Below are 144,179 nucleotides of genomic sequence, written 5' to 3' on the forward strand. Positions count from 1 at the left end.
GAATGCCCGAATTGGGAATCTGTGTCAAAACTTTGTTCGGAATTATGTGATCCTTACTAGCTGGAAGTAAGGGAGATGGGGCATGAAGTTATTTCTAGGAGTTGGAGACATAAAACGTTTAGCTCAGTTCTGGGCATCTTTGAAATACCTAAACTAACTTGTTCCTACATAGTAACTTGCCACTTTGAATGAGAATGTGCTTGCTTACAGCAACGTGCTATATGATCTGAATGCCCGAATTGGGAAACTGTGTCAAAACTTTGTTAGGAATTATGTGATCCTTACTAGCTGGAAGTAAGGGAGATGGGGCATGAAGTTATTTCTAGGAGTTGGAGACATACAACGTTTAGCTCAGTTCTGGGCATCTTTGAAATACCTATACAAACTTGTTCCTACATAGTAACTTGCCACTTTGAATGAGAAAGTGCTTGCTTGCAGCAACGTGCTATATGTTCTGAATGCCCGAATTGGGAATCTGTGTCAAAACTTTGTTCGGAATTATGTGATCCTTACTAGCTGGAAGTAAGGGAGATGGGGCATGAAGTTATTTCTAGGAGTTGGACACATACCAAGTTTAGCTCAGTTCTGGGCATCTTTGAAATACCTATACAAACTTGTTCCTACATAGTAACTTGCCACTTTGAATTAGAATGTGCTTGCTTGCAGCAACGTGCTATATGTTCTGAATGCCCGAATTGGGAATCTGTGTCAAAACTTTGTTCAGAATTATGTGATCCTTACTAGCTGGAAGTAAGGGAGATGGGGCATGAAGTTATTTCTAGGAGTTGGAGACATAAAACGTTTAGCTCAGTTCTGGGCATCTTTGAAATACCTAAACTAACTTGTTCCTACATAGTAACTTGCCACTTTGAATGAGAATGTGCTTGCTTACAGCAACGTGCTATATGATCTGAATGCCCGAATTGGGAATCTGTGTCAAAACTTTGTTAGGAATTATGTTATCCTTACTAGCTGGAAGTAAGGGAGATGGGGCATGAAGTTATTTCTAGGAGTTGGAGACATACAACGTTTAGCTCAGTTCTGGGCATCTTTGAAATACCTATAAAAACTTGTTCCTACATAGTAACTTGCCACTTTGAATGAGAATGTGCTTGCTTGCAGCAACGTGCTATATGTTCTGAATGCCCGAATTGGGAATCTGTGTCAAAACTTTGTTCAGAATTATGTGATCCTTACTAGCTGGAAGTAAGGGAGATGGGGCATGAAGTTATTTCTAGGAGTTGGACACATACCAAGTTTAGCTCAGTTCTGGGCATCTTTGAAATACCTATACAAACTTGTTCCTACATAGTAACTTGCCACTTTGAATGAGAATGTGCTTGCTTACAGCAACGTGCTATATGTTCTGAATGCCCGAATTGGGAATCTGTGTCAAATCTTTGTTAGGAATTATGTGATCCTTACTAGCTGGAAGTAAGGGAGATGGGGCATGAAGTTATTTCTAGGAGTTGCAGACATACAACGTTTAGCTCAGTTCTGGGCATCTTTGAAATACCTATACAAACTTGTTCCTACATAGTAACTTGCAACTTTGAATGAGAATGTGCTTGCTTGCAGCAACGTGCTATATGTTCTGAATGCCCGAATTGGGAATCTGTGTCAAAACTTTGTTCGGAATTATGTGATCCTTATTAGCTGGAAGTAAGGGAGATGGGGCATGAAGTTATTTCTGGGAGTTGGACACATACCTAGTTTAGCTCAGTTCTGGGCATCTTTGAAATACCTATACAAACTTGTTCCTACATAGTAACTTGCCACTTTGAATGACAAAGTGCTTGCTTGCAGCAACGTGCTATATGTTCTGAATGCCCGAATTGGGAATCTGTGTCAAAACTTTGTTAGGAATTATGTGATCCTTACTAGCTGGAAGTAAGGGAGATGGGGCATGAAGTTATTTCTAGGAGTTGGAGACATAAAACGTTTAGCTCAGTTCTGGGCATCTTTGAAATACCTATACAAACTTGTTCCTACATAGTAACTTGCCACTTTGAATGAGAATGTGCTTGCTTACAGCAACGTGCTATATGATCTGAATGCCCGAATTGGGAATCTGTGTCAAAACTTTGTTAGGAATTATGTGATCCTTACTAGCTGGAAGTAAGGGAGATGGGGCATGAAGTTATTTCTAGGAGTTGGAGACATACAACGTTTAGCTCAGTTCTGGGCATCTTTGAAATACCTATACAAACTTGTTCCTACATAGTAACTTGCCACTTTGAATGAGAATGTGCTTGATTGCAGCAACGTGCTATATGTTCTGAATGCCCGAATTGGGAATCTGTGTCAAAACTTTGTTCGGAATTATGTGATCCTTACTAGCTGGAAGTAAGGGAGATGGGGCATGAAGTTATTTCTAGGAGTTGGACACATACCAAGTTTAGCTCAGTTCTGGGCATCTTTGAAATACCTATACAAACTTGTTCCTACATAGTAACTTGCCACTTTGAATGAGAAAGTGCTTGCTTGCAGCAACGTGCTATATGTTCTGAATGCCCGAATTGGGAATCTGTGTCAAAACTTTGTTCGGAATTATGTGATCCTTACTAGCTGGAAGTAAGGGAGATGGGGCATGAAGTTATTTCTAGGAGTTGGACACATACCAAGTTTAGCTCAGTTCTGGGCATCTTTGAAATACCTATACAAACTTGTTCCTACATAGTAACTTGCCACTTTGAATGAGAATGTGCTTGCTTGCAGCAACGTGCTATATGTTCTGAATGCCCGAATTGGGAATCTGTGTCAAAACTTTGTTCGGAATTATGTGATCCTTACTAGCTGGAAGTAAGGGAGATAGGGCATGAAGTTATTTCTAGGAGTTGGACACATACCAAGTTTAGCTCAGTTCTGGGCATCTTTGAAATACCTATACAAACTTGTTCCTACATAGTAACTTGCAACTTTGAATGAGAAGGTGCTTGCTTACAGCAACGTGCTATATGTTCTGAATGCCCGAATTGGGAATCTGTGTCAAAACTTTGTTAGGAATTATGTGATCCTTACTAGCTGGAAGTAAGGGAGATGGGGCATGAAGTTATTTCTAGGAGTTGGAGACATAAAACGTTTAGCTCAGTTCTGGGCATCTTTGAAATACCTAAACTAACTTGTTCCTACATAGTAACTTGCCACTTTGAATGAGAATGTGCTTGCTTACAGCAACGTGGTATATGTTCTGAATGCCCGAATGGGGAATCTGTGTCAAAACTTTGTTAGGAATTATGTGATCCTTACTAGCTGGAAGTAAGGGAGATGGGGCATGAAGTTATTTCTAGGAGTTGGAGACATAAAACGTTTAGCTCAGTTCTGGGCATCTTTGAAATACCTATACAAACTTGTTCCTACCTAGTAACTTGCCACTTTGAATGAGAATGTGCTTGCTTGCAGCAACGTGCTATATGTTCTGAATGCCCGAATTGGGAATCTGTGTCAAAACTTTGTTCGGAATTATGTGATCCTTACTAGCTGGAAGTAAGGGAGATGGGGCATGATGTTATTTCTAGGAGTTGGACACATACCAAGTTTAGCTTAGTTCTGGGCATCTTTGAAATACCTATACAAACTTGTTCCTACACAGTAACTTGCAACTTTGAATGAGAATGTGCTTGCTTGCAGCAACGTGCTATATGTTCTGAATGCCCGAATTGGGAATCTGTGTCAAAACTTTGTTCGGAATTATGTGATCCTTACTAGCTGGAAGTAAGGGAGATGGGGCATGAAGTTATTTCTAGGAGTTGGACACATACCAAGTTTAGCTAAGTTCTGGGCATCTTTGAAATACCTATACAAACTTGTTCCTACATAGTAACTTGCAACTTTGAATGAGAATGTGCTTGCTTACAGCAACGTGCTATATGTTCTGAATGCCCGAATTGGGAATCTGTGTCAAAACTTTGTTAGGAATTATGTGATCCTTACTAGCTGGAAGTAAGGGAGATGGGGCATGAAGTTATTTCTAGGAGTTGGAGAGATACAACTTTTAGCTCAGTTCTGGGCATCTTTGAAATACCTATACAAACTTGTTCCTACATAGTAACTTGCCACTTTGAATGGGAATGTGCTTGCTTGCAGCAACGTGCTATATGTTCTGAATGCCCGAATTGGGAATCTGTGTCAAAACTTTGTTCGGAATTATGTGATCCTTATTAGCTGGAAGTAAGGGAGATGGGGCATGAAGTTATTTCTGGGAGTTGGACACATACCAAGTTTAGCTCAGTTCTGGGCATCTTTGAAAGACCTATACAAACTTGTTCCTACATAGTAACTTGCAACTTTGAATGAGAATGTGCTTGCTTACACCAACGTGCTATATGTTCTGAATGCCCGAATTGGGAATCTGTGTCAAAGCTTTGTTAGGAATTATGTGATCCTTACTAGCTGGAAATAAGGGAGATGGGGCATGAAGTTATTTCTAGGAGTTGGAGACATAAAACGTTTAGCTCAGTTCTGGGCATCTTTGAAATACCTAAACTAACTTGTTCCTACATAGTAACTTGCCACTTTGAGTGAGAATGTGCTTGCTTATAGCAACGTGCTATATGATCTGAATGCCCGAATTGGGAATCTGTGTCAAAACTTTGTTAGGAATTATGTGATCCTTACTAGTAGGAAGTAAGGGAGATGGGGCATGAATTTATTTCTAGGAGTTGGAGACATACAACGTTTAGCTCAGTTCTGGGCATCTTTGAAATACCTATACAAACTTGTTCCTACATAGTAACTTGCCACTTTGAATGAGAATGTGCTTGCTTGCAGCAACGTGCTATATGTTCTGAATGCCCGAATTGGGAATCTGTGTCAAAACTTTGTTCGGAATTATGTGATCCTTACTAGCTGGAAGTAAGGGAGATGGGGCATGAAGTTATTTCTAGGAGTTGGACAAATACCAAGTTTAGCTCAGTTCTGGGCATCTTTGAAATACCTATACAAACTTGTTCCTACACAGTAACTTGCAACTATGAATGAGAATGTGCTTGCTTACAGCAACGTGCTATATGATCTGAATGCCCGAATTGGGAATCTGTGTCAAAACTTTGTTAGGAATTATGTGATCCTTACTAGCTGGAAGTAAGGGAGATGGGGCATGAAGTTATTTCTAGGAGTTGGAGACATAAAACGTTTAGCTCAGTTCTGGGCATCTTTGAAATACCTAAACTAACTTGTTCCTACATAGTAACTTGCCACTTTGAATGAGAATGTGCTTGCTTACAGCAACGTGCTATATGATCTGAATGCCCGAATTGGGAATCTGTGTCAAAACTTTGTCAGGAATTATGTGATCCTTACTAGCTGGAAGTAAGGGAGATGGGGCATGAATTTATTTCTAGGAGTTGGAGACATACAACGTTTAGCTCAGTTCTGGGCATCTTTGAAATACCTATACAAACTTGTTCCTACATAGTAACTTGCCACTTTGAATGAGAATGTGCTTGCTTGCAGCAACGTGCTATATGTTCTGAATGCCCGAATTGGGAATCTGTGTCAAAACTTTGTTAGGAATTATGTGATCCTTACTAGCTGGAAGTAAGGGAGATGGGGCATGAAGTTATTTCTAGGAGTTGGAGACATACAACGTTTAGCTCAGTTCTGGGCATCTTTGAAATACCTATACAAACTTGTTCCTACATAGTAACTTGCCACTTTGAATGAGAAAGTGCTTGCTTGCAACAACGTGCTATATGTTCTGAATGCCAGAATTGGGAATCTGTGTCAAAACTTTGTTCGGAATTATGTGATCCTTACTAGCTGGAAGTAAGGGAGATGGGGCATGAAGTTATTTCTAGGAGTTGGAACCATACCAAGTTTAGCTCAGTTCTGGGCATCTTTGAAATACCTATACAAACTTGTTCCTACATAGTAACTTGCCACTTTGAATGAGAATGTGCTTGCTTGCAGCAACGTGCTATATGTTCTGAATGCCCGAATTGGGAATCTGTGTCAAAACTTTGTTCGGAATTATGTGATCCTTACTAGCTGGAAGTAAGGGAGATGGGGCATGAAGTTATTTCTAGGAGTTGGACACATACCAAGTTTAGCTCAGTTCTGGGCATCTTTGAAATACCTATACAAACTTGTTCCTACATAGTAACTTGCAACTTTGAATGAGAAGGTGCTTGCTTACAGCAACGTGCTATATGTTCTGAATGCCCGAATTGGGAATCTGTGTCAAAACTTTGTCAGGAATTATGTGATCCTTACTAGCTGGAAGTAAGGGAGATGGGGCATGAATTTATTTCTAGGAGTTGGAGACATACAACGTTTAGCTCAGTTCTGGGCATCTTTGAAATACCTATACACACTTGTTCCTACATAGTAACTTGCCACTTTGAATGAGAATGTGCTTGCTTGCAGCAACGTGCTATATGTTCTGAATGCCCGAATTGGGAATCTGTGTCAAAACTTTGTTAGGTATTATGTGATCCTTACTAGCTGGAAGTAAGGGAGATGGGGCATGAAGTTATTTCTAGGAGTTGGAGACATACAACGTTTAGCTCAGTTCTGGGCATCTTTGAAATACCTATACAAACTTGTTCCTACCTAGTAACTTGCCACTTTGAATGAGAATGTGCTTGCTTGCAGCAACGTGCTATATGTTCTGAATGCCCGAATTGGGAATCTGTGTCAAAACTTTGTTCGGAATTATGTGATCCTTACTAGCTGGAAGTAAGGGAGATGGGGCATGATGTTATTTCTAGGAGTTGGACACATACCAAGTTTAGCTCAGTTCTGGGCATCTTTGAAATACCTATACAAACTTGTTCCTACACAGTAACTTGCAACTTTGAATGAGAATGTGCTTGCTTGCAGCAACGTGCTATATGTTCTGAATGCCCGAATTGGGAATCTGTGTCAAAACTTTGTTCGGAATTATGTGATCCTTACTAGCTGGAAGTAAGGGAGATGGGGCATGAAGTTATTTCTAGGAGTTGGAGAGATACAACTTTTAGCTCAGTTCTGGGCATCTTTGAAATACCTATACAAACTTGTTCCTACATAGTAACTTGCCACTTTGAATGAGAATGTGCTTGCTTGCAGCAACGTGCTATATGTTCTGAATGCCCGAATTGGGAATCTGTGTCAAAACTTTGTTCGGAATTATGTGATCCTTATTAGCTGGAAGTAAGGGAGATGGGGCATGAAGTTATTTCTGGGAGTTGGACACATACCAAGTTTAGCTCAGTTCTGGGCATCTTTGAAAGACCTATACAAACTTGTTCCTACATAGTAACTTGCAACTTTGAATGAGAATGTGCTTGCTTACACCAACGTGCTATGTGTTCTGAATGCCCGAATTGGGAATCTGTGTCAAAACTTTGTTAGGATTTATGTGATCCTTACTAGCTGGAAGTAAGGGAGATGGGGCATGAAGTTATTTCTAGGAGTTGGAGACATAAAACGTTTAGCTCAGTTCTGGGCATCTTTGAAATACCTAAACTAACTTGTTCCTACATAGTAACTTGCAACTTTGAATGAGAATGTGCTTGCTTATAGCAACGTGCTATATGATCTGAATGCCCGAATTGGGAATCTGTGTGAAAACTTTGTTAGGAATTATGTGATCCTTACTAGCTGGAAGTAAGGGAGATGGGGCATGAAGTTATTTCTAGGTGTTGGAGACATACAACGTTTAGCTCAGTTCTGGGCATCTTTGAAATACCTATACAAACTTGTTCCTACATAGTAACTTGCCACTTTGAATGAGAATGTGCTTGCTTGCAGCAACGTGCTATATGTTCTGAATGCCCGAATTGGGAATCTGTGTCAAAACTTTGTTCGGAATTATGTGATCATTATTAGCTGGAAGTAAGGGAGATGGGGCATGAAGTTATTTCTGGGAGTTTGACACATACCAAGTTTAGCTCAGTTCTGGGCATCTTTGAAAGACCTATACAAACTTGTTCCTACATAGTAACTTGCAACTTTGAATGAGAATGTGCTTGCTTACAGCAACGTGCTATATGTTCTGAATGCCCGAATTGGGAATCTGTGTCAAAACTTTGTTCGGAATTATGTGATCCTTACTAGCTGGAAGTAAGGGAGATGGGGCATGAAGTTATTTCTAGGAGTTGGACACATACCAAGTTTAGCTCAGTTCTGGGCATCTTTGAAATACCTATACAAACTTGTTCCTACATAGTAACTTGCAACATTGAATGAGAAGGTGCTTGCTTACAGCAACGTGCTATATGTTCTGAATGCCCGAATTGGGAATCTGTGTCAAAACTTTGTTAGGAATTATGTGATCCTTACTAGCTGGAAGTAAGGGAGATGGGGCATGAAGTTATTTCTAGGAGTTGGAGACATAAAACGTTTAGCTCAGTTCTGGGCATCTTTGAAATACCTAAACTAACTTGTTCCTACATAGTAACTTGCCACTTTGAATGAGAATGTGCTTGCTTACAGCAACGTGCTATATGATCTGAATGCCCGAATTGGGAATCTGTGTCAAAACTTTGTCAGGAATTATGTGATCCTTACTAGCTGGAAGTAAGGGAGATGGGGCATGAATTTATTTCCAGGAGTTGGAGACATACAACGTTTAGCTCAGTTCTGGGCATCTTTGAAATACCTATACAAACTTGTTCCTACATAGTAACTTGCCACTTTGAATGAGAATGTGCTTGCTTGCAGCAACGTGCTATATGTTCTGAATGCCCGAATTGGGAATCTGTGTCAAAACTTTGTTAGGAATTATGTGATCCTTACTAGCTGGAAGTAAGGGAGATGGGGCATGAAGTTATTTCTAGGAGTTGGAGACATACAACGTTTAGCTCAGTTCTGGGCATCTTTGAAATACCTATACAAACTTGTTCCTACATAGTAACTTGCCACTTTGAATGAGAATGTGCTTGCTTGCAGCAACGTGCTATATGTTCTGAATGCCCGAATTGGGAATCTGTGTCAAAACTTTGTTCGGAATTATGTGATCCTTACTAGCTGGAAGTAAGGGAGATGGGGCATGAAGTTATTTCTAGGAGTTGGACACATACCAAGTTTAGCTCAGTTCTGGGCATCTTTGAAATACCTATACAAACTTGTTCCTACATAGAAACTTGCCACTTTGAATGAGAAAGTGCTTGCTTGCAGCAACGTGCTATATGTTCTGAATGCCCGAATTGGGAATCTGTGTCAAAACTTTGTTCGGAATTATGTGATCCTTACTAGCTGGAAGTAAGGGAGATGGGGCATGAAGTTATTTCTAGGAGTTGGACACATACCAAGTTTAGCTCAGTTCTGGGCATCTTTGAAATACCTATACAAACTTGTTCCTACATAGTAACTTGCCACTTTGAATGAGAATGTGCTTGCTTGCAGCAACGTGCTATATGTTCTGAATGCCCGAATTGGGAATCTGTGTCAAAACTTTGTTCGGAATTATGTGATCCTTACTAGCTGGAAGTAAGGGAGATGGGGCATGAAGTTATTTCTAGGAGTTGGACACATACCAAGTTTAGCTCAGTTCTGGGCATCTTTGAAATACCTATACAAACTTGTTCCTACATAGTAACTTGCAACTTTGAATGAGAATGTGCTTGCTTACAGCAACGTGCTATATGTTCTGAATGCCCGAATTGGGAATCTGTGTCAAAACTTTGTTAGGAATTATGTGATCCTTACTAGCTGGAAGTAAGGGAGATGGGGCATGAAGTTATTTCTAGGAGTTGGAGACATAAAACGTTTAGCTCAGTTCTGGGCATCTTTGAAATACCTAAACTAACTTGTTCCTACATAGTAACTTGCCACTTTGAATGAGAATGTGCTTGCTTACAGCAACGTGCTATATGATCTGAATGCCCGAATTGGGAATCTGTGTCAAAACTTTGTTAGGAATTATGTGATCCTTACTAGCTGGAAGTAAGGGAGATGGGGCATGAAGTTATTTCTAGGAGTTGGAGACATACAACGTTTAGCTCAGTTCTGGGCATCTTTGAAATACCTATACAAACTTGTTCCTACCTAGTAACTTGCCACTTTGAATGAGAATGTGCTTGCTTGCAGCAACGTGCTATATGTTCTGAATGCCCGAATTGGAAAGCTGTGTCAAAACTTTGTTCGGAATTATGTGATCCTTACTAGCTGGAAGTAAGGGAGATGGGGCATGAAGTTATTTCTAGGAGTTGGACACATACCAAGTTTAGCTCAGTTCTGGGCATCTTTGAAATACCTATACAAACTTGTTCCTACACAGTAACTTGCAACTTTGAATGAGAATGTGCTTGCTTACAGCAACGTGCTATATGATCTGAATGCCCGAATTGGGAATCTGTGTCAAAACTTTGATAGGAATTATGTGATCCTTACTAGCTGGAAGTAAGGGAGATGGGGCATGAATTTATTTCTAGGAGTTGGAGACATACAACGTTTAGCTCAGTTCTGGGCATCTTTGAAATACCTATACAAACTTGTTCCTACATAGTAACTTGCAACTTTGAATGAGAATGTGCTTGCTTACAGCAACGTGCTATATGATCTGAATGCCCGAATTGGGAATCTGTGTCAAAACTTTGTTCGGAAGTATGTGATCCTTACTAGCTGGAAGTAAGGGAGATGGGGCATGAAGTTATTTCTAGGAGTTGGACACATACCAAGTTTAGCTCAGTTCTGGGCATCTTTGAAATACCTATACAAACTTGTTCCTACATAGTAACTTGCAACTTTGAATGAGAATGTGCTTGCTTACAGCAACGTGCTATATGTTCTGAATGCCCGAATTGGGAATCTGTGTCAAAACTTTGTTAGGAATTATGTGATCCTTACTAGCTGGAAGTAAGGGAGATGGGGCATGAAGTTATTTCTAGGAGTTGGAGACATACAACGTTTAGCTCAGTTCTGGGCATCTTTGAAATACCTATACAAACTTGTTCCTACATAGTAACTTGCAACTTTGAATGAGAATGTGCTTGCTTGCAGCAACGTGCTATATGTTCTGAATGCCCGAATTGGGAATCTGTGTCAAAACTTTGTTCGGAATTATGTGATCCTTATTAGCTGGAAGTAAGGGAGATGGGGCATGAAGTTATTTCTGGGAGTTGGACACATACCAAGTTTAGCTCAGTTCTGGGCATCTTTGAAATACCTATACAAACTTGTTCCTACATAGTAACTTGCAACTTTGAATGAGAATGTGCTTGCTTACAGTAACGTGCTATATGTTCTGAATGCCCGAATTGGGAATCTGTGTCAAAACTTTGTTAGGAATTATGTGATCCTTACTAGCTGGAAGTAAGGGAGATGGGGCATGAAGTTATTTCTAGGAGTTGGAGACAGAATACGTTTAGCTCAGTTCTGGGCATCTTTGAAATACCTATACAAACTTGTTCCTACATAGTAACTTGCCACTTTGAATGAGAATGTGCTTGCTTGCAGCAACGTGCTATATGTTCTGAATGCCCGAATTGGGAATCTGTGTCAAAACTTTGTTCGGAATTATGTGATCCTTACTAGCTGGAAGTAAGGGAGATGGGGCATGAAGTTATTTCTAGGAGTTGGACACATACCAAGTTTAGCTCAGTTCTGGGCATCTTTGAAATACCTATACAAACTTGTTCCTACATAGTAACTTGCAACTTTGAATGAGAATGTGCTTGCTTACAGCAACGTGCTATATGTTCTGAATGCCCGAATTGGGAATCTGTGTCAAAACTTTGTTAGGAATTATGTGATCCTTACTAGCTGGAAGTAAGGGAGATGGGGCTTGAAGTTATTTCTAGGAGTTGGAGACATAAAACGTTTAGCTCAGTTCTGGGCATCTTTGAAATACCTAAACTAACTTGTTCCTACATAGTAACTTGCCACTTTGAATGAGAATGTGCTTGCTTACAGCAACGTGCTATATGATCTGAATGCCCGAATTGGGAATCTGTGTCAAAACTTTGCTAGGAATTATGTGATCCTTACTAGCTGGAAGTAAGGGAGATGGGGCATGAAGTTATTTCTAGGAGTGGGAGACATACAACGTTTAGCTCAGTTCTGGGCATCTTTGAAATACCTATACAAACTTGTTCCTACATAGTAACTTGCCACTTTGAATGAGAATGTGCTTGCTTGCAGCAACGTGCTATATGTTCTGAATGCCCGAATTGGGAATCTGTGTCAAAACTTTGTTCGGAATTATGTGATCCTTACTAGCTGGAAGTAAGGGAGATGGGGCATGAAGTTATTTCTAGGAGTTGGACACATACCAAGTTTAGCTCAGTTCTGGGCATCTTTGAAATACCTATACAAACTTGTTCCTACACAGTAACTTGCAACTTTGAATGAGAATGTGCTTGCTTACAGCAACGTGCTATATGTTCTGAAGGCCCGAATTGGGAATCTGTGTCAAAACTTTGTTAGGAATTATGTGATCCTTACTAGCTGGAAGTAAGGGAGATGGGGCATGAAGTTATTTCTAGGAGTTGGAGACATACAACGTTTAGCTCAGTTCTGGGCATCTTTGAAATACCTAAACTAACTTGTTCCTACATAGTAACTTGCCACTTTGAATGAGAATGTGCTTGCTTGCAGCAACGTGCTATATGTTCTGAATGCCCGAATTGGGAATCTGTGTCAAAACTTTGTTCGGAATTATGTGATCCTTATTAGCTGGAAGTAAGGGAGATGGGGCATGAAGTTATTTCTGGGAGTTGGACACATACCAAGTTTAGCTCAGTTCTGGGCATCTTTGAAATACATATACAAACTTGTTCCTAGATAGTAACTTGCCACTTTGAATGAGAAAGTGCTTGCTTGCAGCAACGTGCTATATGTTCTGAATGCCAGAATAGGGAATGTGTGTCAAAACTTTGTTCGGAATTATGTGATCCTTACTAGCTTGAAGTAAGGGAGATGGGGCATGAAGTTATTTCTAGGAGTTGGACACATACCAAGTTTAGCTCAGTTCTGGGCATCTTTGAAATACCTATACAAACTTGTTCCTACATAGTAACTTGCAACTTTGAATGAGAATGTGCTTGCTTACAGTAACGTGCTATATGTTCTGAATGCCCGAATTGGGAATCTGTGTCAAAACTTTGTTAGGAATTATGTGATCCTTACTAGCTGGAAGTAAGGGAGATGGGGCATGAAGTTATTTCTAGGAGTTGGAGACAGAATACGTTTAGCTCAGTTCTGGGCATCTTTGAAATACCTATACAAACTTGTTCCTACATAGTAACTTGCCACTTTGAATGAGAATGTGCTTGCTTGCAGCAACGTGCTATATGTTCTGAATGCCCGAATTGGGAATCTGTGTCAAAACTTTGTTCGGAATTATGTGATCCTTACTAGCTGGAAGTAAGGGAGATGGGGCATGAAGTTATTTCTAGGAGTTGGACACATACCAAGTTTAGCTCAGTTCTGGGCATCTTTGAAATACCTATACAAACTTGTTCCTACATAGTAACTTGCAACTTTGAATGAGAATGTGCTTGCTTACAGCAACGTGCTATATGTTCTGAATGCCCGAATTGGGAATCTGTGTCAAAACTTTGTTAGGAATTATGTGATCCTTACTAGCTGGAAGTAAGGGAGATGGGGCATGAAGTTATTTCTAGGAGTTGGACACATACCAAGTTTAGCTCAGTTCTGGGCATCTTTGAAATACCTAAACTAACTTGTTCCTACATAGTAACTTGCCACTTTGAATGAGAATGTGCTTGCTTACCGCAACGTGCTATATGATCTGAATGCCCGAATTGGGAATCTGTGTGAAAACTTTGTTAGGAATTATGTGATCCTTACTAGCTGGAAGTAAGGGAGATGGGGCATGAAGTTATTTCTAGGAGTTGGAGACATACAACGTTTAGCTCAGTTCTGGGCATCTTTGAAATACCTATACAAACTTGTTCCTACATAGTAACTTGCCACTTTGAATGAGAATGTGCTTGCTTGCAGCAACGTGCTATATGTTCTGAATGCCCGAATTGGGAATCTGTGTCAAAACTTTGTTCGGAATTATGTGATCATTATTAGCTGGAAGTAAGGGAGATGGGGCATGAAGTTATTTCTGGGAGTTTGACACATACCAAGTTTAGCTCAGTTCTGGGCATCTTTGAAAGACCTATACAAACTTGTTCCTACATAGTAACTTGCAACTTTGAATGAGAATGTGCTTGCTTACAGCAACGTGCTATATGTTCTGAATGCCCGAATTGGGAATCTGTGTCAAAACTTTGTTAGGAATTATGTGATCCTTACTAGCTGGAAGTAAGGGAGATGGGGCATGAAGTTATTTCTAGGAGTTGGAGACATAAAACGTTTAGCTCAGTTCTGGGCATCTTTGAAATACCTATACAAACTTGTTCCTACATAGTAACTTGCCACTTTGAATGAGAATGTGCTTGCTTACAGCAACGTGCTATATGATCTGAATGTCCGAATTGGGAATCTGTGTCAAAACTTTGTTAGGAATTATGTGATCCTTACTAGCTGGAAGTAAGGGAGATGGGGCATGAAGTTATTTCTAGGAGTTGGAGACATACAACGTTTAGCTCAGTTCTGGGCATCTTTGAAATACCTATACAAACTTGTTCCTACATAGTAACTTGCCACTTTGAATGAGAATGTGCTTGCTTGCAGCAACGTGCTATATGTTCTGAATGCCCGAATTGGGAATCTGTGTCAAAACTTTGTTCGGAATTATGTGATCCTTACTAGCTGGAAGTAAGGGAGATGGGGCATGAAGTTATTTCTAGGAGTTGGACACATACCAAGTTTATCTCAGTTCTGGGCATCTTTGAAATACCTATACAAACTTGTTCCTACATAGTAACTTGCAACTTTGAATGAGAAGGTGCTTGCTTACAGCAACGTGCTATATGTTCTGAATGCCCGAATTGGGAATCTGTGTCAAAACTTTGTTAGGAATTATGTGATCCTTACTAGCTGGAAGTAAGGGAGATGGGGCATGAAGTTATTTCTAGGAGTTGGAGACATAAAACGTTTAGCTCAGTTCTGGGCATCTTTGAAATACCTAAACTAACTTGTTCCTACATAGTAACTTGCCACTTTGAATGAGAATGTGCTTGCTTACAGCAACGTGCTATATGATCTGAATGCCCGAATTGGGAATCTGTGTCAAAACTTTGTCAGGAATTATGTGATCCTTACTAGCTGGAAGTAAGGGAGATGGGGCATGAATTTATTTCCAGGAGTTGGAGACATACAACGTTTAGCTCAGTTCTGGGCATCTTTGAAATACCTATACAAACTTGTTCCTACATAGTAACTTGCCACTTTGAATGAGAATGTGCTTGCTTGCAGCAACGTGCTATATGTTCTGAATGCCCGAATTGGGAATCTGTGTCAAAACTTTGTTAGGAATTATGTGATCCTTACTAGCTGGAAGTAAGGGAGATGGGGCATGAAGTTATTTCTAGGAGTTGGAGACATACAACGTTTAGCTCAGTTCTGGGCATCTTTGAAATACCTATACAAACTTGTTCCTACATAGTAACTTGCCACTTTGAATGAGAATGTGCTTGCTTGCAGCAACGTGCTATATGTTCTGAATGCCCGAATTGGGAATCTGTGTCAAAACTTTGTTCGGAATTATGTGATCCTTACTAGCTGGAAGTAAGGGAGATGGGGCATGAAGTTATTTCTAGGAGTTGGACACATACCAAGTTTAGCTCAGTTCTGGGCATCTTTGAAATACCTATACAAACTTGTTCCTACATAGTAACTTGCCACTTTGAATGAGAAAGTGCTTGCTTGCAGCAACGTGCTATATGTTCTGAATGCCCGAATTGGGAATCTGTGTCAAAACTTTGTTCGGAATTATGTGATCCTTACTAGCTGGAAGTAAGGGAGATGGGGCATGAAGTTATTTCTAGGAGTTGGACACATACCAAGTTTAGCTCAGTTCTGGGCATCTTTGAAATACCTATACAAACTTGTTCCTACATAGTAACTTGCCACTTTGAATGAGAATGTGCTTGCTTGCAGCAACGTGCTATATGTTCTGAATGCCCGAATTGGGAATCTGTGTCAAAACTTTGTTCGGAATTATGTGATCCTTACTAGCTGGAAGTAAGGGAGATGGGGCATGAAGTTATTTCTAGGAGTTGGACACATACCAAGTTTAGCTCAGTCCTGGGCATCTTTGAAATACCTATACAAACTTGTTCCTACATAGTAACTTGCAACTTTGAATGAGAATGTGCTTGCTTACAGCAACGTGCTATATGTTCTGAATGCCCGAATTGGGAATCTGTGTCAAAACTTTGTTAGGAATTATGTGATCCTTACTAGCTGGAAGTAAGGGAGATGGGGCATGAAGTTATTTCTAGGAGTTGGAGACATAAAAAGTTTAGCTCAGTTCTGGGCATCTTTGAAATACCTAAACTAACTTGTTCCTACATAGTAACTTGCCACTTTGAATGAGAATGTGCTTGCTTACAGCAACGTGCTATATGATCTGAATGCCCGAATTGGGAATCTGTGTCAAAACTTTGTCAGGAATTATGTGATCCTTACTAGCTGGAAGTAAGGGAGATGGGGCATGAATTGATTTCTAGGAGTTGGAGACATACAACGTTTAGCTCAGTTCTGGGCATCTTTGAAATACCTATACAAACTTGTTCCTACATAGTAACTTGCCACTTTGAATGAGAATGTGCTTGCTTGCAGCAACGTGCTATATGTTCTGAATGCCCGAATTGGGAATCTGTGTCAAAACTTTGTTAGGAATTATGTGATCCTTACTAGCTGGAAGTAAGGGAGATGGGGCATGAAGTTATTTCTAGGAGTTGGAGACATACAACGTTTAGCTCAGTTCTGGGCATCTTTGAAATACCTATACAAACTTGTTCCTACCTAGTAACTTGCCACTTTGAATGAGAATGTGCTTGCTTGCAGCAACGTGCTATATGTTCTGAATGCCCGAATTGGAAAGCTGTGTCAAAACTTTGTTCGGAATTATGTGATCCTTACTAGCTGGAAGTAAGGGAGATGGGGCATGAAGTTATTTCTAGGAGTTGGACACATACCAAGTTTAGCTCAGTTCTGGGCATCTTTGAAATACCTATACAAACTTGTTCCTACACAGTAACTTGCAACTTTGAATGAGAATGTGCTTGCTTACAGCAACGTGCTATATGATCTGAATGCCCGAATTGGGAATCTGTGTCAAAACTTTGATAGGAATTATGTGATCCTTACCAGCTGGAAGTAAGGGAGATGGGGCATGAATTTATTTCTAGGAGTTGGAGACATACAACGTTTAGCTCAGTTCTGGGCATCTTTGAAATACCTATACAAACTTGTTCCTACATAGTAACTTGCAACTTTGAATGAGAATGTGCTTGCTTACAGCAACGTGCTATATGTTCTGAATGCCCGAATTGGGAATCTGTGTCAAAACTTTGTTAGGAATTATGTGATCCTTACTAGCTGGAAGTAAGGGAGATGGGGCATGAAGTTATTTCTAGGAGTTGGAGACATACAACGTTTAGCTCAGTTCTGGGCATCTTTGAAATACCTATACAAACTTGTTCCTACATAGTAACTTGCAACTTTGAATGAGAATGTGCTTGCTTGCAGCAACGTGCTATATGTTCTGAATGCCCGAATTGGGAATCTGTGTCAAAACTTTGTTCGGAATTATGTGATCCTTATTAGCTGGAAGTAAGGGAGATGGGGCATGAAGTTATTTCTGGGAGTTGGACACATACCAAGTTTAGCTCAGTTCTGGGCATCTTTGAAATACCTATACAAACTTGTTCCTACATAGTAACTTGCAACTTTGAATGAGAATGTGCTTGCTTACAGTAACGTGCTATATGTTCTGAATGCCCGAATTGGGAATCTGTGTCAAAACTTTGTTAGGAATTATGTGATCCTTACTAGCTGGAAGTAAGGGAGATGGGGCATGAAGTTATTTCTAGGAGTTGGAGACAGAATACGTTTAGCTCAGTTCTGGGCATCTTTGAAATACCTATACAAACTTGTTCCTACATAGTAACTTGCCACTTTGAATGAGAATGTGCTTGCTTGCAGCAACGTGCTATATGTTCTGAATGCCCGAATTGGGAATCTGTGTCAAAACTTTGTTCGGAATTATGTGATCTTTACTAGCTGGAAGTAAGGGAGATGGGGCATGAAGATATTTCTAGGAGTTGGACACATACCAAGTTTAGCTCAGTTCTGGGCATCTTTGAAATACCTATACAAACTTGTTCCTACATAGTAACTTGCAACTTTGAATGAGAATGTGCTTGCTTACAGCAACGTGCTATATGTTCTGAATGCCCGAATTGGGAATCTGTGTCAAAACTTTGTTAGGAATTATGTGATCCTTACTAGCTGGAAGTAAGGGAGATGGGGCTTGAAGTTATTTCTAGGAGTTGGAGACATAAAACGTTTAGCTCAGTTCTGGGCATCTTTGAAATACCTAAACTAACTTGTTCCTACATAGTAACTTGCCACTTTGAATGAGAATGTGCTTGCTTACAGCAACGTGCTATATGATCTGAATGCCCGAATTGGGAATCTGTGTCAAAACTTTGCTAGGAATTATGTGATCCTTACTAGCTGGAAGTAAGGGAGATGGGGCATGAAGTTATTTCTAGGAGTGGGAGACATACAACGTTTAGCTCAGTTCTGGGCATCTTTGAAATACCTATACAAACTTGTTCCTACATAGTAACTTGCCACTTTGAATGAGAATGTGCTTGCTTGCAGCAACGTGCTATATGTTCTGAATGCCCGAATTGGGAATCTGTGTCAAAACTTTGTTCGGAATTATGTGATCCTTACTAGCTGGAAGTAAGGGAGATGGGGCATGAAGTTATTTCTAGGAGTTGGACACATACCAAGTTTAGCTCAGTTCTGGGCATCTTTGAAATACCTATACAAACTTGTTCCTACACAGTAACTTGCAACTTTGAATGAGAATGTGCTTGCTTACAGCAACGTGCTATATGTTCTGAATGCCCGAATTGGGAATCTGTGTCAAAACTTTGTTAGGAATTATGTGATCCTTACTAGCTGGAAGTAAGGGAGATGGGGCATGAAGTTATTTCTAGGAGTTGGAGACATACAACGTTTAGCTCAGTTCTGGGCATCTTTGAAATACCTAAACTAACTTGTTCCTACATAGTAACTTGCCACTTTGAATGAGAATGTGCTTGCTTGCAGCAACGTGCTATATGTTCTGAATGCCCGAATTGGGAATCTGTGTCAAAACTTTGTTCGGAATTAGGTGATCCTTATTAGCTGGAAGTAAGGGAGATGGGGCATGAAGTTATTTCTGGGAGTTGGACACATACCAAGTTTAGCTGAGTTCTGGGCATCTTTGAAATACATATACAAACTTGTTCCTAGATAGTAACTTGCCACTTTGAATGAGAATGTGCTTGCTTACAGCAACGTGCTATATGATCTGAATGCCCGAATTGGGAATCTGTGTCAAAACTTTGTTAGGAATTATGTGATCCTTACTAGCTGGAAGTAAGGGAGATGGGGCATGAAGTTATTTCTAGGAGTTGGAGACATACAACGTTTAGCTCAGTTCTGGGCATCTTTGAAATACCTATACAAACTTGTTCCTACATAGTAACTTGCCACTTTGAATGAGAATGTGCTTGCTTGCAGCAACGTGCTATATGTTCTGAATGCCCGAATTGGGAATCTGTGTCAAAACTTTGTTCGGAATTATGTGATCCTTACTAGCTGGAAGTAAGGGAGATGGGGCATGAAGTTATTTCTAGGAGTTGGACACATACCAAGTTTAGCTCAGTTCTGGGCATCTTTGAAATACCTATACAAACTTGTTCCTACATAGTAACTTGCCACTTTGAATGAGAAAGTGCTTGCTTGCAGCAACGTGCTATATGTTCTGAATGCCCGAATTGGGAATCTGTGTCAAAACTTTGTTCGGAATTATGTGATCCTTACTAGCTGGAAGTAAGGGAGATGGGGCATGAAGTTATTTCTAGGAGTTGGACACATACCAAGTTTAGCTCAGTTCTGGGCATCTTTGAAATACCTATACAAACTTGTTCCTACATAGTAACTTGCCACTTTGAATGAGAATGTGCTTGCTTGCAGCAACGTGCTATATGTTCTGAATGCTCGAATTGGGAATCTGTGTCAAAACTTTGTTCAGAATTATGTGATCCTTACTAGCTGGAAGTAAGGGAGATGGGGCATGAAGTTATTTCTAGGAGTTGGAGACATAAAACGTTTAGCTCAGTTCTGGGCATCTTTGAAATACCTAAACTAACTTGTTCCTACATAGTAACTTGCCACTTTGAATGAGAATGTGCTTGCTTACAGCAACGTGCTATATGATCTGAATGCCCGAATTGGGAATCTGTGTCAAAACTTTGTTATGAATTATGTGATTCTTACTAGCTGGAAGTAAGGGAGATGGGGCATGAAGTTATTTCTAGGAGTTGGAGACATACAACGTTTAGCTCAGTTCTGGGCATCTTTGAAATACCTATACAAACTTGTTCCTACATAGTAACTTGCCACTTTGAATGAGAATGTGCTTGCTTGCAGCAACGTGCTATATGTTCTGAATGCCCGAATTGGGAATCTGTGTCAAAACTTTGTTCAGAATTATGTGATCCTTACTAGCTGGAAGTAAGGGAGATGGGGCATGAAGTTATTTCTAGGAGTTGGACACATACCAAGTTTAGCTCAGTTCTGGGCATCTTTGAAATACCTATACAAACTTGTTCCTACATAGTAACTTGCCACTTTGAATGAGAATGTGCTTGCTTACAGCAACGTGCTATATGTTCTGAATGCCCGAATTGGGAATCTGTGTCAAAACTTTGTTAGGAATTATGTGATCCTTACTAGCTGGAAGTAAGGGAGATGGGGCATGAAGTTATTTCTAGGAGTTGGACACATACCAAGTTTAGCTCAGTTCTGGGCATCTTTGAAATACCTATACAAACTTGTTCCTACATAGTAACTTGCCACTTTGAATGAGAATGTGCTTGCTTGCAGCAACGTGCTACATGTTCTGAATGCCCGAATTGGGAATCTGTGTCAAAACTTTGTTCGGAATTATGTGATCCTTATTAGCTGGAAGTAAGGGAGATGGGGCATGAAGTTATTTCTGGGAGTTGGACACATACCAAGTTTAGCTCAGTTCTGGGCATCTTTGAAAGACCTATACAAACTTGTTCCTACATAGTAACTTGCAACTTTGAATGAGAATGTGCTTGCTTACAGCAACGTGCTATATGTTCTGAATGCCCGAATTGGGAATCTGTGTCAAAACTTTGTTAGGAATTATGTGATCCTTACTAGCTGGAAGTAAGGGAGATGGGGCATGAAGTTATTTCTAGGAGTTGGAGACATAAAACGTTTAGCTCAGTTCTGGGCATCTTTGAAATACCTATACAAACTTATTCCTACATAGTAACTTGCCACTTTGAATGAGAATGTGCTTGCTTACAGCAACGTGCTATATGATCTGAATGCCCGAATTGGGAATCTGTGTCAAAACTTTGTTAGGAATTATGTGATCCTTACTAGCTGGAAGTAAGGGAGATGGGGCATGAAGTTATTTCTGGGAGTTGGAGACATACAACGTTTAGCTCAGTTCTGGGCATCTTTGAAATACCTATACAAACTTGTTCCTACATAGTAACTTGCCACTTTGAATGAGAATGTGCTTGCTTGCAGCAACGTGCTATATGTTCTGAATGCCCGAATTGGGAATCTGTGTCAAAACTTTGTTCGGAATTATGTGATCCTTACTAGCTGGAAGTAAGGGAGATGGGGCATGAAGTTATTTCTAGGAGTTGGACACATACCAAGTTTAGCTCAGTTCTGGGCATCTTTGAAATACCTATACAAACTTGTTCCTACATAGTAACTTGCCACTTTGAATGAGAAAGTGCTTGCTTGCAGCAACGTGCTATATGTTCTGAATGCCCGAATTGGGAATCTGTGTCAAAACTTTGTTCGGAATTATGTGATCCTTACTAGCTGGAAGTAAGGGAGATGGGGCATGAAGTTATTTCTAGGAGTTGGACACATACCAAGTTTAGCTCAGTTCTGGGCATCTTTGAAATACCTATACAAACTTGTTCCTACATAGTAACTTGCCACTTTGAATGAGAATGTGCTTGCTTGCAGCAACGTGCTATATGTTCTGAATGCCCGAATTGGGAATCTGTGTCAAAACTTTGTTCGGAATTATGTGATCCTTACTAGCTGGAAGTAAGGGAGATGGGGCATGAAGTTATTTCTAGGAGTTGGACACATACCAAGTTTAGCTCAGTTCTGGGCATCTTTGAAATACCTATACAAACTTGTTCCTACATAGTAACTTGCCACTTTGAATGAGAATGTGCTTGCTTGCAGCAACGTGCTACATGTTCTGAATGCCCGAATTGGGAATCTGTGTCAAAACTTTGTTCGGAATTATGTGATCCTTATTAGCTGGAAGTAAGGGAGATGGGGCATGAAGTTATTTCTGGGAGTTGGACACATACCAAGTTTAGCTCAGTTCTGGGCATCTTTGAAAGACCTATACAAACTTGTTCCTACATAGTAACTTGCAACTTTGAATGAGAATGTGCTTGCTTACAGCAACGTGCTATATGTTCTGAATGCCCGAATTGGGAATCTGTGTCAAAACTTTGTTAGGAATTATGTGATCCTTACTAGCTGGAAGTAAGGGAGATGGGGCATGAAGTTATTTCTAGGAGTTGGACACATACCAAGTTTAGCTCAGTTCTGGGCATCTTTGAAATACCTATACAAACTTGTTCCTACACAGTAACTTGCAACTTTGAATGAGAATGTGCCTGCTTACAGCAACGTGCTATATGTTCTGAATGCCCGAATTGGGAATCTGTGTCAAAACTTTGTTAGGAATTATGTGATCCTTACTAGCTGGAAGTAAGGGAGATGGGGCATGAAGTTATTTCTAGGAGTTGGAGACATAAAACTTTTAGCTCAGTTCTGGGCATCTTTGAAATACCTAAACTAACTTGTTCCTACATAGTAACTTGCCACATTGAATGAGAATGTGCTTGCTTACAGCAACGTGCTATATGATCTGAATGCCCGAATTGGGAATCTGTGTCAAAACTTTGTTAGGAATTATGTGATCCTTACTAGCTGGAAGTAAGGGAGATGGGGCATGAAGTTATTTCTAGGAGTTGGAGACATACTACGTTTAGCTCAGTTCTGGGCATCTTTGAAATACCTATACAAACTTGTTCCTACATAGTAACTTGCCACTTTGAATGAGAATGTGCTTGCTTGCAGCAACGTGCTATATGTTCTGAATGCCTGAATTGGGAATCTGTGTCAAAACTTTGTTCGGAATTATGTGATCCTTACTAGCTGGAAGTAAGGGAGATGGGGCATGAAGTTATTTCTAGGAGTTGGACACATACCAAGTTTAGCTCAGTTCTGGGCATCGTTGAAATACCTATACAAACTTGTTCCTACATAGTAACTTGCCACTTTGAATGAGAATGTGCTTGCTTACAGCAACGTGCTATATGTTCTGAATGCCCGAATTGGGAATCTGTGTCAAAACTTTGTTAGGAATTATGTGATCCTTACTAGCTGGAAGTAAGGGAGATGGGGCATGAAGTTATTTCTAGGAGGTGGCGACATAAAACGTTTAGCTCAGTTCTGGGCATCTTTGAAATACCTAAACTAACTTGTTCCTACATAGTAACTTGCCACTTTGAATGAGAATGTGCTTGCTTGCAGCAACGTGCTATATGTTCTGAATGCTCGAATTGGGAATCTGTGTCAAAACTTTGTTCGGAATTATGTGATCCTTATTAGCTGGAAGTAAGGGAGATGGGGCATGAAGTTATTTCTGGGAGTTGGACACATACCAAGTTTAGCTCAGTTCTGGGCATCTTTGAAATACCTATACAAACTTGTTCCTACATAGTAACTTGCAACTTTGAATGAGAATGTGCTTGCTTACAGCAACGTGCTATATGTTCTGAATGCCCGAATTGGGAATCTGTGTCAAAACTTTGTTAGGAATTTTGTGATCCTTACTAGATGGAAGTAAGGGAGATGGGGCATGAAGTGATTTCTCGGAGTTGGAGACATAAAACTTTTACCTCAGTTCTGGGCATCTTTGAAATACCTAAACTAACTTGTTCCTACATAGTAACTTGCCACTTTGAATGAGAATGTGCTTGCTTACAGCAACGTGCTATAAGATCTGAATGCCCGAATTGGGAATCTGTGTCAAAACTTTGTCAGGAATTATGTGATCCTTACTAGCTGGAAGTAAGGGAGATGGGGCATGAAGTTATTTCTAGGAGTTGGAGACATACAACGTTTAGCTCAGTTCTGGGCATCTTTGAAATACCTAAACTAACTTGTTCCTACATAGTAACTTGCCACTTTGAATGAGAATGTGCTTGCTTACAGCAACGTGCTATATGATCTGAATGCCCGAATTGGGAAACTGTGTCAAAACTTTGTTAGGAATTATGTGATCCTTACTAGCTGGAAGTAAGGGAGATGGGGCATGAAGTTATTTCTAGGAGTTGGAGACATACAACGTTTAGCTCAGTTCTGGGCATCTTTGAAATACCTATACAAACTTGTTCCTACATAGTAACTTGCCACTTTGAATGAGAATGTGCTTGCTTGCAGCAACGTGCTATATGTTCTGAATGCCCGAATTGGGAATCTGTGTCAAAACTTTGTTCGGAATTATGTGATCCTTACTAGCTGGAAGTAAGGGAGATGGGGCATGAAGTTATTTCTAGGAGTTGGACACATACCAAGTTTAGCTCAGTTCTGGGCATCTTTGAAATACCTATACAAACTTGTTCCTACATAGTAACTTGCCACTTTGAATGAGAATGTGCTTGCTTACAGCAACGTGCTATATGTTCTGAATGCCCGAATTGGGAATCTGTGTCAAAACTTTGTTAGGAATTATGTGATCCTTACTAGCTGGAAGTAAGGGAGATGGGGCATGAAGTTATTTCTAGGAGTTGCAGACATACAACGTTTAGCTCAGTTCTGGGCATCTTTGAAATACCTATACAAACTTGTTCCTACATAGTAACTTGCAACTTTGAATGAGAATGTGCTTGCTTGCAGCAACGTGCTATATGTTCTGAATGCCCGAATTGGGAATCTGTGTCAAAACTTTGTTCGGAATTATGTGATCCTTATTAGCTGGAAGTAAGGGAGATGGGGCATGAAGGTATTTCTGGGAGTTGGACACATACCAAGTTTAGCTCAGTTCTGGGCATCTTTGAAAGACCTATACAAACTTGTTCCTACATAGTAACTTGCAACTTTGAATGAGAATGTGCTTGCTTACAGCAACGTGCTATATGTTCTGAATGCCCGAATTGGGAATCTGTGTCAAAACTTTGTTAGGAATTATGTGATCCTTACTAGCTGGAAGTAAGGGAGATGGGGCATGAAGTTATTTCTAGGAGTTGGAGACATAAAACGTTTAGCTCAGTTCTGGGCATCTTTGAAATACCTATACAAACTTGTTCCTACATAGTAACTTGCCACTTTGAATGAGAATGTGCTTGCTTACAGCAACGTGCTATATGATCTGAATGCCCGAATTGGGAATCTGTGTCAAAACTTTGTTAGGAATTATGTGATCCTTACTAGCTGGAAGTAAGGGAGATGGGGCATGAAGTTATTTCTAGGAGTTGGAGACATACAACGTTTAGCTCAGTTCTGGGCATCTTTGAAATACCTATACAAACTTGTTCCTACATAGTAACTTGCCACTTTGAATGAGAATGTGCTTGCTTGCAGCAACGTGCTATATGTTCTGAATGCCCGAATTGGGAATCTGTGTCAAAACTTTGTTCGGAATTATGTGATCCTTACTAGCTGGAAGTAAGGGAGATGGGGCATGAAGTTATTTCTAGGAGTTGGACACATACCAAGTTTAGCTCAGTTCTGGGCATCTTTGAAATACCTATACAAACTTGTTCCTACATAGTAACTTGCCACTTTGAATGAGAAAGTGCTTGCTTGCAGCAACGTGCTATATGTTCTGAATGCCCGAATTGGGAATCTGTGTCAAAACTTTGTTCGGAATTATGTGATCCTTACTAGCTGGAAGTAAGGGAGATGGGGCATGAAGTTATTTCTAGGAGTTGGACACATACCAAGTTTAGCTCAGTTCTGGGCATCTTTGAAATACCTATACAAACTTGTTCCTACATAGTAACTTGCCACTTTGAATGAGAATGTGCTTGCTTGCAGCAACGTGCTATATGTTCTGAATGCCCGAATTGGGAATCTGTGTCAAAACTTTGTTCAGAATTATGTGATCCTTACTAGCTGGAAGTAAGGGAGATGGGGCATGAAGTTATTTCTAGGAGTTGGACACATACCAAGTTTAGCTCAGTTCTGGGCATCTTTGAAATACCTATACAAACTTGTTCCTACATAGTAACTTGCCACTTTGAATGAGAATGTGCTTGCTTACAGCAACGTGCTATATGTTCTGAATGCCCGAATTGGGAATCTGTGTCAAAACTTTGTTAGGAATTATGTGATCCTTACTAGCTGGAAGTAAGGGAGATGGGGCATGAAGTTATTTCTGGGAGTTGCAGACATACAACGTTTAGCTCAGTTCTGGGCATCTTTGAAATACCTATACAAACTTGTTCCTACATAGTAACTTGCAACTTTGAATGAGAATGTGCTTGCTTGCAGCAACGTGCTATATGTTCTGAATGCCCGAATTGGGAATCTGTGTCAAAACTTTGTTCGGAATTATGTGATCCTTATTAGCTGGAAGTAAGGGAGATGGGGCATGAAGTTATTTCTGGGAGTTGGACACATACCAAGTTTAGCTCAGTTCTGGGCATCTTTGAAAGACCTATACAAACTTGTTCCTACATAGTAACTTGCAACTTTGAATGAGAATGTGCTTGCTTACAGCAACGTGCTATATGTTCTGAATGCCCGAATTGGGAATCTGTGTCAAAACTTTGTTAGGAATTATGTGATCCTTACTAGCTGGAAGTAAGGGAGATGGGGCATGAAGTTATTTCTAGGAGTTGGAGACATAAAACGTTTAGCTCAGTTCTGGGCATCTTTGAAATACCTATACAAACTTGTTCCTACATAGTAACTTGCCACTTTGAATGAGAATGTGCTTGCTTACAGCAACGTGCTATATGATCTGAATGCCCGAATTGGGAATCTGTGTCAAAACTTTGTTAGGAATTATGTGATCCTTACTAGCTGGAAGTAAGGGAGATGGGGCATGAAGTTATTTCTAGGAGTTGGAGACATACAACGTTTAGCTCAGTTCTGGGCATCTTTGAAATACCTATACAAACTTGTTCCTACATAGTAACTTGCCACTTTGAATGAGAATGTGCTTGCTTGCAGCAACGTGCTATATGTTCTGAATGCCCGAATTGGGAATCTGTGTCAAAACTTTGTTCGGAATTATGTGATCCTTACTAGCTGGAAGTAAGGGAGATGGGGCATGAAGTTATTTCTAGGAGTTGGACACATACCAAGTTTAGCTCAGTTCTGGGCATCTTTGAAATACCTATACAAACTTGTTCCTACATAGTAACTTGCCACTTTGAATGAGAAAGTGCTTGCTTGCAGCAACGTGCTATATGTTCTGAATGCCCGAATTGGGAATCTGTGTCAAAACTTTGTTCGGAATTATGTGATCCTTACTAGCTGGAAGTAAGGGAGATGGGGCATGAAGTTATTTCTAGGAGTTGGACACATACCAAGTTTAGCTCAGTTCTGGGCATCTTTGAAATACCTATACAAACTTGTTCCTACATAGTAACTTGCCACTTTGAATGAGAATGTGCTTGCTTGCAGCAACGTGCTATATGTTCTGAATGCCCGAATTGGGAATCTGTGTCAAAACTTTGTTCGGAATTATGTGATCCTTACTAGCTGGAAGTAAGGGAGATGGGGCATGAAGTTATTTCTAGGAGTTGGACACATACCAAGTTTAGCTCAGTTCTGGGCATCTTTGAAATACCTATACAAACTTGTTCCTACATAGTAACTTGCAACTTTGAATGAGAAGGTGCTTGCTTACAGCAACGTGCTATATGTTCTGAATGCCCGAATTGGGAATCTGTGTCAAAACTTTGTTAGGAATTATGTGATCCTTACTAGCTGGAAGTAAGGGAGATGGGGCATGAAGTTATTTCTAGGAGTTGGAGACATAAAACGTTTAGCTCAGTTCTGGGCATCTTTGAAATACCTAAACTAACTTGTTCCTACATAGCAACTTGCCACTTTGAATGAGAATGTGCTTGCTTACAGCAACGTGGTATATGTTCTGAATGCCCGAATGGGGAATCTGTGTCAAAACTTTGTTAGGAATTATGTGATCCTTACTAGCTGGAAGTAAGGGAGATGGGGCATGAAGTTATTTCTAGGAGTTGGAGACATACAACGTTTAGCTCAGTTCTGGGCATCTTTGAAATACCTATACAAACTTGTTCCTACCTAGTAACTTGCCACTTTGAATGAGAATGTGCTTGCTTGCAGCAACGTGCTATATGTTCTGAATGCCCGAATTGGGAATCTGTGTCAAAACTTTGTTCGGAATTATGTGATCCTTACTAGCTGGAAGTAAGGGAGATGGGGCATGATGTTATTTCTAGGAGTTGGACACATACCAAGTTTAGCTTAGTTCTGGGCATCTTTGAAATACCTATACAAACTTGTTCCTACACAGTAACTTGCAACTTTGAATGAGAATGTGCTTGCTTGCAGCAACGTGCTATATGTTCTGAATGCCCGAATTGGGAATCTGTGTCAAAACTTTGTTCGGAATTATGTGATCCTTACTAGCTGGAAGTAAGGGAGATGGGGCATGAAGTTATTTCTAGGAGTTGGACACATACCAAGTTTAGCTAAGTTCTGGGCATCTTTGAAATACCTATACAAACTTGTTCCTACATAGTAACTTGCAACTTTGAATGAGAATGTGCTTGCTTACAGCAACGTGCTATATGTTCTGAATGCCCGAATTGGGAATCTGTGTCAAAACTTTGTTAGGAATTATGTGATCCTTACTAGCTGGAAGTAAGGGAGATGGGGCATGAAGTTATTTCTAGGAGTTGGAGAGATACAACTTTTAGCTCAGTTCTGGGCATCTTTGAAATACCTATACAAACTTGTTCCTACATAGTAACTTGCCACTTTGAATGAGAATGTGCTTGCTTGCAGCAACGTGCTATATGTTCTGAATGCCCGAATTGGGAATCTGTGTCAAAACTTTGTTCGGAATTATGTGATCCTTATTAGCTGGAAGTAAGGGAGATGGGGCATGAAGTTATTTCTGGGAGTTGGACACATACCAAGTTTAGCTCAGTTCTGGGCATCTTTGAAAGACCTATACAAACTTGTTCCTACATAGTAACTTGCAACTTTGAATGAGAATGTGCTTGCTTACACCAACGTGCTATATGTTCTGAATGCCCGAATTGGGAATCTGTGTCAAAGCTTTGTTAGGAATTATGTGATCCTTACTAGCTGGAAGTAAGGGAGATGGGGCTTGAAGTTATTTCTAGGAGTTGGAGACATAAAACGTTTAGCTCAGTTCTGGGCATCTTTGAAATACCTAAACTAACTTGTTCCTACATAGTAACTTGCCACTTTGAGTGAGAATGTGCTTGCTTATATCAACGTGCTATATGATCTGAATGCCCGAATTGGGAATCTGTGTCAAAACTTTGTTAGGAATTATGTGATCCTTACTAGCTGGAAGTAAGGGAGATGGGGCATGAAGTTATTTCTGGGAGTTGCAGACATACAACGTTTAGCTCAGTTCTGGGCATCTTTGAAATACCTATACAAACTTGTTCCTACATAGTAACTTGCAACTTTGAATGAGAATGTGCTTGCTTGCAGCAACGTGCTATATGTTCTGAATGCCCGAATTGGGAATCTGTGTCAAAACTTTGTTCGGAATTATGTGATCCTTATTAGCTGGAAGTAAGGGAGATGGGGCATGAAGTTATTTCTGGGAGTTGGACACATACCAAGTTTAGCTCAGTTCTGGGCATCTTTGAAAGACCTATACAAACTTGTTCCTACATAGTAACTTGCAACTTTGAATGAGAATGTGCTTGCTTACAGCAACGTGCTATATGTTCTGAATGCCCGAATTGGGAATCTGTGTCAAAACTTTGTTAGGAATTATGTGATCCTTACTAGCTGGAAGTAAGGGAGATGGGGCATGAAGTTATTTCTAGGAGTTGGAGACATAAAACGTTTAGCTCAGTTCTGGGCATCTTTGAAATACCTATACAAACTTGTTCCTACATAGTAACTTGCCACTTTGAATGAGAATGTGCTTGCTTACAGCAACGTGCTATATGATCTGAATGCCCGAATTGGGAATCTGTGTCAAAACTTTGTTAGGAATTATGTGATCCTTACTAGCTGGAAGTAAGGGAGATGGGGCATGAAGTTATTTCTAGGAGTTGGAGACATACAACGTTTAGCTCAGTTCTGGGCATCTTTGAAATACCTATACAAACTTGTTCCTACATAGTAACTTGCCACTTTGAATGAGAATGTGCTTGCTTGCAGCAACGTGCTATATGTTCTGAATGCCCGAATTGGGAATCTGTGTCAAAACTTTGTTCGGAATTATGTGATCCTTACTAGCTGGAAGTAAGGGAGATGGGGCATGAAGTTATTTCTAGGAGTTGGACACATACCAAGTTTAGCTCAGTTCTGGGCATCTTTGAAATACCTATACAAACTTGTTCCTACATAGTAACTTGCCACTTTGAATGAGAAAGTGCTTGCTTGCAGCAACGTGCTATATGTTCTGAATGCCCGAATTGGGAATCTGTGTCAAAACTTTGTTCGGAATTATGTGATCCTTACTAGCTGGAAGTAAGGGAGATGGGGCATGAAGTTATTTCTAGGAGTTGGACACATACCAAGTTTAGCTCAGTTCTGGGCATCTTTGAAATACCTATACAAACTTGTTCCTACATAGTAACTTGCCACTTTGAATGAGAATGTGCTTGCTTGCAGCAACGTGCTATATGTTCTGAATGCCCGAATTGGGAATCTGTGTCAAAACTTTGTTCGGAATTATGTGATCCTTACTAGCTGGAAGTAAGGGAGATGGGGCATGAAGTTATTTCTAGGAGTTGGACACATACCAAGTTTAGCTCAGTTCTGGGCATCTTTGAAATACCTATACAAACTTGTTCCTACATAGTAACTTGCAACTTTGAATGAGAAGGTGCTTGCTTACAGCAACGTGCTATATGTTCTGAATGCCCGAATTGGGAATCTGTGTCAAAACTTTGTTAGGAATTATGTGATCCTTACTAGCTGGAAGTAAGGGAGATGGGGCATGAAGTTATTTCTAGGAGTTGGAGACATAAAACGTTTAGCTCAGTTCTGGGCATCTTTGAAATACCTAAACTAACTTGTTCCTACATAGCAACTTGCCACTTTGAATGAGAATGTGCTTGCTTACAGCAACGTGGTATATGTTCTGAATGCCCGAATGGGGAATCTGTGTCAAAACTTTGTTAGGAATTATGTGATCCTTACTAGCTGGAAGTAAGGGAGATGGGGCATGAAGTTATTTCTAGGAGTTGGAGACATACAACGTTTAGCTCAGTTCTGGGCATCTTTGAAATACCTATACAAACTTGTTCCTACCTAGTAACTTGCCACTTTGAATGAGAATGTGCTTGCTTGCAGCAACGTGCTATATGTTCTGAATGCCCGAATTGGGAATCTGTGTCAAAACTTTGTTCGGAATTATGTGATCCTTACTAGCTGGAAGTAAGGGAGATGGGGCATGATGTTATTTCTAGGAGTTGGACACATACCAAGTTTAGCTTAGTTCTGGGCATCTTTGAAATACCTATACAAACTTGTTCCTACACAGTAACTTGCAACTTTGAATGAGAATGTGCTTGCTTGCAGCAACGTGCTATATGTTCTGAATGCCCGAATTGGGAATCTGTGTCAAAACTTTGTTCGGAATTATGTGATCCTTACTAGCTGGAAGTAAGGGAGATGGGGCATGAAGTTATTTCTAGGAGTTGGACACATACCAAGTTTAGCTAAGTTCTGGGCATCTTTGAAATACCTATACAAACTTGTTCCTACATAGTAACTTGCAACTTTGAATGAGAATGTGCTTGCTTACAGCAACGTGCTATATGTTCTGAATGCCCGAATTGGGAATCTGTGTCAAAACTTTGTTAGGAATTATGTGATCCTTACTAGCTGGAAGTAAGGGAGATGGGGCATGAAGTTATTTCTAGGAGTTGGAGAGATACAACTTTTAGCTCAGTTCTGGGCATCTTTGAAATACCTATACAAACTTGTTCCTACATAGTAACTTGCCACTTTGAATGAGAATGTGCTTGCTTGCAGCAACGTGCTATATGTTCTGAATGCCCGAATTGGGAATCTGTGTCAAAACTTTGTTCGGAATTATGTGATCCTTATTAGCTGGAAGTAAGGGAGATGGGGCATGAAGTTATTTCTGGGAGTTGGACACATACCAAGTTTAGCTCAGTTCTGGGCATCTTTGAAAGACCTATACAAACTTGTTCCTACATAGTAACTTGCAACTTTGAATGAGAATGTGCTTGCTTACACCAACGTGCTATATGTTCTGAATGCCCGAATTGGGAATCTGTGTCAAAGCTTTGTTAGGAATTATGTGATCCTTACTAGCTGGAAGTAAGGGAGATGGGGCTTGAAGTTATTTCTAGGAGTTGGAGACATAAAACGTTTAGCTCAGTTCTGGGCATCTTTGAAATACCTAAACTAACTTGTTCCTACATAGTAACTTGCCACTTTGAGTGAGAATGTGCTTGCTTATATCAACGTGCTATATGATCTGAATGCCCGAATTGGGAATCTGTGTGAAAACTTTGTTAGGAATTATGTGATCCTTACTAGCTGGAAGTAAGGGAGATGGGGCATGAATTTATTTCTAGGAGTTGGAGACATACAACGTTTAGCTCAGTTCTGGGCATCTTTGAAATACCTATACAAACTTGTTCCTACATAGTAACTTGCCACTTTGAATGAGAATGTGCTTGCTTGCAGCAACGTGCTATATGTTCTGAATGCCCGAATTGGGAATCTGTGTCAAAACTTTTTCGGAATTATGTGATCCTTACTAGCTGGAAGTAAGGGAGATGGGGCATGAAGTTATTTCTAGGAGTTGGACAAATACCAAGTTTAGCTCAGTTCTGGGCATCTTTGAAATACCTATACAAACTTGTTCCTACACAGTAACTTGCAACTATGAATGAGAATGTGCTTGCTTACAGCAACGTGCTATATGATCTGAATGCCCGAATTGGGAATCTGTGTCAAAACTTTGTTAGGAATTATGTGATCCTTACTAGCTGGAAGTAAGGGAGATGGGGCATGAAGTTATTTCTAGGAGTTGGAGACATAAAACGTTTAGCTCAGTTCTGGGCATCTTTGAAATACCTAAACTAACTTGTTCCTACATAGTAACTTGCCACTTTGAATGAGAATGTGCTTGCTTACAGCAACGTGCTATATGATCTGAATGCCCGAATTGGGAATCTGTGTCAAAACTTTGTCAGGAATTATGTGATCCTTACTAGCTGGAAGTAAGGGAGATGGGGCATGAATTTATTTCTAGGAGTTGGAGACATACAACGTTTAGCTCAGTTCTGGGCATCTTTGAAATACCTATACAAACTTGTTCCTACATAGTAACTTGCCACTTTGAATGAGAATGTGCTTGCTTGCAGCAACGTGCTATATGTTCTGAATGCCCGAATTGGGAATCTGTGTCAAAACTTTGTTCGGAATTATGTGATCCTTACTAGCTGGAAGTAAGGGAGATGGGGCATGAAGTTATTTCTAGGAGTTGGACACATACCAAGTTTAGCTCAGTTCTGGGCATCTTTGAAATACCTATACAAACTTGTTCCTACATAGTAACTTGCCACTTTGAATGAGAAAGTGCTTGCTTGCAACAACGTGCTATATGTTCTGAATGCCAGAATTGGGAATCTGTGTCAAAACATTGTTCGGAATTATGTGATCCTTACTAGCTGGAAGTAAGGGAGATGGGGCATGAAGTTATTTCTAGGAGTTGGACACATACCAAGTTTAGCTCAGTTCTGGGCATCTTTGAAATACCTATACAAACTTGTTCCTACATAGTAACTTGCCACTTTGAATGAGAATGTGCTTGCTTGCAGCAACGTACTATATGTTCTGAATGCCCGAATTGGGAATCTGTGTCAAAACTTTGTTCGGAATTATGTGATCCTTACTAGCTGGAAGTAAGGGAGATGGGGCATGAAGTTATTTCTAGGAGTTGGACACATACCAAGTTTAGCTCAGTTCTGGGCATCTTTGAAATACCTATACAAACTTGTTCCTACATAGTAACTTGCAACTTTGAATGAGAAGGTGCTTGCTTACAGCAACGTGCTATATGTTCTGAATGCCCGAATTGGGAATCTGTGTCAAAACTTTGTTAGGAATTATGTGATCCTTACTAGCTGGAAGTAAGGGAGATGGGGCATGAAGTTATTTCTAGGAGTTGGAGACATAAAACGTTTAGCTCAGTTCTGGGCATCTTTGAAATACCTAAACTAACTTGTTCCTACATAGTAACTTGCCACTTTGAAGGAGAATGTGCTTGCTTACAGCAACGTGCTATATGATCTGAATGCCCGAATTGGGAATCTGTGTCAAAACTTTGTCAGGAATTATGTGATCCTTACTAGCTGGAAGTAAGGGAGATGGGGCATGAATTTATTTCTAGGAGTTGGAGACATACAACGTTTAGCTCAGTTCTGGGCATCTTTGAAATACCTATGCACACTTGTTCCTACATAGTAACTTGCCACTTTGAATGAGAATGTGCTTGCTTGCAGCAACGTGCTATATGTTCTGAATGCCCGAATTGGGAATCTGTGTCAAAACTTTGTTAGGAATTATGTGATCCTTACTAGCTGGAAGTAAGGGAGATGGGGCATGAAGTTATTTCTAGGAGTTGGAGACATGAAACGTTTAGCTCAGTTCTGGGCATCTTTGAAATACCTATACAAACTTGTTCCTACCTAGTAACTTGCCACTTTGAATGAGAATGTGCTTGCTTGCAGCAACGTGCTATATGTTCTGAATGCCCGAATTGGGAATCTGTGTCAAAACTTTGTTCGGAATTATGTGATCCTTACTAGCTGGAAGTAAGGGAGATGGGGCATGATGTTATTTCTAGGAGTTGGACACATACCAAGTTTAGCTCAGTTCTGGGCATCTTTGAAATACCTATACAAACTTGTTCCTACACAGTAACTTGCAACTTTGAATGAGAATGTGCTGTCTTGCAGCAACGTGCTATATGTTCTGAATGCCCGAATTGGGAATCTGTGTAAAACTTTGTTCGGAATTATGTGATCCTTACTAGCTGGAAGAAAGGGAGATGGGGCATGAAGTTATTTCTAGGAGTTGGAGAGATACAACTTTTAGCTCAGTTCTGGGCATCTTTGAAATACCTATACAAACTTGTTCCTACATAGTAACTTGCCACTTTGAATGAGAATGTGCTTGCTTGCAGCAACGTGCTATATGTTCTGAATGCCCGAATTGGGAATCTGTGTCAAAACTTTGTTCGGAATTATGTGATCCTTATTAGCTGGAAGTAAGGGAGATGGGGCATGAAGTTATTTCTGGGAGTTGGACACATACCAAGTTTAGCTCAGTTCTGGGCATCTTTGAAAGACCTATACAAACTTGTTCCTACATAGTAACTTGCAACTTTGAATGAGAATGTGCTTGCTTACACCAACGTGCTATATGTTCTGAATGCCCGAATTGGGAATCTGTGTCAAAACTTTGTTAGGATTTATGTGATCCTTACTAGCTGGAAGTAAGGGAGATGGGGCATGAAGTTATTTCTAGGAGTTGGAGACATAAAACGTTTAGCTCAGTTCTGGGCATCTTTGAAATACCTAAACTAACTTGTTCCTACATAGTAACTTGCAACTTTGAATGAGAATGTGCTTGCTTATAGCAACGTGCTAATTGATCTGAATGCCCGAATTGGGAATCTGTTTGAAAACTTTGTTAGGAATTATGTGATCCTTACTAGCTGGAAGTAAGGGAGATGGGGCATGAATTTATTTCTAGGAGTTGGAGACATACAACGTTTAGCTCAGTTCTGGGCATCTTTGAAATACCTATACAAACTTGTTCCTACATAGTAACTTGCCACTTTGAATGAGAATGTGCTTGCTTGCAGCAACGTGCTATATGTTCTGAATGCCCGAATTGGGAATCTGTGTCAAAACCTTGTTCGGAATTATGTGATCCTTACTAGCTGGAAGTAAGGGAGATGGGGCATGAAGTTATTTCTAGGAGTTGGACACATACCAAGTTAAGCTCAGTTCTGGGCATCTTTGAAATACCTATACAAACTTGTTCCTACACAGTAACTTGCAACTATGAATGAGAATGTGCTTGCTTACAGCAACGTGCTATATGATCTGAATGCCCGAATTGGGAATCTGTGTCAAAACTTTGTTAGGAATTATATGATCCTTACTAGCTGGAAGTAAGGGAGATGGGGCATGAAGTTATTTCTAGGAGTTGGAGACATAAAACGTTTAGCTCAGTTCTGGGCATCTTTGAAATACCTAAACTAACTTGTTCCTACATAGTAACTTGCCACTTTGAATGAGAATGTGCTTGCTTACAGCAACGTGCTATATGATCTGAATCCCCGAATTGGGAATCTGTGTCAAAACTTTGATAGGAATTATGTGATCCTTACAAGCTGGAAGTAAGGGAGATGGGGCATGAAGTTATTTCTAGGAGTTGGAGACATACAACGTTTAGCTCAGTTCTGGGCATCTTTGAAATACCTATACAAACTTGTTCCTACATAGTAACTTGCCACTTTGAATGAGAAAGTGCTTGCTTGCAGCAACGTGCTATATGTTCTGAATGCCAGAATAGGGAATCTGTGTCAAAACTTTGTTCGGAATTATGTGATCCTTACTAGCTGGAAGTAAGGGAGATGGGGCATGAAGTTATTTCTAGGAGTTGGACACATACCAAGTTTAGCTCAGTTCTGGGCATCTTTGAAATACCTATACAAACTTGTTCCTACATAGTAACTTGCCACTTTGAATGAGAATGTGCTTGCTTGCAGCAACGTGCTATATGTTCTGAATGCCCGAATTGGGAATCTGTGTCAAAACTTTGTTAGGAATTATGTGATCCTTACTAGCTGGAAGTAAGGGAGATGGGGCATGAAGTTATTTCTAGGAGTTGGAGACATAAAACTTTTAGCTCAGTTCTGGGCATCTTTGAAATACCTAAACTAACTTGTTCCTACATAGTAACTTGCCACTTTGAATGAGAATGTGCTTGCTTAGAGCAACGTGCTGTATGATCTGAATGGCCGAATTGGGAATCTGTGTCAAAACTTTGTCAGGAATTATGTGATCCTTACTAGCTGGAAGTAAGGGAGATGGGGCATGAAGTTATTTCTAGGAGTTGCAGACATACAACGTTTAGCTCAGTTCTGGGCATCTTTGAAATACCTATACAAACTTGTTCCTACATAGTAACTTGCAACTTTGAATGAGAATGTGCTAGCTTGCAGCAACGTGCTATATGTTCTGAATGCCCGAATTGGGAATCTGTGTCAAAACTTTGTTCGGAATTATGTGATCATTATTAGCTGGAAGTAAGGGAGATGGGGCATGAAGTTATTTCTGGGAGTTTGACACATACCAAGTTTAGCTCAGTTCTGGGCATCTTTGAAAGACCTATACAAACTTGTTCCTACATAGTAACTTGCAACTTTGAATGAGAATGTGCTTGCTTACAGCAACGTGCTATATGTTCTGAATGCCCGAATTGGGAATCTGTGTCAAAACTTTGTTAGGAATTATGTGATCCTTACTAGCTGGAAGTAAGGGAGATGGGGCATGAAGTTATTTCTAGGAGTTGGAGACATAAAACGTTTAGCTCAGTTCTGGGCATCTTTGAAATACCTATACAAACTTGTTCCTACATAGTAACTTGCCACTTTGAATGAGAATGTGCTTGCTTACAGCAACGTGCTATATGATCTGAATGTCCGAATTGGGAATCTGTGTCAAAACTTTGTTAGGAATTATGTGATCCTTACTAGCTGGAAGTAAGGGAGATGGGGCATGAAGTTATTTCTAGGAGTTGGAGACATACAACGTTTAGCTCAGTTCTGGGCATCTTTGAAATACCTATACAAACTTGTTCCTACATAGTAACTTGCCACTTTGAATGAGAATGTGCTTGCTTGCAGCAACGTGCTATATGTTCTGAATGCCCGAATTGGGAATCTGTGTCAAAACTTTGTTCGGAATTATGTGATCCTTACTAGCTGGAAGTAAGGGAGATGGGGCATGAAGTTATTTCTAGGAGTTGGACACATACCAAGTTTAGCTCAGTTCTGGGCATCTTTGAAATACCTATACAAACTTGTTCCTACATAGTAACTTGCAACTTTGAATGAGAAGGTGCTTGCTTACAGCAACGTGCTATATGTTCTGAATGCCCGAATTGGGAATCTGTGTCAAAACTTTGTTAGGAATTATGTGATCCTTACTAGCTGGAAGTAAGGGAGATGGGGCATGAAGTTATTTCTAGGAGTTGGAGACATAAAACGTTTAGCTCAGTTCTGGGCATCTTTGAAATACCTATACAAACTTGTTCCTACATAGTAACTTGCCACTTTGAATGAGAATGTGCTTGCTTACAGCAACGTGCTATATGATCTGAATGTCCGAATTGGGAATCTGTGTCAAAACTTTGTTAGGAATTATGTGATCCTTACTAGCTGGAAGTAAGGGAGATGGGGCATGAAGTTATTTCTAGGAGTTGGAGACATACAACGTTTAGCTCAGTTCTGGGCATCTTTGAAATACCTATACAAACTTGTTCCTACATAGTAACTTGCCACTTTGAATGAGAATGTGCTTGCTTGCAGCAACGTGCTATATGTTCTGAATGCCCGAATTGGGAATCTGTGTCAAAACTTTGTTCGGAATTATGTGATCCTTACTAGCTGGAAGTAAGGGAGATGGGGCATGAAGTTATTTCTAGGAGTTGGACACATACCAAGTTTAGCTCAGTTCTGGGCATCTTTGAAATACCTATACAAACTTGTTCCTACATAGTAACTTGCAACTTTGAATGAGAAGGTGCTTGCTTACAGCAACGTGCTATATGTTCTGAATGCCCGAATTGGGAATCTGTGTCAAAACTTTGTTAGGAATTATGTGATCCTTACTAGCTGGAAGTAAGGGAGATGGGGCATGAAGTTATTTCTAGGAGTTGGAGACATAAAACGTTTAGCTCAGTTCTGGGCATCTTTGAAATACCTAAACTAACTTGTTCCTACATAGTAACTTGCCACTTTGAATGAGAATGTGCTTGCTTACAGCAACGTGCTATATGATCTGAATGCCCGAATTGGGAATCTGTGTCAAAACTTTGTCAGGAATTATGTGATCCTTACTAGCTGGAAGTAAGGGAGATGGGGCATGAATTTATTTCCAGGAGTTGGAGACATACAACGTTTAGCTCAGTTCTGGGCATCTTTGAAATACCTATACAAACTTGTTCCTACATAGTAACTTGCCACTTTGAATGAGAATGTGCTTGCTTGCAGCAACGTGCTATATGTTCTGAATGCCCGAATTGGGAATCTGTGTCAGAACTTTGTTAGGAATTATGTGATCCTTACTAGCTGGAAGTAAGGGAGATGGGGCATGAAGTTATTTCTAGGAGTTGGAGACATACAACGTTTAGCTCAGTTCTGGGCATCTTTGAAATACCTATACAAACTTGTTCCTACATAGTAACTTGCCACTTTGAATGAGAATGTGCTTGCTTGCAGCAACGTGCTATATGTTCTGAATGCCCGAATTGGGAATCTGTGTCAAAACTTTGTTCGGAATTATGTGATCCTTACTAGCTGGAAGTAAGGGAGATGGGGCATGAAGTTATTTCTAGGAGTTGGACACATACCAAGTTTAGCTCAGTTCTGGGCATCTTTGAAATACCTATACAAACTTGTTCCTACATAGTAACTTGCCACTTTGAATGAGAAAGTGCTTGCTTGCAGCAACGTGCTATATGTTCTGAATGCCCGAATTGGGAATCTGTGTCAAAACTTTGTTCGGAATTATGTGATCCTTACTAGCTGGAAGTAAGGGAGATGGGGCATGAAGTTATTTCTAGGAATTGGACACATACCAAGTTTAGCTCAGTTCTGGGCATCTTTGAAATACCTATACAAACTTGTTCCTACATAGTAACTTGCCACTTTGAATGAGAATGTGCTTGCTTGCAGCAACGTGCTATATGTTCTGAATGCCCGAATTGGGAATCTGTGTCAAAACTTTGTTCGGAATTATGTGATCCTTACTAGCTGGAAGTAAGGGAGATGGGGCATGAAGTTATTTCTAGGAGTTGGACACATACCAAGTTTAGCTCAGTTCTGGGCATCTTTGAAATACCTATACAAACTTGTTCCTACATAGTAACTTGCCACTTTGAATGAGAATGTGCTTGCTTACAGCAACGTGCTATATGATCTGAATGCCCGAATTGGGAATCTGTGTCAAAACTTTGTCAGGAATTATGTGATCCTTACTAGCTGGAAGTAAGGGAGATGGGGCATGAATTGATTTCTAGGAGTTGGAGACACACAACGTTTAGCTCAGTTCTGGGCATCTTTGAAATACCTATACAAACTTGTTCCTACATAGTAACTTGCCACTTTGAATGAGAATGTGCTTGCTTGCAGCAACGTGCTATATGTTCTGAATGCCCGAATTGGGAATCTGTGTCAAAACTTTGTTCGGAATTATGTGATCCTTACTAGCTGGAAGTAAGGGAGATGGGGCATGAAGTTATTTCTAGGAGTTGGACACATACCAAGTTTAGCTCAGTTCTGGGCATCTTTGAAATACCTATACAAACTTGTTCCTACATAGTAACTTGCCACTTTGAATGAGAAAGTGCTTGCTTGCAGCAACGTGCTATATGTTCTGAATGCCCGAATTGGGAATCTGTGTCAAAACTTTGTTCGGAATTATGTGATCCTTACTAGCTGGAAGTAAGGGAGATGGGGCATGAAGTTATTTCTAGGAGTTGGACACATACCAAGTTTAGCTCAGTTCTGGGCATCTTTGAAATACCTATACAAACTTGTTCCTACATAGTAACTTGCAACTTTGAATGAGAAGGTGCTTGCTTACAGCAACGTGCTATATGTTCTGAATGCCCGAATTGGGAATCTGTGTCAAAACTTTGTTAGGAATTATGTGATCCTTACTAGCTGGAAGTAAGGGAGATGGGGCATGAAGTTATTTCTAGGAGTTGGAGACATAAAACGTTTAGCTCAGTTCTGGGCATCTTTGAAATACCTATACAAACTTGTTCCTACATAGTAACTTGCCACTTTGAATGAGAAAGTGCTTGCTTGCAACAACGTGCTATATGTTCTGAATGCCAGAATTGGGAATCTGTGTCAAAACTTTGTTCGGAATTATGTGATCCTTACTAGCTGGAAGTAAGGGAGATGGGGCATGAAGTTATTTCTAGGAGTTGGACACATACCAAGTTTAGCTCAGTTCTGGGCATCTTTGAAATACCTATACAAACTTGTTACTACATAGTAACTTGCCACTTTGAATGAGAAAGTGCTTGCTTGCAGCAACGTGCTATATGTTCTGAATGCCCGAATTGGGAATCTGTGTCAAAACTTTGTTCGGAATTATGTGATCCTTACTAGCTGGAAGTAAGGGAGATGGGGCATGAAGTTATTTCTAGGAGTTGGACACATACCAAGTTTAGCTCAGTTCTGGGCATCTTTGAAATACCTATACAAACTTGTTCCTACATAGTAACTTGCAACTTTGAATGAGAAGGTGCTTGCTTACAGCAACGTGCTATATGTTCTGAATGCCCGAATTGGGAATCTGTGTCAAAACTTTGTTAGGAATTATGTGATCCTTACTAGCTGGAAGTAAGGGAGATGGGGCATGAAGTTATTTCTAGGAGTTGGAGACATAAAACGTTTAGCTCAGTTCTGGGCATCTTTGAAATACCTATACAAACTTGTTCCTACATAGTAACTTGCCACTTTGAATGAGAAAGTGCTTGCTTGCAACAACGTGCTATATGTTCTGAATGCCAGAATTGGGAATCTGTGTCAAAACTTTGTTCGGAATTATGTGATCCTTACTAGCTGGAAGTAAGGGAGATGGGGCATGAAGTTATTTCTAGGAGTTGGACACATACCAAGTTTAGCTCAGTTCTGGGCATCTTTGAAATACCTATACAAACTTGTTCCTACATAGTAACTTGCCACTTTGAATGAGAATGTGCTTGCTTGCAGCAACGTGCTATATGTTCTGAATGCCCGAATTGGGAATCTGTGTCAAAACTTTGTTCGGAATTATGTGATCCTTACTAGCTGGAAGTAAGGGAGATGGGGCATGAAGTTATTTCTAGGAGTTGGACACATACCAAGTTTAGCTCAGTTCTGGGCATCTTTGAAATACCTATACAAACTTGTTCCTACATAGTAACTTGCAACTTTGAATGAGAAGGTGCTTGCTTACAGCAACGTGCTATATGTTCTGAATGCCCGAATTGGGAATCTGTGTCAAAACTTTGTTAGGAATTATGTGATCCTTACTAGCTGGAAGTAAGGGAGATGGGGCATGAAGTTATTTCTAGGAGTTGGAGACATAAAACGTTTAGCTCAGTTCTGGGCATCTTTGAAATACCTAAACTAACTTGTTCCTACATAGTAACTTGCCACTTTGAATGAGAATGTGCTTGCTTACAGCAACGTGCTATATGATCTGAATGCCCGAATTGGGAATCTGTGTCAAAACTTTGTCAGGAATTATGTGATCCTTACTAGCTGGAAGTAAGGGAGATGGGGCATGAATTTATTTCTAGGAGTTGGAGACATACAACGTTTAGCTCAGTTCTGGGCATCTTTGAAATACCTATACACACTTGTTCCTACATAGTAACTTGCAACTTTGAATGAGAATGTGCTTGCTTGCAGCAACGTGCTATATGTTCTGAATGCCCGAATTGGGAATCTGTGTAAAACTTTGTTCGGAATTATGTGATCCTTACTAGCTGGAAGAAAGGGAGATGGGGCATGAAGTTATTTCTAGGAGTTGGAGAGATACAACTTTTAGCTCAGTTCTGGGCATCTTTGAAATACCTATACAAACTTGTTCCTACATAGTAACTTGCCACTTTGAATGAGAATGTGCTTGCTTGCAGCAACGTGCTATATGTTCTGAATGCCCGAATTGGGAATCTGTGTCAAAACTTTGTTCGGAATTATGTGATCCTTATTAGCTGGAAGTAAGGGAGATGGGGCATGAAGTTATTTCTGGGAGTTGGACACATACCAAGTTTAGCTCAGTTCTGGGCATCTTTGAAAGACCTATACAAACTTGTTCCTACATAGTAACTTGCAACTTTGAATGAGAATGTGCTTGCTTACACCAACGTGCTATATGTTCTGAATGCCCGAATTGGGAATCTGTGTCAAAACTTTGTTAGGATTTATGTGATCCTTACTAGCTGGAAGTAAGGGAGATGGGGCATGAAGTTATTTCTAGGAGTTGGAGACATAAAACGTTTAGCTCAGTTCTGGGCATCTTTGAAATACCTAAACTAACTTGTTCCTACATAGTAACTTGCAACTTTGAATGAGAATGTGCTTGCTTATAGCAACGTGCTATATGATCTGAATGCCCGAATTGGGAATCTGTTTGAAAACTTTGTTAGGAATTATGTGATCCTTACTAGCTGGAAGTAAGGGAGATGGGGCATGAATTTATTTCTAGGAGTTGGAGACATACAACGTTTAGCTCAGTTCTGGGCATCTTTGAAATACCTATACAAACTTGTTCCTACATAGTAACTTGCCACTTTGAATGAGAATGTGCTTGCTTGCAGCAACGTGCTATATGTTCTGAATGCCCGAATTGGGAATCTGTGTCAAAACTTTGTCAGGAATTATGTGATCCTTACTAGCTGGAAGTAAGGGAGATGGGGCATGAAGTTATTTCTAGGAGTTGGACACATACCAAGTTTAGCTCAGTTCTGGGCATCTTTGAAATACCTATACAAACTTGTTCCTACACAGTAACTTGCAACTATGAATGAGAATGTGCTTGCTTACAGCAACGTGCTATATGATCTGAATGCCCGAATTGGGAATCTGTGTCAAAACTTTGTTAGGAATTATGTGATCCTTACTAGCTGGAAGTAAGGGAGAAGGGGCATGAAGTTATTTCTAGGAGTTGGAGACATAAAACGTTTAGCTCAGTTCTGGGCATCTTTGAAATACCTAAACTAACTTGTTCCTACATAGTAACTTGCCACTTTGAATGAGAATGTGCTTGCTTACAGCAACGTGCTATATGATCTGAATCCCCGAATTGGGAATCTGTGTCAAAACTTTGATAGGAATTATGTGATCCTTACAAGCTGGAAGTAAGGGAGATGGGGCATGAAGTTATTTCTAGGAGTTGGAGACATACAACGTTTAGCTCAGTTCTGGGCATCTTTGAAATACCTATACAAACTTGTTCCTACACAGTAACTTGCCACTTTGAATGAGAATGTGCTTGCTTGCAGCAACGTGCTATATGTTCTGAATGCCCGAATTGGGAATCTGTGTCAAAACTTTGTTCGGAATTATGTGATCCTTACTAGCTGGAATTAAGGGAGATGGGGCATGAAGTTATTTCTAGGAGTTGGACACATACCAAGTTTAGCTCAGTTCTGGGCATCTTTGAAATACCTATACAAACTTGTTCCTACACAGTAACTTGCAACTTTGAATGAGAATGTGCTTGCTTACAGCAACGTGCTATATGTTCTGAATGCCCGAATTGGGAATCTGTGTCAAAACTTTGTTAGGAATTATGTGATCCTTACTAGCTGGAAGTAAGGGAGATGGGGCATGAAGTTATTTCTAGGAGTTGGAGACATACAACGTTTAGCTCAGTTCTGGGCATCTTTGAAATACCTATACAAACTTGTTCCTACATAGTAACTTGCCACTTTGAATGAGAAAGTGCTTGCTTGCAGCAACGTGCTATATGTTCTGAATGCCAGAATAGGGAATCTGTGTCAAAACTTTGTTCGGAATTATGTGATCCTTACTAGCTGGAAGTAAGGGAGATGGGGCATGAAGTTATTTCTAGGAGTTGGACACATACCAAGTTTAGCTCAGTTCTGGGCATCTTTGAAATACCTATACAAACTTGTTCCTACATAGTAACTTGCCACTTTGAATGAGAATGTGCTTGCTTGCAGCAACGTGCTATATGTTCTGAATGCCCGAATTGGGAATCTGTGTCAAAACTTTGTTCGGAATTATGTGATCCTTACTAGCTGGAAGTAAGGGAGATGGGGCATGAAGTTATTTCTAGGAGTTGGAGACATAAAACGTTTAGCTCAGTTCTGGGCATCTTTGAAATACCTAAACTAACTTGTTCCTACATAGTAACTTGCCACTTTGAATGAGAATGTGCTTGCTTACAGCAACGTGCTGTATGATCTGAATGGCCGAATTGGGAATCTGTGTCAAAACTTTGTCAGGAATTATGTGATCCTTACTAGCTGGAAGTAAGGGAGATGGGGCATGAAGTTATTTCTAGGAGTTGCAGACATACAACGTTTAGCTCAGTTCTGGGCATCTTTGAAATACCTATACAAACTTGTTCCTACATAGTAACTTGCAACTTTGAATGAGAATGTGCTAGCTTGCAGCAACGTGCTATATGTTCTGAATGCCGGAATTGGGAATCTGTGTCAAAACTTTGTTCGGAATTATGTGATCATTATTAGCTGGAAGTAAGGGAGATGGGGCATGAAGTTATTTCTGGGAGTTTGACACATACCAAGTTTAGCTCAGTTCTGGGCATCTTTGAAAGACCTATACAAACTTGTTCCTACATAGTAACTTGCAACTTTGAATGAGAATGTGCTTGCTTACAGCAACGTGCTATATGTTCTGAATGCCCGAATTGGGAATCTGTGTCAAAACTTTGTTAGGAATTATGTGATCCTTACTAGCTGGAAGTAAGGGAGATGGGGCATGAAGTTATTTCTAGGAGTTGGAGACATAAAACGTTTAGCTCAGTTCTGGGCATCTTTGAAATACCTATACAAACTTGTTCCTACATAGTAACTTGCCACTTTGAATGAGAATGTGCTTGCTTACAGCAACGTGCTATATGATCTGAATGTCCGAATTGGGAATCTGTGTCAAAACTTTGTTAGGAATTATGTGATCCTTACTAGCTGGAAGTAAGGGAGATGGGGCATGAAGTTATTTCTAGGAGTTGGAGACATACAACGTTTAGCTCAGTTCTGGGCATCTTTGAAATACCTATACAAACTTGTTCCTACATAGTAACTTGCCACTTTGAATGAGAATGTGCTTGCTTGCAGCAACGTGCTATATGTTCTGAATGCCCGAATTGGGAATCTGTGTCAAAACTTTGTTCGGAATTATGTGATCCTTACTAGCTGGAAGTAAGGGAGATGGGGCATGAAGTTATTTCTAGGAGTTGGACACATACCAAGTTTAGCTCAGTTCTGGGCATCTTTGAAATACCTATACAAACTTGTTCCTACATAGTAACTTGCAACTTTGAATGAGAAGGTGCTTGCTTACAGCAACGTGCTATATGTTCTGAATGCCCGAATTGGGAATCTGTGTCAAAACTTTGTTAGGAATTATGTGATCCTTACTAGCTGGAAGTAAGGGAGATGGGGCATGAAGTTATTTCTAGGAGTTGGAGACATAAAACGTTTAGCTCAGTTCTGGGCATCTTTGAAATACCTAAACTAACTTGTTCCTACATAGTAACTTGCCACTTTGAATGAGAATGTGCTTGCTTACAGCAACGTGCTATATGATCTGAATGCCCGAATTGGGAATCTGTGTCAAAACTTTGTCAGGAATTATGTGATCCTTACTAGCTGGAAGTAAGGGAGATGGGGCATGAATTTATTTCCAGGAGTTGGAGACATAAAACGTTTAGCTCAGTTCTGGGCATCTTTGAAATACCTATACAAACTTGTTCCTACATAGTAACTTGCCACTTTGAATGAGAATGTGCTTGCTTGCAGCAACGTGCTATATGTTCTGAATGCCCGAATTGGGAATCTGTGTCAAAACTTTGTTAGGAATTATGTGATCCTTACTAGCTGGAAGTAAGGGAGATGGGGCATGAAGTTATTTCTAGGAGTTGGAGACATACAACGTTTAGCTCAGTTCTGGGCATCTTTGAAATACCTATACAAACTTGTTCCTACATAGTAACTTGCCACTTTGAATGAGAATGTGCTTGCTTGCAGCAACGTGCTATATGTTCTGAATGCCCGAATTGGGAATCTGTGTCAAAACTTTGTTCGGAATTATGTGATCCTTACTAGCTGGAAGTAAGGGAGATGGGGCATGAAGTTATTTCTAGGAGTTGGACACATACCAAGTTTAGCTCAGTTCTTGGCATCTTTGAAATACCTATACAAACTTGTTCCTACATAGTAACTTGCCACTTTGAATGAGAAAGTGCTTGCTTGCAGCAACGTGCTATATGTTCTGAATGCCCGAATTGGGAATCTGTGTCAAAACTTTGTTCGGAATTATGTGATCCTTACTAGCTGGAAGTAAGGGAGATGGGGCATGAAGTTATTTCTAGGAGTTGGACACATACCAAGTTTAGCTCAGTTCTGGGCATCTTTGAAATACCTATACAAACTTGTTCCTACATAGTAACTTGCCACTTTGAATGAGAATGTGCTTGCTTGCAGCAACGTGCTATATGTTCTGAATGCCCGAATTGGGAATCTGTGTCAAAACTTTGTTCGGAATTATGTGATCCTTACTAGCTGGAAGTAAGGGAGATGGGGCATGAAGTTATTTCTAGGATTTGGACACATACCAAGTTTAGCTCAGTTCTGGGCATCTTTGAAATACCTATACAAACTTGTTCCTACATAGTAACTTGCAACTTTGAATGAGAATGTGCTTGCTTACAGCAACGTGCTATATGTTCTGAATGCCCGAATTGGGAATCTGTGTCAAAACTTTGTTAGGAATTATGTGATCCTTACTAGCTGGAAGTAAGGGAGATGGGGCATGAAGTTATTTCTAGGAGTTGGAGACATACAACGTTTAGCTCAGTTCTGGGCATCTTTGAAATACCTATACAAACTTGTTCCTACATAGTAACTTGCCACTTTGAATGAGAAAGTGCTTGCTTGCAGCAACGTGCTATATGTTCTGAATGCCAGAATAGGGAATCTGTGTCAAAACTTTGTTCGGAATTATGTGATCCTTACTAGCTGGAAGTAAGGGAGATGGGGCATGAAGTTATTTCTAGGAGTTGGACACATACCAAGTTTAGCTCAGTTCTGGGCATCTTTGAAATACCTATACAAACTTGTTCCTACATAGTAACTTGCCACTTTGAATGAGAATGTGCTTGCTTGCAGCAACGTGCTATATGTTCTGAATGCCCGAATTGGGAATCTGTGTCAAAACTTTGTTCGGAATTATGTGATCCTTACTAGCTGGAATTAAGGGAGATGGGGCATGAAGTTATTTCTAGGAGTTGGAGACATAAAACGTTTAGCTCAGTTCTGGGCATCTTTGAAATACCTAAACTAACTTGTTCCTACATAGTAACTTGCCACTTTGAATGAGAATGTGCTTGCTTACAGCAACGTGCTATATGATCTGAATGCCTGAATTGGGAATCTGTGTCAAAACTTTGTCAGGAATTATCTGATCCTTACTAGCTGGAAGTAAGGGAGATGGGGCATGAATTTATTTCTAGGAGTTGGAGACATACAACGTTTAGCTCATCCTGGGCATCTTTGAAATACCTATACAAACTTGTTCCTACATAGTAACTTGCCACTTTGAATGAGAAGGTGCTTGCTTGCAGCAAAGTGCTATATGTTCTGATGCCCGAATTGGGAATCTGTGTCAAAACTTTGTTAGGAATTATGTGATCCTTACTAGCTGGAAGTAAGGGAGATGGGGCATGAAGTTATTTCTAGGAGTTGGAGACATACAACGTTTAGCTCAGTTCTGGGCATCTTTGAAATACCTATACAAACTTGTTCCTACATAGTAACTTGCCACTTTGAATGAGAATGTGCTTGCTTGCAGCAACGTGCTATATGTTCTGAATGCCCGAATTGGAAATCTGTGTCAAAACTTTGTTCGGAATTATGTGATCCTTACTAGCTGGAAGTAAGGGAGATGGGGCATGAAGTTATTTCTAGGAGTTGGAGACATACAACGTTTAGCTCAGTTCTGGGCATCTTTGAAATACCTATACAAACTTGTTCCTACACAGTAACTTGCAACTTTGAATGAGAATGTGCTTGCTTACAGCAACGTGCTATATGTTCTGCATGCCCGAATTGGGAATCTGTGTCAAAACTTTGTTAGGAATTATGTGATCCTTACTAGCTGGAAGTAAGGGAGATGGGGCATGAAGTTATTTCTAGGAGTTGGAGACATAATACGTTTAGCTCAGTTCTGGGCATCTTTGAAATACCTAAACTAACTTGTTCCTACATAGTAAATTGCCACTTTGAATGAGAATGTGCTTGCTTACAGCAACGTGCTATATGATCTGAATGCCCGAATTGGGAATCTGTGTCAAAACTTTGTTATGAATTATGTGATCCTTACTAGCTGGAAGTAAGGGAGATGGGGCATGAATTTATTTCGAGGAGTTGGAGACATACAACGTTTAGCTCAGTTCTGGGCATCTTTGAAATACCTATACAAACTTGTTCCTACATAGTAACTTGCAACTTTGAATGAGAATGTGCTTGCTTACAGCAACGTGCTATATGATCTGAATGCCCGAATTGGGAATCTGTGTCAAAACTTTGTAGGGAAGTATGTGATCCTTACTAGCTGGAAGTAAGGGAGATGGGGCATGAAGTTATTTCTAGGAGTTGGAGACATACAACGTTTAGCTCAGTTCTGGGCATCTTTGAAATACCTATACAAACTTGTTCCTACATAGTAACTTGCAACTTTGAATGAGAATGTGCTTGCTTACAGCAACGTGCTATATGTTCTGAATGCCCGAATTGGGAATCTGTGTCAAAACTTTGTTAGGAATTATGTGATCCTTACTAGCTGGAAGTAAGGGAGATGGGGCATGAAGTTATTTCTAGGAGTTGGAGACATAATACGTTTAGCTCAGTTCTGGGCATCTTTGAAATACCTATACAAACTTGTTCCTACATAGGAACTTGCCACTTTGAATGAGAATGTGCTTGCTTGCAGCAACGTGCTATATGTTCTGAATGCCCGAATTGGGAATCTGTGTCAAAACTTTGTTCGGAATTATGTGATCCTTACTAGCTGGAAGTAAGGGAGATGGGGCATGAAGTTATTTCTAGGAGTTGGACACATACCAAGTTTAGCTCAGTTCTGGGCATCTTTGAAATACCTATACAAACTTGTTCCTACATAGTAACTTGCAACTTTGAATGAGAATGTGCTTGCTTACAGCAACGTGCTATATGTTCTGAATGCCCGAATTGGGAATCTGTGTCAAAACTTTGTTCGGAATTATGTGATCCTTACTAGCTGGAAGTAAGGGAGATGGGGCATGAAGTTATTTCTAGGAGTTGGAGACATAAAACGTTTAGCTCAGTTCTGGGCATCTTTGAAATACCTAAACTAACTTGTTCCTACATAGTAACTTGCCACTTTGAATGAGAATGTGCTTGCTTACAGCAACGTGCTATATGATCTGAATGCCCGAATTGGGAATCTGTGTCAAAACTTTGATAGGAATTATGTGATCCTTACTAGCTGGAAGTAAGGGAGATGGGGCATGAAGTTATTTCTAGGAGTTGGAGACATACAACGTTTAGCTCAGTTCTGGGCATCTTTGAAATACCTATACAAACTTGTTCCTACATAGTAACTTGCCACTTTGAATGAGAATGTGCTTGCTTGCAGCAACGTGCTATATGTTCTGAATGCCCGAATTGGGAATCTGTGTCAAAACGTTGTTCGGAATTATGTGATCCTTACTAGCTGGAAGTAAGGGAGATGGGGCATGAAGTTATTTCTAGGAGTTGGACACATACCAAGTTTAGCTCAGTTCTGGGCATCTTTGAAATACCTATACAAACTTGTTCCTACACAGTAACTTGCAACTTTGAATGAGAATGTGCTTGCTTACAGCAACGTGCTATATATTCTGAATGCCCGAATTGGGAATCTGTGTCAAAACTTTGTTAGGAATTATGTGATCCTTACTAGCTGGAAGTAAGGGAGATGGGGCATGAAGTTATTTCTAGGAGTTGGAGACATACAACGTTTAGCTCAGTTCTGGGCATCTTTGAAATACCTATACAAACTTGTTCCTACATAGTAACTTGCCACTTTGAATGAGAAAGTGCTTGCTTGCAGCAACGTGCTATATGTTCTGAATGCCAGAATAGGGAATCTGTGTCAAAACTTTGTTCGGAATTATGTGATCCTTACTAGCTGGAAGTAAGGGAGATGGGGCATGAAGTTATTTCTAGGAGTTGGACACATACCAAGTTTAGCTCAGTTCTGGGCATCTTTGAAATACCTATACAAACTTGTTCCTACATAGTAACTTGCCACTTTGAATGAGAATGTGCTTGCTTGCAGCAACGTGCTATATGTTCTGAATGCCCGAATTGGGAATCTGTGTCAAAACTTTGTTCGGAATTATGTGATCCTTACTAGCTGGAAGTAAGGGAGATGGGGCATGAAGTTATTTCTAGGAGTTGGAGACATAAAACGTTTAGCTCAGTTCTGGGCATCTTTGAAATACCTAAACTAACTTGTTCCTACATAGTAACTTGCCACTTTGAATGAGAATGTGCTTGCTTACAGCAACGTGCTATATGATCTGAATGCCCGAATTGGGAATCTGTGTCAAAACTTTGTTAGGAATTATGTGATCCTTACTAGCTGGAAGTAAGGGAGATGGGGCATGAATTTATTTCTAGGAGTTGGAGACATACAACGTTTAGCTCAGTTCAGGGAATCTTTGAAATACCTATACAAACTTGTTCCTACATAGTAACTTGCAACTTTGAATGAGAATGTGCTTGCTTACAGCAACGTGCTATATGTTCTGAATGCCCGAATTGGGAATCTGTGTCAAAACTTTGTTCGGAAGTATGTGATCCTTACTAGCTGGAAGTAAGGGAGATGGGGCATTAAGTTATTTCTAGGAGTTGGACACATACCAAGTTTAGCTCAGTTCTGGGCATCTTTGAAATACCTATACAAACTTGTTCCTACATAGTAACTTGCAACTTTGAATGAGAATGTGCTTGCTTACAGCAACGTGCTATATGTTCTGAATGCCCGAAATGGGAATCTGTGTCAAAACTTTGTTAGGAATTATGTGATCCTTACTAGCTGGAAGTAAGGGAGATGGGGCATGAAGTTATTTCTAGGAGTTGGAGACATACAACGTTTAGCTCAGTTCTGGGCATCTTTGAAATACCTATACAAACTTGTTCCTACATAGTAACTTGCAACTTTGAATGAGAATGTGCTTGCTTGCAGCAACGTGCTATATGTTCTGAATGCCCGAATTGGTAATCTGTGTCAAAACTTTGTTCGGAATTATGTGATCCTTATTAGCTGGAAGTAAAGGAGATGGGGCATGAAGTTATTTCTGGGAGTTGGACACATACCAAGTTTAGCTCAGTTCTGGGCATCTTTGAAATACCTATACAAACTTGTTCCTACATAGTAACTTGCAACTTTGAATGAGAATGTGCTTGCTTACAGTAACGTGCTATATGTTCTGAATGCCCGAATTGGGAATCTGTGTCAAAACTTTGTTAGGAATTATGTGATCCTTACTAGCTGGAAGTAAGGGAGATGGGGCATGAAGTTATTTCTAGGAGTTGGAGACATACAACGTTTAGCTCAGTTCTGGGCATCTTTGAAATACCTATACAAACTTGTTCCTACATAGTAACTTGCCACTTTGAATGAGAATGTGCTTGCTTGCAGCAACGTGCTATATGTTCTGAATGCCCGAATTGGGAATCTGTGTCAAAACTTTGTTCGGAATTATGTGATCCTTACTAGCTGGAAGTAAGGGAGATGGGGCATGAAGTTATTTCTAGGAGTTGGAGACATAATACGTTTAGCTCAGTTCTGGGCATCTTTGAAATACCTATACAAACTTGTTCCTACATAGTAACTTGCCACTTTGAATGAGAATGTGCTTGCTTGCAGCAACGTGCTATATGTTCTGAATGCCCGAATTGGGAATCTGTGTCAAAACTTTGTTCGGAATTATGTGATCCTTACTAGCTGGAAGTAAGGGAGATGGGGCATGAAGTTATTTCTAGGAGTTGGAGACATACAACGTTTAGCTCAGTTCTGGGCATCTTTGAAATACCTAAACTAACTTGTTCCTACATAGTAACTTGCCACTTTGAATGAGAATGTGCTTGCTTACAGCAACGTGCTATATGATCTGAATGCCCGAATTGGGAATCTGTGTCAAAACTTTGTTAGGAATTATGTGATCCTTACTAGCTGGAAGTAAGGGAGATGGGGCATGAAGTTCTTTCTAGGAGTTGGAGACATACAACGTTTAGCTCAGTTCTGGGCATCTTTGAATTACCTATACAAACTTGTTCCTACATAGTAACTTGCCACTTTGAATGAGAATGTGCTTGCTTGCAGCAACGTGCTATATGTTCTGAATGCCCGAATTGGGAATCTGTGTCAAAACTTTGTTCGGAATTATGTGATCCTTACTAGCTGGAGGTAAGGGAGATGGGGCATGAAGTTATTTCTAGTAGTTGGACACATACCAAGTTTAGCTCAGTTCTGGGCATCTTTGAAATACCTATACAAACTTGTTCCTACACAGTAACTTGCAACTTTGAATGAGAATGTGCTTGCTTACAGCAACGTGCTATATGTTCTGAATGCCCGAATTGGGAATCTGTGTCAAAACTTTGTTAGGAATTATGTGATCCTTACTAGCTGGAAGTAAGGGAGATGGGGCATGAAGTTATTTCTAGGAGTTGGAGACATACAACGTTTAGCTCAGTTCTGGGCATCTTTGAAATACCTATACAAACTTGTTCCTTCATAGTAACTTGTAACTTTGAATGAGAATGTGCTTGCTTGCAGCAACGTGCTATATGTTCTGAATGCCCGAATTGGGAATCTGTGTCAAAACTTTGTTCGGAATTATGTGATCCTTATTAGCTGGAAGTAAGGGAGATGGGGCATGAAGTTATTTCTGGGAGTTGGACACATACCTAGTTTAGCTCAGTTTTGGGCATCTTTGAAATACCTATACAAACTTGTTCCTACATAGTAACTTGCAACTTTGAATGAGAATGTGCTTGCTTACAGCAACGTGCTATATGTTCTGAATGCCCGAATTGGGAATCTGTGTCAAAACTTTGTTAGGAATTATGTGATCCTTACTAGCTGGAAGTAAGGGAGATGGGGCATGAAGTTATTTCTAGGAGTTGGAGACATAAAACGTTTAGCTCAGTTCTGGGCATCTTTGAAATACCTAAACTAACTTGTTCCTACATAGTAACTTGCCACTTTGAATGAGAATGTGCTTGCTTACAGCAACGTGCTATATGATCTGAATGCCCGAATTGGGAATCTGTGTCAAAACTTTGTTAGGAATTATGTGATCCTTACTAGCTGGAAGTAAGGGAGATGGGGCATGAAGTTATTTCTAGGAGTTGGAGACATACAACGTTTAGCTCAGTTCTGGGCATCTTTGAAATACCTAAACTAACTTGTTCCTACATAGTAACTTGCCACTTTGAATGAGAATGTGCTTGCTTACAGCAACGTGCTATATGATCTGAATGCCTGAATTGGGAATCTGTGTCAAAACTTTGTCAGGAATTATCTGATCCTTACTAGCTGGAAGTAAGGGAGATGGGGCATGAATTTATTTCTAGGAGTTGGAGACATACAACGTTTAGCTCATCCTGGGCATCTTTGAAATACCTATACAAACTTGTTCCTACATAGTAACTTGCCACTTTGAATGAGAAGGTGCTTGCTTGCAGCAACGTGCTATATGTTCTGAATGCCCGAATTGGGAATCTGTGTCAAAACTTTGTTAGGAATTATGTGATCCTTACTAGCTGGAAGTAAGGGAGATGGGGCATGAAGTTATTTCTAGGAGTTGGAGACATACAACGTTTAGCTCAGTTCTGGGCATCTTTGAAATACCTATACAAACTTGTTCCTACATAGTAACTTGCCACTTTGAATGAGAATGTGCTTGCTTGCAGCAACGTGCTATATGTTCTGAATGCCCGAATTGGAAATCTGTGTCAAAACTTTGTTCGGAATTATGTGATCCTTACTAGCTGGAAGTAAGGGAGATGGGGCATGAAGTTATTTCTAGGAGTTGGAGACATACAACGTTTAGCTCAGTTCTGGGCATCTTTGAAATACCTATACAAACTTGTTCCTACACAGTAACTTGCAACTTTGAATGAGAATGTGCTTGCTTACAGCAACGTGCTATATGTTCTGCATGCCCGAATTGGGAATCTGTGTCAAAACTTTGTTAGGAATTATGTGATCCTTACTAGCTGGAAGTAAGGGAGATGGGGCATGAAGTTATTTCTAGGAGTTGGAGACATAATACGTTTAGCTCAGTTCTGGGCATCTTTGAAATACCTAAACTAACTTGTTCCTACATAGTAAATTGCCACTTTGAATGAGAATGTGCTTGCTTACAGCAACGTGCTATATGATCTGAATGCCCGAATTGGGAATCTGTGTCAAAACTTTGTTATGAATTATGTGATCCTTACTAGCTGGAAGTAAGGGAGATGGGGCATGAATTTATTTCGAGGAGTTGGAGACATACAACGTTTAGCTCAGTTCTGGGCATCTTTGAAATACCTATACAAACTTGTTCCTACATAGTAACTTGCAACTTTGAATGAGAATGTGCTTGCTTACAGCAACGTGCTATATGATCTGAATGCCCGAATTGGGAATCTGTGTCAAAACTTTGTAGGGAAGTATGTGATCCTTACTAGCTGGAAGTAAGGGAGATGGGGCATGAAGTTATTTCTAGGAGTTGGACACATACCAAGTTTAGCTCAGTTCTGGGCATCTTTGAAATACCTATACAAACTTGTTCCTACATAGTAACTTGCAACTTTGAATGAGAATGTGCTTGCTTACAGCAACGTGCTATATGTTCTGAATGCCCGAATTGGGAATCTGTGTCAAAACTTTGTTAGGAATTATGTGATCCTTACTAGCTGGAAGTAAGGGAGATGGGGCATGAAGTTATTTCTAGGAGTTGGAGACATAATACGTTTAGCTCAGTTCTGGGCATCTTTGAAATACCTATACAAACTTGTTCCTACATAGGAACTTGCCACTTTGAATGAGAATGTGCTTGCTTGCAGCAACGTGCTATATGTTCTGAATGCCCGAATTGGGAATCTGTGTCAAAACTTTGTTCGGAATTATGTGATCCTTACTAGCTGGAAGTAAGGGAGATGGGGCATGAAGTTATTTCTAGGAGTTGGACACATACCAAGTTTAGCTCAGTTCTGGGCATCTTTGAAATACCTATACAAACTTGTTCCTACATAGTAACTTGCAACTTTGAATGAGAATGTGCTTGCTTACAGCAACGTGCTATATGTTCTGAATGCCCGAATTGGGAATCTGTGTCAAAACTTTGTTCGGAATTATGTGATCCTTACTAGCTGGAAGTAAGGGAGATGGGGCATGAAGTTATTTCTAGGAGTTGGAGACATAAAACGTTTAGCTCAGTTCTGGGCATCTTTGAAATACCTAAACTAACTTGTTCCTACATAGTAACTTGCCACTTTGAATGAGAATGTGCTTGCTTACAGCAACGTGCTATATGATCTGAATGCCCGAATTGGGAATCTGTGTCAAAACTTTGATAGGAATTATGTGATCCTTACTAGCTGGAAGTAAGGGAGATGGGGCATGAAGTTATTTCTAGGAGTTGGAGACATACAACGTTTAGCTCAGTTCTGGGCATCTTTGAAATACCTATACAAACTTGTTCCTACATAGTAACTTGCCACTTTGAATGAGAATGTGCTTGCTTGCAGCAACGTGCTATATGTTCTGAATGCCCGAATTGGGAATCTGTGTCAAAACGTTGTTCGGAATTATGTGATCCTTACTAGCTGGAAGTAAGGGAGATGGGGCATGAAGTTATTTCTAGGAGTTGGACACATACCAAGTTTAGCTCAGTTCTGGGCATCTTTGAAATACCTATACAAACTTGTTCCTACACAGTAACTTGCAACTTTGAATGAGAATGTGCTTGCTTACAGCAACGTGCTATATGTTCTGAATGCCCGAATTGGGAATCTGTGTCAAAACTTTGTTAGGAATTATGTGATCCTTACTAGCTGGAAGTAAGGGAGATGGGGCATGAAGTTATTTCTAGGAGTTGGAGACATACAACGTTTAGCTCAGTTCTGGGCATCTTTGAAATACCTATACAAACTTGTTCCTACATAGTAACTTGCCACTTTGAATGAGAAAGTGCTTGCTTGCAGCAACGTGCTATATGTTCTGAATGCCAGAATAGGGAATCTGTGTCAAAACTTTGTTCGGAATTATGTGATCCTTACTAGCTGGAAGTAAGGGAGATGGGGCATGAAGTTATTTCTAGGAGTTGGACACATACCAAGTTTAGCTCAGTTCTGGGCATCTTTGAAATACCTATACAAACTTGTTCCTACATAGTAACTTGCCACTTTGAATGAGAATGTGCTTGCTTGCAGCAACGTGCTATATGTTCTGAATGCCCGAATTGGGAATCTGTGTCAAAACTTTGTTCGGAATTATGTGATCCTTACTAGCTGGAAGTAAGGGAGATGGGGCATGAAGTTATTTCTAGGAGTTGGAGACATAAAACGTTTAGCTCAGTTCTGGGCATCTTTGAAATACCTAAACTAACTTGTTCCTACATAGTAACTTGCCACTTTGAATGAGAATGTGCTTGCTTACAGCAACGTGCTATATGATCTGAATGCCCGAATTGGGAATCTGTGTCAAAACTTTGTTAGGAATTATGTGATCCTTACTAGCTGGAAGTAAGGGAGATGGGGCATGAATTTATTTCTAGGAGTTGGAGACATACAACGTTTAGCTCAGTTCAGGGAATCTTTGAAATACCTATACAAACTTGTTCCTACATAGTAACTTGCAACTTTGAATGAGAATGTGCTTGCTTACAGCAACGTGCTATATGTTCTGAATGCCCGAATTGGGAATCTGTGTCAAAACTTTGTTCGGAAGTATGTGATCCTTACTAGCTGGAAGTAAGGGAGATGGGGCATTAAGTTATTTCTAGGAGTTGGACACATACCAAGTTTAGCTCAGTTCTGGGCATCTTTGAAATACCTATACAAACTTGTTCCTACATAGTAACTTGCAACTTTGAATGAGAATGTGCTTGCTTACAGCAACGTGCTATATGTTCTGAATGCCCGAAATGGGAATCTGTGTCAAAACTTTGTTAGGAATTATGTGATCCTTACTAGCTGGAAGTAAGGGAGATGGGGCATGAAGTTATTTCTAGGAGTTGGAGACATACAACGTTTAGCTCAGTTCTGGGCATCTTTGAAATACCTATACAAACTTGTTCCTACATAGTAACTTGCAACTTTGAATGAGATTGTGCTTGCTTGCAGCAACGTGCTATATGTTCTGAATGCCCGAATTGGTAATCTGTGTCAAAACTTTGTTCGGAATTATGTGATCCTTATTAGCTGGAAGTAAAGGAGATGGGGCATGAAGTTATTTCTGGGAGTTGGACACATACCAAGTTTAGCTCAGTTCTGGGCATCTTTGAAATACCTATACAAACTTGTTCCTACATAGTAACTTGCAACTTTGAATGAGAATGTGCTTGCTTACAGTAACGTGCTATATGTTCTGAATGCCCGAATTGGGAATCTGTGTCAAAACTTTGTTAGGAATTATGTGATCCTTACTAGCTGGAAGTAAGGGAGATGGGGCATGAAGTTATTTCTAGGAGTTGGAGACATACAACGTTTAGCTCAGTTCTGGGCATCTTTGAAATACCTATACAAACTTGTTCCTACATAGTAACTTGCCACTTTGAATGAGAATGTGCTTGCTTGCAGCAACGTGCTATATGTTCTGAATGCCCGAATTGGGAATCTGTGTCAAAACTTTGTTCGGAATTATGTGATCCTTACTAGCTGGAAGTAAGGGAGATGGGGCATGAAGTTATTTCTAGGAGTTGGAGACATAATACGTTTAGCTCAGTTCTGGGCATCTTTGAAATACCTATACAAACTTGTTCCTACATAGTAACTTGCCACTTTGAATGAGAATGTGCTTGCTTGCAGCAACGTGCTATATGTTCTGAATGCCCGAATTGGGAATCTGTGTCAAAACTTTGTTCGGAATTATGTGATCCTTACTAGCTGGAAGTAAGGGAGATGGGGCATGAAGTTATTTCTAGGAGTTGGAGACATACAACGTTTAGCTCAGTTCTGGGCATCTTTGAAATACCTAAACTAACTTGTTCCTACATAGTAACTTGCCACTTTGAATGAGAATGTGCTTGCTTACAGCAACGTGCTATATGATCTGAATGCCCGAATTGGGAATCTGTGTCAAAACTTTGTTAGGAATTATGTGATCCTTACTAGCTGGAAGTAAGGGAGATGGGGCATGAAGTTCTTTCTAGGAGTTGGAGACATACAACGTTTAGCTCAGTTCTGGGCATCTTTGAATTACCTATACAAACTTGTTCCTACATAGTAACTTGCCACTTTGAATGAGAATGTGCTTGCTTGCAGCAACGTGCTATATGTTCTGAATGCCCGAATTGGGAATCTGTGTCAAAACTTTGTTCGGAATTATGTGATCCTTACTAGCTGGAAGTAAGGGAGATGGGGCATGAAGTTATTTCTAGTAGTTGGACACATACCAAGTTTAGCTCAGTTCTGGGCATCTTTGAAATACCTATACAAACTTGTTCCTACACAGTAACTTGCAACTTTGAATGAGAATGTGCTTGCTTACAGCAACGTGCTATATGTTCTGAATGCCCGAATTGGGAATCTGTGTCAAAACTTTGTTAGGAATTATGTGATCCTTACTAGCTGGAAGTAAGGGAGATGGGCCATGAAGTTATTTCTAGGAGTTGGAGACATACAACGTTTAGCTCAGTTCTGGGCATCTTTGAAATACCTATACAAACTTGTTCCTTCATAGTAACTTGTAACTTTGAATGAGAATGTGCTTGCTTGCAGCAACGTGCTATATGTTCTGAATGCCCGAATTGGGAATCTGTGTCAAAACTTTGTTCGGAATTATGTGATCCTTATTAGCTGGAAGTAAGGGAGATGGGGCATGAAGTTATTTCTGGGAGTTGGACACATACCTAGTTTAGCTCAGTTTTGGGCATCTTTGAAATACCTATACAAACTTGTTCCTACATAGTAACTTGCAACTTTGAATGAGAATGTGCTTGCTTACAGCAACGTGCTATATGTTCTGAATGCCCGAATTGGGAATCTGTGTCAAAACTTTGTTAGGAATTATGTGATCCTTACTAGCTGGAAGTAAGGGAGATGGGGCATGAAGTTATTTCTAGGAGTTGGAGACATAAAACGTTTAGCTCAGTTCTGGGCATCTTTGAAATACCTAAACTAACTTGTTCCTACATAGTAACTTGCCACTTTGAATGAGAATGTGCTTGCTTACAGCAACGTGCTATATGATCTGAATGCCCGAATTGGGAATCTGTGTCAAAACTTTGTTAGGAATTATGTGATCCTTACTAGCTGGAAGTAAGGGAGATGGGGCATGAAGTTATTTCTAGGAGTTGGAGACATACAACGTTTAGCTCAGTTCTGGGCATCTTTGAAATACCTATACAAACTTGTTCCTACATAGTAACTTGCCACTTTGAATGAGAATGTGCTTGCTTGCAGCAACGTGCTATATGTTCTGAATGCCCGAATTGGGAATCTGTGTCAAAACGTTGTTCGGAATTATGTGATCCTTACTAGCTGGAAGTAAGGGAGATGGGGCATGAAGTTATTTCTAGGAGTTGGACACATACCAAGTTTAGCTCAGTTCTGGGCATCTTTGAAATACCTATACAAACTTGTTCCTACACAGTAACTTGCAACTTTGAATGAGAATGTGCTTGCTTACAGCAACGTGCTATATGTTCTGAATGCCCGAATTGGGAATCTGTGTCAAAACTTTGTTAGGAATTATGTGATCCTTACTAGCTGGAAGTAAGGGAGATGGGGCATGAAGTTATTTCTAGGAGTTGGAGACATACAACGTTTAGCTCAGTTCTGGGCATCTTTGAAATACCTATACAAACTTGTTCCTACATAGTAACTTGCCACTTTGAATGAGAAAGTGCTTGCTTGCAGCAACGTGCTATATGTTCTGAATGCCAGAATAGGGAATCTGTGTCAAAACTTTGTTCGGAATTATGTGATCCTTACTAGCTGGAAGTAAGGGAGATGGGGCATGAAGTTATTTCTAGGAGTTGGACACATACCAAGTTTAGCTCAGTTCTGGGCATCTTTGAAATACCTATACAAACTTGTTCCTACATAGTAACTTGCCACTTTGAATGAGAATGTGCTTGCTTGCAGCAACGTGCTATATGTTCTGAATGCCCGAATTGGGAATCTGTGTCAAAACTTTGTTCGGAATTATGTGATCCTTACTAGCTGGAAGTAAGGGAGATTGGGCATGAAGTTATTTCTAGGAGTTGGAGACATAAAACGTTTAGCTCAGTTCTGGGCATCTTTGAAATACCTAAACTAACTTGTTCCTACATAGTAACTTGCCACTTTGAATGAGAATGTGCTTGCTTACAGCAACGTGCTATATGATCTGAATGCCCGAATTGGGAATCTGTGTAAAACTTTGTTAGGAATTATGTGATCCTTACTAGCTGGAAGTAAGGGAGATGGGGCATGAATTTATTTCTAGGAGTTGGAGACATACAACGTTTAGCTCAGTTCAGGGAATCTTTGAAATACCTATACAAACTTGTTCCTACATAGTAACTTGCAACTTTGAATGAGAATGTGCTTGCTTACAGCAACGTGCTATATGTTCTGAATGCCCGAATTGGGAATCTGTGTCAAAACTTTGTTCGGAAGTATGTGATCCTTACTAGCTGGAAGTAAGGGAGATGGGGCATGAAGTTATTTCTAGGAGTTGGACACATACCAAGTTTAGCTCAGTTCTGGGCATCTTTGAAATACCTATACAAACTTGTTCCTACATAGTAACTTGCAACTTTGAATGAGAATGTGCTTGCTTACAGCAACGTGCTATATGTTCTGAATGCCCGAAATGGGAATCTGTGTCAAAACTTTGTTAGGAATTATGTGATCCTTACTAGCTGGAAGTAAGGGAGATGGGGCATGAAGTTATTTCTAGGAGTTGGAGACATACAACGTTTAGCTCAGTTCTGGGCATCTTTGAAATACCTATACAAACTTGTTCCTACATAGTAACTTGCCACTTTGAATGAGAATGTGCTTGCTTACAGCAACGTGCTATATGATCTGAATGCCCGAATTGGGAATCTGTGTCAAAACTTTGTTCGGAATTATGTGATCCTTACCAGCTGGAAGTAAGGGAGATGGGGCATGAAGTTATTTCTAGGAGTTGGAGACATACAGCGTTTAGCTCAGTTCTGGGCATCTTTGAAATACCTATACAAACTTGTTCCTACATAGTAACTTGCCACTTTGAATGAGAATGTGCTTGCTTGCAGCAACGTGCTATATGTTCTGAATGCCCGAATTGGGAATCTGTGTCAAAACTTTGTTCGGAATTATGTGATCCTTACTAGCTGGAAGTAAGGGAGATGGGGCATGAAGTTACTTCTAGGAGTTGGACACATACCAAGTTTAGCTCAGTTCTGGGCATCTTTGAAATACCTATACAAACTTGTTCCTACATAGTAACTTGCCACTTTGAATGAGAAGGTGCTTGCTTACAGCAACGTGCTATATGTTCTGAATGCCCGAATTGGGAATCTGTGCCAAAACTTTGTTAGGAATTATGTGATCCTTACTAGCTGGAAGTAAGGGAGATGGGGCATGAAGTTATTTCTAGGAGTTGGAGACATAAAACGTTTAGCTCAGTTCTGGGCATCTTTGAAATACCTAAACTAACTTGTTCCTACATAGTAACTTGCCACTTTGAGTGAGAATGTGCTTGCTTACAGCAACGTGCTATATGATCTGAATGCCCGAATTGGGAATCTGTGTCAAAACTTTGTCAGGAATTATGTGATCCTTACTAGCTGGAAGTAAGGGAGATGGGGCATGAATTTATTTCTAGGAGTTGGAGACATACAACGTTTAGCTCAGTTCTGGGCATCTTTGAAATACCTATACAAACTTGTTCCTACATAGTAACTTGCCACTTTGAATGAGAATGTGCTTGCTTGCAGCAACGTGCTATATGTTCTGAATGCCCGAATTGGGAATCTGTGTCAAAACTTTGTTAGGAATTATGTGATCCTTACTAGCTGGAAGTAAGGGAGATGGGGCATGAAGTTATTTCTAGGAGTTGGAGACATACAACGTTTAGCTCAGTTCTGGGCATCTTTGAAATACCTATACAAACTTGTTCCTACATAGTAACTTGCAACTTTGAATGAGAATGTGCCTGCTTGCAGCAACGTGCTATATGTTCTGAATGCCCGAATTGGGAATCTGTGTCAAAACTTTGTTCGGAATTATGTGATCCTTACTAGCTGGAAGTAAGGGAGATGCGGCATGAAGTTATTTCTAGGAGTTGGACACATACCAAGTTTAGCTCAGTTCTGGGCATCTTTGAAATACCTATACAAACTTGTTCCTACACAGTAACTTGCAACTTTGAATGAGAATGTGCTTGCTTACAGCAACGTGGTATATGTTCTGAATGCCCGAATTGGGAATCTGTGTCAAAACTTTGTTAGGAATTATGTGATCCTTACTAGCTGGAAGTAAGGGAGATGGGGCATGAAGTTATTTCTAGGAGTTGGAGATATACAACGTTTAGCTCAGTTCTGGGCATCTTTGAAATACCTAAACTAACTTGTTCCTACATAGTAACTTGCCACTTTGAATGAGAATGTGCTTGCTTACAGCAACGTGCTATATGATCTGAATGCCCGAATTGGGAATCTGTGTCAAAACTTTGTTAGGAATTATGTGATCCTTACTAGCTGGAAGTAAGGGAGATGGGGCATGAAGTTCTTTCTAGGAGTTGGAGACATACAACGTTTAGCTCAGTTCTGGGCATCTTTGAATTACCTATACAAACTTGTTCCTACATAGTAACTTGCCACTTTGAATGAGAATGTGCTTGCTTGCAGCAACGTGCTATATGTTCTGAATGCCCGAATTGGGAATCTGTGTCAAAACTTTGTTCGGAATTATGTGATCCTTATTAGCTGGAAGTAAGGGAGATGGGGCATGAAGTTATTTCTAGGAGTTGGACACATACCAAGTTTAGCTCAGTTCTGGGCATCTTTGAAATACCTATACAAACTTGTTCCTACACAGTAACTTGCAACTTTGAATGAGAATGTGCTTGCTTACAGCAACGTGCTATATGTTCTGAATGCCCGAATTGGGAATCTGTGTCAAAACTTTGTTAGGAATTATGTGATCCTTACTAGCTGGAAGTAAGGGAGATGGGGCATGAAGTTATTTCTAGGAGTTGGAGACATACAACGTTTAGCTCAGTTCTGGGCATCTTTGAAATACCTATACAAACTTGTTCCTTCATAGTAACTTGCCACTTTGAATGAGAATGTGCTTGCTTGCAGCAACGTGCTATATGTTCTGAATGCCCGAATTGGGAATCTGTGTCAAAACTTTGTTCGGAATTATGTGATCCTTATTAGCTGGAAGTAAGGGAGATGGGGCATGAAGTTATTTCTGGGAGTTGGACACATACCTAGTTTAGCTCAGTTTTGGGCATCTTTGAAATACCTATACAAACTTGTTCCTACATAGTAACTTGCAACTTTGAATGAGAATGTGCTTGCTTACAGCAACGTGCTATATGTTCTGAATGCCCGAATTGGGAATCTGTGTCAAAACTTTGTTAGGAATTATGTGATCCTTACTAGCTGGAAGTAAGGGAGATGGGGCATGAAGTTATTTCTAGGAGTTGGAGACATAAAACGTTTAGCTCAGTTCTGGGCATCTTTGAAATACCTAAACTAACTTGTTCCTACATAGTTACTTGCCACTTTGAATGAGAATGTGCTTGCTTACAGCAACGTGCTATATGATCTGAATGCCCGAATTGGGAATCTGTGTCAAAACTTTGTTAGGAATTATGTGATCCTTACTAGCTGGAAGTAAGGGAGATGGGGCATGAAGTTATTTCTAGGAGTTGGAGACATACAACGTTTAGCTCAGTTCTGGGCATCTTTGAAATACCTATACAAACTTGTTCCTACATAGTAACTTGCCACTTTGAATGAGAATGTGCTTGCTTGCAGCAACGTGCTATATGTTCTGAATGCCCGAATTGGGAATCTGTGTCAAAACTTTGTTCGGAATTATGTGATCCTTACTAGCTGGAAGTAAGGGAGATGGGGCATGAAGTTATTTCTAGGAGTTGGACACATACCAAGTTTAGCTCAGTTCTGGGCATCTTTGAAATACCTATACAAACTTGTTCCTACATAGTAACTTGCAACTTTGAATGAGAAGGTTCTTGCTTACAGCAACGTGCTATATGTTCTGAATGCCCGAATTGGAAATCTGTGTCAAAACTTTGTTAGGAATTATGTGATCCTTACTAGCTGGAAGTAAGGGAGATGGGGCATGAAGTTATTTCTAGGAGTTGGAGGCATAAAACGTTTAGCTCAGTTCTGGGCATCTTTGAAATACCTAAACTAACTTGTTCCTACATAGTAACTTGCCCCTTTGAATGAGAATGTGCTTGCTTACAGCAACGTGCTATATGATCTGAATGCGCGAATTGGGAATCTGTGTCAAAACTTTGTCAGGAATTATGTGATCCTTACTAGCTGGAAGTAAGGGAGATGGGGCATGAATTTATTTCTAGGAGTTGGAGACATACAACGTTTAGCTCAGTTCTGGGCATCTTTGAAATAGCTATACAAACTTGTTCCTACATAGTAACTTGCCACTTTGAATGAGAATGTGCTTGCTTGCAGCAACGTGCTATATGTTCTGAATGCCCGAATTGGGAATCTGTGTCAAAACTTTGTTAGGAATTATGTGATCCTTACTAGCTGGAAGTAAGGGAGATGGGGCATGAAGTTATTTCTAGGAGTTGGAGAGATACAACGTTTAGCTCAGTTCTGGGCATCTTTGAAATACCTATACAAACTTGTTCCTACATAGTAACTTGCCACTTTGAATGAGAATGTGCTTGCTTGCAGCAACGTGCTATATGTTCTGAATGCCCGAATTGGGAATCTGTGTCAAAACTTTGTTCGGAATTATGTGATCCTTACTAGCTGGAAGTAAGGGAGATGGGGCATGAAGTTATTTCTAGGAGTTGGACACATACCAAGTTTAGCTCAGTTCTGGGCATCTTTGAAATACCTATACAAACTTGTTCCTATACAGTAACTTGCAACTTTGAATGAGAATGTGCTTGCTTACAGCAACGTGGTATATGTTCTGAATGCCCGAATTGGGAATCTGTGTCAAAACTTTGTTAGGAATTATGTGATCCTTACTAGCTGGAAGTAAGGGAGATGGGGCATGAAGTTATTTCTAGGAGTTGGAGACATACAACGTTTAGCTCAGTTCTGGGCATCTTTGAAATACCTATACAAACTTGTTCCTACATAGTAACTTGCAACTTTGAATGAGAATGTGCCTGCTTGCAGCAACGTGCTATATGTTCTGAATGCCCGAATTGGGAATCTGTGTCAAAACTTTGTTCGGAATTATGTGATCCTTACTAGCTGGAAGTAAGGGAGATGCGGCATGAAGTTATTTCTAGGAGTTGGACACATACCAAGTTTAGCTCAGTTCTGGGCATCTTTGAAATACCTATACAAACTTGTTCCTACACAGTAACTTGCAACTTTGAATGAGAATGTGCTTGCTTACAGCAACGTGGTATATGTTCTGAATGCCCGAATTGGGAATCTGTGTCAAAACTTTGTTAGGAATTATGTGATCCTTACTAGCTGGAAGTAAGGGAGATGGGGCATGAAGTTATTTCTAGGAGTTGGAGATATACAACGTTTAGCTCAGTTCTGGGCATCTTTGAAATACCTAAACTAACTTGTTCCTACATAGTAACTTGCCACTTTGAATGAGAATGTGCTTGCTTACAGCAACGTGCTATATGATCTGAATGCCCGAATTGGGAATCTGTGTCAAAACTTTGTTAGGAATTATGTGATCCTTACTAGCTGGAAGTAAGGGAGATGGGGCATGAAGTTCTTTCTAGGAGTTGGAGACATACAACGTTTAGCTCAGTTCTGGGCATCTTTGAATTACCTATACAAACTTGTTCCTACATAGTAACTTGCCACTTTGAATGAGAATGTGCTTGCTTGCAGCAACGTGCTATATGTTCTGAATGCCCGAATTGGGAATCTGTGTCAAAACTTTGTTCGGAATTATGTGATCCTTACTAGCTGGAAGTAAGGGAGATGGGGCATGAAGTTATTTCTAGGAGTTGGACACATACCAAGTTTAGCTCAGTTCTGGGCATCTTTGAAATACCTATACAAACTTGTTCCTACACAGTAACTTGCAACTTTGAATGAGAATGTGCTTGCTTACAGCAACGTGCTATATGTTCTGAATGCCCGAATTGGGAATCTGTGTCAAAACTTTGTTAGGAATTATGTGATCCTTACTAGCTGGAAGTAAGGGAGATGGGGCATGAAGTTATTTCTAGGAGTTGGAGACATACAACGTTTAGCTCAGTTCTGGGCATCTTTGAAATACCTATACAAACTTGTTCCTTCATAGTAACTTGCAACTTTGAATGAGAATGTGCTTGCTTGCAGCAACGTGCTATATGTTCTGAATGCCCGAATTGGGAATCTGTGTCAAAACTTTGTTCGGAATTATGTGATCCTTATTAGCTGGAAGTAAGGGAGATGGGGCATGAAGTTATTTCTGGGAGTTGGACACATACCTAGTTTAGCTCAGTTTTGGGCATCTTTGAAATACCTATACAAACTTGTTCCTACATAGTAACTTGCAACTTTGAATGAGAATGTGCTTGCTTACAGCAACGTGCTATATGTTCTGAATGCCAGAATTGGGAATCTGTGTCAAAACTTTGTTAGGAATTATGTGATCCTTACTAGCTGGAAGTAAGGGAGATGGGGCATGAAGTTATTTCTAGGAGTTGGAGACATAAAACGTTTAGCTCAGTTCTGGGCATCTTTGAAATACCTAAACTAACTTGTTCCTACATAGTTACTTGCCACTTTGAATGAGAATGTGCTTGCTTACAGCAACGTGCTATATGATCTGAATGCCCGAATTGGGAATCTGTGTCAAAACTTTGTTAGGAATTATGTGATCCTTACTAGCTGGAAGTAAGGGAGATGGGGCATGAAGTTATTTCTAGGAGTTCGAGACATACAACGTTTAGCTCAGTTCTGGGCATCTTTGAAATACCTATACAAACTTGTTCCTACATAGTAACTTGCCACTTTGAATGAGAATGTGCTTGCTTGCAGCAACGTGCTATATGTTCTGAATGCCCGAATTGGGAATCTGTGTCAAAACTTTGTTCGGAATTATGTGATCCTTACTAGCTGGAAGTAAGGGAGATGGGGCATGAAGTTATTTCTAGGAGTTGGACACATACCAAGTTTAGCTCAGTTCTGGGCATCTTTGAAATACCTATACAAACTTGTTCCTACATAGTAACTTGCAACTTTGAATGAGAAGGTTCTTGCTTACAGCAACGTGCTATATGTTCTGAATGCCCGAATTGGGAATCTGTGTCAAAACTTTGTTAGGAATTATGTGATCCTTACTAGCTGGAAGTAAGGGAGATGGGGCATGAAGTTATTTCTAGGAGTTGGAGGCATAAAACGTTTAGCTCAGTTCTGGGCATCTTTGAAATACCTAAACTAACTTGTTCCTACATAGTAACTTGCCCCTTTGAATGAGAATGTGCTTGCTTACAGCAACGTGCTATATGATCTGAATGCGCGAATTGGGAATCTGTGTCAAAACTTTGTCAGGAATTATGTGATCCTTACTAGCTGGAAGTAAGGGAGATGGGGCATGAATTTATTTCTAGGAGTTGGAGACATACAACGTTTAGCTCAGTTCTGGGCATCTTTGAAATAGCTATACAAACTTGTTCCTACATAGTAACTTGCCACTTTGAATGAGTATGTGCTTGCTTGCAGCAACGTGCTATATGTTCTGAATGCCCGAATTGGGAATCTGTGTCAAATCTTTGTTAGGAATTATGTGATCCTTACTAGCTGGAAGTAAGGGAGATGGGGCATGAAGTTATTTCTAGGAGTTGGAGAGATACAACGTTTAGCTCAGTTCTGGGCATCTTTGAAATACCTATACAAACTTGTTCCTACATAGTAACTTGCCACTTTGAATGAGAATGTGCTTGCTTGCAGCAACGTGCTATATGTTCTGAATGCCCGAATTGGGAATCTGTGTCAAAACTTTGTTCGGAATTATGTGATCCTTACTAGCTGGAAGTAAGGGAGATGGGGCATGAAGTTATTTCTAGGAGTTGGACACATACCAAGTTTAGCTCAGTTCTGGGCATCTTTGAAATACCTATACAAACTTGTTCCTATACAGTAACTTGCAACTTTGAATGAGAATGTGCTTGCTTACAGCAACGTGGTATATGTTCTGAATGCCCGAATTAGGAATCTGTGTCAAAACTTTGTTAGGAATTATGTGATCCTTACTAGCTGGAAGTAAGGGAGATGGGGCATGAAGTTATTTCTAGGAGTTGGAGACATAATACGTTTAGCTCAGTTCTGGGCATCTTTGAAATACCTAAACTAACTTGTTCCTACATAGTAACTTGCCACTTTGAATGAGAATGTGCTTGCTTACAGCAACGTGCTATATGATCTGAATGCCCGAATTGGGAATCTGTGTCAAAATTTGTTAGGAATTATGTGATCCTTACTAGCTGGAAGTAAGGGAGATGGGGCATGAATTTATTTCTAGGAGTTGGAGACATGCAACGTTTAGCTCAGTTCTGGGCATCTTTGAAATACCTATACAAACTTGTTCCTACATAGTAACTTGCAACTTTGAATGAGAATGTGCTTGCTTACAGCAACGTGCTATATGATCTGAATGCCCGAATTGGGAATCTGTGTCAAAACTTTGTTCGGAATTATGTGATCCTTAATAGCTGGAAGTAAGGGAGATGGGGCATGAAGTTATTTCTAGGAGTTGGACACATACCAAGTTTAGCTCAGTTCTGGGCATCTTTGAAATACCTATACAAACTTGTTCCTACATAGTAACTTGCAACTTTGAATGAGAATGTGCTTGCTTACAGCAACGTGCTATATGTTCTGAATGCCCGAATTGGGAATCTGTGTGAAAACTTTGTTAGGAATTATGTGATCCTTACTAGCTGGAAGTAAGGGAGATGGGGCATGAAGTTCTTTCTAGGAGTTGGAGACATACAACGTTTAGCTAAGTTCTGGGCATCTTTGTAATACGTATACAAACTTGTTCCTACATAGTAACTTGCCACTTTGAATGAGAATGTGCTTGCTTGCAGCAACGTGCTATATGTTCTGAATGCCCGAATTGGGAATCTGTGTCAAAACTTTGTTCGGAATTATGTGATCCTTACTAGCTGGAAGTAAGGGAGATGGGGCATGAAGTTATTTCTAGGAGTTGGACACATAACAAGTTTAGCTCAGTTCTGGGCATCTTTGAAATACCTATACAACCTTGTTCCTACACAGTAACTTGCAACTTTGAATGAGAATGTGCTTGCTTACAGCAACGTGGTATATGTTCTGAATGCCCGAATTGGGAATCTGTGTCAAAACTTTGTTAGGAATTATGTGATCCTTACTAGCTGGAAGAAAGGGAGATGGGGCATGAAGTTATTTCTAGGAGTTGGAGACATAATACGTTTAGCTCAGTTCTGGGCATCTTTGAAATACCTAAACTAACTTGTTCCTACATAGTAACTTGCCACTTTGAATCAGAATGTGCTTCCTTACAGCAACGTGCTATATGATCTGAATGCCCGAATTGGGAATCTGTGTCAAAACTTTGTTAGGAATTATGTGATCCTTACTAGCTGGAAGTAAGGGAGATGGGGCATGAAGTTCTTTCTAGGAGTTGGAGACATACAACGTTTAGCTAAGTTCTGGGCATCTTTGAAATACCTATACAAACTTGTTCCTACATAGTAACTTGCCACTTTGAATGAGAATGTGCTTGCTTGCAGCAACGTGCTATATGTTCTGAATGCCCGAATTGGGAATCTGTGTCAAAACTTTGTTCGGAATTATGTGATCCTTACTAGCTGGAAGTAAGGGAGATGGGGCATGAAGTTATTTCTAGGAGTTGGACACATACCAAGTTTAGCTCAGTTCTGGGCATCTTTGAAATACCTATACAAACTTGTTCCTACACAGTAACTTGCAACTTTGAATGAGAATGTGCTTGCTTACAGCAACGTGCTATATGTTCTGAATGCCCGAATTGGGAATCTGTGTCAAAACTTTGTTAGGAATTATGTGATCCTTACTAGCTGGAAGTAAGGGAGATGGGGCATGAAGTTATTTCTAGGAGTTGGAGACATACAACGTTTAGCTCAGTTCTGGGCATCTTTGAAATACCTATAGAAACTTGTTCCTTCATAGTAACTTGCAACTTTGAATGAGAATGTGCTTGCTTGCAGCAACGTGCTATATGTTCTGAATGCCCGAATTGGGAATCTGTGTCAAAACTTTGTTCGGAATTATGTGATCCTTATTAGCTGGAAGTAAGGGAGATGTGGCATGAAGTTATTTCTGGGAGTTGGACACATACCTAGTTTAGCTCAGTTTTGGGCATCTTTGAAATACCTATACAAACTTGTTCCTACATAGTAACTTGCAACTTTGAATGAGAATGTGCTTGCTTACAGCAACGTGCTATATGTTCTGAATGCCCGAATTGGGAATCTGTGTCAAAACTTTGTTAGGAATTATGTGATCCTTACTAGCTGGAAGTAAGGGAGATGGGGCATGAAGTTATTTCTAGGAGTTGGAGACATAAAACGTTTAGCTCAGTTCTGGGCATCTTTGAAATACCTAAACTAACTTGTTCCTACATAGTAACTTGCCACTTTGAATGAGAATGTGCTTGCTTACAGCAACGTGCTATATGATCTGAATGCCCGAATTGGGAATCTGTGTCAAAACTTTGATAGGAATTATGTGATCCTTACTAGCTGGAAGTAAGGGAGATGGGGCATGAAGTTATTTCTAGGAGTTGGAGACATACAACGTTTAGCTCAGTTCTGGGCATCTTTGAAATACCTATACAAACTTGTTCCTATACAGTAACTTGCCACTTTGAATGAGAATGTGCTTGCTTGCAGCAACGTGCTATATGTTCTGAATGCCCGAATTGGGAATCTGTGTCAAAACGTTGTTCGGAATTATGTGATCCTTACTAGCTGGAAGTAAGGGAGATGGGGCATGAAGTTATTTCTAGGAGTTGGACACATACCAAGTTTAGCTCAGTTCTGGGCATCTTTGAAATACCTATACAAACTTGTTCCTACACAGTAACTTGCAACTTTGAATGAGAATGTGCTTGCTTACAGCAACGTGCTATATGTTCTGAATGCCCGAATTGGGAATCTGTGTCAAAACTTTGTTAGGAATGATGTGATCCTTACTAGCTGGAAGTAAGGGAGATGGGGCATGAAGTTATTTCTAGGAGTTGGAGACATACAACGTTTAGCTCAGTTCTGGGCATCTTTGAAATACCTATACAAACTTGTTCCTACATAGTAACTTGCCACTTTGAATGAGAAAGTGCTTGCTTGCAGCAACGTGCTATATGTTCTGAATGCCAGAATAGGGAATCTGTGTCAAAACTTTGTTCGGAATTATGTGATCCTTACTAGCTGGAAGTAAGGGAGATGGGGCATGAAGTTATTTCTAGGAGTTGGACACATACCAAGTTTAGCTCAGTTCTGGGCATCTTTGAAATACCTATACAAACTTGTTCCTACATAGTAACTTGCCACTTTGAATGAGAATGTGCTTGCTTGCAGCAACGTGCTATATGTTCTGAATGCCCGAATTGGGAATCTGTGTCAAAACTTTGTTCGGAATTATGTGATCCTTACTAGCTGGAAGTAAGGGAGATGGGGCATGAAGTTATTTCTAGGAGTTGGAGACATACAACGTTTAGCTCAGTTCTGGGCATCTTTGAAATACCTAAACTAACTTGTTCCTACATAGTAACTTGCCACTTTGAATGAGAATGTGCTTGCTTACAGCAACGTGCTATATGATCTGAATGCCCGAATTGGGAATCTGTGTCAAAACTTTGTTAGGAATTATGTGATACTTACTAGCTGGAAGTAAGGGAGATGGGGCATGAATTTATTTCTAGGAGTTGGAGACATACAACGTTTAGCTCAGTTCTGGGCATCTTTGAAATACCTATACAAACTTGTTCCTACATAGTAACTTGCAACTTTGAATGAGAATGTGCTTGCTTACAGCAACGTGCTATATGTTCTGAATGCCCGAATTGGGAATCTGTGTCAAAACTTTGTTCGGAAGTATGTGATCCTTACTAGCTGGAAGTAAGGGAGATGGGGCATGAAGTTATTTCTAGGAGTTGGACACATACCAAGTTTAGCTCAGTTCTGGGCATCTTTGAAATACCTATACAAACTTGTTCCTACATAGTAACTTGCAACTTTGAATGAGAATGTGCTTGCTTACAGTAACGTGCTATATGTTCTGAATGCCCGAATTGGGAATCTGTGTCAAAACTTTGTTAGGAATTATGTGATCCTTACTAGCTGGAAGTAAGGGAGATGGGGCATGAAGTTATTTCTAGGAGTTGGAGACATACAACGTTTAGCTCAGTTCTGGGCATCTTTGAAATACCTATACAAACTTGTTCCTACATAGTAACTTGCCACTTTGAATGAGAATGTGCTTGCTTGCAGCAACGTGCTATATGTTCTGAATGCCCGAATTGGGAATCTGTGTCAAAACTTTGTTCGGAATTATGTGATCCTTACTAGCTGGAAGTAAGGGAGATGGGGCATGAAGTTATTTCTAGGAGTTGGAGACATAATACGTTTAGCTCAGTTCTGGGCATCTTTGAAATACCTATACAAACTTGTTCCTACATATTAACTTGCCACTTTGAATGAGAATGTGCTTGCTTGCAGCAACGTGCTATATGTTCTGAATGCCCGAATTGGGAATCTGTGTCAAAACTTTGTTCGGAATTATGTGATCCTTACTAGCTGGAAGTAAGGGAGATGGGGCATGAAGTTATTTCTAGGAGTTGGAGACATACAACGTTTAGCTCAGTTCTGGGCATCTTTGAAATACCTAAACTAACTTGTTCCTACATAGTAACTTGCCACTTTGAATGAGAATGTGCTTGCTTACAGCAACGTGCTATATGATCTGAATGCCCGAATTGGGAATCTGTGTCAAAACTTTGTTAGGAATTATGTGATCCTTACCAGCTGGAAGTAAGGGAGATGGGGCATGAAGTTATTTCTAGGAGTTGGAGACATACAACGTTTAGCTCAGTTCTGGGCATCTTTGAAATACCTATACAAACTTGTTCCTACATAGTAACTTGCCACTTTGAATGAGAATGTGCTTGCTTGCAGCAACGTGCTATATGTTCTGAATGCCCGAATTGGGAATCTGTGTCAAAACTTTGTTCGGAATTATGTGATCCTTACTAGCTGGAAGTAAGGGAGATGGGGCATGAAGTTACTTCTAGGAGTTGGAGACATAAAACGTTTAGCTCAGTTCTGGGCATCTTTGAAATACCTATACAAACTTGTTCCTACATAGTAACTTGCCACTTTGAATGAGAATGTGCTTGCTTGCAGCAACGTGCTATATGTTCTGAATGCCCGAATTGGGAATCTGTGTCAAAACTTTGTTCGGAATTATGTGATCCTTACTAGCTGGAAGTAAGGGAGATGGGGCATGAAGTTACTTCTAGGAGTTGGAGACATAAAACGTTTAGCTCAGTTCTGGGCATCTTTGAAATACCTATACAAACTTGTTCCTACATAGTAACTTGCAACTTTGAATGAGAATGTGCTTGCTTACAGCAACGTGCTATATGTTCTGAATGCCCGAATTGGGAATCTGTGTCAAATCTTTGTTAGGAATTATGAGATCCTTACTAGCTGGAAGTAAGGGAGATGGGGCATGAAGTTATTTCTAGGAGTTGGAGACATACCAAGTTTAGCTCAGTTCTGGGCATCTTTGAAATACCTAAACTAACTTGTTCCTTCATAGTAACTTGCCACTTTGAATGAGAATGTGCTTGCTTACAGCAACGTGCTATATGATCTGAATGCCCGAATTGGGAATCTGTGTCAAAACTTTGTTAGGAATTATGTGATCCTTACTAGCTGGAAGTAAGGGAGATGGGGCATGAAGTTCTTTCTAGGAGTTTGAGACATACAACGTTTAGCTCAGTTCTGGGCATCTTTGAAATACCTATACAAACTTGTTCCTACATAGTAACTTGCCACTTTGAATGAGAATGTGCTTGCTTGCAGCAACGTGCTATATGTTCTGAATGCCCGAATTGGGAATCTGTGTCAAAACTTTGTTCGGAATTATGTGATCCTTACTACCTGGAAGTAAGGGAGATGGGGCATGAAGTTATTTCTAGGAGTTGGACACATACCAAGTTTAGCTCAGTTCTGGGCATCTTTGAAATACCTATACAAACTTGTTCCTACACAGTAACTTGCAACTTTGAATGAGAATGTGCTTGCTTACAGCAACGTGCTATATGTTCTGAATGCCCGAATTGGGAATCTGTGTCAAAACTTTGTTAGGAATTATGTGATCCTTACTAGCTGGAAGTAAGGGAGATGGGGCATGAAGTTATTTCTAGGAGTTGGAGACATAAAACGTTTAGCTCAGTTCTGGGCATCTTTGAAATACCTAAACTAACTTGTTCCTACATAGTTTCTTGCCACTTTGAATGAGAATGTGCTTGCTTGCAGCAACGTGCTATATGATCTGAATGCCCGAATTGGGAATCTGTGTCAAAACTTTGTTAGGAATTATGTGATCCTTACTAGCTGGAAGTAAGGGAGATGGGGCATGAAGTTATTTCTAGGAGTTGGAGACATACAACGTTTAGCTCAGTTCTGGGCATCTTTGAAATACCTATACAAACTTGTTCCTACATAGTAACTTGCCACTTTGAATGAGAATGTGCTTGCTTGCAGCAACGTGCTATATGTTCTGAATGCCCGAATTGGGAATCTGTGTCAAAACTTTGTTCGGAATTATGTGATCCTTACTAGCTGGAAGTAAGGGAGATGGGGCATGAAGTTATTTCTAGGAGTTGGACACATACCAAGTTTAGCTCAGTTCTGGGCATCTTTGAAATACCTATACAAACTTGTTCCTACATAGTAACTTGCCACTTTGAATGAGAAGGTGCTTGCTTACAGCAACGTGCTATATGTTCTGAATGCCCGAATTGGGAATCTGTGTCAAAACTTTGTTAGGAATTATGTGATCCTTACTAGCTGGAAGTAAGGGAGATGGGGCATGAAGTTATTTCTAGGAGTTGGAGACATAAAACGTTTAGCTCAGTTCTGGGCATCTTTGAAATACCTAAACTAACTTGTTCCTACATAGTAACTTGCCACTTTGAGTGAGAATGTGCTTGCTTACAGCAACGTGCTATATGATCTGAATGCCCGAATTGGGAATCTGTGTCAAAACTTTGTCAGGAATTATGAGATCCTTACTAGCTGGAAGTAAGGGAGATGGGGCATGAATTTATTTCTAGGAGTTGGAGACATACAACGTTTAGCTCAGTTCTGGGCATCTTTGAAATACCTATACAAACTTGTTCCTACATAGTAACTTGCCACTTTGAATGAGAATGTGCTTGCTTGCAGCAACGTGCTATATGTTCTGAATGCCCGAATTGGGAATCTGTGTCAAAACTTTGTTAGGAATTATGTGATCCTTACTAGCTGGAAGTAAGGGAGATGGGGCATGAAGTTATTTCTAGGAGTTGGAGACATACAACGTTTAGCTCAGTTCTGGGCATCTTTGAAATACCTATACAAACTTGTTCCTACATAGTAACTTGCAACTTTGAATGAGAATGTGCTTGCTTGCAGCAACGTGCTATATGTTCTGAATGCCCGAATTGGGAATCTGTGTCAAAACTTTGTTCGGAATTATGTGATCCTTACTAGCTGGAAGTAAGGGAGATGGGGCATGAAGTTATTTCTAGGAGTTGGACACATACCAAGTTTAGCTCAGTTCTGGGCATCTTTGAAATACCTATACAAACTTGTTCCTACACAGTAACTTGCAACTTTGAATGAGAATGTGCTTGCTTACAGCAACGTGGTATATGTTCTGAATGCCCGAATTGGGAATCTGTGTCAAAACTTTGTTAGGAATTATGTGATCCTTACTAGCTGGAAGTAAGGGAGATGGGGCATGAAGTTATTTCTAGGAGTTGGACACATACCAAGTTTAGCTCAGTTCTGGGCATCTTTGAAATACCTATACAAACTTGTTCCTACATAGTAACTTGCCACTTTGAATGAGAATGTGCTTGCTTGCAGCAACGTGCTATATGTTCTGAATGCCCGAATTGGGAATCTGTGTCAAAACTTTGTTCGGAATTATGTGATCCTTACTAGCTGGAAGTAAGGGAGATGGGGCATGAAGTTATTTCTAGGAGTTGGAGACATACAACGTTTAGCTCAGTTCTGGGCATCTTTGAAATACCTAAACTAACTTGTTCCTACATAGTAACTTGCCACTTTGAATGAGAATGTGCTTGCTTACAGCAACGTGCTATATGATCTGAATGCCCGAATTGGGAATCTGTGTCAAAACTTTGTTAGGAATTATGTGATACTTACTAGCTGGAAGTAAGGGAGATGGGGCATGAATTTATTTCTAGGAGTTGGAGACATACAACGTTTAGCTCAGTTCTGGGCATCTTTGAAATACCTATACAAACTTGTTCCTACATAGTAACTTGCAACTTTGAATGAGAATGTGCTTGCTTACAGCAACGTGCTATATGTTCTGAATGCCCGAATTGGGAATCTGTGTCAAAACTTTGTTCGGAAGTATGTGATCCTTACTAGCTGGAAGTAAGGGAGATGGGGCATGAAGTTATTTCTAGGAGTTGGACACATACCAAGTTTAGCTCAGTTCTGGGCATCTTTGAAATACCTATACAAACTTGTTCCTACATAGTAACTTGCAACTTTGAATGAGAATGTGCTTGCTTACAGTAACGTGCTATATGTTCTGAATGCCCGAATTGGGAATCTGTGTCAAAACTTTGTTAGGAATTATGTGATCCTTACTAGCTGGAAGTAAGGGAGATGGGGCATGAAGTTATTTCTAGGAGTTGGAGACATACAACGTTTAGCTCAGTTCTGGGCATCTTTGAAATACCTATACAAACTTGTTCCTACATAGTAACTTGCCACTTTGAATGAGAATGTGCTTGCTTGCAGCAACGTGCTATATGTTCTGAATGCCCGAATTGGGAATCTGTGTCAAAACTTTGTTCGGAATTATGTGATCCTTACTAGCTGGAAGTAAGGGAGATGGGGCATGAAGTTATTTCTAGGAGTTGGAGACATAATACGTTTAGCTCAGTTCTGGGCATCTTTGAAATACCTATACAAACTTGTTCCTACATATTAACTTGCCACTTTGAATGAGAATGTGCTTGCTTGCAGCAACGTGCTATATGTTCTGAATGCCCGAATTGGGAATCTGTGTCAAAACTTTGTTCGGAATTATGTGATCCTTACTAGCTGGAAGTAAGGGAGATGGGGCATGAAGTTATTTCTAGGAGTTGGAGACATACAACGTTTAGCTCAGTTCTGGGCATCTTTGAAATACCTAAACTAACTTGTTCCTACATAGTAACTTGCCACTTTGAATGAGAATGTGCTTGCTTACAGCAACGTGCTATATGATCTGAATGCCCGAATTGGGAATCTGTGTCAAAACTTTGTTAGGAATTATGTGATCCTTACCAGCTGGAAGTAAGGGAGATGGGGCATGAAGTTATTTCTAGGAGTTGGAGACATACAACGTTTAGCTCAGTTCTGGGCATCTTTGAAATACCTATACAAACTTGTTCCTACATAGTAACTTGCCACTTTGAATGAGAATGTGCTTGCTTGCAGCAACGTGCTATATGTTCTGAATGCCCGAATTGGGAATCTGTGTCAAAACTTTGTTCGGAATTATGTGATCCTTACTAGCTGGAAGTAAGGGAGTTGGGGCATGAAGTTACTTCTAGGAGTTGGAGACATAAAACGTTTAGCTCAGTTCTGGGCATCTTTGAAATACCTATACAAACTTGTTCCTACATAGTAACTTGCCACTTTGAATGAGAATGTGCTTGCTTGCAGCAACGTGCTATATGTTCTGAATGCCCGAATTGGGAATCTGTGTCAAAACTTTGTTCGGAATTATGTGATCCTTACTAGCTGGAAGTAAGGGAGATGGGGCATGAAGTTACTTCTAGGAGTTGGAGACATAAAACGTTTAGCTCAGTTCTGGGCATCTTTGAAATACCTATACAAACTTGTTCCTACATAGTAACTTGCAACTTTGAATGAGAATGTGCTTGCTTACAGCAACGTGCTATATGTTCTGAATGCCCGAATTGGGAATCTGTGTCAAATCTTTGTTAGGAATTATGAGATCCTTACTAGCTGGAAGTAAGGGAGATGGGGCATGAAGTTATTTCTAGGAGTTGGAGACATACCAAGTTTAGCTCAGTTCTGGGCATCTTTGAAATACCTAAACTAACTTGTTCCTTCATAGTAACTTGCCACTTTGAATGAGAATGTGCTTGCTTACAGCAACGTGCTATATGATCTGAATGCCCGAATTGGGAATCTGTGTCAAAACTTTGTTAGGAATTATGTGATCCTTACTAGCTGGAAGTAAGGGAGATGGGGCATGAAGTTCTTTCTAGGAGTTTGAGACATACAACGTTTAGCTCAGTTCTGGGCATCTTTGAAATACCTATACAAACTTGTTCCTACATAGTAACTTGCCACTTTGAATGAGAATGTGCTTGCTTGCAGCAACGTGCTATATGTTCTGAATGCCCGAATTGGGAATCTGTGTCAAAACTTTGTTCGGAATTATGTGATCCTTACTACCTGGAAGTAAGGGAGATGGGGCATGAAGTTATTTCTAGGAGTTGGACACATACCAAGTTTAGCTCAGTTCTGGGCATCTTTGAAATACCTATACAAACTTGTTCCTACACAGTAACTTGCAACTTTGAATGAGAATGTGCTTGCTTACAGCAACGTGCTATATGTTCTGAATGCCCGAATTGGGAATCTGTGTCAAAACTTTGTTAGGAATTATGTGATCCTTACTAGCTGGAAGTAAGGGAGATGGGGCATGAAGTTATTTCTAGGAGTTGGAGACATAAAACGTTTAGCTCAGTTCTGGGCATCTTTGAAATACCTAAACTAACTTGTTCCTACATAGTTTCTTGCCACTTTGAATGAGAATGTGCTTGCTTGCAGCAACGTGCTATATGATCTGAATGCCCGAATTGGGAATCTGTGTCAAAACTTTGTTAGGAATTATGTGATCCTTACTAGCTGGAAGTAAGGGAGATGGGGCATGAAGTTATTTCTAGGAGTTGGAGACATACAACGTTTAGCTCAGTTCTGGGCATCTTTGAAATACCTATACAAACTTGTTCCTACATAGTAACTTGCCACTTTGAATGAGAATGTGCTTGCTTGCAGCAACGTGCTATATGTTCTGAATGCCCGAATTGGGAATCTGTGTCAAAACTTTGTTCGGAATTATGTGATCCTTACTAGCTGGAAGTAAGGGAGATGGGGCATGAAGTTATTTCTAGGAGTTGGACACATACCAAGTTTAGCTCAGTTCTGGGCATCTTTGAAATACCTATACAAACTTGTTCCTACATAGTAACTTGCCACTTTGAATGAGAAGGTGCTTGCTTACAGCAACGTGCTATATGTTCTGAATGCCCGAATTGGGAATCTGTGTCAAAACTTTGTTAGGAATTATGTGATCCTTACTAGCTGGAAGTAAGGGAGATGGGGCATGAAGTTATTTCTAGGAGTTGGAGACATACAACGTTTAGCTCAGTTCTGGGCATCTTTGAAATACCTATACAAACTTGTTCCTACATAGTAACTTGCAACTTTGAATGAGAATGTGCTTGCTTGCAGCAACGTGCTATATGTTCTGAATGCCCGAATTGGGAATCTGTGTCAAAACTTTGTTCGGAATTATGTGATCCTTACTAGCTGGAAGTAAGGGAGATGGGGCATGAAGTTATTTCTAGGAGTTGGACACATACCAAGTTTAGCTCAGTTCTGGGCATCTTTGAAATACCTATACAAACTTGTTCCTACACAGTAACTTGCAACTTTGAATGAGAATGTGCTTGCTTACAGCAACGTGGTATATGTTCTGAATGCCCGAATTGGGAATCTGTGTCAAAACTTTGTTAGGAATTATGTGATCCTTACTAGCTGGAAGTAAGGGAGATGGGGCATGAAGTTATTTCTAGGAGTTGGAGATATACAACGTTTAGCTCAGTTCTGGGCATCTTTGAAATACCTAAACTAACTTGTTCCTACATAGTAACTTGCCACTTTGAATGAGAATGTGCTTGCTTACAGCAACGTGCTATATGATCTGAATGCCCGAATTGGGAATCTGTGTCAAAACTTTGTTAGGAATTATGTGATCCTTACTAGCTGGAAGTAAGGGAGATGGGGCATGAAGTTCTTTCTAGGAGTTGGAGACATACAACGTTTAGCTCAGTTCTGGGCATCTTTGAATTACCTATACAAACTTGTTCCTACATAGTAACTTGCCACTTTGAATGAGAATGTGCTTGCTTGCAGCAACGTGCTATATGTTCTGAATGCCCGAATTGGGAATCTGTGTCAAAACTTTGTTCGGAATTATGTGATCCTTACTAGCTGGAAGTAAGGGAGATGGGGCATGAAGTTATTTCTAGGAGTTGGACACATACCAAGTTTAGCTCAGTTCTGGGCATCTTTGAAATATCTATACAAACTTGTTCCTACACAGTAACTTGCAACTTTGAATGAGAATGTGCTTGCTTACAGCAACGTGCTATATGTTCTGAATGCCCGAATTGGGAATCTGTGTCAAAACTTTGTTAGGAATTATGTGATCCTTACTAGCTGGAAGTAAGGGAGATGGGGCATGAAGTTATTTCTAGGAGTTGGAGACATACAACGTTTAGCTCAGTTCTGGGCATCTTTGAAATACCTATACAAACTTGTTCCTTCATAGTAACTTGCAACTTTGAATGAGAATGTGCTTGCTTGCAGCAACGTGCTATATGTTCTGAATGCCCGAATTGGGAATCTGTGTCAAAACTTTGTTCGGAATTATGTGATCCTTATTAGCTGGAAGTAAGGGAGATGGGGCATGAAGTTATTTCTGGGAGTTGGACACATACCTAGTTTAGCTCAGTTTTGGGCATCTTTGAAATACCTATACAAACTTGTTCCTACATAGTAACTTGCAACTTTGAATGAGAATGTGCTTGCTTACAGCAACGTGCTATATGTTCTGAATGCCCGAATTGGGAATCTGTGTCAAAACTTTGTTAGGAATTATGTGATCCTTACTAGCTGGAAGTAAGGGAGATGGGGCATGAAGTTATTTCTAGGAGTTGGAGACATAAAACGTTTAGCTCAGTTCTGGGCATCTTTGAAATACCTAAACTAACTTGTTCCTACATAGTTACTTGCCACTTTGAATGAGAATGTGCTTGCTTACAGCAACGTGCTATATGATCTGAATGCCCGAATTGGGAATCTGTGTCAAAACTTTGTTAGGAATTATGTGATCCTTACTAGCTGGAAGTAAGGGAGATGGGGCATGAAGTTATTTCTAGGAGTTGGAGACATACAACGTTTAGCTCAGTTCAGGGCATCTTTGAAATACCTATACAAACTTGTTCCTACATAGTAACTTGCCACTTTGAATGAGAATGTGCTTGCTTGCAGCAACGTGCTATATGTTCTGAATGCCCGAATTGGGAATCTGTGTCAAAACTTTGTTCGGAATTATGTGATCCTTACTAGCTGGAAGTAAGGGAGATGGGGCATGAAGTTATTTCTAGGAGTTGGACACATACCAAGTTTAGCTCAGTTCTGGGCATCTTTGAAATACCTATACAAACTTGTTCCTACATAGTAACTTGCCACTTTGAATGAGAAGGTGCTTGCTTACAGCAACGTGCTATATGTTCTGAATGCCCGAATTGGGAATCTGTGTCAAAACTTTGTTAGGAATTATGTGATCCTTACTAGCTGGAAGTAAGGGAGATGGGGCATGAAGTTATTTCTAGGAGTTGGAGACATACAACGTTTAGCTCAGTTCTGGGCATCTTTGAAATACCTATACAAACTTGTTCCTACATAGTAACTTGCAACTTTGAATGAGAATGTGCTTGCTTGCAGCAACGTGCTATATGTTCTGAATGCCCGAATTGGGAATCTGTGTCAAAACTTTGTTCGGAATTATGTGATCCTTACTAGCTGGAAGTAAGGGAGATGGGGCATGAAGTTATTTCTAGGAGTTGGACACATACCAAGTTTAGCTCAGTTCTGGGCATCTTTGAAATACCTATACAAACTTGTTCCTACACAGTAACTTGCAACTTTGAATGAGAATGTGCTTGCTTACAGCAACGTGGTATATGTTCTGAATGCCCGAATTGGGAATCTGTGTCAAAACTTTGTTAGGAATTATGTGATCCTTACTAGCTGGAAGTAAGGGAGATGGGGCATGAAGTTATTTCTAGGAGTTGGAGATATACAACGTTTAGCTCAGTTCTGGGCATCTTTGAAATACCTAAACTAACTTGTTCCTACATAGTAACTTGCCACTTTGAATGAGAATGTGCTTGCTTACAGCAACGTGCTATATGATCTGAATGCCCGAATTGGGAATCTGTGTCAAAACTTTGTTAGGAATTATGTGATCCTTACTAGCTGGAAGTAAGGGAGATGGGGCATGAAGTTCTTTCTAGGAGTTGGAGACATACAACGTTTAGCTCAGTTCTGGGCATCTTTGAATTACCTATACAAACTTGTTCCTACATAGTAACTTGCCACTTTGAATGAGAATGTGCTTGCTTGCAGCAACGTGCTATATGTTCTGAATGCCCGAATTGGGAATCTGTGTCAAAACTTTGTTCGGAATTATGTGATCCTTACTAGCTGGAAGTAAGGGAGATGGGGCATGAAGTTATTTCTAGGAGTTGGACACATACCAAGTTTAGCTCAGTTCTGGGCATCTTTGAAATATCTATACAAACTTGTTCCTACACAGTAACTTGCAACTTTGAATGAGAATGTGCTTGCTTACAGCAACGTGCTATATGTTCTGAATGCCCGAATTGGGAATCTGTGTCAAAACTTTGTTAGGAATTATGTGATCCTTACTAGCTGGAAGTAAGGGAGATGGGGCATGAAGTTATTTCTAGGAGTTGGAGACATACAACGTTTAGCTCAGTTCTGGGCATCTTTGAAATACCTATACAAACTTGTTCCTTCATAGTAACTTGCAACTTTGAATGAGAATGTGCTTGCTTGCAGCAACGTGCTATATGTTCTGAATGCCCGAATTGGGAATCTGTGTCAAAACTTTGTTCGGAATTATGTGATCCTTATTAGCTGGAAGTAAGGGAGATGGGGCATGAAGTTATTTCTGGGAGTTGGACACATACCTAGTTTAGCTCAGTTTTGGGCATCTTTGAAATACCTATACAAACTTGTTCCTACATAGTAACTTGCAACTTTGAATGAGAATGTGCTTGCTTACAGCAACGTGCTATATGTTCTGAATGCCCGAATTGGGAATCTGTGTCAAAACTTTGTTAGGAATTATGTGATCCTTACTAGCTGGAAGTAAGGGAGATGGGGCATGAAGTTATTTCTAGGAGTTGGAGACATAAAACGTTTAGCTCAGTTCTGGGCATCTTTGAAATACCTAAACTAACTTGTTCCTACATAGTTACTTGCCACTTTGAATGAGAATGTGCTTGCTTACAGCAACGTGCTATATGATCTGAATGCCCGAATTGGGAATCTGTGTCAAAACTTTGTTAGGAATTATGTGATCCTTACTAGCTGGAAGTAAGGGAGATGGGGCATGAAGTTATTTCTAGGAGTTGGAGACATACAACGTTTAGCTCAGTTCAGGGCATCTTTGAAATACCTATACAAACTTGTTCCTACATAGTAACTTGCCACTTTGAATGAGAATGTGCTTGCTTGCAGCAACGTGCTATATGTTCTGAATGCCCGAATTGGGAATCTGTGTCAAAACTTTGTTCGGAATTATGTGATCCTTACTAGCTGGAAGTAAGGGAGATGGGGCATGAAGTTATTTCTAGGAGTTGGACACATACCAAGTTTAGCTCAGTTCTGGGCATCTTTGAAATACCTATACAAACTTGTTCCTACATAGTAACTTGCAACTTTGAATGAGAAGGTTCTTGCTTACAGCAACGTGCTATATGTTCTGAATGCCCGAATTGGGAATCTGTGTCAAAACTTTGTTAGGAATTATGTGATCCTTACTAGCTGGAAGTAAGGGAGATGGGGCATGAAGTTATTTCTAGGAGTTGGAGGCATAAAACGTTTAGCTCAGTTCTGGGCATCTTTGAAATACCTAAACTAACTTGTTCCTACATAGTAACTTGCCCCTTTGAATGAGAATGTGCTTGCTTACAGCAACGTGCTATATGATCTGAATGCGCGAATTGGGAATCTGTGTCAAAACTTTGTCAGGAATTATGTGATCCTTACTAGCTGGAAGTAAGGGAGATGGGGCATGAATTTATTTCTAGGAGTTGGAGACATACAACGTTTAGCTCAGTTCTGGGCATCTTTGAAATAGCTATACAAACTTGTTCCTACATAGTAACTTGCCACTTTGAATGAGAATGTGCTTGCTTGCAGCAACGTGCTATATGTTCTGAATGCCCGAATTGGGAATCTGTGTCAAAACTTTGTTAGGAATTATGTGATCCTTACTAGCTGGAAGTAAGGGAGATGGGGCATGAAGTTATTTCTAGGAGTTGGAGAGATACAACGTTTAGCTCAGTTCTGGGCATCTTTGAAATACCTATACAAACTTGTTCCTACATAGTAACTTGCCACTTTGAATGAGAATGTGCTTGCTTGCAGCAACGTGCTATATGTTCTGAATGCCCGAATTGGGAATCTGTGTCAAAACTTTGTTCGGAATTATGTGATCCTTACTAGCTGGAAGTAAGGGAGATGGGGCATGAAGTTATTTCTAGGAGTTGGACACATACCAAGTTTAGCTCAGTTCTGGGCATCTTTGAAATACCTATACAAACTTGTTCCTACACAGTAACTTGCAACTTTGAATGAGAATGTGCTTGCTTACAGCAACGTGGTATATGTTCTGAATGCCCGAATTGGGAATCTGTGTCAAAACTTTGTTAGGAATTATGTGATCCTTACTAGCTGGAAGTAAGGGAGATGGGGCATGAAGTTATTTCTAGGAGTTGGAGACATAATACGTTTAGCTCAGTTCTGGGCATCTTTGAAATACCTAAACTAACTTGTTCCTACATAGTAACTTGCCACTTTGAATGAGAATGTGCTTGCTTACAGCAACGTGCTATATGATCTGAATGCCCGAATTGGGAATCTGTGTCAAAACTTTGTTAGGAATTATGTGATCCTTACTAGCTGGAAGTAAGGGAGATGGGGCATGAATTTATTTCTAGGAGTTGGAGACATGCAACGTTTAGCTCAGTTCTGGGCATCTTTGAAATACCTATACAAACTTGTTCCTACATAGTAACTTGCAACTTTGAATGAGAATGTGCTTGCTTACAGCAACGTGCTATATGATCTGAATGCCCGAATTGGGAATCTGTGTCAAAACTTTGTTCGGAATTATGTGATCCTTAATAGGTGGAAGTAAGGGAGATGGGGCATGAAGTTATTTCTAGGAGTTGGACACATACCAAGTTTAGCTCAGTTCTGGGCATCTTTGAAATACCTATACAAACTTGTTCCTACATAGTAACTTGCAACTTTGAATGAGAATGTGCTTGCTTACAGCAACGTGCTATATGTTCTGAATGCGCGAATTGGGAATCTGTGTCAAAACTTTGTCAGGAATTATGTGATCCTTACTAGCTGGAAGTAAGGGAGATGGGGCATGAATTTATTTCTAGGAGTTGGAGACATACAACGTTTAGCTCAGTTCTGGGCATCTTTGAAATAGCTATACAAACTTGTTCCTACATAGTAACTTGCCACTTTGAATGAGAATGTGCTTGCTTGCAGCAACGTGCTATATGTTCTGAATGCCCGAATTGGGAATCTGTGTCAAAACTTTGTTAGGAATTATGTGATCCTTACTAGCTGGAAGTAAGGGAGATGGGGCATGAAGTTATTTCTAGGAGTTGGAGAGATACAACGTTTAGCTCAGTTCTGGGCATCTTTGAAATACCTATACAAACTTGTTCCTACATAGTAACTTGCCACTTTGAATGAGAATGTGCTTGCTTGCAGCAACGTGCTATATGTTCTGAATGCCCGAATTGGGAATCTGTGTCAAAACTTTGTTCGGAATTATGTGATCCTTACTAGCTGGAAGTAAGGGAGATGGGGCATGAAGTTATTTCTAGGAGTTGGACACATACCAAGTTTAGCTCAGTTCTGGGCATTTTTGAAATACCTATACAAACTTGTTCCTACATAGTAACTTGCAACTTTGAATGAGAATGTGCTTGCTTACAGCAACGTGGTATATGTTCTGAATGCCCGAATTGGGAATCTGTGTCAAAACTTTGTTAGGAATTATGTTATCCTTACTAGCTGGAAGTAAGGGAGATGGGGCATGAAGTGATTTCTAGGAGTTGGAGACATAATACGTTTAGCTCAGTTCTGGGCATCTTTGAAATACCTAAACTAACTTGTTCCTACATAGTAACTTGCCACTTTGAATGAGAATGTGCTTGCTTACAGCAACGTGCTATATGTTCTGAATGCCCGAATTGGGAATCTGTGTCAAAACTTTGTTAGGAATTATGTGATCCTTACTAGCTGGAAGTAAGGGAGATGGGGCATGAATTTATTTCTAGGAGAAGGAGACATACAACGTTTAGCTCAGTTCTGGGCATCTTTGAAATACCTATACAAACTTGTTCCTACATAGTAACTTGCAACTTTGAATGAGAATGTGCTTGCTTACAGCAACGTGCTATATGATCTGAATGCCCGAATTGGGAATCTGTGTCAAAACTTTGTTCGGAATTATGTGATCCTTAATAGCTGGATGTAAGGGAGATGGGGCATGAAGTTATTTCTAGGAGTTGGACACATACCAAGTTTAGCTCAGTTCTGGGCATCTTTGAAATACCTATACAAACTTGTTCCTACATAGTAACTTGCAACTTTGAATGAGAATGTGCTTGCTTACAGCAACGTGCTATATGTTCTGAATGCCCGAATTGGGAATCTGTGTCAAAACTTTGTTAGGAATTATGTGATCCTTACTAGCTGGAAGTAAGGGAGATGGGGCATGAAGTTATTTCTAGGAGTTGGAGACATAAAACGTTTAGCTCAGTTCTGGGCATCTTTGAAATACCTAAACTAACTTGTTCCTACATAGTAACTTGCCACTTTGAATGAGAATGTGCTTGCTTGCAGAAACGTGCTATATGTTCTGAATGCCCGAATTGGGAATCTGTGTCAAAACTTTGTTCGGAATTATGTGATCCTTATTAGCTGGAAGTAAGGGAGATGGGGCATGAAGTTATTTCTGGGAGTTGGACACATACCAAGTTTAGCTCAGTTCTGGGCATCTTTGAAATACCTATACAAACTTGTTCCTACATAGTAACTTGCCACTTTGAATGAGAATGTGCTTGCTTACAGCAACGTGCTATATGTTCTGAATGCCCGAATTGGGAATCTGTGTCAAAACTTTGTTAGGAATTATGTGATCCTTACTAGCTGGAAGTAAGGGAGATGGGGCATGAAGTTATTTCTAGGAGTTGGAGACATAAAAGGTTTAGCTCAGTTCTGGGCATCTTTGAAATACCTAAACTAACGTGTTCCTACATAGTAACTTGCCACTTTGAATGAGAATGTGCTTGCTTACAGCAACGTGCTATATGATTGAATGCCCGAATTGGGAATCTGTGTCAAAACTTTGTTAGGAATTATGTGATCCTTACTACCTGGAAGTAAGGGAGATGGGGCATGAAGTTATTTCTAGGAGTTGGAGACATACAACGTTTAGCTCAGTTCTGGGCATCTTTGAAATACCTATACAAACTTGTTCCTACATAGTAACTTGCCACTTTGAATGAGAATGTGCTTGCTTGCAGCAACGTGCTATATGTTCTGAATGCCCGAATTGGGAATCTGTGTCAAAACTTTGTTCGGAATTATGTGATCCTTACTAGCTGGAAGTAAGGGAGATGGGGCATGAAGTTATTTCTAGGAGTTGGACACATACCAAGTTTAGCTCAGTTCTGGGCATCTTTGAAATACCTATACAAACTTGTTCCTACGCAGTAACTTGCAACTTTGAATGAGAATGTGCTTGCTTACAGCAACGTGCTATATGTTCTGAATGCCCGAATTGGGAATCTGTGTCAAAACTTTGTTAGGAATTATGTGATCCTTACTAGCTGGAAGTAAGGGAGATGGGGCATGAAGTTATTTCTAGGAGTTGGAGACATACAACGTTTAGCTCAGTTCTGGGCATCTTTGAAATACCTATACAAACTTGTTCCTACACAGTAACTTGCAACTTTGAATGAGAATGTGCTTGCTTGCAGCAACGTGCTATATGTTCTGAATGCCCGAATTGGGAATCTGTGTCAAAACTTTGTTAGGAATTATGTGATCCTTACTAGCTGGAAGTAAGGGAGATGGGGCATGAAGTTATTTCTAGGAGTTGGAGACATACAACGTTTAGCTCAGTTCTGGGCATCTTTGAAATACCTATACAAACTTGTTCCTACATAGTAACTTGCAACTTTGAATGAGAATGTGCTTGCTTGCAGCAACGTGCTATATGTTCTGAATGCCCGAATTGGGAATCTGTGTCAAAACTTTGTTCGGAATTATGTGATCCTTATTAGCTGGAAGTAAGGGAGATGGGGCATGAAGTTATTTCTGGGAGTTGGACACATACCTAGTTTAGCTCAGTTCTGGGCATCTTTGAAATACCTATACAAACTTGTTCCTACATAGTAACTTGCAACTTTGAATGAGAATGTGCTTGCTTACAGCAACGTGCTATATGTTCTGAATGCCCGAATTGGGAATCTGTGTCAAAACTTTGTTAGGAATTATGTGATCCTTACTAGCTGGAAGTAAGGGAGATGGGGCATGAAGTTATTTCTAGGAGTTGGAGACATACAACGTTTAGCTCAGTTCTGGGCATCTTTGAAATACCTATAGAAACTTGTTCCTTCATAGTAACTTGCAACTTTGAATGAGAATGTGCTTGCTTGCAGCAACGTGCTATATGTTCTGAATGCCCGAATTGGGAATCTGTGTCAAAACTTTGTTCGGAATTATGTGATCCTTATTAGCTGGAAGTAAGGGAGATGGGGCATGAAGTTATTTCTGGGAGTTGGACACATACCTAGTTTAGCTCAGTTTTGGGCATCTTTGAAATACCTATACAAACTTGTTCCTACATAGTAACTTGCAACTTTGAATGAGAATGTGCTTGCTTACAGCAACGTGCTATATGTTCTGAATGCCCGAATTGGGAATCTGTGTCAAAACTTTGTTAGGAATTATGTGATCCTTACTAGCTGGAAGTAAGGGAGATGGGGCATGAAGTTATTTCTAGGAGTTGGAGACATAAAACGTTTAGCTCAGTTCTGGGCATCTTTGAAATACCTAAACTAACTTGTTCCTACATAGTAACTTGCCACTTTGAATGAGAATGTGCTTGCTTACAGCAACGTGCTATATGATCTGAATGCCCGAATTGGGCATCTGTGTCAAAACTTTGATAGGAATTATGTGATCCTTACTAGCTGGAAGTAAGGGAGATGGGGCATGAAGTTATTTCTAGGAGTTGGAGACATACAACGTTTAGCTCAGTTCTGGGCATCTTTGAAATACCTATACAAACTTGTTCCTACATAGTAACTTGCCACTTTGAATGAGAATGTGCTTGCTTGCAGCAACGTGCTATATGTTCTGAATGCCCGAATTGGGAATCTGTGTCAAAACGTTGTTCGGAATTATGTGATCCTTACTAGCTGGAAGTAAGGGAGATGGGGCATGAAGTTATTTCTAGGAGTTGGACACATACCAAGTTTAGCTCAGTTCTGGGCATCTTTGAAATACCTATACAAACTTGTTCGTACACAGTAACTTGCAACTTTGAATGAGAATGTGCTTGCTTACAGCAACGTGCTATATGTTCTGAATGCCCGAATTGGGAATCTGTGTCAAAACTTTGTTAGGAATTATGTGATCCTTACTAGCTGGAAGTAAGGGAGATGGGGCATGAAGTTATTTCTAGGAGTTGGAGACATACAACGTTTAGCTCAGTTCTGGGCATCTTTGAAATACCTATACAAACTTGTTCCTACATAGTAACTTGCCACTTTGAATGAGAAAGTGCTTGCTTGCAGCAACGTGCTATATGTTCTGAATGCCAGAATAGGGAATCTGTGTCAAAACTTTGTTCGGAATTATGTGATCCTTACTAGCTGGAAGTAAGGGAGATGGGGCATGAAGTTATTTCTAGGAGTTGGACACATACCAAGTTTAGCTCAGTTCTGGGCATCTTTGAAATACCTATACAAACTTGTTCCTACATAGTAACTTGCCACTTTGAATGAGAATGTGCTTGCTTGCAGCAACGTGCTATATGTTCTGAATGCCCGAATTGGGAATCTGTGTCAAAACTTTGCTCGGAATTATGTGATCCTTACTAGCTGGAAGTAAGGGAGATGGGGCATGAAGTTATTTCTAGGAGTTGGAGACATAAAACGTTTAGCTCAGTTCTGGGCATCTTTGAAATACCTAAACTAACTTGTTCCTACATAGTAACTTGCCACTTTGAATGAGAATGTGCTTGCTTACAGCAACGTGCTATATGATCTGAATGCCCGAATTGGGAATCTGTGTCAAAACTTTGTTAGGAATTATGTGATCCTTACTAGCTGGAAGTAAGGGAGATGGGGCATGAATTTATTTCTAGGAGTTGGAGACATACAACGTTTAGCTCAGTTCTGGGCATCTTTGAAATACCTATACAAACTTGTTCCTACATAGTAACTTGCAACTTTGAATGAGAATGTGCTTGCTTACAGCAACGTGCTATATGTTCTGAATGCCCGAATTGGGAATCTGTGTCAAAACTTTGTTCGGAAGTATGTGATCCTTACTAGCTGGAAGTAAGGGAGATGGGGCATGAAGTTATTTCTAGGAGTTGGACACATACCAAGTTTAGCTCAGTTCTGGGCATCTTTGAAATACCTATACAAACTTGTTCCTACATAGTAACTTGCAACTTTGAATGAGAATGTGCTTGCTTACAGCAAGGTGCTATATGTTCTGAATGCCCGAAATGGGAATCTGTATCAAAACTTTGTTAGGAATTATGTGATCCTTACTAGCTGGAAGTAAGGGAGATGGGGCATGAAGTTATTTCTAGGAGTTGGAGACATACAACGTTTAGCTCAGTTCTGGGCATCTTTGAAATACCTATACAAACTTGTTCCTACATTGTACCTTGCAACTTTGAATGAGAATGTGCTTGCTTGCAGCCACGTGCTATATGTTCTGAATGCCCGAATTGGGAATCTGTGTCAAAACTTTGTTAGGAATTATGTGATCCTTACTAGCTGGAAGTAAGGGAGATGGGGCATGAAGTTATTTCTAGGAGTTGGAGACATAAAAGGTTTAGCTCAGTTCTGGGCATCTTTGAAATACCTAAACTAACGTGTTCCTACATAGTAACTTGCCACTTTGAATGAGAATGTGCTTGCTTACAGCAACGTGCTATATGATCTGAATGCCCGAATTGGGAATCTGTGTCAAAACTTTGTTAGGAATTATGTGATCCTTACTACCTGGAAGTAAGGGAGATGGGGCATGAAGTTATTTCTAGGAGTTGGAGACATACAACGTTTAGCTCAGTTCTGGGCATCTTTGAAATACCTATACAAACTTGTTCCTACATAGTAACTTGCCACTTTGAATGAGAATGTGCTTGCTTGCAGCAACGTGCTATATGTTCTGAATGCCCGAATTGGGAATCTGTGTCAAAACTTTGTTCGGAATTATGTGATCCTTACTAGCTGGAAGTAAGGGAGATGGGGCATGAAGTTATTTCTAGGAGTTGGACACATACCAAGTTTAGCTCAGTTCTGGGCATCTTTGAAATACCTATACAAACTTGTTCCTACACAGTAACTTGCAACTTTGAATGAGAATGTGCTTGCTTGCAGCAACGTGCTATATGTTCTGAATGCCCGAATTGGGAATCTGTGTCAAAACTTTGTTCGGTATTATGTGATCCTTACTAGCTGGAAGTAAGGGAGATGGGGCATGAAGTTATTTCTAGGAGTTGGAGACATACAACGTTTAGCTCAGTTCTGGGCATCTTTGAAATACCTATACAAACTTGTTCCTACACAGTAACTTGCCACTTTGAATGAGAATGTGCTTGCTTGCAGCAACGTGCTATATGTTCTGAATGCCCGAATTGGGAATCTGTGTCAAAACGTTGTTCGGAATTATGTGATGCTTACTAGCTGGAAGTAAGGGAGATGGGGCATGAAGTTATTTCTAGGAGTTGGACACATACCAAGTTTAGCTCAGTTCTGGGCATCTTTGAAATACCTATACAAACTTGTTCCTACACAGTAACTTGCAACTTTGAATGAGAATGTGCTTGCTTGCAGCAACGTGCTATATGTTCTGAATGCCCGAATTGGGAATCTGTGTCAAAACTTTGTTAGGAATTATGTGATCCTTACTAGCTGGAAGTAAGGGAGATGGGGCATGAAGTTATTTCTAGGAGTTGGAGACATACAACGTTTAGCTCAGTTCTGGGCATCTTTGAAATACCTATACAAACTTGTTCCTACATAGTAACTTGCCACTTTGAATGAGAAAGTGCTTGCTTGCAGCAACGTGCTATATGTTCTGAATGCCAGAATAGGGAATCTGTGTCAAAACTTTGTTCGGAATTATGTGATCCTTACTAGCTGGAAGTAAGGGAGATGGGGCATGAAGTTATTTCTAGGAGTTGGACACATACCAAGTTTAGCTCAGTTCTGGGCATCTTTGAAATACCTATACAAACTTGTTCCTACATAGTAACTTGCCACTTTGAATGAGAATGTGCTTGCTTGCAGCAACGTGCTATATGTTCTGAATGCCCGAATTGGGAATCTGTGTCAAAACTTTGTTCGGAATTATGTGATCCTTACTAGCTGGAAGTAAGGGAGATGGGGCATGAAGTTATATCTAGGAGTTGGAGACATAAAACGTTTAGCTCAGTTCTGGGCATCTTTGAAATACCTAAACTAACTTGTTCCTACATAGTAACTTGCCACTTTGAATGAGAATGTGCTTGCTTACAGCAACGTGCTATATGATCTGAATGCCCGAATTGGGAATCTGTGTCAAAACTTTGTTAGGAATTATGTGATCCTTACTAGCTGGAAGTAAGGGAGATGGGGCATGAATTTATTTCTAGGAGTTGGAGACATACAACGTTTAGCTCAGTTCTGGGCATCTTTGAAATACCTATACAAACTTGTTCCTACATAGTAACTTGCAACTTTGAATGAGAATGTGCTTGCTTACAGCAACGTGCTATATGTTCTGAATGCCCGAATTGGGAATCTGTGTCAAAACTTTGTTCGGAAGTATGTGATCCTTACTAGCTGGAAGTAAGGGAGATGGGGCATGAAGTTATTTCTAGGAGTTGGACACATACCAAGTTTAGCTCAGTTCTGGGCATCTTTGAAATACCTATACAAACTTGTTCCTACATAGTAACTTGCAACTTTGAATGAGAATGTGCTTGCTTACAGCAACGTGCTATATGTTCTGAATGCCCGAAATGGGAATCTGTGTCAAAACTTTGTTAGGAATTATGTGATCCTTACTAGCTGGAAGTAAGGGAGATGGGGCATGAAGTTATTTCTAGGAGTTGGAGACATACAACGTTTAGCTCAGTTCTGGGCATCTTTGAAATACCTATACAAACTTGTTCCTACATAGTAACTTGCAACTTTGAATGAGAATGTGCTTGCTTGCAGCAACGTGCTATATGTTCTGAATGCCCGAATTGGGAATCTGTGTCAAAACTTTGTTCGGAATTATGTGATCCTTATTAGCTGGAAGTAAAGGAGATGGGGCATGAAGTTATTTCTGGGAGTTGGACACATACCAAGTTTAGCTCAGTTCTGGGCATCTTTGAAATACCTATACAAACTTGTTCCTACATAGTAACTTGCAACTTTGAATGAGAATGTGCTTGCTTACAGTAACGTGCTATATGTTCTGAATGCCCGAATTGGGAATCTGTGTCAAAACTTTGTTAGGAATTATGTGATCCTTACTAGCTGGAAGTAAGGGAGATGGGGCATGAAGTTATTTCTAGGAGTTGGAGACATACCAAGTTAAGCTCAGTTCTGGGCATCTTTGAAATACCTATACAAACTTGTTCCTACATAGTAACTTGCCACTTTGAATGAGAATGTGCTTGCTTGCAGCAACGTGCTATATGTTCTGAATGCCCGAATTGGGAATCTGTGTCAAAACTTTGTTCGGAATTATGTGATCCTTACTAGCTGGAAGTAAGGGAGATGGGGCATGAAGTTATTTCTAGGAGTTGGAGACATAATACGTTTAGCTCAGTTCTGGGCATCTTTGAAATACCTATACAAACTTGTTCCTACATAGTAACTTGCCACTTTGAATGAGAATGTGCTTGCTTGCAGCAACGTGCTATATGTTCTGAATGCCCGAATTGGGAATCTGTGTCAAAACTTTGTTCGGAATTATGTGATCCTTACTAGCTGGAAGTAAGGGAGATGGGGCATGAAGTTATTTCTAGGAGTTGGAGAGATACAACGTTTAGCTCAGTTCTGGGCATCTTTGAAATACCTATACAAACTTGTTCCTACATAGTAACTTGCCACTTTGAATGAGAATGTGCTTGCTTGCAGCAACGTGCTATATGTTCTGAATGCCCGAATTGGGAATCTGTGTCAAAACTTTGTTCGGAATTATGTGATCCTTACTAGCTGGAAGTAAGGGAGATGGGGCATGAAGTTATTTCTAGGAGTTGGACACATACCAAGTTTAGCTCAGTTCTGGGCATCTTTGAAATACCTATACAAACTTGTTCCTACACAGTAACTTGCAACTTTGAATGAGAATGTGCTTGCTTACAGCAACGTGGTATATGTTCTGAATGCCCGAATTGGGAATCTGTGTCAAAACTTTGTTAGGAATTATGTGATCCTTACTAGCTGGAAGTAAGGGAGATGGGGCATGAAGTTATTTCTAGGAGTTGGAGACATAATACGTTTAGCTCAGTTCTGGGCATCTTTGAAATACCTAAACTAACTTGTTCCTACATAGTAACTTGCCACTTTGAATGAGAATGTGCTTGCTTACAGCAACGTGCTATATGATCTGAATGCCCGAATTGGGAATCTGTGTCAAAACTTTGTTAGGAATTATGTGATCCTTACTAGCTGGAAGTAAGGGAGATGGGGCATGAATTTATTTCTAGGAGTTGGAGACATGCAACGTTTAGCTCAGTTCTGGGCATCTTTGAAATACCTATACAAAATTGTTCCTACATAGTAACTTGCAACTTTGAATGAGAATGTGCTTGCTTACAGCAACGTGCTATATGATCTGAATGCCCGAATTGGGAATCTGTGTCAAAACTTTGTTCGGAATTATGTGATCCTTAATAGCTGGAAGTAAGGGAGATGGGGCATGAAGTTATTTCTAGGAGTTGGACACATACCAAGTTTAGCTCAGTTCTGGGCATCTTTGAAATACCTATACAAACTTGTTCCTACATAGTAACTTGCAACTTTGAATGAGAATGTGCTTGCTTACAGCAACGTGCTATATGTTCTGAATGCCCGAATTGGGAATCTGTGTCAAAACTTTGTTAGGAATTATGTGATCCTTACTAGCTGGAAGTAAGGGAGATGGGGCATGAAGTTCTTTCTAGGAGTTGGAGACATACAACGTTTAGCTAAGTTCTGGGCATCTTTGAAATACGTATACAAACTTGTTCCTACATAGTAACTTGCCACTTTGAATGAGAATGTGCTTGCTTGCAGCAACGTGCTATATGTTCTGAATGCCCGAATTGGGAATCTGTGTCAAAACTTTGTTCGGAATTATGTGATCCTTACTAGCTGGAAGTAAGGGAGATGGGGCATGAAGTTATTTCTAGGAGTTGGACACATAACAAGTTTAGCTCAGTTCTGGGCATCTTTGAAATACCTATACAAACTTGTTCCTACACAGTAACTTGCAACTTTGAATGAGAATGTGCTTGCTTACAGCAACGTGGTATATGTTCTGAATGCCCGAATTGGGAATCTGTGTCAAAACTTTTTTAGGAATTATGTGATCCTTACTAGCGGGAAGAAAGGGAGATGGGGCATGAAGTTATTTCTAGGAGTTGGAGACATACAACGTTTAGCTCAGTTCTGGGCATCTTTGAAATACCTAAACTAACTTGTTCCTACATAGTAACTTGCCACTTTGAATGAGAATGTGCTTCCTTACAGCAACGTGCTATATGATCTGAATGCCCGAATTGGGAATCTGTGTCAAAACTTTGTTAGGAATTATGTGATCCTTACTAGCTGGAAGTAAGGGAGATGGGGCATGAAGTTCTTTCTAGGATTGGAGACATACAACGTTTAGCTAAGTTCTGGGCATCTTTGAAATACCTATACAAACTTGTTCCTACATAGTAACTTGCCACTTTGAATGAGAATGTGCTTGCTTGCAGCAACGTGCTATATGTTCTGAATGCCCGAATTGGGAATCTGTGTCAAAACGTTGTTCGGAATTATGTGATCCTTACTAGCTGGAAGTAAGGGAGATGGGGCATGAAGTTATTTCTAGGAGTTGGACACATACCAAGTTTAGCTCAGTTCTGGGCATCTTTGAAATACCTATACAAACTTGTTCCTACACAGTAACTTGCAACTTTGAATGAGAATGTGCTTGCTTACAGCAACGTGCTATATGTTCTGAATGCCCGAATTGGGAATCTGTGTCAAAACTTTGTTAGGAATTATGTGATCCTTACTAGCTGGAAGTAAGGGAGATGGGGCATGAAGTTATTTCTAGGAGTTGGAGACATACAACGTTTAGCTCAGTTCTGGGCATCTTTGAAATACCTATACAAACTTGTTCCTACATAGTAACTTGCCACTTTGAATGAGAAAGTGCTTGCTTGCAGCAACGTGCTATATGTTCTGAATGCCAGAATAGGGAATCTGTGTCAAAACTTTGTTCGGAATTATGTGATCCTTACTAGCTGGAAGTAAGGGAGATGGGGCATGAAGTTATTTCTAGGAGTTGGACACATACCAAGTTTAGCTCAGTTCTGGGCATCTTTGAAATACCTATACAAACTTGTTCCTACATAGTAACTTGCCACTTTGAATGAGAATGTGCTTGCTTGCAGCAACGTGCTATATGTTCTGAATGCCCGAATTGGGAATCTGTGTCAAAACTTTGTTCGGAATTATGTGATCCTTACTAGCTGGAAGTAAGGGAGATGGGGCATGAAGTTATTTCTAGGAGTTGGAGACATACAACGTTTAGCTCAGTTCTGGGCATCTTTGAAATACCTAAACTAACTTGTTCCTACATAGTAACTTGCCACTTTGAATGAGAATGTGCTTGCTTACAGCAACGTGCTATATGATCTGAATGCCCGAATTGGGAATCTGTGTCAAAACTTTGTTAGGAATTATGTGATCCTTACTAGCTGGAAGTAAGGGAGATGGGGCATGAATTTATTTCTAGGAGTTGGAGACATACAACGTTTAGCTCAGTTCTGGGCATCTTTGAAATACCTATACAAACTTGTTCCTACATAGTAACTTGCAACTTTGAATGAGAATGTGCTTGCTTACAGCAACGTGCTATATGTTCTGAATGCCCGAATTGGGAATCTGTGTCAAAACTTTGTTCGGAAGTATGTGATCCTTACTAGCTGGAAGTAAGGGAGATGGGGCATGAAGTTATTTCTAGGAGTTGGACACATACCAAGTTTAGCTCAGTTCTGGGCATCTTTGAAATACCTATACAAACTTGTTCCTACATAGTAACTTGCAACTTTGAATGAGAATGTGCTTGCTTACAGCAACGTGCTATATGTTCTGAATGCCCGAAATGGGAATCTGTGTCAAAACTTTGTTAGGAATTATGTGATCCTTACTAGCTGGAAGTAAGGGAGATGGGGCATGAAGTTATTTCTAGGAGTTGGAGACATACAACGTTTAGCTCAGTTCTGGGCATCTTTGAAATACCTATACAAACTTGTTCCTACATAGTAACTTGCAACTTTGAATGAGAATGTGCTTGCTTGCAGCAACGTGCTATATGTTCTGAATGCCCGAATTGGGAATCTGTGTCAAAACTTTGTTCGGAATTATGTGATCCTTATTAGCTGGAAGTAAAGGAGATGGGGCATGAAGTTATTTCTGGGAGTTGGACACATACCAAGTTTAGCTCAGTTCTGGGCATCTTTGAAATACCTATACAAACTTGTTCCTACATAATAACTTGCAACTTTGAATGAGAATGTGCTTGCTTACAGTAACGTGCTATATGTTCTGAATGCCCGAATTGGGAATCTGTGTCAAAACTTTGTTAGGAATTATGTGATCCTTACTAGCTGGAAGTAAGGGAGATGGGGCATGAAGTTATTTCTAGGAGTTGGAGACATACCAAGTTAAGCTCAGTTCTGGGCATCTTTGAAATACCTATACAAACTTGTTCCTACATAGTAACTTGCCACTTTGAATGAGAATGTGCTTGCTTGCAGCAACGTGCTATATGTTCTGAATGCCCGAATTGGGAATCTGTGTCAAAACTTTGTTCGGAATTATGTGATCCTTACTAGCTGGAAGTAAGGGAGATGGGGCATGAAGTTATTTCTAGGAGTTGGAGACATAATACGTTTAGCTCAGTTCTGGGCATCTTTGAAATACCTATACAAACTTGTTCCTACATAGTAACTTGCCACTTTGAATGAGAATGTGCTTGCTTGCAGCAACGTGCTATATGTTCTGAATGCCCGAATTGGGAATCTGTGTCAAAACTTTGTTCGGAATTATGTGATCCTTACTAGCTGGAAGTAAGGGAGATGGGGCATGAAGTTATTTCTAGGAGTTGGAGACATACAACGTTTAGCTCAGTTCTGGGCATCTTTGAAATACCTAAACTAACTTGTTCCTACATAGTAACTTGCCACTTTGAATGAGAATGTGCTTGCTTACAGCAACGTGCTATATGATCTGAATGCCCGAATTGGGAATCTGTGTCAAAACTTTGTTAGGAATTATGTGATCCTTACCAGCTGGAAGTAAGGGAGATGGGGCATGAAGTTATTTCTAGGAGTTGGAGACATACAACGTTTAGCTCAGTTCTGGGCATCTTTGAAATACCTATACAAACTTGTTCCTACATAGTAACTTGCCACTTTGAATGAGAATGTGCTTGCTTGCAGCAGCGTGCTATATGTTCTGAATGCCCGAATTGGGAATCTGTGTCAAAACTTTGTTCGGAATTATGTGATCCTTACTAGCTGGAAGTAAGGGAGATGGGGCATGAAGTTACTTCTAGGAGTTGGAGACATAAAACGTTTAGCTCAGTTCTGGGCATCTTTGAAATACCTATACAAACTTGTTCCTACATAGTAACTTGCAACTTTGAATGAGAATGTGCTTGCTTACAGCAACGTGCTATATGTTCTGAATGCCCGAATTGGGAATCTGTGTCAAAACTTTGTTAGGAATTATGTGATCCTTACTAGCTGGAAGTAAGGGAGATGGGGCATGAAGTTATTTCTAGGAGTTGGAGAGATACAACGTTTAACTCAGTTCTGGGCATCTTTGAAATACCTATACAAACTTGTTCCTACATAGTAACTTGCCACTTTGAATGAGAATGTGCTTGCTTGCAGCAACGTGCTATATGTTCTGAATGCCCGAATTGGGAATCTGTGTCAAAACTTTGTTCGGAATTATGTGATCCTTACTAGCTGGAAGTAAGGGAGATGGGGCATGAAGTTATTTCTAGGAGTTGGACACATACCAAGTTTAGCTCAGTTCTGGGCATCTTTGAAATACCTATACAAACTTGTTCCTACACAGTAACTTGCAACTTTGAATGAGAATGTGCTTGCTTACAGCAACGTGGTATATGTTCTGAATGCCCGAATTGGGAATCTGTGTCAAAACTTTGTTAGGAATTATGTGATCCTTACTAGCTGGAAGTAAGGGAGATGGGGCATGAATTTATTTCTAGGAGTTGGAGACATGCAACGTTTAGCTCAGTTCTGGGCATCTTTGAAATACCTATACAAAATTGTTCCTACATAGTAACTTGCAACTTTGAATGAGAATGTGCTTGCTTACAGCAACGTGCTATATGATCTGAATGCCCGAATTGGGAATCTGTGTCAAAACTTTGTTCGGAAATATGTGATCCTTAATAGCTGGAAGTAAGGGAGATGGGGCATGAAGTTATTTCTAGGAGTTGGACACATACCAAGTTTAGCTCAGTTCTGGGCATCTTTGAAATACCTATACAAACTTGTTCCTACATAGTAACTTGCAACTTTGAATGAGAATGTGCTTGCTTACAGCAACGTGCTATATGTTCTGAATGCCCGAATTGGGAATCTGTGTCAAAACTTTGTTGGGAATTATGTGATCCTTACTAGCTGGAAGTAAGGGAGATGGGGCATGAAGTTCTTTCTAGGAGTTGGAGACATACAACGTTTAGCTAAGTTCTGGGCATCTTTGAAATACGTATACAAACTTGTTCCTACATAGTAACTTGCCACTTTGAATGAGAATGTGCTTGCTTGCAGCAACGTGCTATATGTTCTGAATGCCCGAATTGGGAATCTGTGTCAAAACTTTGTTCGGAATTATGTGATCCTTACTAGCTGGAAGTAAGGGAGATGGGGCATGAAGTTATTTCTAGGAGTTGGACACATAACAAGTTTAGCTCAGTTCTGGGCATCTTTGAAATACCTATACAAACTTGTTCCTACACAGTAACTTGCAACTTTGAATGAGAATGTGCTTGCTTACAGCAACGTGGTATATGTTCTGAATGCCCGAATTGGGAATCTGTGTCAAAACTTTGTTAGGAATTATGTGATCCTTACTAGCGGGAAGAAAGGGAGATGGGGCATGAAGTTATTTCTAGGAGTTGGAGACATAATACGTTTAGCTCAGTTCTGGGCATCTTTGAAATACCTAAACTAACTTGTTCCTACATAGTAACTTGCCACTTTGAATGAGAATGTGCTTCCTTACAGCAACGTGCTATATGATCTGAATGCCCGAATTGGGAATCTGTGTCAAAACTTTGTTAGGAATTATGTGATCCTTACTAGCTGGAAGTAAGGGAGATGGGGCATGAAGTTCTTTCTAGGAGTTGGAGACATACAACGTTTAGCTAAGTTCTGGGCATCTTTGAAATACCTATACAAACTTGTTCCTACATAGTAACTTGCCACTTTGAATGAGAATGTGCTTGCTTGCAGCAACGTGCTATATGTTCTGAATGCCCGAATTGGGAATCTGTGTCAAAACTTTGTTCGGAATTATGTGATCCTTACTAGCTGGAAGTAAGGGAGATGGGGCATGAAGTTATTTCTAGGAGTTGGACACATACCAAGTTTAGCTCAGTTCTGGGCATCTTTGAAATACCTATACAAACTTGTTCCTACACAGTAACTTGCAACTTTGAATGAGAATGTGCTTGCTTACAGCAACGTGCTATATGTTCTGAATGCCCGAATTGGGAATCTGTGTCAAAACTTTGTTAGGAATTATGTGATCCTTACTAGCTGGAAGTAAGGGAGATGGGGCATGAAGTTATTTCTAGGAGTTGGAGACATACAACGTTTAGCTCAGTTCTGGGCATCTTTGAAATACCTATAGAAACTTGTTCCTTCATAGTAACTTGCCACTTTGAATGAGAATGTGCTTGCTTGCAGCAACGTGCTATATGTTCTGAATGCCCGAATTGGGAATCTGTGTCAAAACTTTGTTCGGAATTATGTGATCCTTATTAGCTGGAAGTAAGGGAGATGGGGTATGAAGTTATTTCTGGGAGTTGGACACTAACCTAGTTTAGCTCAGTTTTGGGCATCTTTGAAATACCTATACAAACTTGTTCCTACATAGTAACTTGCAACTTTGAATGAGAATGTGCTTGCTTACAGCAACGTGCTATATGTTCTGAATGCCCGAATTGGGAATCTGTGTCAAAACTTTGTTAGGAATTATGTGATCCTTACTAGCTGGAAGTAAGGGAGATGGGGCATGAAGTTATTTCTAGGAGTTGGAGACATAAAACGTTTAGCTCAGTTCTGGGCATCTTTGAAATACCTAAACTAACTTGTTCCTATATAGTAACTTGCCACTTTGAATGAGAATGTGCTTGCTTACAGCAACGTGCTATATGATCTGAATGCGCGAATTGGGAATCTGTGTCAAAACTTTGTCAGGAATTATGTGATCCTTACTAGCTGGAAGTAAGGGAGATGGGGCATGAATTTATTTCTAGGAGTTGGAGACATACAACGTTTAGCTCAGTTCTGGGCATCTTTGAAATAGCTATACAAACTTGTTCCTACATAGTAACTTGCCACTTTGAATGAGAATGTGCTTGCTTGCAGCAACGTGCTATATGTTCTGAATGCCCGAATTGGGAATCTGTGTCAAAACTTTGTTAGGAATTATGTGATCCTTACTAGCTGGAAGTAAGGGAGATGGGGCATGAAGTTATTTCTAGGAGTTGGAGAGATACAACGTTTAGCTCAGTTCTGGGCATCTTTGAAATACCTATACAAACTTGTTCCTACATAGTAACTTGCCACTTTGAATGAGAATGTGCTTGCTTGCAGCAACGTGCTATATGTTCTGAATGCCCGAATTGGGAATCTGTGTCAAAACTTTGTTCGGAATTATGTGATCCTTACTAGCTGGAAGTAAGGGAGATGGGGCATGAAGTTATTTCTAGGAGTTGGACACATACCAAGTTTAGCTCAGTTCTGGGCATCTTTGAAATACCTATACAAACTTGTTCCTACATAGTAACTTGCAACTTTGAATGAGAATGTGCTTGCTTACAGCAACGTGGTATATGTTCTGAATGCCCGAATTGGGAATCTGTGTCAAAACTTTGTTAGGAATTATGTGATCCTTACTAGCTGGAAGTAAGGGAGATGGGGCATGAAGTTATTTCTAGGAGTTGGAGACATAATACGTTTAGCTCAGTTCTGGGCATCTTTGAAATACCTAAACTAACTTGTTCCTACATAGTAACTTGCCACTTTGAATGAGAATGTGCTTGCTTACAGCAACGTGCTATATGATCTGAATGCCCGAATTGGGAATCTCTGTCAAAACTTTGTTCGGAATTATGTGATCCTTAATAGCTGGATGTAAGGGAGATGGGGCATGAAGTTATTTCTAGGAGTTGGACACATACCAAGTTTAGCTCAGTTCTGGGCACCTTTGAAATACCTATACAAACTTGTTCCTACATAGTAACTTGCAACTTTGAATGAGAATGTGCTTGCTTACAGCAACGTGCTATATGTTCTGAATGCCCGAATTGGGAATCTGTGTCAAAACTTTGTTAGGAATTATGTGATCCTTACTAGCTGGAAGTAAGGGAGATGGGGCATGAAGTTATTTCTAGGAGTTGGAGAGATACAACGTTTAGCTCAGTTCTGGGCATCTTTGAAATACCTATACAAACTTGTTCCTACATAGTAACTTGCCACTTTGAATGAAAATGTGCTTGCTTGCAGCAACGTGCTATATGTTCTCAATGCCCGAATTGGGAATCTGTGTCAAAACTTTGTTCGGAATTATGTGATCCTTACTAGCTGGAAGTAAGGGAGATGGGGCATGAAGTTATTTCTAGGAGTTGGACACATACCAAGTTTAGCTCAGTTCTGGGCATCTTTGAAATACCTATACAAACTTGTTCCTACACAGTAACTTGCAACTTTGAATGAGAATGTGCTTGCTTACAGCAACGTGGTATATGTTCTGAATGCCCGAATTGGGAATCTGTGTCAAAACTTTGTTAGGAATTATGTGATCCTTACTAGCTGGAAATAAGGGAGATGGGGCATGAAGTTATTTCTAGGAGTTGGAGACATGCAACGTTTAGCTCAGTTCTGGGCATCTTTGAAATACCTATACAAAATTGTTCCTACATAGTAACTTGCAACTTTGAATGAGAATGTGCTTGCTTACAGCAACGTGCTATATGATCTGAATGCCCGAATTGGGAATCTGTGTCAAAACTTTGTTCGGAAATATGTGATCCTTAATAGCTGGAAGTAAGGGAGATGGGGCATGAAGTTATTTCTAGGAGTTGGACACATACCAAGTTTAGCTCAGTTCTGGGCATCTTTGAAATACCTATACAAACTTGTTCCTACATAGTAACTTGCAACTTTGAATGAGAATGTGCTTGCTTACAGCAACGTGCTATATGTTCTGAATGCCCGAATTGGGAATCTGTGTCAAAACTTTGTTGGGAATTATGTGATCCTTACTAGCTGGAAGTAAGGGAGATGGGGCATGAAGTTCTTTCTAGGAGTTGGAGACATACAACGTTTAGCTAAGTTCTGGGCATCTTTGAAATACGTATACAAACTTGTTCCTACATAGTAACTTGCCACTTTGAATGAGAATGTGCTTGCTTGCAGCAACGTGCTATATGTTCTGAATGCCCGAATTGGGAATCTGTGTCAAAACTTTGTTCGGAATTATGTGATCCTTACTAGCTGGAAGTAAGGGAGATGGGGCATGAAGTTATTTCTAGGAGTTGGACACATAACAAGTTTAGCTCAGTTCTGGGCATCTTTGAAATACCTATACAAACTTGTTCCTACACAGTAACTTGCAACTTTGAATGAGAATGTGCTTGCTTACAGCAACGTGGTATATGTTCTGAATGCCCGAATTGGGAATCTGTGTCAAAACTTTTTTAGGAATTATGTGATCCTTACTAGCGGGAAGAAAGGGAGATGGGGCATGAAGTTATTTCTAGGAGTTGGAGACATAATACGTTTAGCTCAGTTCTGGGCATCTTTGAAATACCTAAACTAACTTGTTCCTACATAGTAACTTGCCACTTTGAATGAGAATGTGCTTCCTTACAGCAACGTGCTATATGATCTGAATGCCCGAATTGGGAATCTGTCAAAACTTTGTTCGGAATTATGTGATCCTTACTAGCTGGAAGTAAGGGAGATGGGGCATGAAGTTCTTTCTAGGAGTTGGAGACATACAACGTTTAGCTAAGTTCTGGGCATCTTTGAAATACCTATACAAACTTGTTCCTACATAGTAACTTGCCACTTTGAATGAGAATGTGCTTGCTTGCAGCAACGTGCTATATGTTCTGAATGCCCGAATTGGGAATCTGTGTCAAAACTTTGTTCGGAATTATGTGATCCTTACTAGCTGGAAGTAAGGGAGATGGGGCATGAAGTTATTTCTAGGAGTTGGACACATACCAAGTTTAGCTCAGTTCTGGGCATCTTTGAAATACCTATACAAACTTGTTCCTACACAGTAACTTGCAACTTTGAATGAGAATGTGCTTGCTTACAGCAACGTGCTATATGTTCTGAATGCCCGAATTGGGAATCTGTGTCAAAACTTTGTTAGGAATTATGTGATCCTTACTAGCTGGAAGTAAGGGAGATGGGGCATGAAGTTATTTCTAGGAGTTGGAGACATACAACGTTTAGCTCAGTTCTGGGCATCTTTGAAATACCTATAGAAACTTGTTCCTTCATAGTAACTTGCCACTTTGAATGAGAATGTGCTTGCTTGCAGCAACGTGCTATATGTTCTGAATGCCCGAATTGGGAATCTGTGTCAAAACTTTGTTCGGAATTATGTGATCCTTATTAGCTGGAAGTAAGGGAGATGGGGTATGAAGTTATTTCTGGGAGTTGGACACATACCTAGTTTAGCTCAGTTTTGGGCATCTTTGAAATACCTATACAAACTTGTTCCTACATAGTAACTTGCAACTTTGAATGAGAATGTGCTTGCTTACAGCAACGTGCTATATGTTCTGAATGCCCGAATTGGGAATCTGTGTCAAAACTTTGTTAGGAATTATGTGATCCTTACTAGCTGGAAGTAAGGGAGATGGGGCATGAAGTTATTTCTAGGAGTTGGAGACATAAAACGTTTAGCTCAGTTCTGGGCATCTTTGAAATACCTAAACTAACTTGTTCCTATATAGTAACTTGCCACTTTGAATGAGAATGTGCTTGCTTACAGCAACGTGCTATATGATCTGAATGCGCGAATTGGGAATCTGTGTCAAAACTTTGTCAGGAATTATGTGATCCTTACTAGCTGGAAGTAAGGGAGATGGGGCATGAATTTATTTCTAGGAGTTGGAGACATACAACGTTTAGCTCAGTTCTGGGCATCTTTGAAATAGCTATACAAACTTGTTCCTACATAGTAACTTGCCACTTTGAATGAGAATGTGCTTGCTTGCAGCAACGTGCTATATGTTCTGAATGCCCGAATTGGGAATCTGTGTCAAAACTTTGTTAGGAATTATGTGATCCTTACTAGCTGGAAGTAAGGGAGATGGGGCATGAAGTTATTTCTAGGAGTTGGAGAGATACAACGTTTAGCTCAGTTCTGGGCATCTTTGAAATACCTATACAAACTTGTTCCTACATAGTAACTTGCCACTTTGAATGAGAATGTGCTTGCTTGCAGCAACGTGCTATATGTTCTGAATGCCCGAATTGGGAATCTGTGTCAAAACTTTGTTCGGAATTATGTGATCCTTACTAGCTGGAAGTAAGGGAGATGGGGCATGAAGTTATTTCTAGGAGTTGGACACATACCAAGTTTAGCTCAGTTCTGGGCATCTTTGAAATACCTATACAAACTTGTTCCTACATAGTAACTTGCAACTTTGAATGAGAATGTGCTTGCTTACAGCAACGTGGTATATGTTCTGAATGCCCGAATTGGGAATCTGTGTCAAAACTTTGTTAGGAATTATGTGATCCTTACTAGCTGGAAGTAAGGGAGATGGGGCATGAAGTTATTTCTAGGAGTTGGAGACATAATACGTTTAGCTCAGTTCTGGGCATCTTTGAAATACCTAAACTAACTTGTTCCTACATAGTAACTTGCCACTTTGAATGAGAATGTGCTTGCTTACAGCAACGTGCTATATGATCTGAATGCCCGAATTGGGAATCTCTGTCAAAACTTTGTTCGGAATTATGTGATCCTTAATAGCTGGATGTAAGGGAGATGGGGCATGAAGTTATTTCTAGGAGTTGGACACATACCAAGTTTAGCTCAGTTCTGGGCATCTTTGAAATACCTATACAAACTTGTTCCTACATAGTAACTTGCAACTTTGAATGAGAATGTGCTTGCTTACAGCAACGTGCTATATGTTCTGAATGCCCGAATTGGGAATCTGTGTCAAAACTTTGTTAGGAATTATGTGATCCTTACTAGCTGGAAGTAAGGGAGATGGGGCATGAAGTTATTTCTAGGAGTTGGAGACATACAACGTTTAGCTCAGTTCTGGGCATCTTTGAAATACCTATACAAACTTGTTCCTACATAGTAACTTGCCACTTTGAATGAAAATGTGCTTGCTTGCAGCAACGTGCTATATGTTCTCAATGCCCGAATTGGGAATCTGTGTCAAAACTTTGTTCGGAATTATGTGATCCTTACTAGCTGGAAGTAAGGGAGATGGGGCATGAAGTTATTTCTAGGAGTTGGACACATACCAAGTTTAGCTCAGTTCTGGGCATCTTTGAAATACCTATACAAACTTGTTCCTACACAGTAACTTGCAACTTTGAATGAGAATGTGCTTGCTTACAGCAACGTGGTATATGTTCTAAATGCCCGAATTGGGAATCTGTGTCAAAACTTTGTTAGGAATTATGTGATCCTTACTAGCTGGAAGAAAGGGAGATGGGGCATGAAGTTATTTCTAGGAGTTGGAGACATAATACGTTTAGCTCAGTTCTGGGCATCTTTGAAATACCTAAACTAACTTGTTCCTACATAGTAACTTGCCACTTTGAATGAGAATGTGCTTGCTTACAGCAACGTGCTATATGATCTGAATGCCCGAATTGGGAATCTGTGTCAAAACTTTGTTAGGAATTATGTGATCCTTACCATCTGGAAGTAAGGGAGATGGGGCATGAATTTATTTCTAGGAGTTGGAGACATACAACGTTTAGCTCAGTTCTGGGCATCTTTGAAATACCTATACAAACTTGTTCCTACATAGTAACTTGCAACTTTGAATGAGAATGTGCTTGCTTACAGCAACGTGCTATATGATCTGAATGCCCGAATTGGGAATCTGTGTCAAAACTTTGTTCGGAATTATGTGATCCTTACTAGCTGGAAGTAAGGGAGATGGGGCATGAAGTTATTTCTAGGAGTTGGACACATACCAAGTTTAGCTCAGTTCTGGGCATCTTTGAAATACCTATACAAACTTGTTCCTACATAGTAACTTGCAACTTTGAATGAGAATGTGCTTGCTTACAGCAACGTGCTATATGTTCTGAATGCCCGAATTGGGAATCTGTGTCAAAACTTTGTTAGGAATTATGTGATCCTTACTAGCTGGAAGTAAGGGAGATGGGGCATGAAGTTATTTCTAGGAGTTGGAGACATACAACGTTTAGCTCAGTTCTGGGCATCTTTGAAATACCTATACAAACTTGTTCCTACATAGTAACTTGACACTTTGAATGAGAATGTGCTTGCTTGCAGCAACGTGCTATATGTTCTGAATGCCCGAATTGGGAATCTGTGTCAAAACTTTGTTCGGAATTATGTGATCCTTATTAGCTGGAAGTAAGGGAGATGGGGCATGAAGTTATTTCTGGGAGTTGGACACATACCAAGTTTAGCTCAGTTCTGGGCATCTTTGAAATACCTATACAAACTTGTTCCTACATAGTAACTTGCAACTTTGAATGAGAATGTGCTTGCTTACAGCAACGTGCTATATGTTCTGAATGCCCGAATTGGGAATCTGTGTCAAAACTTTGTTAGGCATTATGTGATCCTTACTAGCTGGAAGTAAGGGAGATGGGGCATGAAGTTATTTCTAGGAGTTGGAGACATAATACGTTTAGCTCAGTTCTGGGCATCTTTGAAATACCTATACAAACTTGTTCCTACATAGTAACTTGCCACTTTGAATGAGAATGTGCTTGCTTGCAGCAACGTGCTATATGTTCTGAATGCCCGAATTGGGAATCTGTGTCAAAACTTTGTTCGGAATTATGTGATCCTTACTAGCTGGAAGTAAGGGTGATGGGGCATGAAGTTATTTCTAGGAGTTGGAGACATACAACGTTTAGCTCAGTTCTGGGCATCTTTGAAATACCTAAACTAACTTGTTCCTACATAGTAACTTGCCACTTTGAATGAGAATGTGCTTGCTTACAGCAACGTGCTATATGATCTGAATGCCCGAATTGGGAATCTGTGTCAAAACTTTGATAGGAATTATGTGATCCTTACTAGCTGGAAGTAAGGGAGATGGGGCATGAAGTTATTTCTAGGAGTTGGAGACATACAACGTTTAGCTCAGTTCTGGGCATCTTTGAAATACCTATACAAACTTGTTCCTACATAGTAACTTGCCACTTTGAATGAGAATGTGCTTGCTTACAGCAACGTGCTATATGTTCTGAATGCCCGAATTGGGAATCTGTGTCAAAACTTTGTTCGGAATTATGTGATCCTTACTAGCTGGAAGTAAGGGAGATGGGGCATGAAGTTATTTCTAGGAGTTGGACACATACCAAGTTTAGCTCAGTTCTGGGCATCTTTGAAATACCTATAGAAACTTGTTCCTACATAGTAACTTGCAACTTTGAATGAGAAGGTGCTTGCTTACAGCAACGTGCTATATGTTCTGAATGCCCGAATTGGGAATCTGTGTCAAAACTTTGTTAGGAATTATGTGATCCTTACTAGCTGGAAGTAAGGGAGATGGGGCATGAAGTTATTTCTAGGAGTTGGAGACATAAAACGTTTAGCTCAGTTCTGGGCATCTTTGAAATACCTAAACTAACTTGTTCCTACATAGTAACTTGCCACTTTGAATGAGAATGTGCTTGCTTACAGCAACGTGCTATATGATCTGAATGCCCGAATTGGGAATCTGTGTCAAAACTTTGTTAGGAATTATGTGATCCTTACTAGCTGGAAGTAAGGGAGAAGGGGCATGAAGTTATTTCTAGGAGTTGGAGACATACAACGTTTAGCTCAGTTCTGGGCATCTTTCAAATAACTATACAAACTTGTTCCTACATAGTAACTTGCCACTTTGAATGAGAATGTGCTTGCTTGCAGCAACGTGCTATATGTTCTGAATGCCCGAATTGGGATTCTGTGTCAAAACTTTGTTCGGAATTATGTGATCCTTACTAGCTGGAAGTAAGTGAGATGGGGCATGAAGTTATTTCTAGGAGTTGGACACATACCAAGTTTAGCTCAGTTCTGGGCATCTTTGAAATACCTATACAAACTTGTTCCTACATAGTAACTTGCCACTTTGAATGAGAATGTGCTTGCTTACAGCAACGTGCTATATGTTCTGAATGCCCGAATTGGGAATCTGTGTCAAAACTTTGTTAGGAATTATGTGATCCTTACTAGCTGGAAGTAAGGGAGATGGGGCATGAAGTTATTTCTAGGAGTTGGAGACATAAAACGTTTAGCTCAGTTCTGGGCATCTTTGAAATACCTAAACTAACTTGTTCCTACATAGTAACTTGCCACTTTGAATGAGAATGTGCTTGCTTGCAGCAACGTGCTATATGTTCTGAATGCCCGAATTGGGAATCTGTGTCAAAACTTTGTTCGGAATTATGTGATCCTTACTAGCTGGAAGTAAGTGAGATGGGGCATGAAGTTATTTCTAGGAGTTGGAGACATACAACGTTTAGCTCAGTTCTGGGCATCTTTGAAATACCTATACAAACTTGTTCCTACATAGTAACTTGCAACTTTGAATGAGAATGTGCTTGCTTGCAGCAACGTGCTATATGTTCTGAATGCCCGAATTGGGAATCTGTGTCAAAACTTTGTTAGGAATTATGTGATCCTTATTAGCTGGAAGTAAGGGAGATGGGGCATGAAGTTATTTCTGGGAGTTGGACACATACGAAGTTTAGCTCAGTTCTGGGCATCTTTGAAATACCTATACAAACTTGTTCCTACATAGTAACTTGCAACTTTGAATGAGAAGGTGCTTGCTTACAGCAACGTGCTATATGTTCTGAATGCCCGAATTGGGAATCTGTGTCAAAACTTTGTTAGGAATTATGTGATCCTTACTAGCTGGAAGTAAGGGAGATGGGGCATGAAGTTATTTCTAGGAGTTGGAGACATACAACGTTTAGCTCAGTTCTGGGCATCTTTGAAATACCTATACAAACTTGTTCCTACATAGTAACTTGCCACTTTGAATGAGAATGTGCTTGCTTGCAGCAACGTGCTATATGATCTGAATGCCCGAATTGGGAATCTGTGTCAAAACTTTGTTAGGAATTATGTGATCCTTACTAGCTGGAAGTAAGGGAGATGGGGCATGAATTTATTTCTAGGAGTTGGAGACATACAACGTTTAGCTCAGTTCTGGGCATCTTTGAAATACCTATACAAACTTGTTCCTACATAGTAACTTGCAACTTTGAATGAGAATGTGCTTGCTTACAGCAACGTGCTATATGATCTGAATGCCCGAATTGGGAATCTGTGTCAAAACTTTGTTAGGAATTATGTGATCCTTACTAGCTGGAAGTAAGTGAGATGGGGCATGAAGTTATTTCTAGGAGTTGGAGACATACAACGTTTAGCTCAGTTCTGGGCATCTTTGAAATACCTATACAAACTTGTTCCTACATAGTAACTTGCAACTTTGAATGAGAATGTGCTTGCTTGCAGCAACGTGCTATATGTTCTGAATGCCCGAATTGGGAATCTGTGTCAAAACTTTGTTCGGAATTATGTGATCCTTATTAGCTGGAAGTAAGGGAGATGGGGCATGAAGTTATTTCTGGGAGTTGGACACATACCAAGTTTAGCTCAGTTCTGGGCATCTTTGAAATACCTATACAAACTTGTTCCTACATAGTAACTTGCACTTTGAATGAGAATGTGCTTGCTTACAGCAACGTGCTATATGTTCTGAATGCCCGAATTGGGAATCTGTGTCAAAACTTTGTTAGGAATTATGTGATCCTTACTAGCTGGAAGTAAGGGAGATGGGGCATGAAGTTATTTCTAGGAGTTGGAGACATAAAACGTTTAGCTCAGTTCTGGGCATCTTTGAAATACCTAAACTAACTTGTTCCTACATAGTAACTTGCCACTTTGAATGAGAATGTGCTTGCTTACAGCAACGTGCTATATGATCTGAATGCCCGAATTGGGAATCTGTGTCAAAACTTTGATAGGAATTATGTGATCCTTACTAGCTGGAAGTAAGGGAGATGGGGCATGAAGTTATTTCTAGGAGTTGGAGACATACAACGTTTAGCTCAGTTCTGGGCATCTTTGAAATACCTATACAAACTTGTTCCTACATAGTAACTTGCCACTTTGAATGAGAATGTGCTTGCTTACAGCAACGTGCTATATGTTCTGAATGCCCGAATTGGGAATCTGTGTCAAAACTTTGTTAGGAATTATGTGATCCTTACTAGCTGGAAGTAAGGGAGATGGGGCATGAAGTTATTTCTAGGAGTTGGAGACATAAAACGTTTAGCTCAGTTCTGGGCATCTTTGAAATACCTAAACTAACTTGTTCCTACATAGTAACTTGCCACTTTGAATGAGAATGTGCTTGCTTACAGCAACGTGCTATATGATCTGAATGCCCGAATTGGGCATCTGTGTCAAAACTTTGTTAGGAATTATGTGATCCTTACTAGCTGGAAGTAAGGGAGATGGGGCATGAAGTTATTTCTAGGAGTTGGAGACATACAACGTTTAGCTCAGTTCTGGGCATCTTTGAAATAACTATACAAACTTGTTCCTACATAGTAACTTGCCACTTTGAATGAGAATGTGCTTGCTTGCAGCAACGTGCTCTATGTTCTGAATGCCCGAATTGGGAATCTGTGTCAAAACTTTGTTCGGAATTATGTGATCCTTACTAGCTGGAAGTAAGTGAGATGGGGCATGAAGTTATTTCCAGGAGTTGGACACATACCAAGTTTAGCTCAGTTCTGGGCATCTTTGAAATACCTATACAAACTTGTTCCTACATAGTAACTTGCCACTTTGAATGAGAATGTGCTTGCTTACAGCAACGTGCTATATGTTCTGAATGCACGAATTGGGAATCTGTGTCAAAACTTTGTTAGGAATTATGTGATCCTTACTAGCTGTAAGTAAGGGAGATGGGGCATGAAGTTATTTCTAGGAGTTGGAGACATAAAACTTTTAGCTCAGTTCTGGGCATCTTTGAAATACCTAAACTAACTTGTTCCTACATAGTAACTTGCCACTTTGAATGAGAATGTGCTTGCTTGCAGCAACGTGCTATATGTTCTGAATGCCCGAATTGGGAATCTGTGTCAAAACTTTGTTAGGAATTATGTGATCCTTACTAGCTGGAAGTAAGGGAGATGGGGCATGAAGTTATTTCTAGGAGTTGGACACATACCAAGTTTAGCTCAGTTCTGGGCATCTTTGAAATACCTATACAAACTTGTTCCTACATAGTAACTTGCAACTTTGAATGAGAATGTGCTTGCTTACAGCAACGTGCTATATGTTCTGAATGCCCGAATTGGGAATCTGTGTCAAAACTTTGTTAGGAATTATGTGATCCTTACTAGCTGGAAGTAAGTGAGATGGGGCATGAAGTTATTTCTAGGAGTTGGAGACATACAACGTTTAGCTCAGTTCTGGGCATCTTTGAAATACCTATACAAACTTGTTCCTACATAGTAACTTGCAACTTTGAATGAGAATGTGCTTGCTTGCAGCAACGTGCTATATGTTCTGAATGCCCGAATTGGGAATCTGTGTCAAAACTTTGTTCGGAATTATGTGATCCTTATTAGCTGGAAGTAAGGGAGATGGGGCATGAAGTTATTTCTGGGAGTTGGACACATACGAAGTTTAGCTCAGTTCTCGGCATCTTTGAAATACCTATACAAACTTGTTCCTACATAGTAACTTGCAACTTTGAATGAGAATGTGCTTGCTTACAGCAACGTGCTATATGTTCTGAATGCCCGAATTGGGAATCTGTGTCAAAACTTTGTTAGGAATTATGTGATCCTTACTAGCTGGAAGTAAGGGAGATGGGGCATGAAGTTATTTCTAGGAGTTGAGACATAATACGTTTAGCTCAGTTCTGGGCATCTTTGAAATACCTATACAAACTTGTTCCTACATAGTAACTTGCCACTTTGAATGAGAATGTGCTTGCTTACAGCAACGTGCTATATGTTCTGAATGCCCGAATTGGGAATCTGTGTCAAAACTTTGTTCGGAATTATGTGATCCTTACTAGCTGGAAGTAAGGGAGATGGGGCATGTATTTAGTTCTAGGAGTTGGACACATACCAAGTTTAGCTCAGTTCTGGGCATCTTTGAAATACCTATACAAACTTGTTCCTACATAGTAACTTGCAACTTTGAATGAGAATGTGCTTGCTTACAGCAACGTGCTATATGTTCTGAATGCCCGAATTGGGAATCTGTGTCAAAACTTTGTTAGGAATTATGTGATCCTTACTAGCTGGAAGTAAGGGAGATGGGGCATGAAGTTATTTCTAGGAGTTGGAGACATACAACGTTTAGCTCAGTTCTGGGCATCTTTGAAATACCTATACAAACTTGTTCCTACATAGTAACTTGCCACTTTGAATGAGAATGTGCTTGCTTGCAGCAACGTGCTATATGTTCTGAATGCCCGAATTGGGAATCTTTGTCAAAACTTTGTTCGGAATTATGTGATCCTTACTAGCTGGAAGTAAGGGAGATGGGGCATGAAGTTATTTCTAGGAGTTGGACACATACCAAGATTAGATCAGTTCTGGGCATCTTTGAAATACCTATACAAACTTGTTCCTACACAGTAACTTGCAACTTTGAATGAGAATGTGCTTGCTTACAGCAACGTGCTATATGTTCTGAATGCCCGAATTGGGAATCTGTGTCAAAACTTTGTTCGGAATTATGTGATCCTTACTAGCTTGAAGTAAGGGAGATGGGACATGAAGTTATTTCTAGGAGTTGGAGACATACAACGTTTAGCTCAGTTCTGGGCATCTTTGAAATACCTATACAAACTTGTTCCTACATAGTAACTTGCCACTTTGAATGAGAATGTGCTTGCTTGCAGCAACGTGCTATATGTTCTGAATGCCCGAATTGGGAATCTGTGTCAAAACTTTGTTCGGAATTATGTGATCCTTATTAGCTGGAAGTAAGGGAGATGGGGCATGAAGTTATTTCTGGGAGTTGGACACATACCTAGTTTAGCTCAGTTCTGGGCATCTTTGAAATACCTATACAAACTTGTTCCTACATAGTAACTTGCAACTTTGAATGAGAATGTGCTTGCTTACAGCAACGTGCTATATGTTCTGAATGCCCGAGTTGGGAATCTGTGTCAAATCTTTGTTAGGAATTATGTGATCCTTACTAGCTGGAAGTAAGGGAGATGGGGCATGAAGTTATTTCTAGGAGTTGGAGACATAAAACGTTTAGCTCAGTTCTGGGCATCTTTAAAATACCTAAACTAACTTGTTCCTACATAGTAACTTGCCACTTTGAATGAGAATGTGCTTGCTTACAGCAACGTGCTATATGATCTGAATGCCCGAATTGGGAATCTGTGTCAAAACTTTGTCAGGAATTATGTGATCCTTACTAGCTGGAAGTAAGGGAGATGGGGCATGAATTTATTTCTAGGAGTTGGAGACATACAACGTTTAGCTCAGTTCTGGGCATCTTTGAAATACCTATACAAACTTGTTCCTACATAGTAACTTGCCAATTTGAATGAGAATGTGCTTGCTTACAGCAACGTGCTATATGTTCTGAATGCCCGAATTGGGAATCTGTGTCAAAACTTTGTTAGGAATTATGTGATCCTTACTAGCTGGAAGTAAGGGAGATGGGGCATGAAGTTATTTCTAGGAGTTGGACACATACCAAGTTTAGCTCAGTTCTGGGCATCTTTGAAATACCTAAACTAACTTGTTCCTACATAGTAACTTGCCACTTTGAATGAGAATGTGCTTGCTTACAGCAACGTGCTATATGATCTGAATGCCCGAATTGGGAATCTGTGTCAAAACTTTGTCAGGAATTATGTGATCCTTACTAGCTGGAAGTAAGGGAGATGGGGCATGAATTTATTTCTAGGAGTTGGAGACATACAACGTTTAGCTCAGTTCTGGGCATCTTTGAAATACCTATACAAACTTGTTCCTACATAGTAACTTGCAACTTTGAATGAGAATGTGCTTGCTTACAGCAACGTGCTATATGTTCTGAATGCCCGAATTGGGAATCTGTGTCAAAACTTTGTTAGGAATTATGTGATCCTTACTAGCTGGAAGTAAGGGAGATGGGGCATGAAGTTATTTCTAGGAGTTGGAGACATAATACGTTTAGCTCAGTTCTGGGCATCTTTGAAATACCTATACAAACTTGTTCCTACATAGTAACTTGCCACTTTGAATGAGAATGTGCTTGCTTACAGCAACGTGCTATATGTTCTGAATGCCCGAATTGGGAATCTGTGTCAAAACTTTGTTCGGAATTATGTGATCCTTACTAGCTGGAAGTAAGGGAGATGGGGCATGAATTTATTTCTAGGAGTTGGACACATACCAAGTTTAGCTCAGTTCTGGGCATCTTTGAAATACCTATACAAACTTGTTCCTACATAGTAACTTGCAACTTTGAATGAGAATGTGCTTGCTTACAGCAACGTGCTATATGTTCTGAATGCCCGAATTGGGAATCTGTGTCAAAACTTTGTTAGGAATTATGTGATCCTTACTAGCTGGAAGTAAGGGAGATGGGGCATGAAGTTATTTCTAGGAGTTGGAGACATACAACGTTTAGCTCAGTTCTGGGCATCTTTGAAATACCTATACAAACTTGTTCCTACATAGTAACTTGCAACTTTGAATGAGAATGTGCTTGCTTGCAGCAACGTGCTATATGTTCTGAATGCCCGAATGGGGAATCTGTGTCAAAACTTTGTTCGGAATTATGTGATCCTTACTAGCTGGAAGTAAGGGAGATGGGGCATGAAGTTATTTCTGGGAGTTGGACACATACCTAGTTTAGCTCAGTTCTGGGCATCTTTGAAATACCTATACAAACTTGTTCCTACATAGTAACTTGCCACTTTGAATGAGAATGTGCTTGCTTACAGCAACGTGCTATATGTTCTGAATGCCCGAATTGGGAATCTGTGTCAAAATTTTGTTAGGAATTATGTGATCCTTACTAGCTGGAAGTAAGGGAGATGGGGCATGAAGTTATTTCTAGGAGTTGGAGACATACAACGTTTAGCTCAGTTCTGGGCATCTTTGAAATACCTATACAAACTTGTTCCTACATAGTAACTTGCCACTTTGAATGAGAATGTGCTTGCTTGCAGCAACGTGCTATATGTTCTGAATGCCCGAATTGGGAATCTTTGTCAAAACTTTGTTCGGAATTATGTGATCCTTACTAGCTGGAAGTAAGGGAGATGGGGCATGAAGTTATTTCTAGGAGTTGGACACATACCAAGATTAGATCAGTTCTGGGCATCTTTGAAATACCTATACAAACTTGTTCCTACACAGTAACTTGCAACTTTGAATGAGAATGTGCTTGCTTACAGCAACGTGCTATATGTTCTGAATGCCCGAATTGGGAATCTGTGTCAAAACTTTGTTAGGAATTATGTGATCCTTACTAGCTTGAAGTAAGGGAGATGGGGCATGAAGTTATTTCTAGGAGTTGGAGACATACAACGTTTAGCTCAGTTCTGGGCATCTTTGAAATACCTATACAAACTTGTTCCTACATAGTAACTTGCCACTTTGAATGAGAATGTGCTTGCTTGCAGCAACGTGCTATATGTTCTGAATGCCCGAATTGGGAATCTGTGTCAAAACTTTGTTCGGAATTACGTGATCCTTATTAGCTGGAAGTAAGGGAGATGGGGCATGAAGTTATTTCTGGGAGTTGGACACATACCTAGTTTAGCTCAGTTCTGGGCATCTTTGAAATACCTATACAAACTTGTTCCTACATAGTAACTTGCAACTTTGAATGAGAATGTGCTTGCTTACAGCAACGTGCTATATGTTCTGAATGCCCGAGTTGGGAATCTGTGTCAAAACTTTGTTAGGAATTATGTGATCCTTACTAGCTGGAAGTAAGGGAGATGGGGCATGAAGTTATTTCTAGGAGTTGGAGACATAAAACGTTTAGCTCAGTTCTGGGCATCTTTAAAATACCTAAACTAACTTGTTCCTACATAGTAACTTGCCACTTTGAATGAGAATGTGCTTGCTTACAGCAACGTGCTATATGATCTGAATGCCCGAATTGGGAATCTGTGTCAAAACTTTGTCAGGAATTATGTGATCCTTACTAGCTGGAAGTAAGGGAGATGGGGCATGAATTTATTTCTAGGAGTTGGAGACATACAACGTTTAGCTCAGTTCTGGGCATCTTTGAAATACCTATACAAACTTGTTCCTACATAGTAACTTGCCAATTTGAATGAGAATGTGCTTGCTTACAGCAACGTGCTATATGTTCTGAATGCCCGAATTGGGAATCTGTGTCAAAACTTTGTTAGGAATTATGTGATCCTTACTAGCTGGAAGTAAGGGAGATGGGGCATGAAGTTATTTCTAGGAGTTGGACACATACCAAGTTTAGCTCCGTTCTGGGCATCTTTGAAATACCTAAACTAACTTGTTCCTACATAGTAACTTGCCACTTTGAATGAGAATGTGCTTGCTTACAGCAACGTGCTATATGATCTGAATGCCCGAATTGGGAATCTGTGTCAAAACTTTGTCAGGAATTATGTGATCCTTACTAGCTGGAAGTAAGGGAGATGGGGCATGAATTTATTTCTAGGAGTTGGAGACATACAACGTTTAGCTCAGTTCTGGGCATCTTTGAAATACCTATACAAACTTGTTCCTACATAGTAACTTGCAACTTTGAATGAGAATGTGCTTGCTTACAGCAACGTGCTATATGTTCTGAATGCCCGAATTGGGAATCTGTGTCAAAACTTTGTTAGGAATTATGTGATCCTTACTAGCTGGAAGTAAGGGAGATGGGGCATGAAGTTATTTCTAGGAGTTGGAGACATAATACGTTTAGCTCAGTTCTGGGCATCTTTGAAATACCTATACAAACTTGTTCCTACATAGTAACTTGCCACTTTGAATGAGAATGTGCTTGCTTACAGCAACGTGCTATATGTTCTGAATGCCCGAATTGGGAATCTGTGTCAAAACTTTGTTAGGAATTATGTGATCCTTACTAGCTGGAAGTAAGGGAGATGGGGCATGAAGTTATTTCTAGGAGTTGGAGACATAATACGTTTAGCTCAGTTCTGGGCATCTTTGAAATACCTATACAAACTTGTTCCTACATAGTAACTTGCCACTTTGAATGAGAATGTGCTTGCTTACAGCAACGTGCTATATGTTCTGAATGCCCGAATTGGGAATCTGTGTCAAAACTTTGTTCGGAATTATGTGATCCTTACTAGCTGGAAGTAAGGGAGATGGGGCATGAATTTATTTCTAGGAGTTGGACACATACCAAGTTTAGCTCAGTTCTGGGCATCTTTGAAATACCTATACAAACTTGTTCCTACATAGTAACTTGCAACTTTGAATGAGAATGTGCTTGCTTACAGCAACGTGCTATATGTTCTGAATGCCCGAATTGGGAATCTGTGTCAAAACTTTGTTAGGAATTATGTGATCCTTACTAGCTGGAAGTAAGGGAGATGGGGCATGAAGTTATTTCTAGGAGTTGGAGACATACAACGTTTAGCTCAGTTCTGGGCATCTTTGAAATACCTATACAAACTTGTTCCTACATAGTAACTTGCAACTTTGAATGAGAATGTGCTTGCTTGCAGCAACGTGCTATATGTTCTGAATGCCCGAATGGGGAATCTGTGTCAAAACTTTGTTCGGAATTATGTGATCCTTACTAGCTGGAAGTAAGGGAGATGGGGCATGAAGTTATTTCTGGGAGTTGGACACATACCTAGTTTAGCTCAGTTCTGGGCATCTTTGAAATACCTATACAAACTTGTTCCTACATAGTAACTTGCCACTTTGAATGAGAATGTGCTTGCTTACAGCAACGTGCTATATGTTCTGAATGCCCGAATTGGGAATCTGTGTCAAAACTTTGTTAGGAATTATGTGATCCTTACTAGCTGGAAGTAAGGGAGATGGGGCATGAAGTTATTTCTAGGAGTTGGAGAAATAAAACGTTTAGCTCAGTTCTGGGCATCTTTAAAATACCTAAACTAACTTGTTCCTACATAGTAACTTGCCACTTTGAATGAGAATGTGCTTGCTTACAGCAACGTGCTATATGATCTGAATGCCCGAATTGGGAATCTGTGTCAAAACTTTGTCAGGAATTATGTGATCCTTACTAGCTGGAAGTAAGGGAGATGGGGCATGAATTTATTTCTAGGAGTTGGAGACATACAACGTTTAGCTCAGTTCTGGGCATCTTTGAAATACCTATACAAACTTGTTCCTACATAGTAACTTGCCAATTTGAATGAGAATGTGCTTGCTTACAGCAACGTGCTATATGTTCTGAATGCCCGAATTGGGAATCTGTGTCAAAACTTTGTTAGGAATTATGTGATCCTTACTAGCTGGAAGTAAGGGAGATGGGGCATGAAGTTATTTCTAGGAGTTGGACACATACCAAGTTTAGCTCCGTTCTGGGCATCTTTGAAATACCTAAACTAACTTGTTCCTACATAGTAACTTGCCACTTTGAATGAGAATGTGCTTGCTTACAGCAACGTGCTATATGATCTGAATGCCCGAATTGGGAATCTGTGTCAAAACTTTGTCAGGAATTATGTGATCCTTACTAGCTGGAAGTAAGGGAGATGGGGCATGAATTTATTTCTAGGAGTTGGAGACATACAACGTTTAGCTCAGTTCTGGGCATCTTTGAAATACCTATACAAACTTGTTCCTACATAGTAACTTGCAACTTTGAATGAGAATGTGCTTGCTTACAGCAACGTGCTATATGTTCTGAATGCCCGAATTGGGAATCTGTGTCAAAACTTTGTTAGGAATTATGTGATCCTTACTAGCTGGAAGTAAGGGAGATGGGGCATGAAGTTATTTCTAGGAGTTGGAGACATAATACGTTTAGCTCAGTTCTGGGCATCTTTGAAATACCTATACAAACTTGTTCCTACATAGTAACTTGCCACTTTGAATGAGAATGTGCTTGCTTACAGCAACGTGCTATATGTTCTGAATGCCCGAATTGGGAATCTGTGTCAAAACTTTGTTAGGAATTATGTGATCCTTACTAGCTGGAAGTAAGGGAGATGGGGCATGAAGTTATTTCTAGGAGTTGGAGACATAATACGTTTAGCTCAGTTCTGGGCATCTTTGAAATACCTATACAAACTTGTTCCTACATAGTAACTTGCCACTTTGAATGAGAATGTGCTTGCTTACAGCAACGTGCTATATGTTCTGAATGCCCGAATTGGGAATCTGTGTCAAAACTTTGTTCGGAATTATGTGATCCTTACTAGCTGGAAGTAAGGGAGATGGGGCATGAATTTATTTCTAGGAGTTGGACACATACCAAGTTTAGCTCAGTTCTGGGCATCTTTGAAATACCTATACAAACTTGTTCCTACATAGTAACTTGCAACTTTGAATGAGAATGTGCTTGCTTACAGCAACGTGCTATATGTTCTGAATGCCCGAATTGGGAATCTGTGTCAAAACTTTGTTAGGAATTATGTGATCCTTACTAGCTGGAAGTAAGGGAGATGGGGCATGAAGTTATTTCTAGGAGTTGGAGACATACAACGTTTAGCTCAGTTCTGGGCATCTTTGAAATACCTATACAAACTTGTTCCTACATAGTAACTTGCAACTTTGAATGAGAATGTGCTTGCTTGCAGCAACGTGCTATATGTTCTGAATGCCCGAATGGGGAATCTGTGTCAAAACTTTGTTCGGAATTATGTGATCCTTACTAGCTGGAAGTAAGGGAGATGGGGCATGAAGTTATTTCTGGGAGTTGGACACATACCTAGTTTAGCTCAGTTCTGGGCATCTTTGAAATACCTATACAAACTTGTTCCTACATAGTAACTTGCCACTTTGAATGAGAATGTGCTTGCTTACAGCAACGTGCTATATGTTCTGAATGCCCGAATTGGGAATCTGTGTCAAAACTTTGTTAGGAATTATGTGATCCTTACTAGCTGGAAGTAAGGGAGATGGGGCATGAAGTTATTTCTAGGAGTTGGAGAAATAAAACGTTTAGCTCAGTTCTGGGCATCTTTGAAATACCTATACAAACTTGTTCCTACATAGTAACTTGCCACTTTGAATGAGAATGTGCTTGCTTACAGCAACGTGCTATATGTTCTGAATGCCCGAATTGGGAATCTGTGTCAAAACTTTGTTAGGAATTATGTGATCCTTACTAGCTGGAAGTAAGGGAGATGGGGCATGAAGTTATTTCTAGGAGTTGGAGACATAAAACGTTTAGCTCAGTTCTGGGCATCTTTGAAATACCTAAACTAACTTGTTCCTACATAGTAACTTGCCACTTTGAATGAGAATGTGCTTGCTTACAGCAACGTGCTATATGATCTGAATGCCCGAATTGGGAATCTGTGTCAAAACTTTGTTAGGAATTATGTGATCCTTACTAGCTGGAAGTAAGGGAGATGGGGCATGAAGTTATTTCTAGGAGTTGGAGACATACAACGTTTAGCTCAGTTCTGGGCATCTTTGAAATAACTATACAAACTTGTTCCTACATAGTAACTTGCCACTTTGAATGAGAATGTGCTTGCTTGCAGCAACGTGCTCTATGTTCTGAATGCCCGAATTGGGAATCTGTGTCAAAACTTTGTTCGGAATTATGTGATCCTTACTAGCTGGAAGTAAGTGAGATGGGGCATGAAGTTATTTCCAGGAGTTGGACACATACCAAGTTTAGCTCAGTTCTGGGCATCTTTGAAATACCTATACAAACTTGTTCCTACATAGTAACTTGCCACTTTGAATGAGAATGTGCTTGCTTACAGCAACGTGCTATATGTTCTGAATGCACGAATTGGGAATCTGTGTCAAAACTTTGTTAGGAATTATGTGATCCTTACTAGCTGTAAGTAAGGGAGATGGGGCATGAAGTTATTTCTAGGAGTTGGAGACATAAAACGTTTAGCTCAGTTCTGGGCATCTTTGAAATACCTATACACACTTGTTCCTACATAGTAACTTGCCACTTTGAATGAGAATGTGCTTGCTTGCAGCAACGTGCTATATGTTCTGAATGCCCGAATTGGGAATCTGTGTCAAAACTTTGTTAGGAATTATGTGATCCTTACTAGCTGGAAGTAAGGGAGATGGGGCATGAAGTTATTTCTAGGAGTTGGACACATACCAAGTTTAGCTCAGTTCTGGGCATCTTTGAAATACCTATACAAACTTGTTCCTACATAGTAACTTGCAACTTTGAATGAGAATGTGCTTGCTTACAGCAACGTGCTATATGTTCTGAATGCCCGAATTGGGAATCTGTGTCAAAACTTTGTTAGGAATTATGTGATCCTTACTAGCTGGAAGTAAGTGAGATGGGGCATGAAGTTATTTCTAGGAGTTGGAGACATACAACGTTTAGCTCAGTTCTGGGCATCTTTGAAATACCTATACAAACTTGTTCCTACATAGTAACTTGCAACTTTGAATGAGAATGTGCTTGCTTGCAGCAACGTGCTATATGTTCTGAATGCCCGAATTGGGAATCTGTGTCAAAACTTTGTTCGGAATTATGTGATCCTTACTAGCTGGAAGTAAGGGAGATGGGGCATGTATTTATTTCTAGGAGTTGGACACATACCAAGTTTAGCTCAGTTCTGGGCATCTTTGAAATACCTATACAAACTTGTTCCTACATAGTAACTTGCAACTTTGAATGAGAATGTGCTTGCTTACAGCAACGTGCTATATGTTCTGAATGCCCGAATTGGGAATCTGTGTCAAAACTTTGTTAGGAATTATGTGATCCTTACTAGCTGGAAGTAAGGGAGATGGGGCATGAAGTTATTTCTAGGAGTTGGAGACATAAAACGTTTAGCTCAGTTCTGGGCATCTTTGAAATACCTAAACTAACTTGTTCCTACATAGTAACTTGCCACTTTGAATGAGAATGTGCTTGCTTACAGCAACGTGCTATATGATCTGAATGCCCGAATTGGGAATCTGTGTCAAAACTTTGTTAGGAATTATGTGATCCTTACTAGCTGGAAGTAAGGGAGATGGGGCATGAAGTTATTTCTAGGAGTTGGAGACATACAACGTTTAGCTCAGTTCTGGGCATCTTTGAAATACCTATACAAACTTGTTCCTACATAGTAACTTGCCACTTTGAATGAGAATGTGCTTGCTTGCAGCAACGTGCTATATGTTCTGAATGCCCGAATTGGGAATCTGTGTCAAAACGTTGTTCGGAATTATGTGATCCTTACTAGCTGGAAGTAAGGGAGATGGGGCATGAAGTTATTTCTAGGAGTTGGACACATACCAAGATTAGATCAGTTCTGGGCATCTTTGAAATACCTATACAAACTTGTTCCTACACAGTAACTTGCAACTTTGAATGAGAATGTGCTTGCTTACAGCAACGTGCTATATGTTCTGAATGCCCGAATTGGGAATCTGTGTCAAAACTTTGTTAGGAATTATGTGATCCTTACTAGCTTGAAGTAAGGGAGATGGGGCATGAAGTTATTTCTAGGAGTTGGAGACATACAACGTTTAGCTCAGTTCTGGGCATCTTTGAAATACCTATACAAACTTGTTCCTACATAGTAACTTGCCACTTTGAATGAGAATGTGCTTGCTTGCAGCAACGTGCTATATGTTCTGAATGCCCGAATTGGGAATCTGTGTCAAAACTTTGTTCGGAATTATGTGATCCTTATTAGCTGGAAGTAAGGGAGATGGGGCATGAAGTTATTTCTGGGAGTTGGACACATACCTAGTTTAGCTCAGTTCTGGGCATCTTTGAAATACCTATACAAACTTGTTCCTACATAGTAACTTGCAACTTTGAATGAGAATGTGCTTGCTTACAGCAACGTGCTATATGTTCTGAATGCCCGAGTTGGGAATCTGTGTCAAAACTTTGTTAGGAATTATGTGATCCTTACTAGCTGGAAGTAAGGGAGATGGGGCATGAAGTTATTTCTAGGAGTTGGAGACATAAAACGTTTAGCTCAGTTCTGGGCATCTTTGAAATACCTAAACTAACTTGTTCCTACATAGTAACTTGCCACTTTGAATGAGAATGTGCTTGCTTACAGCAACGTGCTATATGATCTGAATGCCCGAATTGGGAATCTGTGTCAAAACTTTGTCAGGAATTATGTGATCCTTACTAGCTGGAAGTAAGGGAGATGGGGCATGAATTTATTTCTAGGAGTTGGAGACATACAACGTTTAGCTCAGTTCTGGGCATCTTTGAAATACCTATACAAACTTGTTCCTACATAGTAACTTGCAACTTTGAATGAGAATGTGCTTGCTTACAGCAACGTGCTATATGTTCTGAATGCCCGAATTGGGAATCTGTGTCAAAACTTTGTTAGGAATTATGTGATCCTTACTAGCTGGAAGTAAGGGAGATGGGGCATGAAGTTATTTCTAGGAGTTGGACACATACCAAGTTTAGCTCAGTTCTGGGCATCTTTGAAATACCTAAACTAACTTGTTCCTACATAGTAACTTGCCACTTTGAATGAGAATGTGCTTGCTTACAGCAACGTGCTATATGATCTGAATGCCCGAATTGGGAATCTGTGTCAAAACTTTGTCAGGAATTATGTGATCCTTACTAGCTGGAAGTAAGGGAGATGGGGCATGAATTTATTTCTAGGAGTTGGAGACATACAACGTTTAGCTCAGTTCTGGGCATCTTTGAAATACCTATACAAACTTGTTCCTACATAGTAACTTGCCACTTTGAATGAGAATGTGCTTGCTTACAGCAACGTGCTATATGTTCTGAATGCCCGAATTGGGAATCTGTGTCAAAACTTTGTTAGGAATTATGTGATCCTTACTAGCTGGAAGTAAGGGAGATGGGGCATGAAGTTATTTCTAGGAGTTGGAGACATAATACGTTTAGCTCAGTTCTGGGCATCTTTGAAATACCTATACAAACTTGTTCCTACATAGTAACTTGCCACTTTGAATGAGAATGTGCTTGCTTGCAGCAACGTGCTATATGTTCTGAATGCCCGAATTGGGAATCTGTGTCAAAACTTTGTTCGGAATTATGTGATCCTTATTAGCTGGAAGTAAGGGAGATGGGGCATGAAGTTATTTCTGGGAGTTGGACACATACCTAGTTTAGCTCAGTTCTGGGCATCTTTGAAATACCTATACAAACTTGTTCCTACATAGTAACTTGCAACTTTGAATGAGAATGTGCTTGCTTACAGCAACGTGCTATATGTTCTGAATGCCCGAGTTGGGAATCTGTGTCAAAACTTTGTTAGGAATTATGTGATCCTTACTAGCTGGAAGTAAGGGAGATGGGGCATGAAGTTATTTCTAGGAGTTGGAGACATAAAACGTTTAGCTCAGTTCTGGGCATCTTTGAAATACCTAAACTAACTTGTTCCTACATAGTAACTTGCCACTTTGAATGAGAATGTGCTTGCTTACAGCAACGTGCTATATGATCTGAATGCCCGAATTGGGAATCTGTGTCAAAACTTTGTCAGGAATTATGTGATCCTTACTAGCTGGAAGTAAGGGAGATGGGGCATGAATTTATTTCTAGGAGTTGGAGACATACAACGTTTAGCTCAGTTCTGGGCATCTTTGAAATACCTATACAAACTTGTTCCTACATAGTAACTTGCCAATTTGAATGAGAATGTGCTTGCTTACAGCAACGTGCTATATGTTCTGAATGCCCGAATTGGGAATCTGTGTCAAAACTTTGTTAGGAATTATGTGATCCTTACTAGCTGGAAGTAAGGGAGATGGGGCATGAAGTTATTTCTAGGAGTTGGACACATACCAAGTTTAGCTCAGTTCTGGGCATCTTTGAAATACCTAAACTAACTTGTTCCTACATAGTAACTTGCCACTTTGAATGAGAATGTGCTTGCTTACAGCAACGTGCTATATGATCTGAATGCCCGAATTGGGAATCTGTGTCAAAACTTTGTCAGGAATTATGTGATCCTTACTAGCTGGAAGTAAGGGAGATGGGGCATGAATTTATTTCTAGGAGTTGGAGACATACAACGTTTAGCTCAGTTCTGGGCATCTTTGAAATACCTATACAAACTTGTTCCTACATAGTAACTTGCAACTTTGAATGAGAATGTGCTTGCTTACAGCAACGTGCTATATGTTCTGAATGCCCGAATTGGGAATCTGTGTCAAAACTTTGTTAGGAATTATGTGATCCTTACTAGCTGGAAGTAAGGGAGATGGGGCATGAAATTATTTCTAGGAGTTGGAGACATAATACGTTTAGCTCAGTTCTGGGCATCTTTGAAATACCTATACAAACTTGTTCCTACATAGTAACTTGCCACTTTGAATGAGAATGTGCTTGCTTACAGCAACGTGCTATATGTTCTGAATGCCCGAATTGGGAATCTGTGTCAAAACTTTGTTCGGAATTATGTGATCCTTACTAGCTGGAAGTAAGGGAGATGGGGCATGAAGTTATTTCTAGGAGTTAGACACATACCAAGTTTAGCTCAATTCTGGGCATCTTTGCAATACCTATACAAACTTGTTCCTACATAGTAACTTGCAACTATGAATGAGAATGTGCTTGCTTACAGCAACGTGCTATATGTTCTGAATGCCCGAATTGGGAATCTGTGTCAAAACTTTGTTAGGAATTATGTGATCCTTACTAGCTGGAAGTAAGGGAGATGGGGCATGAAGTTATTTCCAGAAGTTGGAGACATAAAACGTTTAGCTCAGTTCTGGGCATCTTTGAAATACCTAAACTAACTTGTTCCTACATAGTAACTTGCCACTTTGAATGAGAATGTGCTTGCTTACAGCAACGTGCTATATGATCTGAATGCCCGAATTGGGAATCTGTGTCAAAACTTTGATAGGAATTATGTGATCCTTACTAGCTGGAAGTAAGGGAGATGGGGCATGAAGTTATTTCTAGGAGTTGGAGACATACAACGTTTAGCTCAGTTCTGGGCATCTTTGAAATACCTATACAAACTTGTTCCTACATAGTAACTTGCAACTTTGAATGAGAATGTGCTTGCTTACAGCAACGTGCTATATGTTCTGAATGCCCGAATTGGGAATCTGTGTCAAAACTTTGTTAGGAATTATGTGATCCTTACTAGCTGGAAGTAAGGGTGATGGGGCATGAAGTTATTTCTAGGAGTTGGAGACATAAAACGTTTAGCTCAGTTCTGGGCATCTTTGAAATACCTAAACTAACTTGTTCCTACATAGTAACTTGCCACTTTGAATGAGAATGTGCTTGCTTACAGCAACGTGCTATATGATCTGAATGCCCGAATTGGGAATCTGTGTCAAAACTTTGTTAGGAATTATGTGATCCTTACTAGCTGGAAGTAAGGGAGATGGGGCATGAAGTTATTTCTAGGAGTTGGAGACATACAACGTTTAGCTCAGTTCTGGGCATCTTTGAAATAACTATACAAACTTGTTCCTACATAGTAACTTGCAACTTTGAATGAGAATGTGCTTGCTTACAGCAACGTGCTATATGTTCTGAATGCCCGAATTGGGAATCTGTGTCAAAACTTTGTTAGGAATTATGTGATCCTTACTAGCTGGAAGTAAGGGTGATGGGGCATGAAGTTATTTCTAGGAGTTGGAGACATAAAACGTTTAGCTCAGTTCTGGGCATCTTTGAAATACCTATACAAACTTGTTCCTACATAGTAACTTGCAACTTTGAATGAGAATGTGCTTGCTTACAGCAACGTGCTATATGTTCTGAATGCCCGAATTGGGAATCTGTGTCAAAACTTTGTTAGGAATTATGTGATCCTTACTAGCTGGAAGTAAGGGAGATGGGGCATGAAGTTATTTCTAGGAGTTGGAGACATAAAACGTTTAGCTCAGTTCTGGGCATCTTTGAAATACCTAAACTAACTTGTTCCTACATAGTAACTTGCCACTTTGAATGAGAATGTGCTTGCTTACAGCAACGTGCTATATGATCTGAATGCCCGAATTGGGAATCTGTGTCAAAACTTTGATAGGAATTATGTGATCCTTACTAGCTGGAAGTAAGGGAGATGGGGCATGAAGTTATTTCTAGGAGTTGGAGACATACAACGTTTAGCTCAGTTCTGGGCATCTTTGAAATACCTATACAAACTTGTTCCTACATAGTAACTTGCAACTTTGAATGAGAATGTGCTTGCTTACAGCAACGAGCTATATGATCTGAATGCCCGAATTGGGAATCTGTGTCAAAACTTTGTCAGGAATTATGTGATCCTTACTAGCTGGAAGTAAGGGAGATGGGGCATGAATTTATTTCTAGGAGTTGGAGACATACAACGTTTAGCTCAGTTCTGGGCATCTTTGAAATACCTATACAAACTTGTTCCTACATAGTAACTTGCCACTTTGAATGAGAATGTGCTTGCTTACAGCAACGTGCTATATGATCTGAATGCCCGAATTGGGAATCTGTGTCAAAACTTTGTCAGGAATTATGTGATCCTTACTAGCTGGAAGTAAGGGAGATGGGGCATGAATTTATTTCTAGGAGTTGGAGACATACAACGTTTAGCTCAGTTCTGGGCATCTTTGAAATACCTATACAAACTTGTTCCTACATAGTAACTTGCCACTTTGAATGAGAATGTGCTTGCTTACAGCAACGTGCTATATGATCTGAATGCCCGAATTGGGAATGTGTGTCAAAACTTTGTCAGGAATTATGTGATCCTTACTAGCTGGAAGTAAGGGAGATGGGGCATGAATTTATTTCTAGGAGTTGGAGACATACAACGTTTAGCTCAGTTCTGGGCATCTTTGAAATACCTATACAAACTTGTTCCTACATAGTAACTTGCCAATTTGAATGAGAATGTGCTTGCTTACAGCAACGTGCTATATGTTCTGAATGCCCGAATTGGGAATCTGTGTCAAAACTTTGTTAGGAATTATGTGATCCTTACTAGCTGGAAGTAAGGGAGATGGGGCATGAAGTTATTTCTAGGAGTTGGACACATACCAAGTTTAGCTCAGTTCTGGGCATCTTTGAAATACCTAAACTAACTTGTTCCTACATAGTAACTTGCCACTTTGAATGAGAATGTGCTTGCTTACAGCAACGTGCTATATGATCTGAATGCCCGAATTGGGAATCTGTGTCAAAACTTTGTCAGGAATTATGTGATCCTTACTAGCTGGAAGTAAGGGAGATGGGGCATGAATTTATTTCTAGGAGTTGGAGACATACAACGTTTAGCTCAGTTCTGGGCATCTTTGAAATACCTATACAAACTTGTTCCTACATAGTAACTTGCAACTTTGAATGAGAATGTGCTTGCTTACAGCAACGTGCTATATGTTCTGAATGCCCGAATTGGGAATCTGTGTCAAAACTTTGTTAGGAATTATGTGATCCTTACTAGCTGGAAGTAAGGGAGATGGGGCATGAAGTTATTTCTAGGAGTTGGAGACATAATACGTTTAGCTCAGTTCTGGGCATCTTTGAAATACCTATACAAACTTGTTCCTACATAGTAACTTGCCACTTTGAATGAGAATGTGCTTGCTTACAGCAACGTGCTATATGTTCTGAATGCCCGAATTGGGAATCTGTGTCAAAACTTTGTTCGGAATTATGTGATCCTTACTAGCTGGAAGTAAGGGAGATGGAGCATGAATTTATTTCTAGGAGTTGGACACATACCAAGTTTAGCTCAGTTCTGGGCATCTTTGAAATACCTATACAAACTTGTTCCTACATAGTAACTTGCAACTTTGAATGAGAATGTGCTTGCTTACAGCAACGTGCTATATGTTCTGAATGCCCGAATTGGGAATCTGTGTCAAAACTTTGTTAGGAATTATGTGATCCTTACTAGCTGGAAGTAAGGGAGATGGGGCATGAAGTTATTTCTAGGAGTTGGAGACATAAAACGTTTAGCTCAGTTCTGGGCATCTTTGAAATACCTAAACTAACTTGTTCCTACATAGTAACTTGCCACTTTGAATGAGAATGTGCTTGCTTACAGCAACGTGCTATATGATCTGAATGCCCGAATTGGGAATCTGTGTCAAAACTTTGATAGGAATTATGTGATCCTTACTAGCTGGAAGTAAGGGAGATGGGGCATGAAGTTATTTCTAGGAGTTGGAGACATACAACGTTTAGCTCAGTTCTGGGCATCTTTGAAATAACTATACAAACTTGTTCCTACATAGTAACTTGCAACTTTGAATGAGAATGTGCTTGCTTACAGCAACGTGCTATATGTTCTGAATGCCCGAATTGGGAATCTGTGTCAAAACTTTGTTAGGAATTATGTGATCCTTACTAGCTGGAAGTAAGGGTGATGGGGCATGAAGTTATTTCTAGGAGTTGGAGACATAAAACGTTTAGCTCAGTTCTGGGCATCTTTGAAATACCTATACAAACTTGTTCCTACATAGTAACTTGCAACTTTGAATGAGAATGTGCTTGCTTACAGCAACGTGCTATATGTTCTGAATGCCCGAATTGGGAATCTGTGTCAAAACTTTGTTAGGAATTATGTGATCCTTACTAGCTGGAAGTAAGGGAGATGGGGCATGAAGTTATTTCTAGGAGTTGGAGACATAAAACGTTTAGCTCAGTTCTGGGCATCTTTGAAATACCTAAACTAACTTGTTCCTACATAGTAACTTGCCACTTTGAATGAGAATGTGCTTGCTTACAGCAACGTGCTATATGATCTGAATGCCCGAATTGGGAATCTGTGTCAAAACTTTGATAGGAATTATGTGATCCTTACTAGCTGGAAGTAAGGGAGATGGGGCATGAAGTTATTTCTAGGAGTTGGAGACATACAACGTTTAGCTCAGTTCTGGGCATCTTTGAAATACCTATACAAACTTGTTCCTACATAGTAACTTGCAACTTTGAATGAGAATGTGCTTGCTTACAGCAACGAGCTATATGATCTGAATGCCCGAATTGGGAATCTGTGTCAAAACTTTGTCAGGAATTATGTGATCCTTACTAGCTGGAAGTAAGGGAGATGGGGCATGAATTTATTTCTAGGAGTTGGAGACATACAACGTTTAGCTCAGTTCTGGGCATCTTTGAAATACCTATACAAACTTGTTCCTACATAGTAACTTGCCACTTTGAATGAGAATGTGCTTGCTTACAGCAACGTGCTATATGATCTGAATGCCCGAATTGGGAATCTGTGTCAAAACTTTGTCAGGAATTATGTGATCCTTACTAGCTGGAAGTAAGGGAGATGGGGCATGAATTTATTTCTAGGAGTTGGAGACATACAACGTTTAGCTCAGTTCTGGGCATCTTTGAAATACCTATACAAACTTGTTCCTACATAGTAACTTGCCACTTTGAATGAGAATGTGCTTGCTTACAGCAACGTGCTATATGATCTGAATGCCCGAATTGGGAATGTGTGTCAAAACTTTGTCAGGAATTATGTGATCCTTACTAGCTGGAAGTAAGGGAGATGGGGCATGAATTTATTTCTAGGAGTTGGAGACATACAACGTTTAGCTCAGTTCTGGGCATCTTTGAAATACCTATACAAACTTGTTCCTACATAGTAACTTGCCAATTTGAATGAGAATGTGCTTGCTTACAGCAACGTGCTATATGTTCTGAATGCCCGAATTGGGAATCTGTGTCAAAACTTTGTTAGGAATTATGTGATCCTTACTAGCTGGAAGTAAGGGAGATGGGGCATGAAGTTATTTCTAGGAGTTGGACACATACCAAGTTTAGCTCAGTTCTGGGCATCTTTGAAATACCTAAACTAACTTGTTCCTACATAGTAACTTGCCACTTTGAATGAGAATGTGCTTGCTTACAGCAACGTGCTATATGATCTGAATGCCCGAATTGGGAATCTGTGTCAAAACTTTGTCAGGAATTATGTGATCCTTACTAGCTGGAAGTAAGGGAGATGGGGCATGAATTTATTTCTAGGAGTTGGAGACATACAACGTTTAGCTCAGTTCTGGGCATCTTTGAAATACCTATACAAACTTGTTCCTACATAGTAACTTGCAACTTTGAATGAGAATGTGCTTGCTTACAGCAACGTGCTATATGTTCTGAATGCCCGAATTGGGAATCTGTGTCAAAACTTTGTTAGGAATTATGTGATCCTTACTAGCTGGAAGTAAGGGAGATGGGGCATGAAGTTATTTCTAGGAGTTGGAGACATAATACGTTTAGCTCAGTTCTGGGCATCTTTGAAATACCTATACAAACTTGTTCCTACATAGTAACTTGCCACTTTGAATGAGAATGTGCTTGCTTACAGCAACGTGCTATATGTTCTGAATGCCCGAATTGGGAATCTGTGTCAAAACTTTGTTCGGAATTATGTGATCCTTACTAGCTGGAAGTAAGGGAGATGGAGCATGAATTTATTTCTAGGAGTTGGACACATACCAAGTTTAGCTCAGTTCTGGGCATCTTTGAAATACCTATACAAACTTGTTCCTACATAGTAACTTGCAACTTTGAATGAGAATGTGCTTGCTTACAGCAACGTGCTATATGTTCTGAATGCCCGAATTGGGAATCTGTGTCAAAACTTTGTTAGGAATTATGTGATCCTTACTAGCTGGAAGTAAGGGAGATGGGGCATGAAGTTATTTCTAGGAGTTGGAGACATAAAACGTTTAGCTCAGTTCTGGGCATCTTTGAAATACCTAAACTAACTTGTTCCTACATAGTAACTTGCCACTTTGAATGAGAATGTGCTTGCTTACAGCAACGTGCTATATGATCTGAATGCCCGAATTGGGAATCTGTGTCAAAACTTTGATAGGAATTATGTGATCCTTACTAGCTGGAAGTAAGGGAGATGGGGCATGAAGTTATTTCTAGGAGTTGGAGACATACAACGTTTAGCTCAGTTCTGGGCATCTTTGAAATACCTATACAAACTTGTTCCTACATAGTAACTTGCAACTTTGAATGAGAATGTGCTTGCTTACAGCAACGTGCTATATGTTCTGAATGCCCGAATTGGGAATCTGTGTCAAAACTTTGTTAGGAATTATGTGATCCTTACTAGCTGGAAGTAAGGGTGATGGGGCATGAAGTTATTTCTAGGAGTTGGAGACATAAAACGTTTAGCTCAGTTCTGGGCATCTTTGAAATACCTAAACTAACTTGTTCCTACATAGTAACTTGCCACTTTGAATGAGAATGTGCTTGCTTACAGCAACGTGCTATATGATCTGAATGCCCGAATTGGGAATCTGTGTCAAAACTTTGTTAGGAATTATGTGATCCTTACTAGCTGGAAGTAAGGGTGATGGGGCATGAAGTTATTTCTAGGAGTTGGAGACATACAACGTTTAGCTCAGTTCTGGGCATCTTTGAAATAACTATACAAACTTGTTCCTACATAGTAACTTGCAACTTTGAATGAGAATGTGCTTGCTTACAGCAACGTGCTATATGTTCTGAATGCCCGAATTGGGAATCTGTGTCAAAACTTTGTTAGGAATTATGTGATCCTTACTAGCTGGAAGTAAGGGTGATGGGGCATGAAGTTATTTCTAGGAGTTGGAGACATAAAACGTTTAGCTCAGTTCTGGGCATCTTTGAAATACCTATACAAACTTGTTCCTACATAGTAACTTGCAACTTTGAATGAGAATGTGCTTGCTTACAGCAACGTGCTATATGTTCTGAATGCCCGAATTGGGAATCTGTGTCAAAACTTTGTTAGGAATTATGTGATCCTTACTAGCTGGAAGTAAGGGAGATGGGGCATGAAGTTATTTCTAGGAGTTGGAGACATAAAACGTTTAGCTCAGTTCTGGGCATCTTTGAAATACCTAAACTAACTTGTTCCTACATAGTAACTTGCCACTTTGAATGAGAATGTGCTTGCTTACAGCAACGTGCTATATGATCTGAATGCCCGAATTGGGAATCTGTGTCAAAACTTTGATAGGAATTATGTGATCCTTACTAGCTGGAAGTAAGGGAGATGGGGCATGAAGTTATTTCTAGGAGTTGGAGACATACAACGTTTAGCTCAGTTCTGGGCATCTTTGAAATACCTATACAAACTTGTTCCTACATAGTAACTTGCAACTTTGAATGAGAATGTGCTTGCTTACAGCAACGTGCTATATGTTCTGAATGCCCGAATTGGGAATCTGTGTCAAAACTTTGTTAGGAATTATGTGATCCTTACTAGCTGGAAGTAAGGGTGATGGGGCATGAAGTTATTTCTAGGAGTTGGAGACATAAAACGTTTAGCTCAGTTCTGGGCATCTTTGAAATACCTAAACTAACTTGTTCCTACATAGTAACTTGCCACTTTGAATGAGAATGTGCTTGCTTACAGCAACGTGCTATATGATCTGAATGCCCGAATTGGGAATCTGTGTCAAAACTTTGTTAGGAATTATGTGATCCTTACTAGCTGGAAGTAAGGGAGATGGGGCATGAAGTTATTTCTAGGAGTTGGAGACATACAACGTTTAGCTCAGTTCTGGGCATCTTTGAAATAACTATACAAACTTGTTCCTACATAGTAACTTGCCACTTTGAATGAGAATGTGCTTGCTTGCAGCAACGTGCTCTATGTTCTGAATGCCCGAATTGGGATTCTGTGTCAAAACTTTGTTCGGAATTATGTGATCCTTACTAGCTGGAAGTAAGTGAGATGGGGCATGAAGTTATTTCCAGGAGTTGGACACATACCAAGTTTAGCTCAGTTCTGGGCATCTTTGAAATACCTATACAAACTTGTTCCTACATAGTAACTTGCCACTTTGAATGAGAATGTGCTTGCTTACAGCAACGTGCTATATGTTCTGAATGCCCGAATTGGGAATCTGTGTCAAAACTTTGTTAGGAATTATGTGATCCTTACTAGCTGGAAGTAAGGGAGATGGGGCATGAAGTTATTTCTAGGAGTTGGAGACATAAAACGTTTAGCTCAGTTCTGGGCATCTTTGAAATACCTAAACTAACTTGTTCCTACATAGTAACTTGCCACTTTGAATGAGAATGTGCTTGCTTGCAGCAACGTGCTATATGTTCTGAATGCCCGAATTGGGAATCTGTGTCAAAACTTTGTTAGGAATTATGTGATCCTTACTAGCTGGAAGTAAGGGAGATGGGGCATGAATTTATTTCTAGGAGTTGGAGACATACAATGTTTAGCTCAGTTCTGGGCATCTTTGAAATACCTATACAAACTTGTTCCTACATAGTAACTTGCAACTTTGAATGAGAATGTGCTTGCTTACAGCAACGTGCTATATGTTCTGAATGCCCGAATTGGGAATCTGTGTCAAAACTTTGTTAGGAATTATGTGATCCTTACTAGCTGGAAGTAAGGGAGATGGGGCATGAAGTTATTTCTAGGAGTTGGAGACATAATACGTTTAGCTCAGTTCTGGGCATCTTTGAAATACCTATACAAACTTGTTCCTACATAGTAACTTGCCACTTTGAATGAGAATGTGCTTGCTTGCAGCAACGTGCTATATGTTCTGAATGCCCGAATTGGGAATCTGTGTCAAAACTTTGTTCGGAATTATGTGATCCTTATTAGCTGGAAGTAAGGGAGATGGGGCATGAAGTTATTTCTGGGAGTTGGACACATACCTAGTTTAGCTCAGTTCTGGGCATCTTTGAAATACCTATACAAACTTGTTCCTACATAGTAACTTGCAACTTTGAATGAGAATGTGCTTGCTTACAGCAACGTGCTATATGTTCTGAATGCCCGAGTTGGGAATCTGTGTCAAAACTTTGTTAGGAATTATGTGATCCTTACTAGCTGGAAGTAAGGGAGATGGGGCATGAAGTTATTTCTAGGAGTTGGAGACATAAAACGTTTAGCTCAGTTCTGGGCATCTTTGAAATACCTAAACTAACTTGTTCCTACATAGTAACTTGCCACTTTGAATGAGAATGTGCTTGCTTACAGCAACGTGCTATATGATCTGAATGCCCGAGTTGGGAATCTGTGTCAAAACTTTGTCAGGAATTATGTGATCCTTACTAGCTGGAAGTAAGGGAGATGGGGCATGAATTTATTTCTAGGAGTTGGAGACATACAACGTTTAGCTCAGTTCTGGGCATCTTTGAAATACCTATACAAACTTGTTCCTACATAGTAACTTGCCAATTTGAATGAGAATGTGCTTGCTTACAGCAACGTGCTATATGTTCTGAATGCCCGAATTGGGAATCTGTGTCAAAACTTTGTTAGGAATTATGTGATCCTTACTAGCTGGAAGTAAGGGAGATGGGGCATGAAGTTATTTCTAGGAGTTGGACACATACCAAGTTTAGCTCAGTTCTGGGCATCTTTGAAATACCTAAACTAACTTGTTCCTACATAGTAACTTGCCACTTTGAACGAGAATGTGCTTGCTTTCAGCAACGTGCTATATGATCTGAATGCCCGAATTGGGAATCTGTGTCAAAACTTTGTCAGGAATTATGTGATCCTTACTAGCTGGAAGTAAGGGAGATGGGGCATGAATTTATTTCTAGGAGTTGGAGACATACAACGTTTAGCTCAGTTCTGGGCATCTTTGAAATACCTATACAAACTTGTTCCTACATAGTAACTTGCAACTTTGAATGAGAATGTGCTTGCTTACAGCAACGTGCTATATGTTCTGAATGCCCGAATTGGGAATCTGTGTCAAAACTTTGTTAGGAATTATGTGATCCTTACTAGCTGGAAGTAAGGGAGATGGGGCATGAAGTTATTTCTAGGAGTTGGAGACATAATACGTTTAGCTGAGTTCTGGGCATCTTTGAAATACCTATACAAACTTGTTCCTACATAGTAACTTGCCACTTTGAATGAGAATGTGCTTGCTTGCAGCAACGTGCTATATGTTCTGAATGCCCGAATTGGGAATCTGTGTCAAAATTTGTTCGGAATTATGTGATCCTTATTAGCTGGAAGTAAGGGAGATGGGGCATGAAGTTATTTCTGGGAGTTGGACACATACCTAGTTTAGCTCAGTTCTGGGCATCTTTGAAATACCTATACAAACTTGTTCCTACATAGTAACTTGCAACTTTGAATGAGAATGTGCTTGCTTACAGCAACGTGCTATATGTTCTGAATGCCCGAGTTGGGAATCTGTGTCAAAACTTTGTTAGGAATTATGTGATCCTTACTAGCTGGAAGTAAGGGAGATGGGGCATGAAGTTATTTCTAGGAGTTGGAGACATAAAACGTTTAGCTCAGTTCTGGGCATCTTTGAAATACCTAAACTAACTTGTTCCTACATAGTAACTTGCCACTTTGAATGAGAATGTGCTTGCTTACAGCAACGTGCTATATGATCTGAATGCCCGAATTGGGAATCTGTGTCAAAACTTTGTCAGGAATTATGTGATCCTTACTAGCTGGAAGTAAGGGAGATGGGGCATGAAGTTATTTCTAGGAGTTGGAGACATAATACGTTTAGCTCAGTTCTGGGCATCTTTGAAATACCTATACAAACTTGTTCCTACATAGTAACTTGCCACTTTGAATGAGAATGTGCTTGCTTACAGCAACGTGCTATATGTTCTGAATGCCCGAATTGGGAATCTGTGTCAAAACTTTGTTCGGAATTATGTGATCCTTACTAGCTGGAAGTAAGGGAGATGGGGCATGAATTTATTTCTAGGAGTTGGACACATACCAAGTTTAGCTCAGTTCTGGGCATCTTTGAAATACCTATACAAACTTGTTCCTACATAGTAACTTGCAACTTTGAATGAGAATGTGCTTGCTTACAGCAACGTGCTATATGTTCTGAATGCCCGAATTGGGAATCTGTGTCAAAACTTTGTTAGGAATTATGTGATCCTTACTAGCTGGAAGTAAGGGAGATGGGGCATGAAGTTATTTCTAGGAGTTGGAGACATAAAACGTTTTGCTCAGTTCTGGGCATCTTTGAAATACCTAAACTAACTTGTTCCTACATAGTAACTTGCCACTTTGAATGAGAATGTGCTTGCTTACAGCAACGTGCTATATGATCTGAATGCCCGAATTGGGAATCTGTGTCAAAACTTTGATAGGAATTATGTGATCCTTACTAGCTGGAAGTAAGGGAGATGGGGCATGAAGTTATTTCTAGGAGTTGGAGACATACAACGTTTAGCTCAGTTCTGGGCATCTTTGAAATACCTATACAAACTTGTTCCTACATAGTAACTTGCCACTTTGAATGAGAATGTGCTTGCTTACAGCAACGTGCTATATGTTCTGAATGCCCGAATTGGGAATCTGTGTCAAAACTTTGTTAGGAATTATGTGATCCTTACTAGCTGGAAGTAAGGGAGATGGGGCATGAAGTTATTTCTAGGAGTTGGAGACATAAAACGTTTAGCTCAGTTCTGGGCATCTTTGAAATACCTAAACTAACTTGTTCCTACATAGTAACTTGCCACTTTGAATGAGAATGTGCTTGCTTACAGCAACGTGCTATATGATCTGAATGCCCGAATTGGGAATCTGTGTCAAAACTTTGTTAGGAATTATGTGATCCTTACTAGCTGGAAGTAAGGGAGATGGGGCATGAAGTTATTTCTAGGAGTTGGAGACATACAACGTTTAGCTCAGTTCTGGGCATCTTTGAAATACCTATACAAACTTGTTCCTACATAGTAACTTGCCACTTTGAATGAGAATGTGCTTGCTTGCAGCAACGTGCTCTATGTTCTGAATGCCCGAATTGGGATTCTGTGTCAAAACTTTGTTCGGAATTATGTGATCCTTACTAGCTGGAAGTAAGTGAGATGGGGCATGAAGTTATTTCCAGGAGTTGGACACATACCAAGTTTAGCTCAGTTCTGGGCATCTTTGAAATACCTATACAAACTTGTTCCTACATAGTAACTTGCCACTTTGAATGAGAATGTGCTTGCTTACAGCAACGTGCTATATGTTCTGAATGCCCGAATTGGGAATCTGTGTCAAAACTTTGTTAGGAATTATGTGATCCTTACTAGCTGGAAGTAAGGGAGATGGGGCATGAAGTTATTTCTAGGAGTTGGAGACATAAAACGTTTAGCTCAGTTCTGGGCATCTTTGAAATACCTAAACTAACTTGTTCCTACATAGTAACTTGCCACTTTGAATGAGAATGTGCTTGCTTGCAGCAACGTGCTATATGTTCTGAATGCCCGAATTGGGAATCTGTGTCAAAACTTTGTTAGGAATTATGTGATCCTTACTAGCTGGAAGTAAGGGAGATGGGGCATGAAGTTATTTCTAGGAGTTGGACACATACCAAGTTTAGCTCAGTTCTGGGCATCTTTGAAATACCTATACAAACTTGTTCCTACATAGTAACTTGCAACTTTGAATGAGAATGTGCTTGCTTACAGCAACGTGCTATATGTTCTGAATGCCCGAATTGGGAATCTGTGTCAAAACTTTGTTCGGAATTATGTGATCCTTACTAGCTGGAAGTAAGGGAGATGGGGCATGTATTTATTTCTAGGAGTTGGACACATACCAAGTTTAGCTCAGTTCTGGGCATCTTTGAAATACCTATACAAACTTGTTCCTACATAGTAACTTGCAACTTTGAATGAGAATGTGCTTGCTTACAGCAACGTGCTATATGTTCTGAATGCCCGAATTGGGAATCTGTGTCAAAACTTTGTTAGGAATTATGTGATCCTTACTAGCTGGAAGTAAGGGAGATGGGGCATGAAGTTATTTCTAGGAGTTGGAGACATAAAACGTTTAGCTCAGTTCTGGGCATCTTTGAAATACCTAAACTAACTTGTTCCTACATAGTAACTTGCCACTTTGAATGAGAATGTGCTTGCTTACAGCAACGTGCTATATGATCTGAATGCCCGAATTGGGAATCTGTGTCAAAACTTTGTTAGGAATTATGTGATCCTTACTAGCTGGAAGTAAGGGAGATGGGGCATGAAGTTATTTCTAGGAGTTGGAGACATACAACGTTTAGCTCAGTTCTGGGCATCTTTGAAATACCTATACAAACTTGTTCCTACATAGTAACTTGCCACTTTGAATGAGAATGTGCTTGCTTGCAGCAACGTGCTATATGTTCTGAATGCCCGAATTGGGAATCTGTGTCAAAACTTTGTTCGGAATTATGTGATCCTTACTAGCTGGAAGTAAGGGAGATGGGGCATGAAGTTATTTCTAGGAGTTGGACACATACCAAGATTAGCTCAGTTCTGGGCATCTTTGAAATACCTATACAAACTTGTTCCTACACAGTAACTTGCAACTTTGAATGAGAATGTGCTTGCTTACAGCAACGTGCTATATGTTCTGAATGCCCGAATTGGGAATCTGTGTCAAAACTTTGTTAGGAATTATGTGATCCTTACTAGCTTGAAGTAAGGGAGATGGGGCATGAAGTTATTTCTAGGAGTTGGAGACATACAACGTTTAGCTCAGTTCTGGGCATCTTTGAAATACCTATACAAACTTGTTCCTACATAGTAACTTGCCAATTTGAATGAGAATGTGCTTGCTTGCAGCAACGTGCTATATGTTCTGAATGCCCGAATTGGGAATCTGTGTCAAAACTTTGTTAGGAATTATGTGATCCTTACTAGCTGGAAGTAAGGGAGATGGGACATGAAGTTATTTCTAGGAGTTGGACACATACCAAGTTTAGCTCAGTTCTGGGCATCTTTGAAATACCTAAACTAACTTGTTCCTACATAGTAACTTGCCACTTTGAATGAGAATGTGCTTGCTTACAGCAACGTGCTATATGATCTGAATGCCCGAATTGGGAATCTGTGTCAAAACTTTGTCAGGAATTATGTGATCCTTACTAGCTGGAAGTAAGGGAGATGGGGCATGAATTTATTTCTAG

The sequence above is a fragment of the Diceros bicornis genome, chromosome 41 (genome assembly GCF_020826845.1).
Source record: "Diceros bicornis minor isolate mBicDic1 chromosome 41, mDicBic1.mat.cur, whole genome shotgun sequence".
Lineage (NCBI taxonomy): Eukaryota > Metazoa > Chordata > Mammalia > Perissodactyla > Rhinocerotidae > Diceros > Diceros bicornis.